This window comes from Ranitomeya variabilis, chromosome 2, assembly GCF_051348905.1.
Source record: "Ranitomeya variabilis isolate aRanVar5 chromosome 2, aRanVar5.hap1, whole genome shotgun sequence".
NCBI lineage: Eukaryota > Metazoa > Chordata > Amphibia > Anura > Dendrobatidae > Ranitomeya > Ranitomeya variabilis.
The window spans coordinates 772,907,757-773,051,935 of NC_135233.1; positions in this window are offsets into that span (position 1 = coordinate 772,907,757).

Genomic DNA, 144,179 nt, shown 5'->3' on the forward strand with positions numbered 1-144,179 from the left:
CAACGCAGAAGAATGAACCTCAGAGATGACTCTACTGGTCCAATCATCAGGAACAAACAGTCTACCAGGTGGGCAACGATCAGGTCTATCCGCCTGAAACTCCTGCAAGGCCCGCCGCAGGTCTGGAGAAACGGCAGACAATATCACTCCATCTTTAAGGATACCTGTGGGCTCAGAATTACCAGGGGAGTCAGGCTCAAAACTCCTAGAAAGGGCATCCGCCTTAACATTCTTAGAACCCGGTAGGTACGACACCACAAAATTAAACCGAGAGAAAAACAACGACCAGCGCGCCTGTCTAGGATTCAGGCGCCTGGCAGACTCAAGGTAAATTAAATTTTTGTGGTCAGTCAATACCACCACCTGATGTCTGGCCCCCTCAAGCCAGTGACGCCACTCCTCAAAAGCCCACTTCATGGCCAAAAGCTCCCGATTCCCAATATCATAATTCCGCTCGGCGGGCGAAAATTTACGGGAAAAAAAAGCACAAGGTCTCATCACGGAGCAGTCGGAACTTCTCTGCGACAACACCGCCCCAGCTCCGATTTCAGAAGCGTCGACCTCAACCTGAAAAGGAAGAGCAACATCAGGCTGACGCAACACTGGGGCGGAAGAAAAGCGGCGCTTGAGCTCCCGAAAGGCCTCCACAGCATCAGGGGACCAATCAGCAACATCAGCACCCTTCTTAGTCAAATCAGTCAATGGTTTTACAACATCAGAAAAACCAGCAATAAATCGACGATAAAAGTTAGCAAAGCCCAAAAATTTCTGAAGACTCTTAAGAGAAGAGGGTTGCGTCCAATCACCAATAGCCTGAACCTTGACAGGATCCATCTCGATGGAAGAGGGGGAAAAAATGTATCCCAAGAAAGAAATCTTTTGAACCCCAAAAACACACTTAGAACCCTTCACACACAAGGAATTAGACCGCAAAACCTGAAAAACCCTCCTGACCTGCTGGACATGAGAGTCCCAGTCATCCGAAAAAATCAGAATATCATCCAGATACACAATCATAAATTTATCCAAATAATCGCGGAAAATGTCATGCATAAAGGACTGGAAGACTGAAGGGGCATTTGAAAGACCAAAAGGCATCACCAAATACTCAAAATGGCCCTCGGGCGTATTAAATGCGGTTTTCCACTCATCCCCCTGCTTGATTCGCACCAAATTATACGCCCCACGGAGATCAATCTTAGAGAACCACTTGGCCCCCTTTATACGAGCAAACAAATCAGTAAGCAGTGGTAACGGATATTGATATTTAACCGTGATTTTATTCAAAAGTCGATAATCAATACACGGCCTCAAAGAGCCGTCTTTCTTAGACACAAAGAAAAAACCGGCTCCTAAGGGAGATGACGAAGGACGAATATGTCCCTTTTCCAAGGACTCCTTTATATATTCTCGCATAGCAGCGTGTTCAGGCACAGACAGATTAAATAAACGACCCTTAGGGTATTTACTACCCGGAATCAAGTCTATGGCACAATCGCACTCCCGGTGCGGAGGTTGTGAACCAACCTTGGGTTCTTCAAAAACGTCACGAAAGTCAGACAAGAATTCAGGAATCTCAGAGGGAATAGATGATGAAATGGAAACCAAAGGTACGTCCCCATGATTTCCTTTACATCCCCAGCTTAACACAGACATAGCTCTCCAGTCGAGGACTGGGTTATGAGATTGCAGCCATGGCAATCCCAGCACCAAAACATCATGTAGATTATACAGCACCAGAAAGCGAATAACCTCCTGGTGATCCAGATTAACACGCATAGTCACTTGTGTCCAGTATTGTGGTTTATTACTAGCCAATGGGGTGGAGTCAATCACTTTCAGAGGTATCGGAGCCTCCAGTGGCTCCAAATCATACCCACAGCGTTTGGCAAAGGACCAATCCATAAGACTCAAAGCAGCGCCAGAGTCGACATAGGCGTCCGCGGTAATAGATGACAAAGAACAAATCAGGGTCACAGATAGAATAAACTTAGACTGTAAAGTGCTAATTGAAACAGACTTGTCAGGCTTCTTAGTACGCTTAAAGCATGCTGATATAACATGAGTTGAATCACCACAATAGAAGCACAACCCATTTTTTCGTCTAAAATTCTGCCGCTCGCTTCTGGACAGAATTCTATCACATTGCATATTTTCTGGCATTTTCTCAGTAGACACCGCCAAATGGTGCACAGGTTTGCGCTCCCGCAGACGCCTATCGATGTGAATAGCCATCGTCATGGACTCATTCAGACTCGCAGGCACAGGGAACCCCACCATAACATCCTTAATGGCATCAGAGAGACCTTCTCTGAAAATCGCCGCCAGGGCGCACTCATTCCACTGAGTAAGCACAGACCATTTGCGGAATTTTTGGCAGTATATTTCAGCTTCATCTTGCCCCTGAGACAAGGACATCAAGGCCTTTTCCGCCTGAAGCTCTAAATGAGGTTCCTCATAAAGCAACCCCAAGGCCAGAAAAAACGCATCCACATTGAGCAACGCAGGATCCCCTGGTGCCAATACAAAAGCCCAGTCTTGAGGGTCGCCCCGGAGCAAGGAAATTACAATCCTGACCTGCTGTGCAGGGTCTCCGGCAGAGCGAGACTTCAGGGACAAAAACAATTTGCAATTATTTTTAAAATTTTGAAAGTGAGATCTATTCCCCGAGAAGAATTCAGGCAAAGGAATTCTAGGCTCAGACATAGGTGCATGAACAACAAAATCTTGCAAATTTTGTACCTTTGTGGCGAGATTATTCAAACCTGTAGCTACACTCTGAAGATCCATTAGAAACAGGTGAACACAGAGCCATTCAAGGATTAGAAGGAGAGAAAGAGAGGAAGGCTGCAGTATAGGCAGACTAGCAAGTGATTCAATTAAGAGCACACTCAGAACTAGAGGAAAAAAAAAAAAAAAATTGTAGCAGACTTCTTTTTTCTCTCCTTTCTCAGCCAGTAATTTAACCCTTTTTTGGGCCGGTCAAACTGTCATGTTTCTCAATGGCGAGAGAACATAGCCCAGCATATATGAGAACTAGCTCTTGGAAGATGGAAACTATACTGACCATGAACTAAACCTGCCGCACAACTAGAAGTGGCCGGGTAGCATGCCTACGTTTTTTAACCCTGGATGCCCAGCGCCAGCCGGAGAACTACCTAATCCTAGCAGAGGAAAAGACAGTCCTGGCTCACCTCTAGAGAAATTTTCCCAAAAGGCAGACAGAGGCCCCCACATATATTGGCGGTGATTTTAGATGAAATGACAAACGTAGTATGAAAATAGGTTTAGCAAAATCGAGGTCCGCTTTCTAGATAGCAGGAAGACAGAAAGGACACTTTCATGGTCAGCAGAAAACCCTATCAAAACACCATCCAGAAATTCCTTTAAGACTCTAGCATTAACTCATAACACCAGAGTGGCAATTTCCGATCACAAGAGCTTTCCAGACACAGTAACGAAACAGCAGCTGTGAACAGGAACAAAATGCAAAAACACACAAGGACAAAAGTCCAACTTAGCTGGGAGTTGTCTAGTAGCAGGAACAAGCACAGAAGGCTTCTGATTACATTGTTGACCGGCAAGAAACTGACAGAGGAGCAAGGTTATATAGCGACTCCCACATCCTGATAGGAGCAGGTGAACAGAGGGGATGATGCACACAAGTTCAATTCCACAAGTGGCCACAGGGGGAGCCCAGAATCCAATTTCACAACAGCAATGGGATACTATGGTTCCCAGGGTCTGAATGAGAGGAAACTCTCCTTCAGGCCCTGGGATCCATATTTAAGTGTAAAATAAAGAATTAAAATAAAAAATATTGATATACCCACCCTCTGACGAGCCCTGGTACTAACCGGCATCTTCCGTTCCTAAAAATGGTGCTTGAAAGACCTTTCGAATGCTTCACGGCTTGTGATTGGTCGCGGCGGCCCACGTGACCGCTGAGCGACCAATCACAAGCCGGTGACGTAATTCTCAGGTCCTGTTCTGGTTCTCAGGTACATGAGAATTACATCAAGAATATTGATATACTCACCTCTCCGACGCAGCCTGGACATCGCCGCTGGTAATCGGCATCTTCCGTTCCTAAAAATGGCGCTTGAAAGACCTTTCGAATGCTTCACGGCTTGTGATTGGTCGCGGCAGCCCACGTGACCGCTGAGCGACCAATCACAAGCCGGTGACGTAATTCTCAGGTCCTGTTCTGGTTCTCAGGTACATGAGAATTACGTCAAAAATATTGATATACTCACCTCTCCGACGCAGCCTGGACATCCCCGCTGGTAACCGGCATCTTCCATTCCTAAAAATGGCGCTTGAAAGACCTTTCGAATGCTTCACGGCTTGTGATTGGTCACGGCGGCCCACGTGACCGCTGAGCGACCAATCACAAGCCGGTGACGTAATTCTCAGGTCCTGTTCTGGTTCTCAGGTACATGAGAATTACGTCACGGCTTGTGATTGGTCGCTGAGCGGTCACGTGGGCCGCCGCGACCAATCACAAAGCCGTGACGTCATCGGAAGGTCCTTCACGTGTTCATTCTTAAGAAGGAAGGCTGCCGGAAAGAAGCATACCTAATAGGAATATACTCACCCTCGGCTTCTTTCCGGCAGCCTTCCTTCTTAAGAATGAACACGTGAAGGACCTTCCCATGACGTCACGGCTTTGTGATTGGTCGCGGCGGCCCACGTGACCGCTCAGTGACCAATCACAAGCCATGACATAATTCTCATGTACCTGAGAACCAGAACAGGACCTGAGAATTACGTCACCGGCTTGTGATTGGTCGCTCAGCGGTCACGTGGGCCGCCGCGACCAATCACAAGCCGTGAAGCATTCGAAAGGTCTTTCAAGCGCCATTTTTAGGAACGGAAGATGCCGGTTACCAGCGGCGATGTCCAGGCTGCGTCGGAGAGGTGAGTATATCAATATTTTTTATTTTAATTCTTTATTTTACACTTAAATGTGGATTCTGATACCGATTTCCGATATCGCAAACATATCGGAACTCGGTATCGGAATCCCGATACCAGATTCAGAAGATCGCCGACCTCATGGCCGACCCCACACAGGGGTCGGGTCGGGTTTCTTGAAACCCGACTTTGCCAAAAGTCGGCGACTTCTGAAAATGGTCGACCCGTTTCGCTCAACCCTAGTTCTGGAATCAGGTCGATATCTGTAAAGAATTAATATATATTTACACGTCTAAATACTTAAAAGATATTCAGGGCGATATCTGTAAAGAATTAATATAAAGAATTAATATATATTTAAACATCTAAATACTTAAAAGATATTCAGGACAACATCTGTAAAGAATTAATATATATTTACACGTCTAAATACTTAAAAGATATATATATATACACACAGACACACAATGCACCTATGATGTCGTGCGATAAATCCCACACAGCAGCATCAGCTTCATTAGTGTTACTATACTCAGCTCCTGGTGTATCACACTCCAGAGTAGGCATGCTGAAGGCGTTTAAAAAATCATCGGGGATGGTCCGCATAAGTTCATCTTAAACAAGTAAGAATAAAACAATATAAAAATAATATACAAAACAGCCCTTACTTAGAATGGTGCACTAGCTGCTGCATTTAATAATAATAATAATAATAATTTTATTTATATAGCGCCAACATATTCCGCAGCGCTTTACAACTTATAGAGGGGACTTATACAGACAACAGACATTACAGCATAACAGAAATCACAGTTCAAAACAGATACCAGGAGGAATGAGGGCCCTGCTGCTCGCAAGCTTACAATCTATGAGGAAAAGGGGAGACACAAGAGGTGGATGGTAACAATTGCTTTAGTTATTTGGACCAGCCATAGTGTAAGGCTCGGGTGTTCATGTAAAGCTGCATGAACCAGTTAACTGCCTAAGTATGTAACAGTACAGACACAGAGGCTATTAACTGCATAAAGTGTATGAGAACATGATGGAGGAACGTGATTATGTTGTTGTTTTTTATTAATAGGCCACACAGGGATAATTAGGTTAATGCGTTGAGGCGGTAGGCCAATCTGAACAAATGAGTTTTTAGTGCACGCTTAAAACTGTGGGGATTGGGGATTAATTGTATTAACCTAGGTAGTGCATTCCAAAGAATCGGCGCCGCACGTGTAAAGTCTTGGAGACGGGAGTGGGAGGTTCTGATTATTGAGGATGCTAACCTGAGGTCATTAGCAGAGCGGAGGGCACGGGTAGGTTGGTAGACTGAGACCAGAGAGGAGATGTAGGGTGGTGCTGAGCCATGGAGTGCTTTGTGGATGAGGGTAGTAGTTTTGTACTGGATTCTGGATTGGATGGGTAGCCAGTGTAATGACTGGCACAAGGTAGAGGCATCGGTGTAACGGTTGGCGAGGAATATGATCCTGGCAGCAGCATTCAGGGCAGATTGGAGCGGGGAGAGTCTGGTAAAAGGTAGGCCAATTAGTAGAGAGTTACAATAGTCCAGACGAGAATGAATAAGTGAGACAGTAAGAGTTTTTGCAGAGTCGAAAGTAAGAAAAGGGCGAATTCTGGAAATGTTTTTGAGATGCAGATAAGAAGAGCGAGCCAGTGATCGGATGTGGGGGGTGAATGAAAGCTCGGAATCAAGGATGACTCCAAGGCAGCGGGCATGTTGCTTTGGAGTAATGGTGGAACCGCACACAGAGATGGCAATGTCGGGCAAAGGTAGGTTTGTAGAGGGAGAGAACACGAGGAGTTCAGTTTTTGACAGGTTCAGTTTCAGATAGAGGGAGGACATGATGTTAGAGACAGCGGTAAGACAATCACTGGTGTTTTCTAAAAAGGTCGGCGTGATAACAGGAGAAGAGGTATATAATTGGGTGTCGTCAGCATAGAGATGGTACTGGAAACCAAATCTACTGATTGTTTGTCCAATAGGGGCAGTATACAAAGAGAAGAGGAGGGGGCCTAGGACTGATCCTTGAGGAACCCCAACAGTAAGGGGAAGGTGAGAGGAGGAGGAACCAGCAAAACAAACAGTGAAGGATCGGCCAGAGAGATAGGAGGAGAACCAAGAGAGAACGGTGTCCTTGAGGCCGATGGAGCGGAGCATAGTGAGGAGGAGCTGATGATCCACAGTGTCGAATGCATTTATATAAAGCTTGAAACATACCTAATAGCGAATCCTCAACTAGGTCGGAAAAAGCCAAAACATTTTGGGATTCCATCTAAAATAAATTATCTGTGTAAATTTTTGTGCTATCTATATTAATTTTACAACACAAATATGGTTTATACAGTAAAACTGTATTTGCGAGTGCGGCATAAATATGTTTATACTAACCAAAACATAGGTAATAAGTAAGCGGTGAATACACTAGATAGGCTGTATTAACAGCTATTAACTACTGTATTACACAAATTATGTCATAATAAATATACGGTTAAATTATTAAAACATATAATGCCGCTAACCGCCAATATAATACTAACTTATTAAAACAAATAACAACTTTAATTATGGTTTTAGCTATACATAGTTAAGCATTTGTGAATAATAAGGCAAAATAGAATAATGCTGAGCTCTGTAGATACTTACATTTAGAATAACACGTCTGTTAGTCTTGTCTGGCTTCTGGTGGATGCCTGATGTACTGCAGTGGAAGAGACAGCTGTATGCCTGATGTACTGCAGTGGTAGTGACAGCTGTATTTATCCTGACTGGCAGAAAACAAGCCTTCTGTTAACACCCAGAAACACTCCCAGTTATGCCCCAGCCACATGCCTTCTGTTAACACCCAGAATACACCCATACAGACAATTACAGTGTGTATTAACTCACGCATGTTATTGCCGGATTAAAACCTGAAATTTTATACAATTGAATTTCTGTAAGAAGCAGTCGGATGTTGTTCATCGAGACACAATCATTTTATTCAATCATGGCTTCTAATTCCTATGAAATATATTATCTAGGACTGGAATATTTGGAATAAATATAGCATTTAATATGAAATTTTATACAATTGAAGAGACAAGCGGCTGTTGATTATCGAGACACAATCATTTTATTCAATCATGGCGTCTAACTCGTATCATCAAATATTAGAAAAACAATATTTTACAGCTAAGGAGCCCGGATCATTCTGGGGAATTGACAAATTATTTAGAGCGACGAGAGACCGCGGAATAAAGAAATCTGACATGGCTGAGTGGTTGAATAACCAAGTTGCATACACGCTACACCGGCCTGTTAGAAAACGTTTTTTGACAAATAAAATTTACGTCTCGCACATTGATACGCAGTGGCAAGCGGATCTCGTAAGTTTAAATGACTATTCAAGGGAAAATGATAATGTCAAATACATCCTGACGGTGATTGATACTCTATCGAGATATGCGTGGTGCGTGGCCTTATCAAACAAGACCGGAGCTAGTGTGGCCAGATCATTCGAATTAATGTTTCAAAATGATAATCGCATACCGAAGAAATTGCAGACGGATCGCGGCAAAGAATTTATAAATTCGTCACTCAAGCAGCTACAGTGGGGCAAAAAAGTATTTAGTCAGTCAGCAATAGTGCAAGTTCCACCACTTAAAAAGATGAGAGGCGTCTGTAATTTACATCATAGGTAGACCTCAACTATGGGAGACAAACTGAGAAAAAAATCCAGAAAATCACATTGTCTGTTTTTTTAACATTTTATTTGCATATTATGGTGGAAAATAAGTATTTGGTCAGAAACAAACAATCAAGATTTCTGGCTCTCACAGACCTGTAACTTCTTCTTTAAGAGTCTCCTCTTTCCTCCACTCATTACCTGTAGTAATGACACCTGTTTAAACTTGTTTTCAGTATAAAAAGACACCTGTGCACACCCTCAAACAGTCTGACTCCAAACTCCACTATGGTGAAGACCAAAGAGCTGTCAAAGGACACCAGAAACAAAATTGTAGCCCTGCACCAGACTGGGAAGACTGAATCAGCAATAGCCAACCAGCTTGGAGTGAAGAAATCAACAGTGGGAGCAATAATTACAAAATGGAAGACATTCAAGACCACTGATAATCTCCCTCGATCTGGGGCTCCACGCAAAATCCCACCCCGTGGGGTGAGAATGATCACAAGAACGGTGAGCAAAAATCCCAGAACCACGCGGGGGGACCTAGTGAATGAACTGCAGAGAGCTGGGACCAATGTAACAAGGCCTACCATAAGTAACACACTACGCCACCATGGACTCAGATCCTGCAGTGCCAGACGTGTCCCACTGCTTAAGCCAGTACATGTCCGGGCCCATCTGAAGTTTGCTAGAGAGCATTTGGATGATCCAGAGGAGTTTTGGGAGAATGTCCTATGGTCTGATGAAACCAAACTGGAACTGTTTGGTAGAAACACAACTTGTCGTGTTTGGAGGAAAAAGAATACTGAGTTGCATCCATCAAACACCATACCTACTGTAAAGCATGGTGGTGGAAACATCATGCTTTGGGGCTGTTTCTCTGCAAAGGGGCCAGGATGACTGATCCGGGTACATGAAAGAATGAATGGGGCCATGTATCGTGAGATTTTGAGTGCAAACCTCCTTCCATCAGCAAGGGCACTGAAGATGAAACGTGGCTGGGTCTTTCAACATGACAATGATCCAAAGCACACCGCCAGGGCAACGAAGGAGTGGCTTCGTAAGAAGCATTTCAAGGTCCTGGAGTGGCCTAGCCAGTCTCCAGATCTCAACCCTATAGAAAACCTTTGGAGGGAGTTGAAAGTCCGTGTTGCCAAGCGAAAAGCCAAAATCATCACTGCTCTAGAGGAGATCTGCATGGAGGAATGGGCCAACATACCAACAACAGTGTGTGGCAACCTTGTGAAGACTTACAGAAAACGTTTGACCTCTGTCATTGCCAACAAAGGATATATTACAAAGTATTGAGATGAAATTTTGTTTCTGACCAAATACTTATTTTCCACCATAATATGCAAATAAAATGTTAAAAAAACAGACAATGTGATTTTCTGGATTTTTTTTTCTCAGTTTGTCTCCCATAGTTGAGGTCTATCTATGATGTAAATTACAGACGCCTCTCATCTTTGTAAGTGGTAGAACTTGCACTATTGCTGACTGACTAAATACTTTTTTGCCCCACTGTATGTAATATGCATAATATTCACCACTTTTTTACCAACAATGTCGTAAAAGCAGCTATCGTAGAGCGCTTTAATCGCACATTAAAAACTCGTATGTGGTGCTATCTCACGAAGCATAATACCTTTAGGTATATTGATATTTTACCGGATTTGGTGCATAGCTACAATCATACTTATCATTCTACTACTAATAAACCGATTAAACGTCTTTAAATGTTGGCGATCATGTCAGAATATCGCGCTATAAGGGAACATTCTGTAAGGGGTATGAAAAATCGTACAGCGAAGAGATTTTTTTAGTTACAGGCGTATCCAATAAATTTCATAAACCTCTTTATAAAATTAGTGATTTAGCCGGCGAGGCTGTAGAGGGGTCATTTTATAAGGAAGAGCTGCAAAAAAATACCTATGGATGAGAATCGCATCTACAGAGTAGAAAAGATTTTGAGAAAAAAACGTGTCAGGGGTGTGAGTCACTGTTTCGTCAAATGGCTGGGGTACCCCGAAAAATTCAATAGTTGGATCCCGGCTTCGGAGTTGACAGATATATAGCCATGGAAGCGGGGTCGTTTTTCGTGACACTGCTCAGCAATTCCTCAATTAAAATCTACCCCGACAACACCATATCGAATTACAATACCAAGTTAGCGAGGGCCATTCATCTTTCAGATGCTTATGAAGTGGCGTTAACGGAAATACAGTACCCCCATACGTGGAACACGTTTGAGGCTTTTGAAGGAAACTTCTATGCTGCAAAACACGGCGAACCGTCAGAACATTATCACATAAAATCAGGATTTTACTCGAACATTCATAAGCTGGTTTGCGCGGTCAATGCCCGAATAGAGGCGCTGAATTTATCCACGCCTGCCTACAGAATACGGTATGATGAGCTACGCCGAGAGGTGATCCTGCCCGACCCAGCCCCTATACAGTTTGCTCTGGGTACTAAGCTGAAATTTATTTTCGGCCTACAGACCATCGATGACTGCTCCGTTGCTTTAATGCCGTGGAATCGCCGCTTTTACCCCGATTCAAAGGCTGGTTTTTATTCGCTTTTTGTATACACTGATATAATTCAACATCAGCTTGTAGGCGACAGTTACGTTCAACTGTTACGAACCGTAGAAGTTAGCGGCGATGATAATAATATTGTCACGGTGCGCTACACGCGTCCCGATTACATACAACTGTACAAACAACACATTGACTCCATAAACTTTACAGTCATGTCGGACCAGGGTACACCGGTTAAATTCAGATACGGAAAGTGTATAGTGCGATTACATTTCAGACCGTGACAGTATTGACACGATAAAATGGTGTATCAAAGGGTGTATGGAGATCCCGCTGTTTATGCCTGCTACTATACTGCCCAGTCGGGGCACGGGCAAGAGGGATTCCGCGGGAGCGAGTACATGTATGGCTCCGGCCTGGCCGGGATATTTAAAGGCTTATTTCGCCATGCTGTGCCGCTTTTCAGAAAAGGCCTAGAATTAGTAAAACTGCACATAAAGGCGGCGGTCGGGAACATCGCGACGGACGCCGTCACGACCACCTCAACGGCCCTTATGAAACGGATAAATACACAACCACAGCAAGACGGATCTGGGATAATTTATGTCGCTAAAAAAGCACAAAAAAGAAAGAGGCGCGCTTGCCCGCCTTTACCGCCGATGCTCATGAATAAAACTACCACCAAGAGATGCCACCGTCAGAAATGAGTAAGACGCTCTGCGGACGACATCTTCTAATCAGTTATCATGGCTTTCCTGCGTGACGCTTCTGTAGAGTGCGCAAAATCTGAACTGGATATTTTTGACGTACCCCCGACACAAACAAGTATAGAGAAATCTCTATTTGCAGAAGTACAACCGGTTGCGGCTCTGTCAGACAATGGCCCGTTGGAATTTTTCATATCTGGGAGCGGCGATTATTATTATGATCTAAACAACACGCTGTTGTACATAAGCTGTCGCATCGTGAAGCAAGATAATACGGCTATCGCCGATGGCTCCCGGGTGGCTCTCATAAACTATCCTCTAGCCACCCTTTTTAACCAGGTCGATATTACTCTGGGAGATTGGCTTATCTTACAATCGGACAATCTCTACAGCTATAGAGCGTACATAGAGACCCTTTTAAATTACAGCTCGCAGACGCTGGCATCACAATTTACAGCCGGCTTGTTCTATAAAGACACTGCGGGCCATCATAATGACCGGAGCTTGGATGGCGCAAATGCGGGGTTTATCAAAAGAGCCAATGTAGCTTCTCGCTCAAAGCCCATCGACCTCTTGGGGTCCATTTTTGGGGATATATTTAATCAACCAAAGTTAATATTGAATGGCCTTGACCTTAAGGTTAAGTTAACAAGAAATAAGGATGCTTTCTGCCTCATGTCCGCAGAAGCCGAGCCGCTGAAGGTGCAAATCTCGCAAGCGGCTCTCTATGTGAAAAGAGTGCAGGTGTCTCCGGCTGTCCAAATCGGTCACAGCCAGGCCCTCCTATCCACAACCGCCAAGTATGCTATTGACCGAACATGTCTGAAAGTGTACAGCATCGCCACGGGGACGCGGATCACGAACCATGAGAACCTTTTCCTAGGCCAGATACCAAAAACTGTTATATTGGGGTTTGTAGATAATGAGGCCTTCAGCGGGTCTTACGCGAAAAACTCGTTGCACTTCCACCACTATCATGTCAACCACGCCGCATTATATCTGGACGGCCAGCAGATACCCGTGAGACCTTATAATCCTAATTTTAATGATGATTTAGCCATCAGAGAGTATATGGCGCTTGCCCATATATCTGACAAGCAAAAGGCTGATTGTGCCATGGTGATAGATCGTGAAGAATTTATGGCTGGATTCACTCTATTTGCTTTTTTATTTATCGCCTGATCAAGAGCCTGGAGGACATTTCTCGCTCATTAAAACAGGTAACCTACGTGCTGAAGTCCGCTTTGCGCTAGCGACACCCCACCCGATAAATATGATTGTTTTTGCAGCCAACCACACCATTCTGGAAATTAATAATAGGAGAGAGATCTTGTACGATTTTAATTAAGTAACGATGGACAGCCTGCAGCTTACAGCGATAATGAAAGCCGATAATTATACAAACCGCATATTCGCCGGTGTGTTTCCGTGTGATTTGCTTCCGGAAGAAAGAGTGACTCAGAGACCAGCGGCATATATCATGAATACAGACCCGGCGAATCAAGCTGGACGCCACTGGGTATTAATCGTACTCTGCGATGATAAGACGGGCATATTTTTTGATAGTTATGACTTTAAGAATTTTTTTGCTTTTTTCATTTCTGTTCTATTATATATTGTTTTCCCACCTTTGTTAATAGGGTGAGAAAGGGCAGTGAGGGATAGTCCACGGTGAGTGGGGGTGCCAAAAAAAGCGTATCTAGGGTGCCAACCTCCACAGCAAGGCAGGTAACAGTTAGGTTATTGTAGGGTATTTGCTAGGTGGTCACCTTGGCTAATTTTTAGCATTATTTTCTGCTGGGAGAAACACTGGGGTGGTGTTATTTATAATAATATTTAATAAAAGTTGTTTTTAAGGGGATATATGTTCACCCACGTAGTATATTGCACAGTCACATAGTATATTGCACAGCCACGTAGTATATAACACAGAGCATGTAGTATATTGCACAGCCCACATAGTATATTGCACAGCCAAGTAGTATATTGCACAGCCACATAGTATATAACACAGAGCACGTAGTATATTGCACAGCCCACTTAGTATATTGCACAGACACATAGTATATTGCACAGACCCGTAGTATATTGCACAGCCACGTAGTATATTGCACAGCCACGTAGTATATAACACAGAGACGTAGTATATAACACTGCACATGGAGTATATAACACAGGTTATGTAGTATAAAGCACAGCAATTTAGTATATTGCCCAGCTACATAGTGTATAGCACAAAGATGTAGTATATAACAGAGCCCATGCAGTATGTAACACAGCAAACGTAGTATATAGCAATGTGGGCACTATATGCGTGGTAAAAAAAGACTTAAAATAAAAAATAAACATATACTCACCTTCCGATGGCCCCTTGAAGTCCTGGCGCCTGTGTGGGGTGCACGCGGCAGCTTCCAGTCCCAGGATTGGTATGAGCGCAGGACCTGTGATGATGTTGCGGTCACATGACCGTGACGTCATGGCAGGTCCTTCTCGCATATCATCCTTGGCACCGGAACCTGCCGCTTGCACTGCCGAGGACAGCGGGCGACATTGGAGGGTGAAAATAACCTTTTTTTTATTATTATTATTTTTAACATTAGAGCATAGGCAGCATCAATAGTAAAAAGTTGTTCACACAGGGTTAATAGCAGCGTTAGCGGAGTGCATTACACCGCGGCATAATGCGGTCCGTTAACGCTGCCATTAACCCTGTGTGAGCGCTGACTGGAGGGGAGTAGGGACGGGACACTGAGTGCAGGGCAGTAAGCAGCAGCCATTTCGCTGCTGGACTGTGCCCGTCGCTGATTGGTCGTGGGCGTTTTGCCACGACCAATCAGCGACTTGGATTTCCATGACAGACAGAGGCCACCCACGACCAATGAATATCCGTGACAGACAGAAAGAAAGAAAGACAGAGGGACAGACAGAAAGACGGAAGTGACCCTTAGACAATTATAAAGTAGATATATATCTATATATATATATATATATACCTATACTATGTGTACACATTTATTCTATCTATTCTATTCTAACCTGTCAGTGTGATTTTACAGTAAACCGTGCTGAATTGCCAGCTTTTCTATAGAACACCGCTGCGTATTTCTCGCAAGTCACACTGGTGGTCCGTGTGTAATCCGCATTTTTCTCACCCCCATAGACTTTCATTGGTGGATTTCTTGCGCAATACGCTGACAAATAGGGTTGAGCGACTTTTACTTTCTTAAGATTGAGTCGGGTTTCGCGAAACCCGACTTACTCAAAAGTCGAGTCGAGTGAAATCGGCCGATTATCGCGCAAAGTCGGGGATCGACCGAAACACGAAACCCAATGCAAGTCAATGGGGAAGCATAGTCGGCAGTGAGTGGAGGCCAGGAAAACACCTACAGTGCCCATTTTAATGGCAAAAACATCCATTCTTGTTACTGAAGCTTGTCAATCTTAATTTACTTTATAATAATAGTTAGGCATTGGAAATTGGGTGTCATTTGGCTAAAGTTGTGGGGGGTAGGGCTGGTTCAAATTTTTAGTGGGCCCAGGAAACTTTGACTATGTCACGGCGGTGGAGCAGGGAGAGGTAAGTATTTCAACTTTGCCAGTGCTGTGATCCTGAGCAAGCAGGGGGGCCCACTCGTTCGCATTGGCACTGGCACAGGGCCCCTCAAAGTACAGCGGTGAGTTTGCACGACGGGGGCGCCTCCCACCGGCAGCGACACTTTTGCGTACTATGAGGGGCCCTGTGCCAGTGACGTCGCCAATGAGTATGCCCCCCCATCTGATGAAGGAACCTGCACTTTCATCTGCACCTTCCTCTTTGCCCCCGTGTAAGGTGGTATAGTATGTGGGAAGGGGAACCTTACTTTCAGCAGGGTCAGATTCTGGCTGTGTAGCGTGCAAGGGGAATGCAGTGGTCTGGGTCAATGTACCAGCAGACTTATCTAGCACTGGCTGGGCAATGGGCAGGATGAGGAGGAAACACAGATATAGGCCCAAATAATAAAGTGGGCTAAATGCTGTTCAAAATTGGTAACAGGACTAACCAGGCAGCATTGCTTTGTTCAGTGGAGGACAACTGTAATGAGAGGTTGACACAGTGAGTAGGCCCAAATAAGTAAGTAGGCTAAATGCAGTTCAAAATTGGTAACAGTAGTAAACAGGCGGCACTGCTTTGTTCAGTGGAGGAGAACAGCAAGGAGCAGCAGACACCGTTAGTAGGCCCACCCAAACTAGTAGCCCAAATGCAGTTTCAAATTCTAAATACAGGCCAAAAGCCTGAAGATTGAAGCTCAGGAGAAAAGCACAGGAGAACACCAAAGCGAGGCAGACACCTTTAGTAGGCCCCAACCAAACTAGTAGGCCAAATGCAGTTTAATATCTGATATAGGCCAAAAGCCTGAAGATTGAAGCTCAGCTTTGTTCAGTGGAGGACAACACCAAGGAGCGGCAGACACCGTTAGTAGGCCTCAACCAAACTAGTAGGCCAACTGCAGTGTTACATTAACAACTACTTAATGAGAGCCTGAAGATTGAAGCTCAGGAAATTAAACCTGGAGAACACCTTGGAGCGGCAGACACCATTAGTAGGCCCCAACCAAACTAGTAGGCCTAATGCAGTGTTATATTAACAACTAATTAATGAGAGCCTGAAGATTGAAGCTCAGGAAAGTAAACCTGGAGAACACCTTGGAGCGGCAGACACCATTAGTAGGCCCCAACCAAACGAGTAGGCCAACTGCAGTGTTACATTAGCAACTATTTAATGAGAGCCTGAAGATTGAAGCTCAGGAAAGTAAACCTGGAGAACACCTTGGAGCGGCGGACACCGTTAGTAGGCCCCAACCAAACTAGTAGGCCTAATGCAGTTTAATATCTGATGTAGGCCGAAAGCCTGAAGATTGAAGCTCAGCTTTATTCAGTGGAGGAGACAAGCAAGGGGAAGCAGGCACCGTTACTAGGGCCCAACCAAACGAGTAGGCCAAATGCAGTTTAATATTTAAAATGTAGGCCGAAAGCCTGAAGATTGAAGCTCAGCTTTATTCAGTGGAAGAGACATGCAAGGAGCGGCAAACACCGTTAGTAGGCCCAACCAAACAAGTAGGCCAAATGCAGTTTAATAGCTGATCTAGGCCGAAAGCCTGAAGATTGAAGCTCATCTTTATTCAGTGGAGGAGACAAGCAAAGGGCAGCAGACATCGTTACTAGAGCCCAAATAAACGAGTAGGCCAAATGCAGTTTACTATCTGATCTAGGCCGAAAGCCTGAAGATTGAAGCTCAGCTTTATTCAGTGGAGGAGACAAGCAAGGGGCAGCAGACACCGTTACTAGGGCCCAACCAAACGAGTAGGCCAAATGCAGTTTAATATTTAAAATGTAGGCCGAAAGCCTGAAGATTGAAGCTCAGGAAAACCAACACAGGACAACACCAAGGTGCGGCAGACACTGTTACTAGGCCCAACCAAAGTAGTAGGCCAAATGCAGTTTAATATTTAAATTGTAGGCCGAAAGCCTGAAGATTGAAGTTCAAGAAAACCAAACAAGAGAAAACCCAGAAGCGGCAGACTCCGTTACTAGGCCCACCCAAACTAGTAGCCCAAATGCAGTTTAAAATTCTAAATACAGGCCGAAAGCCTGAAGATTGAAGCTCAATAAAACTAAACAGGAGAAAACCCAGGAGCGGCAGACACCGTTACTAGGCCCACCCAAACTAGTAGCCCAAATGCAGTTTAACATTCTAAATACAGGCCGAAAGCCTGAAGATTGAAGCTCAGCTTTTTTCCGTGGAGGACAACACCAAGGTGCGGCAGACACCGTTACTAGGCCCACCCAAACTAGTAGCCCAAATGCCATTTAAAATTCACAATACAGGCCGAAAGCCTGAAGATTGAAGCTCAGCTTTTTCAGTGGAGGACAGCGGTATTGAGTGGCGCAGACAGACAAAAGTAGTATGTGTTAAATAAAAAAGTTGGCTCTATGCAGTTTTAAATTGGTTACAGGGGTACACAGGCAGCATTGGTGTGGTCAGCGGAGGACGATTGCAAGGAGGGACCGCAGACAGACTTCCTAGGCCTAAAATAAAAAAGCAGGCTCTATGCAGTTTTAAATAGGCTACAGGGGTACACAGGCAGCATTGGTGTGGTCAGCGGAGGACAATTGCAAGGAGGGACCGCAGACAGACTTCCTAGGCCTAAAATAAAAAAGCAGGCTCTATGCAGTTTTAAATAGGCTACAGGGGTACACAGGCAGCATTGGTGTGGTCAGCAGAGGATGATTGCAAGGAGGGACCACAAACAGACTTCCTAGGCCTAAAATAAAAAAGCAGGCTCTATGCAGTTTTAAATAGGCTACAGGGGTACACACGCAGCATTGGTATGGTCAGCGGAGGACGATTGCAAGGAGGGACTGCAGACAGACTTCCTAGGCCTAAAATAAAAAAGCAGGCTCTATGCAGTTTTAAATAGGCTACAGGAGTACACAGGCAGCATTGGTGTGGTCAGCGGAGGACGATTGCAAGGAGGGACCGCAGACAGACTTCCTTGGCCTAAAATAAAAAAGCAGGTTCTATGCAGTTTTAAATAGGCTACAGGGGTACACAGGCAGCATTGGTGTGGTCAGCGGAGGCCGATTGCACCGAGGGGCAGACACAGTTAGTAGGGCCAAAAAAGTAATAGGCAAAATGCAGTTAAAAATTGGTTACAGGATTACGCAGGGGGCCTAGCTTTGTTCAGTGGAGGACAACTGTAAGGAGTGTCTGACACAGTTAGTAGGCCAAAATTATAAAGTGAGGTTAATGTGTTGCCACAAAAAAATTTCACAAATAAACAGGTGGCATACCTAGGTACAGAGGTGGGCTTCTCTGCTGACTTGCAGACAGTGGTAGTTGGCGCAAAGTATTAACTGGTGTAAATGTAGGACAGGGCCCCTGAATATTTTTAATAGCATCAATCATGTCAAGAAATTGTTATTGGCAGTGCTATTGAAGGATTTAAAAGCACAGACTAAACAGTGATGGAGCAGTGAGAGGTAATTTTGCAAGTGGTAGAGCACTGTTTGAGCTGGGGGGAACACTCTCTCGTGGGCGGTGGTACTGGCCCAGGGCCCCTCATGTTACGATGGCGTGTCTGACGTTGGGTGTGCACCACCACCGCCAGAGACACTTCATTGTACTATGAGGGACCCTGTGCTAGTGCCGTTGCCCAAAAGTGGGCACACCCACCTGTTCAGCCAAACGGCACTCGCACGGGTGCTTGAGCCAAGTGGTGACCACGGCCCTGTGAGGGGAGTCATCCCATTTAGGGAGGTGTAAAAAAGGCCTATGGTGGACATACAGCAGATGCAAATGGAGAAATTGGAGTAGTCAGTAAGAAAAATTCAAAAGCAAGACCTTTTTACAGGAAAGCTAGGTGTCAGCAGGGAAAGGTGGGGCAAAATAATTTGAAATCCATGATTGGTTTATTTTAATGAAGGTTAGATCATCAACATTTTGGGTGGCCAGACGAGTCCTTTTTTCGGTCAGTATTGAACCAGCAGCACTGAATACTCTTTGTGATAGCACACTAGCAGCTGGGCAAGCAAGCTCCTGTAAAGCATATTCTGCCAATTCAGGCCAGGTGTCTATTTTGGATGCCCAGTATTCAAATGGAAATGACATGTGAGGGAGAACATCGATAAGGGAGGAAAAATAGTTGATAACCATACTAGACAAATATTGTCTCCTGTCACTTTGAATTGATGCTGCAGTACCTGTCGTTTCTGCGGTCATTGCAAAATCACTCCACAACCTGGTCATAAAACCCCTCTGTCCAACGCCACTTCTGATTTGTGCACCTCTAACACCTCTGCCATGTTGCCCCCTGTAGCTCGTGTGAGAACCATCACCGCCGCTGTGTGCTGGGAATGCCTGAACCAAGCGGTCTACAAGAGTTGCTTGTATGGTAGCCAATATTTGCTCAAGGTTCTCATGTGACATGATATTTTGCAATTTCCCTTTATAGCGTGGATCCAGGAGGCAGGACAACCAGTAATCGTTATCGGTCATCATTTTGATAATGCGGGGGTCCCTTTTTAGGATACGCAAGGCATAATCCGCCATGTGGGCCAATGTTCCAGGTAACAAGTCACTGCTTGTGCTGGGTTGAGGAGCACTTTCTGGCAAATAAACATCACTTGTCTCCCTCAAAAACCCTGTACCTGACCTTGCAATGCCACCAGTTTCTATTGCCCCCTGAGAAGCTTCCTCCTCCCATAAATATTCATCCCCATCATCCTCCTCGTCCTCCTCCTCTTCGTCCATCACCTCGTCCAGGAGACTTCCCTGAGCAGACAATGGCTGAATGTCATCAAGGCTTCCCTCGTCCTCGGCTGCAGATGCCTGCTCCTTTATGTGCGTCAAACTTTGCATCAGCAGACACATTAGGGGGATGCTCATGATTATGACGGCGTTGTCTGCACTAACCAGGCGTGTGCATTCCTCAAAACACTGAAGGACTTGACACAGGTCTTGTAGCTTCGACCACTGCACACCTGACAACTCCATGTCTGCCATCCAACTGCCTGCCTGTGTATGTGTATCCTCCCACAAATACATAACAGCACGCCTCTGTTCGCACAGCCTCTGAAGCATGTGCAGTGTGGAGTTCCACCTTGTTGCAACGTCGATTTATTAGTGAGGCCTGGGACGCACGCGGTGGGCTCTGTATGCGGCTCACGCATGTGTCATTTTCATTTTCACTTAGTCACATGATCGGATGTGACCACTACTTATATGGGACTGAGATCTTAATTAAGCCATGCCCCCTGAGGAAGCGGTAACGTTCAAATGCGAAACGCGCGTTGGGGTACGTGACTGGGATCCGGACGGGACCTTTATCTCACTCCACATGGGTAATTAATTACTTTATTTTGTACTGTGTGCACTTTGGCCCTTGGCTACCATTGTAGCATTTATGTATGTGCTTGTATTACTTAGCCAGGCTGCAAGACTGTGGTAGATAGCTTTAAATGCACTTTTTGACAGCATATTCATTGCATGTTTATGAGTCATGGATTTAGTGTTACTGTCCCGTACTGTTGCTCTCAGTTCACTATTGTAACCACGGATTTAGTCACTTTTACTTTTCTGTAATTGGTAATATTTTACTTATGGCATTGATGTGCCTTCAATACATTTTGTACTTTTTGTTAAAACTGTTTTTGGCAATTTTTTGACTCATGGTTCTCCGATTTGTGCAATATTCTTGGTTGAGTCGCCAATTTTTCTTTATATAATATACGGCTGATGTTCTTTCATGTGCATGTTTATTTCTGTATATTTTACAGCATCCAAAATCAGCTCCAATATGGACTATAAAGCCCGTGAACAGACGTGGCTGGTACAGCTCAATGATGTATTCTGTGACGATCCTGGTGCATCTCTGATTGGTAATGGTGGTGATAAACAGGAAATTTTCAGACAATTGAAAGACCATTTAAATAAGCGCCTACGAATTTGCTGGAATCGGGCATTTTTGAATAAGTATTTAGAGAAGCAACTCATACCATGGGGACTTAGGGTGCAGGTATTCCCTTCGTTTGAAGTAGAGGATGTCAATTTTTGACAAAAATGGGAGGAACTAGCCACAACGTGCTCCAGAGGCTTTATGGAGCTTCTTGCTCAGAATAATCAGACCAATCTGGAGACATTAGATAAAAAAATCGAGGAGCTTCAGAGTAAGCTCAAACAAGACTTACCCAGTGATACTCTAGCCCAATTTAATACCGAATTGGATAGTGAATTCAGCAAGTGGGAGAAGGGCATATGTGAAAACAAATCACGAAATTCCAACGAGATCTGAGTGATCAACAATCCAATATGATCTATAGATGGAATAAAAGGGGAAATCGGTCAAGGGGATCCTCCCATGCCAGATCTGCCTCCACGGTATCTATTGCCTCAAGTGAAGAGTCAAATAAAAATCAACCAAGATTTTACGATTTACCCAACTCTGGTCTCAACTGTGAGAGAGGTGTGGCGAAGCGTAAAAATACCCAAGCTACTCAACAAAACAAAAAAGGCAATAAGGGCCTTGAGGTAATTAACCTTTCCCATCATGTGCTTTCTAATGACCAATTGGATGTTTTACAAAGGGGCTTGACTTTTTTCCCCACTAATAAATGTAATCTTTTTACAGCTACCAAGGACTTATACCTGTTCTCAAGGAAACTGATCCTTAAGAAATTATTTGAGAAGGATAGCCACTTGTTGACAAGTGATGATGTGGAAAGGGAGGCACTTATGGCACTGGAGGATCTCCTGGATGAACAAACATCAGGAGTGGTAGGTACTTTCCCACGTGACTGTCGGCCGAAGTCCACCAGGTTTCCCCCCTTGTCTGCTTGTCCAGCAGTGTAGATTTTCACTAAGATGGTCCTGCAGGATTTTCAAAAAATTTCAACAAGGCGAAGATATGACAATTTAACATCTAAACAAAGGTTGGCCTTGGAACAATTAAAAAAGTATGAGGACATAGTTATTAAACCGGCAGACAAGGGGGGGAATGTGGTGCTTTGGCCCAGTGTTCTCTATGAGAGAGGCATTCAAACACCTCAGGGATAAAGAGACATACAAAAAACTTGATCATAATCCCACTGATGCTTTCTCCTGTGAGTTGGAGGGAATCTTGATTGATGCTCATGATAGGGGCATCATTCCCAAACAAGTGTTGGATGGCCTACTTACAAAGTTTCCTAGGGTCCCAACACTTTACTTCATCCCCAAGATCCACAAAAATCCCACTGACCCACCAGGTCGTCCGATAGTCTCTGGTATGGGAGGGTTGAGCGACTCTATATGTAAATTTGTGGATTACTATTTAAAACCGTTGGTTGATTCGCTCCCCTCTTATGCCAGGGACAAGTCGGACGTCCTCCGTCGGATCAATGGGATACAATTGGAGGATGATATGTGCCTTGTTACCGCAGATATACAATCCTTATATACCTGTATTGGTCATAGGGATGGATTGGAGGTGGTCCGCTTCTTCCTGGATGCTAGCAACTGGGATGGAGCTATTTGTGAATTGATCATGGAACTCTTGACATTTATTTTGACTAAAAACTTTTTTGTTTTTAAGGATGTTTTTTACTTGCAGCAGCGCGGCACTGCCAAGGGCGCGGCCTGTGTGCCCTCTTTCGCCAATCTCTTCCTGGGTTATTGGGTGAGGGAGATTTTTGGTGGGGGAGGGCCGCGGGCCACCGACCATGTGCAGTGCTGGCTGCGCTATATTGATGATTTATTCATTATATGGCAAGGACCTGATGAGGCTTTGCATGAATTCATGCATCAACTTAATGAGAATACGTATAATATTAAACTGACGTATCAAATGAGTAATGCCGAGGTGGATTTCCTGGACATTAAGATCGAGGTCGATGGTGACCGTTTTTTGCAGACTGATGTCTTCAGGAAGTCCACGTCGGTCAACTCACTTTTGCATGCTGAATCAGGTCATCCTTATAGCACGATCAAAGCCATCCCAGTTGGTCAGCATCTCCGGATGAAGCGGATCTGCTCCTCCACCACTAAATTTGAGGCCCAGGCAGCTGATTTGAAAGTCAGATTTCAAACTAGAGGGTACAGCAATAGAAGTATCAACAAGGGGTACTTAAGAGCAAAATATGTACCGCGTGATGAATTGCTGTGCTCTGGTAAAAAGAGCTTGAAAGCCATTGAACAGCAAAATGTGGTGAGATTTATCTCCACTTACAATGGTGAATGGTCCACTATGAGAGATTGTCTCGAAAAACATTGGAGCATTCTCCATAGTGATCCATTGCTCTCTAAATGTCTGACCAAATGTCCCTCAATAGAGAGTACGGAAGGCTAGCACTCGACAAACGTGGAAGTGAAGGTGCAAGTGAACGGAACCGATGCTCCTCTCAGTCACAGACTATATAATCACTGCACTCATACGATGGAAATACTTGATTCATGTGAATAATTTTATTGAGAAAAATGTTCGGGTGGAGCGATAAGTACAAAACGTTTCGGCCAACCCGTGGCCTTGATCACTTAATCGCTGAAACAAATAAAATAAAACATAGCAAATAACTATATACACAGTGTAGACAAAGATAATCATACATATATACATATATACAAATCAGAAAACATGTCAGAACCGTATGCTGTGAAGAAAAATCTAGAGGCCATGTGGTGTCATACCATCAGAACAGGGTACAAATGGCGGAAAAGGAGAGGGTCACAAAGAAGCACAATGTATAGATGTTACTAAAGAGACGGTAAAGATTACAGCATACCCTTGGGTAGAAATTCTTTTCTCTAGAGTGTAACTGGTGCTGCTAGGGTATCAGCCAAAAAACAAGGGTAGACAAACCTGTCAGGGTAAGAGGACATAAATGAGTCGTACAGCTGTGTTACTGGTATATTTATTACATCAGGTAAGAGCAAGAGTAAGCCCTGGACACGGCTGGCGTATATGTGTGTAAGGAGTATTTATCACCTTAATCTTATTAGTGCAGCGGCCGCTGTGGAGAGAAGTCTGTTGCTATATCCACCAAAAGCTGTAGGGGTAAATGTAGATACACTAAATAGTGTTGTCTTAATGGCAACCTCTAAAGGTACCTTCACACAAAACGACTTTACAACGAGAACGACAACGATCCGTGACGTTGCAGCGTCCTGGATAGCGATATCGTTGTGTTTGACACGCAGCAGCGATCTGGATCCTGCTGTGATATCACTGGTCGTTGATTAAAGTTCAGAACTTTCTTTGGTCGTCAAGTCGGCGTGTATCGTCGTGTTTGACAGCAAAAGCAACGATGCCAGCAATGTTAAACATGGAGCTAACGACCTGTGAGAACGATAAGTGCGTCACCGCTACGTCACAGGATCGCTCCTGCGTCGTTCTGGAGCTGCTGTGTTTGACATCTCAACAGCGATGTAAACAGCGACGCTGCAGCAATCGGATCGTTGTCGTTCTCGTTGTGAAGTCGTTTCGTGTGAAGGTACCTTAAGTAGTAAGTCCAAGATAGCAGTAACTACCTGTTAGATTGAGAAGCCTGTCAAGGCAAGTGCCTGGTGCTTTTAAAGGGGTGGACCAGTCCTCCGGGAGAGTCTGCCCGGCTACGGGGGGGATAGATAATACGAGAATACATGAGAATATCAAAATCACAATACCCCTTTTATGTTATAGTATATTGGCAAAGTACATGTAGAAAAGAATCATTACCTTCTTGTTTAAGGGGGCAGCCCGAGCTACTAAGCGTTAATTTTGGCAAAATAAACCCGCAGTGTGAGGGAATCACATCCCACTTATCAACCAACGTGGATTCCAGCCACTTAGTGTACGGAACCCTGAGGACGGATGTGAGCTACCACCACCAGATAAGTTACTAGTTCATGACAGCTCAAATTGTGCTCCATCTTTATGCCATCTGTCTCTCTTTATAGCTACACTGATTCCCTCACACTGCGGGTTTATTTTGCCAAAATTAATGCTTAGTAGCTCGGGCTGCCCCCTTAAACAAGAAGGTAATGATTCTTTTCTACATGTACTTTGCCAATATACTATAACATAAAAGGGGTATTGTGATTTTGATATTCTCATGTATTCTCGTATTATCTATCCCCCCGTAGCCGGGCAGACTCTCCCGGAGGACTGGTCCACCCCTTTAAAAGCACCAGGCACTTGCCTTGACAGGCTTCTCAATCTAACAGGTAGTTACTGCTATCTTAGACGTACTACTTAGAGGTTGCCATTAAGACAACACTATTTAGTGTATCTACATTTACCCCTACAGCTTTTGGTGGATATAGCAACCGACTTCTCTCCACAGCGGCCCCTGCACTAATAAGATTAAGGTGATAAATACTCCTTACACACATATACGCCAGCCGTGTCCAGGGCTTACTCTTGCTCTAACCTGATGTAATACATATACCAGTAACACAGCTGTACGACTCATTTATGTCCTCTTACCCTGACAGGTTTGTCTACCCTTATTTTTTGGCTGATACCCTAGCACCAGTTACACTCTAGAGAAAAGAATCTCTACCCAAGGGTATGCTGTAATCTTTACCGTCTCTTTAGTAACAGCTATACATTGTGCTTCTTTGTGACCTTCTCCTTTTCCGCCATTTGTGCTCCTTACCTTGTTCTGATGGTATGACACCACGTGGCCTCTAGATTTTTCTTCACAGCACACGGTTCTGACATGTTTTCTGATTTGTATATATGTATATATGTGTTATGATCCCAATGGCAGAGGGTCTCAGAAATATTTACTAAGTCTGCAAACAAAAAAACCAGCTCATAGGGCAGTGGTAACTGGGCTGACCATATATCTAATCCTAGCACCACAAATAACAGCAGCCAGGGAACGTGCCTACGTTGATTCTAGACGTCTCGCGCCAGCCGGAGAACTAACTAACCCTAGAAGGGAAAAGAAAGACCTTTCTTGCCTCCAGAGAAAAGACCCCAAAAGTTGGATATAAGCCCCCAACAAATAATAACGGTGAGGTAAGAGGAAAAGACAAACGTAAGAATGAGCTAGGTATTTAGCAAAGAGAGGCCCACTAGCTAATAGCAGAATATAGTAAGATAACTTATATGGTCAGCAAAAACCCTATCAAAAATATCCACGCTGGAAATTCAAGAACCCCCGAACCGTCTAACGGCCCGGGGGGAGAACACCAGCCCCCTAGAGCTTCCAGCAAGGTCAGGAATCACATTTAGTACAAGCTGGACAAAAATGAGAGCAAGCAAATAACCCAAAAAACAAAGAAGCAGGACTTAGCTTAATTTAGCACGAACCGGGACCAGCAGATAGGAGCAAACAGAAAGGATCTGATTACAACGATGCCAGGCACTGGACTAAGGATCCAGGAAGTTTATATAGCAACACCCCTGGACTAACGGCCCAGGTGGGTGCAAACTGAGGGAAGAAACTCCCAGAGTAATATCACTAGTAACCACAAGAGGGAGCCAAAAAGTCTAATTCACAACAGTACCCCCCCCTTAAGGAGGGGTCACCGAACCCTCACCAAGACCACCAGGGCGATCAGGATGAGCAGCGTGAAAGGCACGAACTAAATCGGCCGCATGCACGTCAGAGGCAACCACCCAGGAATTATCCTCCTGACCATAGCCCTTCCACTTGACCAGATACTGAAGTCTCCATCTGGAGAGAAGAGAATCCAAGATCTTCTCCACCACGTACTCCAACTCGCCCTCAACCAACACCGGAGCAGGAGGCTCAGCAGAAGGAACCACAGGCACAACGTAGCGTCGCAACAAGGACCTATGGAACACGTTGTGAATGGCAAACGACACCAGAAGATCCAAGCGAAAGGACACTGGATTAAGGATTTCCAATATCTTGTAAGGACCGATGAAGCGAGGCTTAAATTTAGGAGAGGAGACCTTCATAGGAACATATCGAGAAGACAGCCACATCAAATCCCCAACACGAAGTCGGGGACCCACACCGCGGCGGCGGTTGGCAAAATGCTGAGCCTTCTCCTGTGACAATTTTAAGTTGTCTACCACATGATTCCAGATCTGCTGCAACCTATCCACCACAGAATCTACCCCAGGACAGTCAGAAGGCTCCACATGTCCCGAGGAAAAACGAGGATGGAAACCAGAGTTGCAGAAAAATGGCGAAACCAAAGTAGCGGAACTAGCCCGATTATTAAGGGCAAACTCAGCCAACGGCAAGAAGGTCACCCAATCATCCTGATCTGCCGAAACAAAACACCTCAAATAAGCCTCCAGAGTCTGATTAGTTCGCTCCGTTTGTCCATTAGTCTGAGGATGAAAGGCAGACGAGAACGACAAATCAATGCCCATCCTAGCACAAAAGGATCGCCAGAACCTGGAAACAAACTGGGATCCTCTGTCAGACACAATATTCTCAGGAATGCCATGTAAGCGAACCACATTCTGAAAGAACACAGGAACCAGATCGGAAGAGGAAGGCAGCTTAGGCAAAGGCACCAAATGGACCATTTTCGAAAAGCGATCACATACCACCCAGATGACAGACATACCCTGAGACACCGGGAGATCAGAAATGAAATCCATGGAAATGTGTGTCCAAGGCCTCTTCGGGACAGGCAAGGGCAAGAGCAACCCGCTGGCACGAGAACAGCAAGGCTTAGCTCGAGCACAAGTCCCACAGGACTGCACAAATGACCGCACATCCCGTGACAAGGAAGGCCACCAAAAGGACCTAGCCACCAGATCTCTGGTGCCAAAAATTCCCGGATGCCCTGACAACACCGAGGAATGAACCTCAGAAATGACTCTGCTGGTCCATTTATCAGGAACAAACAGTCTGTCAGGTGGACAAGAGTCAGGTCTACCAGCCTGAAATCTCTGCAACACGCGTCGCAAATCAGGAGAAATGGCTGACAAAATAACTCCCTCTTTAAGAATACCAACTGGTTCTGCGACTCCAGGAGAGTCAGGCACAAAGCTCCTTGAAAGAGCATCAGCCTTCACATTCTTTGAACCTGGTAAATACGAGACCACAAAGTCAAAACGGGAGAAAAACAATGACCAGCGGGCCTGTCTAGGATTCAGGCGTTTAGCAGACTCGAGATACATCAAATTTTTGTGATCAGTCAAGGCCACCACACGATGCTTAGCACCCTCGAGCCAATGACGCCACTCCTCAAATGCCCACTTCATGGCCAGCAACTCCCGATTGCCAACATCATAATTCCGCTCAGCAGGCGAAAACTTCCTAGAGAAGAAAGCACATGGTCTCATTACCGAGCAACCAGGGCCTCTCTGCGACAAAACGGCCCCTGCCCCAATCTCAGAAGCATCCACTTCGACCTGAAAGGGAAGTGAGACATCAGGCTGGCACAAAACAGGCGCCGAAGTAAACCGGCGTTTCAACTCCTGGAACGCCTCCACGGCTGCAGGAGCCCAGTTAGCAACATCAGAACCTTTCTTGGTCATATCCGTCAAAGGTTTAACAACGCTAGAAAAATTAGCGATAAAACGACGGTAGAAGTTAGCAAAACCCAAGAACTTCTGAAGACTCTTAACTGACGTGGGTTGAGTCCACTCATGAATAGCTCGGACTTTGACTGGGTCCATCTCCACAGCAGAAGGGGAAAAAATAAACCCCAAAAAGGGAACCTTCTGTACTCCAAAGAGACACTTTGAGCCCTTAACAAACAAAGCATTCTCACGCAAAACCTGAAACACCATCCTGACCTGCTCCACATGTGAGTCCCAATCTTCAGAGAAAACCAGAATATCATCCAGATAAACAATCATAAATTTATCCAGATACTTCCGGAAAATATCATGCATAAAGGACTGAAACACTGAGGGAGCATTAGAGAGCCCAAAAGGCATCACCAAGTACTCAAAATGACCTTCGGGCGTATTAAATGCAGTCTTCCATTCATCTCCTTGCTTAATGCGCACAAGGTTGTACGCACCACGAAGATCTATCTTGGTGAACCACTTGGCACCTTTAATCCGGGCAAACAAGTCCGACAACAGAGGCAAACGATACTGAAATTTAACAGTGATTTTATTCAGAAGCCGATAGTCAATACAAGGTCTCAAAGATCCGTCCTTCTTGGCCACAAAAAAGAATCCCGCACCAAGAGGGGAAGAGGATGGACGGATATGCCCCTTCTCCAGAGACTCCTTGATATACGAACGCATTGCGGCATGCTCAGGTACAGACAGATTAAATAATCTTCCCTTAGGAAATTTACTACCTGGAATCAAATCTATGGCGCAGTCACAGTCCCTATGAGGAGGCAGAGCACCGGATCTGGACTCGCTGAACACATCCTGATAATCAGACAAATACTCAGGAACTTCCGAAGGAGTAGAGGAAGCAATAGACACCGGCGGGGAATCAGCATGAATTCCCTGACAGCCCCAACTTGACACAGACATTGCCTTCCAATCCAAGACTGGATTGTGGGTCTGTAACCTTGGCAGCCCCAAAACGACCAAATCATGCATTTTATGCAGAACAAGAAAACGAATCACCTCCCGATGTTCAGGAGTCATGCACATGGTTACCTGCGTCCAAAACTGCGGTTTATTTTCCGCCAATGGCGTAGCATCAATACCTCTAAGAGGAATAGGATTTACCAACGGTTCAAGAACAAAACCACAGCGCTTGGCAAATGACAGATCCATAAGACTCAGGGCAGCACCTGAATCCACAAACGCCATAACAGGGTAAGAAGACAATGAGCAAATTAAAGTCACAGACAAAATAAATTTAGGTTGCAAATTACCAATGGCGACAGGACTAACAACCCTTGTTAGGCGTTTAGAGCATGCTGATATAACATGTGTAGAATCACCACAATAAAAACACAACCCATTCTGACGTCTATGATTTTTCCGCTCATTTCTAGTCTGAATTCTATCACATTGCATTAAATCAGGTGTTTGTTCAGACAACACCACCAGAGGATTAGCGGTTTTGCGCTCCCGCAAACGCCGGTCAATTTGAATAGCCAGCGCCATGGAATCATTCAGACTTGTAGGAATGGGGAAACCCACCATCACATTCTTAATGGCTTCAGAAAGCCATTTCTGAAATTTGCGGCCAGAGCACACTCATTCCACTGAGTAAGCACGGACCATTTCCGAAATTTTTGGCAATACACTTCAGCTTCATCCTGGCCCTGAGAAATAGCCAGCAAGGCTTTTTCTGCCTGAACTTCAAGATTGGGTTCCTCGTAAAGCAATCCGAGCGCCAGAAAAAATGCATCAATATTTGCCAATGCCGGATCTCCTGTCGCCAGCGAGAAAGCCCAATCCTGAGGGTCGCCCCGTAAAAAATAAATAACAATTTTAACTTGCTGAGCTGAATCTCCAGATGAACGGGGTCTCAGAGAAAGAAACAATTTACAATTATTCTTGAAATTCCTAAACCTAAATCGGTCTCCAGAAAACAGTTCAGGAATAGGTATTTTAGGTTCAGACATAGGACTACTGGTAACAAAATCTTGTATGCCCTGCACACGAGCAGCAAGCTGGTCTACACTTGTAATCAAGGTCTGGACATTCATGTCTGCAGCAAGCACAAGCCACTCAAAGGTAAAGGGGAGAAAAAGAGGAAAAAAAAAACAAAAAAACTCAGAATTTCCTTTCTTATTATCCCACTTCTGCAATGCATAAACATTCAATGTTGGCCTTGCATACTGTTATGACCCCAATGGCAGAGGGTCTCAGAAATATTTACTAAGTCTGCAAACACAAAAACCAGCTCATAGGGCAGTGGTAACTGGGCTGACCATATATCTCTGACCATATATCTAATCCTAGCACCACAAATAACAGCAGCCAGGGAACGTGCCTACGTTGATTCTAGACGTCTCGCGCCAGCCGGAGAACTAACTAGCCCTAGAAGGGAAAAGAAAGACCTTTCTTGCCTCCAGAGAAAAGACCCCAAAAGTTGGATACAAGCCCCCAACAAATAATAACGGTGAGGTAAGAGGAAAAGACAAACGTAAGAATGAGCTAGGTATTTAGCAAAGAGAGGCCCACTAGCTAATAGCAGAATATAGTAAGATAACTTATATGGTCAGCAAAAACCCTATCAAAAATATCCACGCTGGAAATTCAAGAACCCCCGAACCGTCTAACGGCCCGGGGGGAGAACACCAGCCCCCTAGAGCTTCCAGCAAGGTCAGGAATCACATTTAGTACAAGCTGGACAAAAATGAGAGCAAGCAAATAACCCAAAAAACAAAGAAGCAGGACTTAGCTTAATTTAGCACGAACCGGGACCAGCAGATAGGAGCAAACAGAAAGGATCTGATTACAACGATGCCAGGCACTGGACTAAGGATCCAGGAAGTTTATATAGCAACACCCCTGGACTAACGGCCCAGGTGGGTGCAAACTGAGGGAAGAAACTCCCAGAGTAATATCACTAGTAACCACAAGAGGGAGCCAAAAAGTCTAATTCACAACATATATGTATGATTATCTTTGTCTACACTGTGTATATAGTTATTTACTATGTTTTATTTTATTTGTTTCAGCGATTAAGTGATCATGGCCACGGGTTGGCCGAAACGTTTTGTCCTTATCGCTCCACCCGAACATTTTTCTCAATAAAATTATTCACATGAATCAAGTATTTCCATCGTGTGAGTGCAGTGATTATATAGTCTGCAAATGTCCCTCAATGACCGCAAGACGTAGTAAAAATCATAAGGATCTGCTGGTATCAAGTCACTATATCCCCAAGCTAAATACATATAATTTTGGATCTGGTGGGCCACCCCATGGCTGCTTTCCATGTGGCGATTGTGTCTCTTGTCAAAATGTCTGTCGCATTGCTACTTTTGAGTCAGCAAATGGTGAAAAAAGTTTCTCTATTAATTACCATATAACCTGTAATACTACTCAGGTTGTATATTACGCTGTATGCAGCTGCCCCAAGATCTATATCGGTCTAAGGTCTCGCCATTTGGGCACCCGCACTCGGGAACATGTGCGTGATATAATGGCTGCTGTAAATGAGACAGACGTGACACAATTGAAAACAATACCACATCACTTCCGACAGTTCCATGGGTGCAATCCAAAATCCTTCATGGTACGTGGAATTGATCTCGTCCAGTGTGGTGTTAGAGGTGGAAATATCAAGTGCATTCTGGCCCAAAGAGAATGTTGCTGGATCACCACACTGGGCACAATGACGCCCATTGGTCTTAATGAAACGCATGGATTTTCCTCTTATCTTTGATAGAGATACACATGCTTATTTCGTCTTCCTGTGGTCCCCACCATGCCCTATCAGTTTTTTAATTTTGTGTCTTTGTCTCATATTTTTAGTGTGTACATTATCCTGACTGTGTCCATGTTACGTCTGTCTTTGTGGACACCAATATGAAGATGAAGTGGGACTGAAAATTCATAAATTTACCCTTGAATTAAGGACTATAAAGGTCTGAAAGCGGATAATACAACTGCAGCGAATCTTGAAGGCATAAAGTTATCAACAACATTTACTGTAACAATAACTAATATAAGTCTTGTTATATATTGCTTCATGTTCTTATTGTCCTAAATCTGCATGTTGGATATTTTGTCACCAAGTGCGTCCTCAATTCCGGGCTTTCTTATGTACATCGTTGGGATATTTTATCATTGTGCTTGTTATTATTACCATTTACGGTTGTTTTTTTCACTAATTCGCAACAAGCACACTTCTTTTCCCTGTCCGGCTCTCCTCTGGTCTGCAGATCTCGGTCATAGGGTGGGGTTTATGGCCCGGATCTATTGTGGGATCATGGGGGTAGGACATAGGGGTTGTAGTCACAAATATTATCCTTTGCGCATGCGCATTATTCGGCGTTATATAAAGGATAATAAGATTGTTTATTAGTTATTCTAACTCACTATTGCACTTTCCAGCACTGTCACTTTACCTTTATATGCTGGCATGCGGTGCTTACTGCGTTCTCGGTCTTCCCTCTGACGGCGGTCCCGTGTCATGTGTTGTGGGCGTGGTGCCTGCCCGCTCACATGACCGGTGTCGGCGTAATGGGAGTGAGGCCTGGGACGCACGCAGTGGGCTCTGTATGCGGCTCACGCATGCGTCATTTTCATTTTCACTTAGTCACATGACTGGATGTGACCACTACTTATATGGGACTGAGATCTTAATTAAGCCACGCCCCCTGAGGAAGCGGTAACATTCAAACGCGAAACGCGCATTGGGGTACGTGACTGGGATCCAGACGGGACCTTTATCTCACTCCACATGGGTAATTAATTACTTTATTTTGTACTGTGTGCACTTTGGCCCTTGGCTACCATTGTAGCATTTATGTATGTGCTTGTATTACTTAGCCAGGCTGCAAGACTGTGGTATATAGCTTTAAATGCACTTGTTGACAGCATATTCATTGCATGTTTATGAGTCATGGATTTAGTGTTACTGTCCCGTATCCTCCCACAAATACATAACAGCACGCCTCTGTTCGCACAGCCTCTGAAGCATGTGCAGTGTGGAGTTCCACCTTGTTGCAACGTCGATTATTAGGCGGTGCTGGGGAAGCTTCAAAGATCACTGATTGTTCTGCATACGGCTGGAGTGTACAGGCGAACGGCGGATGTGCGAGCAAAGTCTTCGCACCTTCAGGAGCAAGGCGGGTAACCCCGGATAACTTTTCAGGAAGCACTGCACCACCAGGTTCCAGGTGTGAGCCAGGCAAGGAATGTGTTTCAGTTGCGAAAGGGCTATAGCAGGCATAAAATTCCTTCCGTTATCACTGACTACCTTGCCTGCCTCAAGATGTACAGTGCCCAGCCATGACTGAGTTTCTTGCTGCAAGAACTCAGCTAGAACTTCCGCAGAGTGTCTGTTGTTGGCCAAACACTTCATTTCCAACACAGCCTGCTGACGCTTACCACAAGCTGTTCCATAATGGGACACCTCATGTGCAACACTGTCAGCTGTGGATGGAGTGGTCGTGCGACTGTGGTCTGTGGACAAGCTCTCGCTTCTGCTGGAGGACGAGGAGGAGGAGGAGGGGTGGCGAACGCCTACAGCCAACTGTTTCCTAGACCATGGGCTAGGCAGAACTGTCCCACTGGGGCTGTCCCCTGTGGACCCTGCATCCACCACATTAACCCAGTGTGCCATGAAGGACACGTAACGTCCCTGGCCATGCCTACTGGTCCATGCATCTGTTGTGAGGTGCACCTTTCTACTGACAGATTGCCTGAGTGCATGGACAATGCGGTCTTTCACATGCTGGTGGAGGCCTGGGATGGCTTTCCTCGCAAAGATGTGTCGACTGGGTAGGTCATAGGGTGGTACTGCGTAGGCCATCAGGGCTTTGAAAGCTTTACTTTCAACCAACCGGTAGGGCATCATCTCTAACGAGATTAGTCTAGCAATGTGGGCTTTCAAACCCTGTGTACGCGGATGAGAGGCTGAGTACTTCCTTTTCCTAATGAGAGTCTCTTGTAGCATGAGCTGGACTGGAGAGCTGCATATGGTGGAACTAGCGGGGGTAGTGGTGGACATGGCAGACTGAGAGAGGGTTGGTGATGGTATTCTTGCTGTTGGCCTACGTACAGTGTTTCCTACCAAGAACCTGGTGATTCCCTGACTGCTTTGGCCTTGCGATGATACCTCCACATTTGCTGCAGGTGGTGTCATAAATGGTGGGCTTACAGTGAGGGAAGGAATGTTGCGTTGCTGACTAGTTTCATTGTGAGCGGGTGCAACAACGTTACGGGACGTTTGGTAGTTAGTCCAGGCTTGCAAGTGCATGGCGGTTAAATGTCTACGCATGCAAGTTGTATTTAAATTTTTTACATTCTGACCTCTGCTAAAGGTCCTTGAGCATTTCTTACAGATCACTTTGCACTGATCATTCGGATCTTGGTTAAAAAAGTGCCAGACTGCACTCTTCCTACTATCGAATACCTTTTCAGGCATTGCACACTGTGCTACTTTAACCGGATGACCACGCTGTCCTACAACTGTTTTTGGTTTTGACACACGTTTTTGGCCAGATACGGGCCTGCCAGATGAAAGCTGTTGCGATGTTGATGCCTGCTGCGGCTCCTCCTCCTCCGCTTCAGAGCTACTGCCAGCGGCACCTTGTTCCCCTAATGGCTGCCAATCGGGGTCAACAACTGAGTCATCTATCACCTCCTCTTCTATGTCCTGTGCACCTTCCTCTGTGTCACCATGTAAGCCGGTGCTATAGCGTTTGGGACAGGGCACCATAGTCTCATCAGGGTCAGATTCTGGCTCAGTACACTGCGAGGGCAATGTTGTGATCTGAGTCAATGGAACAGCATAATAATCTAGCTGTGGCTGTGCATCTGTGCACTCCATGTCCGATTCATCTTGTAATGGGCATGGCCTGTTAACAATTTCCCTTTCTAGCGGTATGTGTAAAGAGCTCCATGGAGTAACCTGTTGTGTTGCCTGACGCATCCTTCACTGTTGTTTTGGGGGAAGGACACAAGGAATTAACTTGTTCCTGACCGGGAGCATCCACCGACGACTGGCTACTTTTCAATTTTGAACTATCCGAAGAGGAGGCGAAAGAGCTAGAGGCAGAGTCAGCAAGGAAAGCCAAAACTTTTTCCTTCTGCTCCGGCTTTAACATCGGTTTTCCTACTCCCAGAAAAGGTAGCGTTCGAGGCCTTGTGTAGCCGGACGATGACGCTGGCTCAACAACTCGAGACTTAGATGCTATTTTGATTTTCCCTCTCCCAACCGATGCTCCACCAGCACCACCACCATCAGCATTACCAGATGGCAATGACCGCCCACGGCCAAGACCTCTTCCACCAGCCTTCCTCATTCTTGGGAAAATGTAACCAAACTAACAACCGTTATATGGTACTGAAAAACAAGGTAGAAGGTGTATGTTAACTTGTTGTGAATATAAATCTCCCTTTTTATGTGTGCGTGAGTGCTGAATAAATCAGGCCCACTCTTTGACAGTATAGTTTCTGTGGCAGAAAATGACTGACAGATACCACAGACAGGACTGGCGCAGATGCACAGATTTGCCAATATTAATCCCCCTTTTTTTTATATGGGAGACTAGTGAAAAAATCAGGCCCACTGTATTACAGTATAGTTTCTGTGGCAGAAAATGACTGACAGATACCACAGACAGGACTGGCGCAGATGCACAGGTTTGTCAATATTAATCTCCCTTTTTTATATGGGAGACTAGTGAATAAATCAGGCCCACTGTATTACAGTATAGTTTCTGTGGCAGAAAATGACTGACAGATACCACAGACAGGACTGGTGCAGATGCACAGGTTTGTCAATATTAATCTCCCTTTTTTATATGGGAGACTAGTGAATAAATCAGGCCCACTGTATTACAGTATAGTTTCTGTGGCAGAAAATGACTGACAGATACCACAGACAGGACTGGCGCAGATGCACAGGTTTGCCAATATTAATCTCCCTTTTTTATATGGGAGATTAGTCAATAAATCAGGCCCACTGTATTACAGAATAGTTTCTGTGGCAGAAAATGACTGACAGATACCACAGACAGGACTGGCGCAGATGCCCAGATTTGCAAATATTAATCTCCCTTTTTTTTTTTTTTATATGGGAGACTAGTCAATAAATCAGGCCCACTGTATTACAGTATAGTTTCTGTGGCAGAAAATGACTGACAGATACTACAGACAGGACTGGGGAAGATGCACAGATTTGGCAATATTAATCTCTCTTTTTAGGTGTGGGACAGTGCAGAAAAATACAGGCCCACTGTTTTACACTACACAGTTTCAGGGGCAGAAAGTGGCTTGAAGATATATATGAAAAAAAAAAAAGGGACTGTACTACAATTACTATCTCCCTACAGTAATCTCAGAAAAGTATGGCAGGCAGCAATAAAAAGGACTGCTGCACACAAAAGTGTGGACAAACAAACAAGATAGCTGTGCAGAAAGGAAGGAGCAACAGGATTTGTGCTTTTAAAAAAGCAGTTGGTTTGCACAGCATCATACAAACAGCAATGCAGCTATCAGGGAGCCTTCTAGGGCAGCCCAATAAGCTACAGAGCTGATGAAGAAAAATCTAGCCTCCACTGTCCCTGCAAAGAAAAGGTGGTGTTGGACAGTGGAAATCGCTACAGCACAAGCGGTGTGGGGGTTAATGTACCCTGCCTAACGCTATCCCTGCTTCTGACGAGGCAGCAGCAACCTGTCCCTATGTTCAGCTCGGCAGCAGTAAGATGGCGGTCGGCGTGCACGCCCCTTTATAGCCCCTGTGACGCCGCAGAAAGCAAGCCAATCACTGCCATGCCCTTCTCTAAGATGGTGGGGACCAGCACCTATGTCATCACGCTGCCCACACTCTGCGTCCTCCTTCATTGGCTGAGAAATGGTGCTGAACGCGTCATATGAAACGCGACTTTGGCGCGAAGATCGCCGACTGCATGGCCGATCCCACACTGGGATCGGGTCGGGTTTCATGAAACCCGACTTTGCCGAAAGTCGGCGATTTATGAAAATGACCGATCCGTTTCGCTCAACCCTACTGACAAATGCAGCATGCTGCAATTTTCTCAGCCCATGAAATACAGCTGCAAAATATATGGCAGATAGGAGCTGCCTCGTAGAGAATCATTGGTCCATGTGCAATGCATTGTTTTTGCGCCTCTAATACATCCGTAAAACTCTCTAGTGTGACCCCGACCTCACAGTGAACCCCTTAATGAATTAAGCGCATCAAACACAAGCTGCCATTTCATTAAGACTGTCGGCTCTTGCTGCATATGACACCATATTTGCCACAAAAAGTAAGTATTGCTGGGATAGGTTGCTCTTCCGTAAAAAACTCAACTAGTGCTGAGGGTATTTTTCTGGATATTTTGCTGCCCTAGGGGTAAAGTTTAGACTGGTTTGTACTTTTGAGCGATTTCATTGCCCTTTTCCATTGTTGTGTTTCTTCAACCTACCAAACTCTTAAATATATATTTGCAAAGTTGTTTTATTCTTATTTCTTTCAGAGCATGTACTAAACTTGGGCAGTTTAATTTTTTAGAAGAATATTTTTTTCATGCTTCTCTAGAAAACCCCTAGGAAGGTTCTGCCTGTGGCACCGTACAATAGGGATGTGAACACTACAAGATACCCTGCTTCTGAGACTAGATCAGAGAGGTGTTACACTAATATTGAGGACTTTATGGTTATAGATTGCACAGAAGACAGATGTGTAGTCTGATTCTGAAATCATGGATTACTTTTCTCCCACTGAATTAGCAGATAACACAGAGTTGTTTCTAACTGGAAACAATGGGGAAATATTGGTAAACTGAAAACACAAAATGGTGTTTCATTAGGACTATTTGCAAATTGTCTTCTTTTTTTTAAATAAGATGCATTCTATCACAGACACAAAATATTTAAAAAATAACCTTTTTTTCCTTTGACTAGGAAATTTATATTGTTTATAATGTCATGCTACCTTAAACATTGCACAGTATACTGTATATTTTTTCATTGTAGGCAAGTGGTTTATTACCATAAAACATTCAAATGGAATACCGTAATTTATTTTTAACATTGTTTTCAGTAAAATAGTACATTGCTGCTTTGTTCCCATATGAATACTGTAGATTTTATTGATTTAAGCTTCATCCTCTTTAGTGCCAGTAACAGCATTACTCTCCTTTCAGAAGCGCATAAAACAGTGTGTACACCAGAAACTAGTCAACACTGTTTTACCAATTGTAGCCAGTTTGGGCATAAGAAAAAAAATCAGTATAGAAATTTCAAGAAGAAAATAAATATATGTTTGCCCTAATGGATTCTGATTTTGAGAAATTGTTTGCTTTTTCCTATTGAAACTCAGGCATGCATAACTTTTTATTTGCACTGTAAGCAGACATGTGTACTATCAAATTAGAACCATAAGTTCACATTGGGTGTTTTTGTGGCATTTTTTAATGCTTTTCTATGCTAATTTTCAGCTGTGTTTTACAGTACCAGTTAGGTCTATAAGATTTCTGAAATCTCATGCACACAGCTTGATTTTTTTATCATCAGTATTTTGTGCTTTGCATGCATTTTTTTGCAAAAAATGCAGCAAAACTTGCATTTTTGCCACAGCTTCTTTTCTGCTAAGAACTCAGGTTTTGCTATAGAAAAAAATGCAACGAAAACACCCAGTGTCAACTCAGCCTTATTGTAAATATTATTTTACCTTATTGTAAAAGTTGTTTTGAGGATATCAAATATATCTACTGTATATTATTTGGTGTCCTACACTAAATTACTTACAGACAGCCAAACATTACAAAATGTCTGGACAGGTCCGCATATAACGCTGCAAAGATGTTTTAGAACATCCTCAGAGTCAGAAACTTCATGGAGATTATGTAGCTGTAGCGGTAAGAAGACAACTATCTGACATATCAGGACAACCCATAAAGAAGGTGGGGAATAGACACTGCTCAAAAAAATAAAGGGAACACTTAAACAACAGAATATAACTCCAAGTAAATCAAACTTCTGTGAAATCAAACTGTCCACTTAGAAAGCAACACTGTTTGACAATCAATTTCACGTGCTGTTGTGCAAATGGAATAGACAACAGATGGAAATTATTGGCAATTATCAAGACACACTCAAAAAAGAAGTAGTTCTGCAGGTGGGGACCACAGACCATATCTCAGTACCAATGCTTTCTGGCTGATGTTTTGGTCACTTTTGAAAGTTGGTTGTGCTTTCACACTCCAGTACATCAGGAAATGTGAAGGGGGATGTAGGAGGGCAACAACCCAGCAGCAGGATGGCTACCTCAGCCTTTGTGCAAGGAGTAACAGGAGGAGCACTGCCAGAGCCCTGCAAAATGACCTCCAGCAGGCCACAAATGTGCATGTGTCTGCACAAACAGTTAAAAACTGACTCCATGAGGATGATCTGAGTGCCCAATGTCCACAGATGGGGGTTGTGCTCACAGCCCAATACCGTGCAGGATGCTTGGCATTTGCCACAGAACACCAGGATTGGGAAATTCGCCACTGGTGCCCTGCGCTCTTCACAGATGAAAGCAGGTTCACACTGAGCACATGTGACAGACTTGACAGAGTCTTGATAAAGGTCTGTTGACCAAAATGTCGCTACAGGAGGCAGAATAAATGTAAGCTCTTATTTTTTTCACCATCCATTGTCGCGCTGTCTTTTCGTTCTTTATAGACTTGACAGAGTCTGGAGATGCCACAAAGAGCAATCTGCTGCCTGCAACATCCTTCAGCATGACCAGTTTGGCAGTGGGTCAGTAATGGTGTGGGGTGGCATTTATTTGGAGGGCCGAAAAGCCCTCCATGTGCTCACCAGAGGTAGCCTGACTGCCATTAGGAACCAAGATGAGATCCTTAGACTCCTTGTGACACAATATGCTTGTGCAGTTGGCCCTGGGTTTCCTCCTAATGCAGGACAATGCCAGACCTCATGTGGCTGGAGTGTGTCAGCAGTTCCTGCAAGATGAAGGCATTGAAGCTATGGACTGGCTCGCCCATTTCCCAGACCTAAAACAGATTAAACACATCTGGGACATCATGTCTTGCACCATCCACCAACGTCACGTTGCACCACAGACTGTCTGCCTCATCAGGAGCATGCCCAGGCATTGTAGGGAGGTCATACAGGCACATGGAGGCAACACACACACAACTGAACATCATTTCCTTGTCTTGAGGCATTTCCACTGAAGTTGGATCAGCCTGTAACTTCATTTTCCACTTTGAATTTGAGCATCATGCCAACTCCAGACCTCCGTGGGATATTAGTTGTGATTTACGTTGAATATTTTTAGGTTTTATTGTTCTCAACACCTTCCACTATGTATTGAATAAAGATTTACAACTGGAATATTTCATTCAGTAATATCTAGGATGTGGGATTTTAGTGTTCCCTTTATTTTTTTGACCAGTGTATAATGCTGCATCTGCTGAAAAAAAGAGAATGGACAGCACCTCCAAAAATGCTGCATCTGCCTTATTGATCAATATACGCACAGTTCATGAAGCAAAGATGACTTCGATGACTTTTCCCTTCCCAGCTATCACAAGACAACTAGGTGACTGGATCATGTGGAAACTAGACAATTTATACAGTGCACTCAAGAATCTGAATTTAAACTATCTCTGACGCATTATTATTCCTATTTCAATTAAAAAGGAAAATCAACAGTTGAAAAATTATTGTAATATTGATATGACCCCCAAAAGGTCTTTTGTGACCTTACCGAGGACAAAAAATAAATTAAAATAAAGATAACTCAAAAACAAAACAGAATAAAAGGCCAATGTTAGTCCAAATCACAGTTTCTAGTTCTATACAATAGAAAAAGTCACAAACTTTATATAACATATATATACAGTGGGTATGGAAAGTATTTAGACCCCTTTACATTTTCACTCTTTGTTTCATTGCAGCCATTTGCTAAATTCAAAAAATTATTATTTTTTCTCATTAATGTACACTCTGTACCCCATCTTAACTGAAAAAACAGAAATGTAGTAATTTTTGCAGTGAGCCCTGGCTGCGCAGTACGGAGGTGTGATACTCTCTCTGTACTATTGGAACCCGTGTTTCTTTACGGAGAGGTTGAGGGTTCAGGCACGCCTGCCGGTCCGGGAGCCCTACTGCTATATGCAACACACATGAACAAGACCCAATTTGGAGTACAAACATTTTCCAAAATTATTGCCAAACACCACTAAATTATTGCCACACACCACAATTTTCCCAGAGTAGAAAAAGTATACTAGCACAATTTTTTGAAAACTGTAGAGTCTACTCGACTCCCTTTTTTGGCAGCCGCACAGTGGTATTTTTATTATTATCTATTGTTATAGTGCCATTTATTCCATGGTGTTTTACATTTGAAAAGTGATATACATATTAAAAACAAGGACAATAATCTTAAGCAATACAAGTGACCGACTGGTACTGGAGGAGAGAGGACCCTGTCCATGAGAGTTCACAGTCTGCAAGGGATGGGTGAGAATACAGTAGGTGAGGGTATGGTGGAGCGATGGCTAGTGTAGGTTGTTGGTTTGTAAGAAGAGGTGGTTCTTCAGGTTCCTTTTTAAGGTTCCCATGGTAGGCAAGACTATGGTATGTTGGGGTACAGAGTTCCACAGTAGCGGGGATCTATGGGAAAAATCTAGTATGCGATTATGGGAAGGGGAGGAGATAAAAGGGGGGTAGAGAAGGAGATCTTTCGAGGATCGGAGGTTGCATGCAGGTAAGTACCGGAAGAATGGGTCACACATGTATGGAGGAGACAGGTTTTGGATCGCTTTGTATGCCAAAGTTAGGGTTTTGAACAGGAGTCTCTAGGCATTGGGGAGCTAGTGTAGGAAATGACAGATGGGAGAAGTCGGGGAATAGCGAGGTGACAGATGGATTAGTCAGGCAGTAGAGTTTAGGATAGATTAGATGGGTGTGAGAATGTTACAAGGGAGGCCACAGAGCAGGAGGTTGCAGTAGGCGAGGCGGGAGATGATGAGGGCATGTCCTAGTTTTTCTGTAGATTCATGGTTGAGGAATGAGAGGATCCGGGAGATATTTTTAAGTTTGAGTCGGAAGGAAGTGCAAAGGGCTTGGATCTCAGATTTGACATTGTAGGACATTTGACATTGCAGGACTGGGGACAGTGGGCAACCATTGACTTTGTTGAATAGGTCAGTTGGGGAGGTTGAATGAGATGGTGGAAAGATGATGAATTCGGTTTTATCCATGTAAAGTTTTAGAAATCTAGAAGAGAAAAAAGATGAAATAGCGGACAGACATTGTGGGATTTTTGGTTAGTAAGGAGGTGATATCGGGTCCAGAGAGGTAGATCTGTGTGTCTACAGCATTGAGGTAATACTGAAAGTCATGAGACTCTATGAGCTGACCCAGGCCGAAGGTGTAGATGGAGTAGGGCAATGGTCCTATCTGTCATGGGGGGACACTGACAGATAGGAGGCAAAATTAGGAGGTGGTGTGAGTGGTAGACATTGAATGTCCTGTCTATTAGGTATGAGGAAATCCAAGATAGGGCCAAGTTTCTGATGCCAAGAGATGAGAGAGTCTAGTATGAAGGAATGGTCCACTGTGTCAAAGGCAGTAGACAGGTCCAGGAGGAGGAGGATAAAGTAGTGTCGCTTGGATTTGGCAATTAGTAATGTGATGCAGTTACCCCTGTTACAGGTAGGGGGCACTGCATGTTCTCCCCAGAATATGCATTGAGGCATATTGTGGCTATAGGAATGCATGGCAATCGCAGGCATAATGGTGGTAATGAGTTAAAATCTGGCAGTATTGTGAATGGCCGGTATGTGTGTCACAGAGGAAGATACTCTGCGCTGTCAGCTTAAAGCAATGTTGTTGTTCTGGGACCTGTAGTCCGACAAGTATAGTTGTTGGTATAATTATAAAGGGAGGCTGGCAGGGCAGTGGTTATGAGAGATGGGTGGGTCGAACTAGCCACACACACTCCCATCTGGGGGAGTGGTTACAACCATATAATGTGACTGAGGTCTGGTCATATGATCTCTGAGTGTGGATCTGAATGGTCTGTGCTGAAGGTCCAGAAAGAGCCTATGTGTTGGGAGTGCTATCTCTTTGGACCTAGTGGCCTGGGGTGTTGGATGAATGTCCTGAATAGCACCTTGACAGGCCACACACCTGCATGTTGGACAATCCCAGGTGGGGACGGATGTCCTGAATAGCGCACTGTGGAAAGCTTCTGTGTTGGGAGGTCCTGGGAGCAGGACTGAGGTGTACCTGCCAGGCAAGTTGGTGAACCCCATAAGGCAGCTTTCCCAGGAGAGAGGACTGGCAAGGAGTCAGCAGGTGGAGCAGGAGCTCCTGTAAGGTACCTCAATAGACTGTTGGTGCTTATTATGTACTATGAACAGTGTGGTAACCCACGACAACTGGTCAAAAGAGGACAAGTTTTATGTAAAGACTGTTTGTCTTTGGTTCATGTTTCTATGGTTTATGATACCTGAATAAACCAAATAGACTGTTTTGTGTTAAAAACCGTGCCCGTAAGCCTGAATATCACGGTCAAGTGAGTGTCCCCCAACACATACGGTGAGCGCAATCTCACAGTAGATAGTTGTTGACTTTAATCAGGGAAGATTCAGTGGAATTGTGTGGTCAGAAGCCAGATTGTAAATTGTCAAACAGGGAGCAGGAGAACAGGAGGGAGGACAGTTCAAAGTGGACATGCTGTTCCAGTAGTTTTTAGGCATATTGGACAAGTGATATGTTGTGATAGCTAGACACAGAGGATGCATCAAGGGAGGGCTTTTTGAGGAAGGGTTTGATCGAGGTATGTTCAAAGCATTATGGGTAGACAACAATTGTTAGTGACAGGTTGAAGAGGTAGGTTAGAGTTGGAATAAAGACTGTGGTAAGGTTTGGAATAAGGAGGGATAAGATTGGGTCAAGTTCACAGGTGGTGAGATGCGATTTGGAGAGTAAAGAGGAAAGTTGATATTACGTGATGGTGGAGAAGTTGGTATTGGTGGAGGATAGTTAAGTATTTATGAGGAGGGGCTGTGGGGACTTTAGGCAAAAGCTTTGCTTTATGTTCTCAATCTTCTGTTTGAAGAAAGAAGCAAACTCTTCAGCTGAGATGAGTAAACAGGGAAGGGCATCTGGAGAATGGAGGAGGGAATTTAAAGTACTGAATAGCTCTTTAGGGTTGTGAGACAGGGATGATATGAGAGATGAGAAGTTGGCTTGCTTTGCTGCAGTGAATAACTGCACAGCATTTTGATAACTTTTGTTACTGGATGGGCTACTGGACTCCCTTGACTTGCAAGCCACACAATGGTACACCTTTTAGTTTAGGGACAGAAAACAGCATGTGCTCCAGTGCATGGCAAGCTCTGCATCAAGTGGCCTCTCCTACTCTTCCACCACCTTAACATCACACACAGTACAGTCCTCAGAAGTGGCACTAAAATTACCCTTGTTTCCCCCCATGTCACAACTCTCCAAACGCCCAACTGACTCTGGGGAGCTACAAATGGGCAAGACTACAGAGCTGTATACACAGTCTACACAGACTCAAGAGGAGGAAAGCATCTTCACCAATGGTCAAATTATTTTATCAGTTGGATCTGGGGCTGGACAAAGTAGGCTCCGAGCATAATCCACACCTTCGTCACCAGACCTTAACACCCAGGGATGGAGGTGATACTGATGAGACTCAGATATCTAAGCCACACTTGGATTGTATGGTGCTGTCAGGGCAGGAAGAGGAGGAGAGTCATTCTCAGAGTGAGGGGTGGGAGCATAGAGAGGATGACAATAAGGTTGTAGAATCCACTTGGTGTGAACCCAGAGGCATGCAGCTGGTTGGCTCATCAGAGAAGGTGGAGGAGGAGGAAGATTAGTAGATTATGTTGCGGCTTCCCACACAGACACTGAGTGATGCAACCATGACAAGCACTGCATCCTCAGCCACAACTTTGGCTGTGGCAAGCAGCGGTCAAGAGTCTGCAGTTCGCAAGGGCGGCAAGGGTTGCCTAGGCCCTTTTTTGAGACTGGAAAGGATGACCCATCTCACCTTATCTGCCAACTTTGTAAAAAACTCAGATTACCTTTGTTTGCTCAGTTGTGGTCACATAAAAGATTGTTCCCTCCTACACATGACATAGCTAAGAGCTTGAACTTCACCATCTCCAATCAGTTTGCTACGTAAATGGTGCTTTTCCGCTTGGTGCATACAGATGTTTTCTGAAAGCTGATGGCCATCACAGTCCCCCAGTACCAGTTATCTAGTCACCATTACATCTTTAAGAAAGATGTGTCGGCACTACATCAGAATGTCGCATAAAACATCACCTGCTCCTTGAAAAAATGTATGCCTAATGTTGTATTTCAACACGGACACCTGTATGAGTAAGCATGGCCAAGGGCATTGAATCTCACTGACTGGGCACAGGGTGGCTCTGGTGCGTGTAAGGGCAGGCAAGGAAGGAGCTGCTCCACAAGTCATTGAATCCCCAAGGCTTGAAGGGTTCAAGGGGATGGAGAACTAAATCATTACAACCCATATGATGGAAAACTAAACTACTAGACAACAGGGGTTGGAGAACTAAACTACTAAACACCTAGGATTGGATAAGTAAACCACTACACACCAGAATATGGAGAACTAAACTACTAGACAACAAGGTTTGGAGAACTAAGCTACTAAACACCTAGGGTTGGATAAATAAACCACTACACACCAGAAGATGGAGAACTAAACTGCTAGACAACAGGGGTTGGAGAACTAAAATAAGAAATATCTATGGTTGGATAACTAAACCACAACAAACGATAAGATGGAGTACTAAACTACTAGGCAACAGTGGTTGGAGTACTAAACCACTACGCACCAGACGATGGAGAAATAAACCACTACACATTAGGGAATGGGAACTAAACCACCACACACCAAGGGATAGTGAACTAAAACACTGGACAGCAAATCTTGGAATCCCCAAGGATTGGGAGACAAACTTTGTATATAACACTTCCTCCACTGCTCCTGCCTCCTCCACCTCTTGTAAGGACTCCACCTACGTTCTCAACCTCTCCCTTAATGAGACACTTTCTAACAGTGCAGAGAGAATGCCCCCCCATCTCTGTACTGCACAGCCAGGGAAAACTACAATGAGACAGTGTTTAACTTAATTGCCTTGGAGATTGCAGTTACACAGCTCAAGCATTGTGGACAGCTATCCAGGCTGAGTTTGAGCAATATATAAAAAATGAAGAAAAGAACCGAGAACAAGAGAACAAGAGTCCAAATATTATAGTGAATAATAACTTTATTATATTACAGCTCTGGCAAAAAATTAAGAGACCACTGCAAAATTTTCAGTTTGATTTTTCTCATTATAAGTATATTTTTGAGTAAAATGAAAATTGTTCGTTTATTCTATAAACTACTGACAAAATGTCTCCGAAGTTCCAAGCAATACATTTTGTATATTATTTTCTGAAAATGAGAAATGGTCAAAATAACAAAAAAAAGCATTGCTTGCTGACCTCAAATGATGCAAAAAAAAAGTAAGTAAACAAGTTCATAATCATTTAGAAACAACAATACTAATGTTTTAACTCAGAAAGAGTTCAGAAATCAATATTTTGTGGAATAACCATGATTTTTAATCAAAACTTTCATGCATCTTGCCATGCTTTCCACCAGTCTTTCACACTGATTTTAGGTGACCTTATGTCACTCCTTGTACAAAAATTTAAGCAATTCTTCTTTGTTTGATGGCTTGTGACTATCCATCTTCCTCTTGATTACATTCCAGAAGTTTTCAATGGGGTTTAGGTCTGGAGATTGGGCTGCCCATGAAAGAGTTTTGATGTCATGGTCCTTCAACCACACCTTGATTGATCTAGATGTGTGGCACGGTGCATTGTCCTGCTGGAAAAACCAGTCCTCAGAGTTGTGGAACATTGCCTGAGCAGAAGGAATCAACTATTTTTCCAGGATAACTTTGTATGCGGTTTGATTCATATGTCCTTCGCAAAAAACAACCTGCCGAATTCCAGCCTTGCAGAAGCAACCCCAGATCAACACCTGGTCATCTAATGGTTCGGTTCTCTGTACTCCCAAATGGTCTGCCATTTATTGTTTAGGATGTGTATGCTACATTAGATATTCAGATATGGATTTTTCATCTATTTAAGCTATTATGTTTGTTTCTTCTGTTTGTGCTATCTGAAAATCCAGTAGCAGCAAGAGCTGCCTCTCTGCGCTGTTACACTGACAAAATGGCACCAAAACAACATGTCCACTCTTTATATGGAGAGGGACATGTGACTTTAGCATATAATGACACAATCCCCTGCGTCTAGACATTGTGATTGGTTTCTGCACACTGATTGGCTGCCGGAATCTCCGCGCATAAAGTAAAGAAAAAAAACAAAACAGACCTCACGCTCTTCTAACCTCTCCCTGCCCCCTCCCCTCATCAAACACGTCCCCCCGCTCATGATACAGCACCACTATCCTAGCCAATGTCCTAACAAAAGCATTAGTGTAAAATCGATCATGAAGATGAATTCAAACGTTCGTGTCGAATTTGAGATTGGCGAACCTTTTCTGAACAAGTTGTCTCTAGTGTTGAGCGATACCGTCCGATACTTGAAAGTATCGGTATCGGAAAGTATCGGCCGATACCGGCAAAGTATCAGATCTAATCCGATACCGATACCCGATACCAATACAAGTCAATGGGACTCAAGTATCGGAAGGTATCCCTGATGGTTCCCAGGGTGTGAAGGAGAGGAAACTCTCCTTCAGGCCCTGGGAACCATATTAATGTGTAAAATAAAGAATTAAAATAAAAAATATTGATATACTCACCTCTCCGACGCAGCCTGGACATCACCGCTGGTAACCGGCAGCCTGCTTTGTTTAAAATGAGCGCGTTCAGTACCTTCCATAACATCACGGCTTCTGATTGGTCGCGTGCCGCTCATGTGACCGCCACGCGACCAATCAGAAGCCGTGACGTCATCCCTCAGGTCCTAGATTCCTAATTCTAGGAATTTAGGACCTGAGGGATGACGTCAAGGCTTGTGATTGGTCGCGTGGCGGTCACATGGGCGGCCGCGACCAATCACAAGCCGTGACGTAATTCTCAGGTCCTGAACGCGCTCATTCTTAAGAAGGAAGGCTGCCGGAAAGAAGCAGGGCACGTCCAAGGGTGAGTATATACCTAATAGGAATATACTCACCCTCGGCTTCTTTCCGGCAGCCTTCCTTCCTAAGAATGAGCACGTTCAGGACCTGAGAATTACGTCACAGCTTGTGATTGGTCGCATAGCGGTCACGCGACCGCTACGTGACCAATCAGAAGCTGCGGACGTCTTCTAAGGTATTTCAAGCGCTTGAAAGACCTTAGGTGACGTCACTGCTTTGTGATTGGTCGCGTAGCGGTCACGCGACCGCTACGGACCAATCAGAGCACCATGACGTCATCTAAGGCCCTTCAAGCGCGCATTGTTAGGTACAACGGCTCCCGGTTACGGCGGTAAAGTCCAGGCTGCGTCGGAGAGGTGAGTATATCCCTATTTTTTATTTTAATTCTTTCTTTTACACATTGATATTAATCCCGATACCGAATTCCGATTCAGAATTCCGATACCCGCAAGTATCGGCCGATACCCGATACTTGTGGTATCGGAATGCTCAACACTAGGGTTGAGCGAAACGGGTCGTTCATTTTCATAAGTCGCCGACTTTTGGTAAAGTCGGCGTCTCATGAAACCCGACCCGATCCCTGTGTGGGGTCGGCCATGCGGTACGCGATCTTGGCGCCAAAGTCGCGTTTCGTATGACGTGTTTAGCGCCATTTTTTCGGCCAATGAAGGAGCGTGAGCACAGTGATGACATAGGGGTTAGGGCGTGTACGCCCATCATCATTTTATCGCTTGTGCGCAGTAGCGATTTGGAATGTGTAAAACGAAATTTTCAGTGCTGGGACGGAGGAGAGAGAGAGAGAGAGAGAGAGAGACATAAAAAAAAATATCCCCACTAAAGTGCATAGGGTTTCGTGTTCTGGCCAATCCTCGACTTTGCGCAGTAATCGGCCAATTTCGCCCGACTCGACTTTTCCAACAGTCGGGTTTCGCAAAACATGACTCGACCCTAAAAGAGTCAAGGTCGCTCAACCCTACTCAACACTAGTTGTCTCATCTTTAGTAATGACCTCAAATATTGTTACTTCTTATGTAAATACAGGGAAGATTATTTTGAAAACGTATTTAAAAGTACTGTTGCTCTGAAGCAAGAGGCTTCACAGTATACTGGGCATTCTTACTTCTAAAGGCCAGTGCTGGGAATTTGCCTATTATTCTATGCACGAGCATTACAAATGCTCTCAACTGTCTAAATACAGCTGCCTGCTCCATTTACTTTCTTCTTTTCCACCAATGTTATTTAAGAAATGTTACTATAGATGTTTATTAGGCTGCAAACAAGGGAAACGTCTCCTATGTACATGTTGAAATGAAGGTTAATCATGCCATTAATCCACAGTCTCTTCCCACGACAGTGCTATTTATTAGTTTGTCTGCAAGGTGAAATGGAAGTATTTTTGAGTTGATGCACAGTGCTATTGACTGCACGCTATCTTCATTCTCATTACAGACAAAAAAGGATGTTCACTAAAGAACGCTTATTTTCCATCAGTGCATAATGTTCCCTGCTGCTCAGCTGAGACTGTGAGGAGTGGAGCCTAATGAACCAAGGTGAGGAGGTGAACCTGGCTAATGAGGGATAGCCTCTGTATCGAGAGATTACTTAGAAATTGCAGAAAATATTGTATGAGCACATTGTTTCCGAAGGTCAAATGCTCCACTCTAGATATCATTGTCAAAGTTTTCTTTATGCTCTTCTAACAATTACAGTGTTTTTTATCTGCTATTTACCTGTGATAAAACAACAACTATACATTAAAATATATGTAGCATTATGAACAAGGTGCATGGCAGGTACAGTTTCTACAGATACCAATGTTTACAGTCAGAAAAAATATCAAGGCCATTCCTTCCTGAAATACAGTGGGGCAAAAAAGTATTTAGTCATTCAGCAATAGTGCAAGTTCCACCACTTAAAAAGATGAGAGGCGTATGTAATTTACATCATAGGTAGACCTCAACTATGGGAGACAAACTGTGAAATAAAAATCCAGAAAATCACATTGTCTGTTTTTTTATCATTTTATTTGCATATTATGGTGGAAAATAAGTATTTGGTCAGAAACAAAATTTCATCTCAATACTTTGTAATATATCCTTTGTTGGCAATGACAGAGGTCAAACGTTTTCTGTAAGTCTTCACAAGGTTGCCACACACTGTTGTTGGTATGTTGGCCCATTCCTCCATGCAGACCTCCTCTAGAGCAGTGATGTTTTTGGCTTTTCGCTTGGCAACATGGACTTTCAACTCCCTCCAAAGGTTTTCTATAGGGTTGAGATCTGGAGACTGGCTAGGCCACTCCAGGACCTTGAAATGCTTCTTACAAAGCCACTCCTTCGTTGCCCTGGCGGTGTGCTTTGGATCATTGTCATGTTGAAAGACCCAGCCACGTTTCATCTTCAATGCCCTTGCTGATGGAAGGAGGTTTGCACTCAAAATCTCACGATACATGGCCCCATTCATTCTTTCATGTACCCGGATCAGTCGTCCTGGCCCCTTTGCAGAGAAACAGCCCCAAAGCATGATGTTTCCACCACCATGCTTTACAGTAGGTATGGTGTTTGATGGATGCAACTCAGTATTCTTTTTCCTCCAAACACGACAAGTTGTGTTTCTACCAAACAGTTCCAGTTTGGTTTCATCAGACCATAGGACATTCTCCCAAAACTCCTCTGGATCATCCAAATGCTCTCTAGCAAACTTCAGACGGGCCCGGACATGTACTGGCTTAAGCAGTGGGACACGTCTGGCACTGCAAGATCTGAGTCCATGGTGGCGTAGTGTGTTACTTATGGTAGGCCTTGTTACATTGGTCCCAGCTCTCTGCAGTTCATTCACTAGGTCCCCCCGCGTGGTTCTGGGATTTTTGCTCACCGTTCTTGTGATCATTCTGACCCCACGGGGTGGGATTTTGCGTGGAGCCCCAGATCGAGGGAGATTATCAGTGGTCTTGAATGTCTTCCATTTTCTAATTATTGCTCCCACTGTTGATTTCTTCACTCCAAGCTGGTTGGCTATTGCAGATTCAGTCTTCCCAGCCTGGTGCAGGGCTACAATTTTGTTTCTGGTGTCCTTTGACAGCTCTTTGGTCTTCACCATAGTGGAGTTTGGAGTCAGACTGTTTGAGGGTGTGCACAGGTGTCTTTTTATACTGATAACAAGTTTAAACAGGTGCCATTACTACAGGTAATGAGTGGAGGAAAGAGGAGACTCTTAAAGAAGAAGTTACAGGTCTGTGAGAGCCAGAAATCTTGATTGTTTGTTTCTGACCAAATACTTATTTTCCACCATAATATGCAAATAAAATGATAAAAAAACAGACAATGTGATTTTCTGGATTTTTTTTTCTCAGTTTGTCTCCCATAGTTGAGGTCTAACTATGATGTAAATTACAGACGCCTCTCATCTTTTTAAGTGGTGGAACTTGCACTATTGCTGACTGACAAAATACTTTTTTGCCCCACTGTATGTGTTCTCAGGTTGAGCATTTATTAAATAACTTAGGAAAAATGTAGTTCTTATTTGACTATTATATGAAATTCTTCACAATAATTAATTGCAAGCATTATTTAATTGCAGCATCTAGAGTACTTTTACTTCTTTTTCTGCTTAAATTTAGCAAAAGTTATACAGAATGGCAATGACAAGTAATGGCAATTAATGCAGCAACTTCTTAATTCAGTAAAAAAGAATGTAATGTAATGTGGTCATTAATGGTTATACCCTAAAAGTAAAATTTCATTTTAACCTCTTTATATTTTATCATTATCATGATTTGTACTGTTTTTATCAGCTTTTTTTTTTTGCCCTGTATGTAATATAAAAAATATATGGGTTTCTGAAAGCCATTCATGAGCTATTTTGAATTTAATTTATTATAAATTTTCATTTATTCTTGGTAGAGCTTGTGTGCCAGGGTATATATTCAGTACCACTAAGGCATCCTATGCAAATTAGGTTGCAGCTGCCTGGATAAATGCAGACATGCTCAAACCTGTAAAATCATTCTACAGCTTAAACAGAAACCTGACCTGATGCAATTTTTGCTAAGTGTTTCAATATATTGGATGAAATCTATAGCGTTTTCCTTATGGAAATGAATATTTTTCTATGTATGTAATATTTATCAAATCACTTGAAAAACACTAGCTCAATATATAACTTTCAATTGTACTTTTACCCAACAAAGCAATAAAAAGTAAGGATATACCAATGTGACGGTTATAAAGAATACATTAACTATTGAAACCTAGTGGCAGGAATTATTTCAGTAACACAAAATGCTAGCTATCTGTTGAAGTTTAGGACATTTTGTAACAGTTATACCATCTTATAAACTTGACCCAACATATATGTTGAGGACAACAATGCAATCATGTGCATGCAAATACCAAACCAATCGCTTATACCACAAAACCACGTTATTGCAGTTTGCAGTGAAAATCCTTTAAATGGTTAGACTTCAACTGCCAGAGCTTGGCTCTACTCTCCCTGACAGAAGTTATGTTGCTTATCCATGTTATGTAAATAAAAGCTTACAACCTGATGTTAAATTCATCCATTGGTCGTATAAATTATTCTTTTGAAAGCTGAAACCCTCCAAAACATGGTTTAGGTTAAGAAAATAAATTGGCATCAATGCAGAAATATTGATCAGTTAATGGACACAGAATGGTCAGATTTTGGCAAGACAAAAGTTTTGTCGTCTGGTTATATAATGCACCAAATCCTAGTTTACATCCTCACCTGTGCTCAGAATGATCGGTTAATTAGTGTGTGTATAAAAAGAAACCCAGCACCCCAGACCTTCACTTGAACTGCAACTTGAGCTCTAACAACATGCCAAAAATCCACCCTGCAACAAAAGCCTGGATTATCAAGAGGCTGAAGACCAGATCCACTGCAAAGGTGGCTGGCACCTTTAATGTGCCTCAGCGTTAAGTACAAAGAATTAAAAAAAAGATTTGAAGAGACTGGAGATGTGTTTGACAAGCCCAGGTCTGGCAGACCCCGCAAGACAACTGCTTAGGAGGAACATTTGTTGGTTAGAAAATCCAAAGCAAGCCCCTCTTCCACTGCAGCAGAGCTCCAACAGGCCTGGTCACCTCAAGTCCCTGTGTCAACTAGAACAGTTTGTAGGAGTCTGTCTCGAAATGGCCTCCATGCTCGAATCAGTGCCCAAAAGCCAGCACTAAGCAAAAGGCAAATAAAAAACCGTGTGGCATTTGCAAAGTCCCAGAGCCTGCTAAACAGATAGATGATGGAAAAGTGGCAGAAGGTGGATTTCTCTGATGAAAATTCAGTAGAATTACACCACAGCCACCGCAAGTACTGCTGGAGACCTACTGGAGCCTGTATGGGTCAAAATACACCCAGAAAACAGTTACATTTGGTGGTGGAAAGATCATGGTCTGGGGTTACATTCAGTATTGGTGTGTGCGAAACATTTGCATAACACAGGCATTCAACACCTTTCCTGACTCCAGACCAGAAAGGGGAGCTCTAAACCCGGTTTCAGACTAGCTGCTCTATAAGTTCAGGTCGGGAGGTGGAGTTAGAGAGAGTTGAGTAAGAGACAGTGAATGAAGAGGAGGCAAGTGAGCAGCACCTGGAGGATTGGAGCTGCGGCTGAGCTCACCCCAGGACCAGGCACTGGAGTCCATCGTTGTGTAAGGCCAAATAATTAACCCCAGACCAAAAATTTCCTCCCCCACTTTGGCTTAATTCAGATGCAGCAATTTTTAATTGTTTTTGAACTTTAACATTGCTTTCAACCACTACAAATGCATTCACTGGGAAATGTCATTGTAACATTTAACAACCCTAGCAGGCCATGTTGTGTGTGACACATAAGCAGACTCAACTTCTTTCATTTATGAAGGAGGTACTCTTAAAGTCATAGAGCCTATTTTTACTGGTGCATCAGGCGGCATTAATCTTCTTAAAGGGCCATTATTAACCCCTTCACCCCCGGAGCTTTTTCCGTTTTTCCGTTTTCGTTTTTCGCTCCCCTCCTTCCCAGAGCCATAACTTTTTTATTTTTCTGTCAATTTGGCCATGTGAGGGCTTATTTTTTGCGGGACGAGTTGTACTTTTGAACGACATCATTGGTTTTACCATATCATGTACTAGAAAACGGGAAAAAAATTCCAAGTGCAGTGAAATTGCAAAAAAAGTGCAATCCCACACTTGTTTTTTGCTTGCCTATTTTGCTAGGTTCACTAAATGCTAAAACTGACCTGCCATTATGATTCTCCAGGTCAGTACGAGTTCATAGACACCTAACATGACTAGGTTCTTTTTTACCTAAGTGGTGAAAAAAAATTCCAAACTTTGCAAAAAAATAAATAAATAAAATTGCGCCATTTTCCAATACCCGTAGCGTCTCCATTTTTCATGATCTGGGGTCGGGTGAGGGCTTATTTTTTGCGTGCCGAGCTGGCATTTTTAATGATAGCATTTTGGTGCAGATACGTTCTTTTGATCGCCCGTTATTGCATTTTAATGCAATGTCGTGGCGACCAAAAAAACGTAAATCTGGCGTTTCGATTTTTTTTTTCATTACGCCGTTTAGCGATCAGGTTAATGCTTTTTTTTTATTGATATATCGGGCGATTCTGAACGCGGCGATACCAAATATGTGTAGGTTGGGTTTTTTTTTTATTGATTTATTTTGATTGGGGCGAAAGGGGGGTGATTTAAACTTTTATATATTTTTTTTTTTTTTCACATTTTTTTTAACTTTTTTTTTTAACTTTTACCATGCTTCTATAGCCTCCATGGGAGGCTAGAAGCAGGCACAGCCCGATCGGCTCTGCTACATAACAGCGATCATCAGATCGCTGTTATGTAGCTAAAATGCAGGTGTGCTGTGAGCGCCGACCACAGGGGGGCGCTCACAGCCACCGGCGATCAGTAACCATAGAGGTCTCCAGGACCTCTATGGTTACAATGTACAAGCATCGCCGACCTCCGATCATGTGACGGGGGTCGGCGATGCGCTCATATCCGGCCGCACGGCCGGATGCGGTAGTTAAATGCCGCTGTCTGAGTTTGACAGCGGCATTTAACTAGTTAATAGCGGCGGGTGATCGCGATTTCACCCGCCGCTATTGCGCGCACATGTCAGCTGTAAAAAACAGCTGACATGTCGCGACTTTGATGTGCGCTCACCGCCGGAGCGCACATCAAAGCGGGGGTCCCGACATGTGACGTACTATTCCGTCACATGTCAGGAAGGGGTTAAACAGTGCGTCTCCTAAACTGTTGTAGCCTACGCTGTGAGAGGATGGGCTGCCAAGAATTACAACGCACAACGATAACCTTTTCATAAGATGTCCAGGAGGGCCTCCTGAAAAAATGTTGCATTGAATGCAAGGCCTGCCCTGCTACCAATTCATATGCACCCCAATAAGCCTTTGAATCCACATACTGGATGGGCCAATGCAAATCCACTTCACAATATGCATTTTGCACTCCCGTACTCCTTTGTTTTACACATTGGCAGCAAGGCCAGCCCTGCTGCATAATCACTCATATGCACCCCATTACTCCTTGGAACCCACATACTGGATGGGCCCATTAAAATCCACTTCACAATATGGATTTTGTATGCCCATACTCCTTTGTTTTACACATTGGCAGGAAGGCCAGCCCTGCTGCATAGTAATATGCACCCCATTATGCCTTGGAACCCGTATCCTGGATGGGCCCATAAAATCCACTTCACAATATTCATTTTGTACTCCCGTACTCTTTTGTTTTACACATTGGCAGCAAGGCCAGCCCTGCTGCATAGTGATATGCACCCCATCACGCCTTCGAAACCACATACTGGATCGGCCCATAAAAATCCACTTGTATTTTTTAATGGTATGATGGTTCCCTCTTTGCAGAATGATTTACAGGAAAATTTGGCTATTTTATTTGACATGTTTTTAACACTAAGGTTCAGATATGGCTTTAAAGAAGGCTAATACTTGCAATACAACGCAATTTTATTTCAAAGTACAAAATTCAAGGAACAGTATGATTGAATAGTATGAGTGCATAAACCTTTGTATATGTACTTAACATACAAAGGTTAATAAGAACATATAAGGATTACATACATATAATGATTACGTATACATAAAGATTAACTATATACAGTATGCTTACATAATCAACAAGAGGCTTTTAAACATCATCCATCTGGAATATCAGAGAGGCAACACCAAGACAGAGAACCCCTAGAATATAAAAGCCACAAGGATTTAGATCAAACCACCAAAGGCAGAGTTTCAGTAAACCTTAATGTTTTACAACAACAAACAGCAAACATATAGAGGCTTAGAGCTGTTTGTGAAGTGAATAATGTTTTACAAGAAATGCAGCTATGTAATTGTCTGAATGCATTCGGTATACAGTATTTTAATCTGGATTCCAAATCGCCATTTGTATATTCACCATTTGTACATTTGATACAGCCAAAGTTATGGCTCTGAAGGAGAGAAACTAATATAGTGGACAAAGAAATATTTGTAATAAACTACTGAGCCAAACTAACAGCATTGCTTTATGAGATTTATGTGAAGTGTATTGTGTCCAGTGTGAGCAACCAGGCAACACAAAAAATAGCTTTTCAAGTGAGCTCTTTAAGGTACACAAATGTTATGAAGTATTTGCCAACAAGGATCTGGTTTCACCAATGGGGGAAAATATACTATTGCCATCACAGCACCGTTTGCTCTAGATTCTGTTGCCTATAACAGTACAGAACATGTTCACCCAGGTCATGTAGTCAGAGATATGTAAGAGACATTGCAGGAAACTGAGTTAAGAAGTAGGCCCAATGTAGGGGTGTGAGTCTCCTAGACTTGTAATGGAGGGCATGAGCTGACAAACAATTCCCCAATGGGGGTCCTTTTTTAAATAAGTAAAATAGTGCCATCACAGCCCCCTTGCCCAAAATTCAGTGGCTCATAACAGTACAGAGCACGTTCACCCTGGTCATCTAGTGGCAGACATTGCAGGAGACAAAGTTAAGAAGTAGGCACAATGTAGGGGTGTGGGTCTCTGAGACTTGTAACAGAGTGCATGACCTGACAAGCATTTGCGCATGGGTTTTTTTTTTTTTTTATATTTCATGGGCATCATAGACACCCTTGCCAAAAAATTGACTGTCTGTAGCAGCACGGAACACATGAACCTTGGTGATCTAATGGTGGAGAATGATGAGAGGTGGAGGAAAGCCTCATTAAAACCTATTTCCATGTTAAAGGAGCGAGTCTTCCACAATTGTAATGCCCATACACTAAGTGCATGGGCTGTCAAACATTTCCCCATGGTGGGGGGTTAATTTTTTTTTAAAAATTGTTAACGGGCATTATAAACACCTTGCAAAACTGTAAAGTGGTTTCCTATACAGTTGCTGCTGGGAAGTTGCAGGTTTTTACTAAAAGTATGGCGGATGAATAGTTGGATGAAGTGATCAGGAAAAGGGGAATGGTGATGACTAGGGTTGAGCGAAACAGATCGGCCAATTTCAAAAGTCGCCGACTTTTGGGAAAGTCGGGTTTCGTGAAACCCGACCCGATCTCACTGTGGGATCGGGTCGGCCGTCGGCGATCTTCGCTCCAAAGTCGGGTTTCTTTATATATATATATATATATATATATATACTAGACTGTGGCCCGATTCTAATGCATCGGGTATTCTAGAATATGCATGTCCCCGTAGTATGTGATTCGCGGCAGACTGTGCCCGTCGCTGATTGGTCGAGGCAACCTTTATGACATCATCGTCGCCATGGCAACCATTATGACATCATCGTCGCCATGCTGTGCCCATCTCTGATTGGTCGAGGCCGCCCGACAAACCGTCGACCACTCCATATAAGGTATGGTCTACAAACCGCCAACCACTCCATATAAGGTATGGTCTACAAACCGCCGACCACTCCATATAAGGTATGGTCTACAAACCGCTGACCACTCCATATAAGGTATGGTCTACAAACCGCCGACCACTCCATATAAGGTATCCTGTTTGTAGACCATACCTTATATGGAGTGATTTCCAGGACAGACAGACAGACAGACAGACAGACAGACAGACAGACAGACAGACGGAAAAACCCTTAGACAATTATATATATATATATATATATATATATATATATATATATATATATATATGTCATTGAGACACATATATAAATATATATATTTATATTTATATTTACTTCAGCGCGATATATGTGAAAAGCCGGTAATTCAATTGCCGGATTTTCATTTCTCCTGCCTAAACCCGACATGATATGAGACATGGTTTACATACAGTAAACCATGTCATATCCCCCTTTTTTTGGCATATTCCACACTATTAATGTACTAGTGTGTATGTGCAAAATTTTGGCGCTGTAGCTATTAAATTTAAGGGTTAAATCGCGGAAAAAATTGGCCTGGGCTCCAACGCAATTTTCTCCGCCAGAGTGGTAAAGCCAGTGACTGAGGGCAGATATTAATAGCCTAGAGAGGGTTCATGGTTATTGGCCCCCCCTGGCTACAAACATCTGCCCCCAGCCACCCCAGAAAAGGCACATCTGGAAGATGCGCCTATTCTGGCACTTGGCCTCTCTCTTCCCACTCCCGTGTAGCGGTGGGATATGGGGTAATGAAGGGTTAATGCCACCTTGCTATTGTAAGGTGACATTAAGCCAGATTAATAATGGAGAGGCGTCAATTATGACACCTATCCATTATTAATCCAATTGTATGAAAGGGTTAAAAAAAACCCACACACATTATTAAAAAGTATTTTAATGAAATAAACACACCGGTTGTTTTAATATTTTATTGCTCTCTCAATCCACCTGAAGACCCTCGCTTTGCAAAATAATAAACCAACAATATACATACCCTCCGATGATCTGTAACGTCCCACGAGGTAAATCCATCTGAAGGGGTTAAAATATTTTACAGGCAGGAGCTCTGCTATAATGCAGCTGTGCTCGTGCCTGTAAACCCCGGGGAATGAAGGAAATGTAGGTCAATGACCTATACTTACCTCCTTCAGTCGCGGTGATGCGCCCTCTGCTGGATGTATTCATGAACTGCAGCCTGGGAACTTTTTCCCAAGCTCGACGTCATATGAGGACATCCAGCAGAGGGCGCATCACCGCGACTGAAGGTAAGTATAGGTCATTGACCTACATTTCCTTCATTCCCCGGGGTTTACAGGCACGAGCACAGCTGCATTATAGCAGAGCTCCTGCCTGTAAAATATTTTAACCCCTTCAGATGGATTTACTTCGTGGAACGTGACAGTTCATCAGAAGATATGTATATTGTTGGTTTATTATTTTGCAAAGCGAGGGTCTTCAGGTGGATTGAGAGAACAATAAAATATTAAAACAACCGGTGTGTTTATTTCATTAAAATACTTTTTAATAATGTGTGTGTTTTTTTTAACCCTTTCATACAATTGGATTAATAATGGATAGGTGTCATAATTGGCGCCTCTCCATTATTAATATGGCTTAATGTCACCTTACAATAGCAAGGTGGCATTAACCCTTCATTACCCCATATCCCACCGCTACACGGGAGTGGGAAGAGAGTGGCCAAGTGCCAGAATTGGCGCATCTTCCAGATGTGCCTTTTCTGGGGTGGCTGGGGGCAGATGTTTTTAGCCAGGGGGGCCAATAACCATGGACCCTCTCTAGGCTATTAATATCTGCCCTCAGTCACTGGCTTTACCACTCTGGCGGAGAAAATTGCGCGGGAGCCCACGCCAATTTTTTCCGCGATTTAACCCTTAAATTTAATAGCTACAGTGCCGAAATTTTGCACATACACACTACTAACATTAGTAGTGTGGAATATGCAAAAAAAAGGGGGATATGACATGGTTTACTGTATGTAAACCATGTCTCATATCATGTCGGGTTTAGGCAGGAGAAATGAAAAGCCGGCAATTGAATTACCGGCTTTTCACATATATCGCGCTGAAGTAAATATAAAAATATATAGATTTTCCATTACCTTGCATTGGGTTTCGTTTTTCGGCCGATCCCTGACCCCGACTTTTCAAGAAGATCGTCCGATTTCACTCGACTCGACTTTTGAGAAAGTCGGGTTTCATGAAACCCGACTCGACCTCAAAAAAGGAAAAGTCGCTCAACCCTAGTGATGACAGGAATGGGAATGTACATGATTAATAACAGCGGTGGCTGTGGGAGGTATGAGATCCAGGATACAGCCTTCCACCACCTAGCCACCACCAATTACCATAATGTGTTTCATGCCCGTCAAAAGAGCTGTGTAACAGATGTGCGTGTTAGACTCGGCCTAAAAAATGCCTGTCAAAAATATGTTGCCAAAGACGCACGTGTCTGTGTAAAGGGCAAAATGCAACATGTTCGAGAGATGTTGAATTAGAGAAAGCAGATCAGTGTTGTAGGAAAGCCAAATAAAATGATGGATGCTTGTGAAAAATCAAGTTTAAAGAGCAGTGCACCATTCGTAACTGTAAGCACACCCATGGCACAAGCTTCTTCATCTTCACCCATACATATTACCAATAATATGCAAATGTCACAGTCAACAATTATTTCTTCTAGTGTAACAAACACTGTTAAAGGAATGCCACTAAATGTAGATAACCACAACCCTAGGAAACACCAGATTTCCTCTTTATGGACGATGATGGTATTGATGACCACTTTGAAATTTACCACATCCACACCAAGAAGATGAAGATCACAGCTGCAAAAAATGTGCAAAAAAGGCCGTGAATGTCTGGAAAATAATTTTCTCTTGGGCAAACTTTCCCTCTTACTAAAGTGGTACCGAATGATGCATACACAGCTCTCATGTCTATTTAGCCTGAGTTTGTTGAAAGATGATGTATTCTGTTTTGTCCATGACCACTTTTTGAAAGCGAGCCGAAAAGAAGGATGAATTAGCGGTAAGACGTGTGACTTTGGTCAGTAAGGTGATACCAGGTACAGATAGGTAGATCTGCGTGTCATCGTCATACTGATGATATTGCTAACCATGCCATTACATCAGCTGTCCCAGGCCGAAGGTATAGATGGAGAAGAGTAAGGGTCCTAGAACTGAGCCTTGGGGAACACCTAAAGACCAGGTTGAGGTGAGTGAGGAGGTGGTATGGGAGAGGGAGACACTGAGTGTCCCCGTAACAGCCTGGTTGTTTTTAAAGACTATGCCAATAACCCCAAAAAGGCCATTTGAACCACCGGCCATGCCCGCATCAGCAGGGGTAGCAAAACTCCCATCCTAACCACCACAAGCATGATCAGGCACATGGCAGCAAAGCACCCGACTTTGTTGGTTGAACATAATGCTCCATGAACAATGTCTGCTGGTGATACCACTGCTTCTTCTGATGTTGTGCGTGCAAACCTATCCCGTCCATGATGCATGCAAAGATGCCTCATGCCTTGCATCTGCAGTTGCACACACTCAACTAGCACCATCAACAAGCACGTCCATGTCCTTGTCCCAGCGCATCGTTCAGTTGTCCATATCCCAGTTCTTGGAATGCAAGCGGAAATACGTAACCAACGCCACAGTACTAAACTCACACATTTCTCATCTGCTTGCACTCGAAATGTTGCATTTTAGGCCCGTGTGAGACCTAATCTTTCAGCAACCTGATGGCGGTGACCATCACAAGGTAATCGTTACCCAGCCGCCACAATTTTGCCCAGTCTGCCGTCACAACATTTTTCAAGCAAGGACATGTCCCACAACATTACCCGCGCCCTAAACAATGCTGTTACAGGAAAAGGGCACCTAACCACGGACACGTGGACAAGTGCTTGTTGGCAGAGACGGTAAGTCTCTCTGATGGCACACTGGGTTACCTTAGAGGAAGCCATGACCCAGTCGGACATTGGGAGACCATGTTACAGATGTATGGAGATAGGTTGTGGAAGGCTTTGCATTTCATACTTAGGGTTTTGAACTGTAGCTTCTGGGCAATTGGAAGGCAGTGAAGGGCCTAGCAGAGAGGAGAGGCCGGGGAATAACAGATGGACAGTTGGATTACTCGGGTATCAGACTTTAGGATAGATTGGAGTGGTGCAAGAGTGTTAGAGGGGAGGCCAGACAGTAGAAGGTTGCAATAGTGGAGGCGGGAGATCATGAGGGCGTGCACAAACATTTTTGCAGTTTCTTGGAATGTACGGATCCTAGAACTGTTTTTGAGTTGTAATGGGCAGGAGGAGGCAAGGGCTTGGATAGGTATATTGAAAGAGAGGGCAGAGTCGAGGATCACCTCGAGGCCCCGAACATTTAGGACTTTTTGTACCGGAGTGGCGTCTCGGCATTACACAGTCAAGTGTCCCAAAACATTACTCATGCCCTCCAATGTGCTGTTGCTTGTGGACAAGGATGGTACATCACACTAACAGCACACTGGGTTAACATAGTGGAAGGCGGGACCCAGTCTGACCTTGGGATGGTGCACGTCCGACCAACCCCGAGTATTGCGGGCCCTACGTCAATCTGGGTTGCCCCAACAGTCTTCAGCTCCTGCACATCCTCCTCTTCTGCCTCCATCTCTGCAAGTAGCACATCAGTCACAAGCTGGAAGCACAGCAGCACTGCCTCAGCCAAGCGGCAACAGGCTGCGCTGAAGCTAATATGCTTAGGTGACAAGCCGCACCTAGGCTAGAACCAGGTGGCTGCTCTGTGTCAAGGCGAGCTCACACACATGCCATGTCTGGCCCATGTGCTTAATCTCATTGTTCAACATTTTCTGAAAAGCGACACGGAGGTGCCAGATCTGCTAGGAAAATTAGGAGGCTCTGAGTACCCATTTTAGAAAGTCAGCTAGAGCTTCATCCTCCCTTAATTTGCTTCTGCAGCACTCGCAGCTTCTGTCTCACCGACTGGTGTGTGATGTCCTCCCCATGCATTGGAACTCTACACTGCATATTTTGGAAAGGATTTGTGAGCAGAAGAGAGCAGTTGTTGACTATCAGCATCAACAAGGCCGTCGGTATTCAGTTCTAACTTCACATGTAAGATCTCAGGAGTGGACATGGATGTCAGACATATGTACCATCCTCCAGAACTTTGAGGAATTCACCAAGATGGTGAGCGGCAATGACACCATAATTAACATCTCCATCCTGCTTCTCTGTGTTCTAATATTAATATTTATAGTTATTTATATAGCGTCAACATATTTACAGTTTCAGACACACCAGTCCTAAGTAGTGTTGAGCGATACCTTCCGATATCGGAAAGTATCGGTATCGGAAAGTATCGGCCGATACCGTCAAAGTATCGGATCTAATCCGATACCGATACCCGATCCCAATGCAAGTCAATGGGACGAAAATATCGGAATTAAAATAAACCCTTTCTTTCCTTGTAGGTTAATACTACATGAAGGAAAACAACTAAGAATAATGTAGGATGTATTGGGGGAGGTGGCGGAGACATTAAAGGCACAGAGGTTTAGCCCAATCAAATAGAATAGCAGGATTTTTATTTTTTTTTATGACGTTCGGCGTTAGAAAGATTTTGACTATGTTAATTTTTTATTTATTTTGTCAGATATTGATGTTTCACTACTTCCTCGCCCTTCACCTTCTTTTTTACTTCTCCCACACTTTCTTCTTCATTATCCTCATCATCAGCTTCTTTGACATCAACTTCTTCACCTTATTCATCTTCTTCTTCATCTTCTACCTATTATTTTTTTTCTTACATTGTTCATATTCTTTTTATTTAACTATTATGTTCTTCATATTCAACTTCTTCATCATATTCTTATTTGTGACAGGCATTCCCGTAGTTGTTATCTATAAAAGTTTGAAGATTACACCTTCCGTTCTGCCTGTCACAAAAAAGTTACATTTGTCCGCGTTCAGTTTGGCCTGCAGCATCAGGCTTTATCCAGGGGCACCACGAGGAGGAACGGACTCACCCCCATACACTGCTTAGTCTTCTTCTGCTTATAATTTAGATAATATCTTTTGCTCTGAAATTTAGTCTTATGCTTAATGTTCTTCTGCTCTTTGTTCTGCAGCCTCTTGTTCTTCTGCTTCTCGGTCTTTCAGGTCGTCGTCGTCTCCAGGGTCGTCGTCTCCGGGGTCGTCGTCTCCGGGGTCGTCGTCATCGGGGTGGTCTTCAGGGTCATCGTCTCCAGGGTCGTCGTCATCTCAGTGGGTGTCGTCTCTGGTGTTGTCGTCATCTTAGGGGTGGACTTCCGGGTCGTCGTCTTTAGGATCTTGAACTTGGAAATGTAGCAGAAGGTACAAGAAGGCTGAGAAAATGCCGAGAAACAGCTGATGGAACTGGAACTCGGATGGCTACCCGAAGGTCCAAGAGCCAATGGAACTACCGAGGACCAGCTGACGTTACTGGAACCCGGTTACTAAGCAGGAGGTACCCGTGCCTGAAAGCACTACCAAGGACCACCTGACGTTGGTGGAACTCGGATACCCAGAGGGAGGCACCTAAGCCAAAGGCTCTGCCCGGAACCAGCTGACGGTACTGGAACCAGGATGGGGAGCAGAAGGTACAAGAGCAAAAGACACTGCCGAGAGCCAGCTGACGGTGCTGGAACCCGGATGGGTAGCTGAAGGTCCAAGAGCCAATGGAACTACCGAGGACCAGCTGACGTTACTGGAACCTGGTTACTAAGCAGGAGGTACCCGTGCCTGAAAGCACTACCAAGGACCACCTGACGTTGGTGGAACTCGGATACCCAGAGGGAGGCACCTAAGCCAAAGGCTCTGCCCAGAACCAGCTGACGGTACTGGAACCAGGATGGGGAGCAGAAGGTACAAGAGCAAAAGACACTGCCGAGAACCAGCTGACGGTGCTGGAACCCGGATGGGTAGCCGAAGGTCCAAGAGCCAATGGAACTACCGAGGACCAGCTGACGTTACTGGAACCCGGTTACTAAGCAGGAGGTACCCGTGCCTGAAAGCACTACCAAGGACCACCTGACATTGGTGGAACTCGGATACCCAGAAGGAGGCACCTAAGCCAAAGGCTCTGCCCGGAACCAGCTGACGGTGCTGGAACCAGGATGGGGACCTATTCAAGCTTGTCTTCCTAGAGCCCCAACTAGCAGTGTTGGAGCAAAGGGTCAGCAGGAGGAGGAGAGGGAGCAGAGTGTAGGCCGAAGCCTGCACTGGTGGCAGCTTTGTGTCTGCGTGGCTGTTGCAGGACACGATGCCGGCTACACAGCAGGGGAACAGCTGGCGGTGCTGAACCCCACTGACTCATTGGCTGGTGTTTTTCTCTGTGCAGCTAGCAGTACCGGGCCCCAACTGGCGGTGTTAGAGCCCAGGCTCTGCAGGGGGAGCAGAGTGTAGGCCGAAGCCTAATTGAACCAATTTCAAAGGTAACCTTAAACCCCCCCTCAGGGGTTACAAACTAGAAGAGCCACAGCTTATGCAGCAGTAGTGCTGCACAAGTCAAAGGTTGCTCTTTTAATTTTTCTACTTGCACACGCTGAATGAAACACGTATAACATTTAGCCCTTTATACAGTCAAACTGTGTTGGAGGCTCGAGTTCCCTTCGTAATGAGACGCAGCACAGATGTCAAGAATCCCACCTTGGTGCTGGGTGCAGCCTCCTGAGCGTTGTTATTTGCTGTACAGGAGTCTGTGCTGTCGTGTTATCCCTTGGCCTAGCGCTGTTAGCGCTACCCATCTTCTGACATCATTTAATGTCGGCCGGTGCGGTTCGCGATGACCATGAATCCCAGCCCCGCAGTGTCTTAACATTGTTAAAACACTGCGGGGCTGGGATTCATGGCCTGGAGCAGTACATATGTTCGCCTCTCACACTCGGGTCCTTACACCCGCTTCAGACTGTGCGGCGTCAGCTGATCCCTTATCGCATGCCACGGCCATGAAGCCGCACAGTCTGAAGAAGGCGGAAGGAGATGAGTGACAACAGGCGAAGATATGCACTGCTCATGCCCGTCAATCACACCCTCGCAGTCCAAATAAATAAGACACCGAGGGGCGTTGTGTGGGTCAGGGCGGCCGCAGAGGCGCAGGCAGCCAAACAATGATGCCAGAAGACGGGCAGCGCTACCAAGGGGGTTGCAGCGTGTCATTACAAAGGAAAGTCACACCTCCGGGACGGTTAAATGGTCACACAGAGGACACATTTTAGACGTGTTTTCAGTTCCACATGTGCGAGGAGAATACGTTTATGAGCCACCTTGCACACATGCAGCATTACTGCTGTACAAGGTGGCTGGAAAACATACAAACGCCTGGGGGAGGGGGGACAGGTTTCCTTCAATTTCAGTTCTTGTGTCTGCGTGGCAGTTGCAGGACACGATGCCGGCTACACAGCAGGGAAACAGCTGGCGGTGCTGAACCCCACTGACACATTGGCTGGTGTTTTTCTCTGTGCAGCTAGCAGTACCGGGCCCCAACTGGCGGTGTTAGAGCCCAGGGTCAGCAGGAGGAGGAGAGGGAGCAGAGTGTAGGCCGAAGCCTGCACTGGCGGCAGCTTTGGGTCTGTTGTGTCTGCGTGGCAGTTGCAGGACACGTTGCCGGCTACACAGCAGGGGAACAGCTGGCGGTGCTGAACCCCACTGACACATTGGCGAGGTGTTTGGCTCTGTGAAGCCAGCACATCTGGGCCCCAACTGGCGGTGTTAGAGCCCAGGGTCAGCAGGAGGAGAGGGAGCAGAGTGTAGGCCGAAGCCTAATTGAACCAATTTCAAAGGTAACCTTAAACCCCCCCTCAGGGGTTACAAACTAGAAGAGCCACAGCTTATGCAGCAGTAGTGCTGCACAAGTCAAAGGTTGCTCTTTTAATTTTTCTCCTTGCACACGCTGAATGAAACACGTATAACATTTAGCCCTTTATACAGTCAAACTGTGTTGGAGGCGCGAGTTCCCTTCGTAATGAGACGCAGCACAGATGTCAAGAATCCCACCTTGGTGCTGGCTGCAGCCTCCTGAGCGTTGTTATTTGCTGTACAGGAGTCTGCGCTGTCGTGTTATCCTTTGGCCTAGCGCTGTTAGCGCTACCCATCTTCTGACATCATTTAATGTCGGCCGGTGCGGTTCGCGATGACCATGAATCCCAGCCCCGCAGTGTCTTAACATTGTTAAAACACTGCGGGGCTGGGATTCATGGCCTGGCACAGTACATATGTTCACCTCTCACACTCGGGTCCTTACACCCGCTTCAGACTGTGCGGCGTCAGCTGATCCCTTATCGCATGCCACGGCCATGAAGCCGCACAGTCTGAAGAAGGCGGAAGGAGATTAGTGACAACAGGCGAAGATATGCACTGCTCATGCCCGTCAATCACACCCTCGCAGTCCAAATAAATAAGACACCGAGGGGCGTTGTGTGGGTCAGGGCGGCCGCAGAGGCGCAGGCAGCCAAACAATGATGCCAGAAGACGGGCAGCGCTACCAAGTGGGTTGCAGCGTGTCATTACAAAGGAAAGTCACACCTCCGGGACGATTAAATGGTCACACAGAGGACAAATTTTAGACGTGTTTTCAGTTCCACATGTGCGAGGAGAATACGTTTATGAGCCACCTTGCACACATGCAGCATTACTGCTGTACAAGGTGGCTGGAAAACATACAAGCGCCTGGGGGAGGGGGGACAGGTTCCCTTCAATTTCAGTTCTTGTGTCTGCGTGGCTGTTGCAGGACACATTGCCGGCTGCACAGCAGGGGAACAGCTGGCGGTGCTGAACCCCACTGACACATTGGCTGGTGTTTTTCTCTGTGCAGCTAGCAGTATCGGGCCCCAACTGGTGGTGTTAGAGCCCAGGGTCAGCAGGAGGAGGAGAGGGAGCAGAGTGTAGGCCGAAGCCTGCACTGGCGGCAGCTTTGGGTCTGTTGTGTCTGCGTGGCAGTTGCAGGACACGTTGCCGGCTACACAACAGGGGAACAGCTGGTGGTGCTGAACCCCACTGACACATTGGCGAGGTGTTTGGCTCTGTGCAGCCAGCACATCTGGGCCCCAACTGGTGGTGTTAGAGCCCAGGGTCAGCAGGAGGAGAGGGAGCAGAGTGTAGGCCGAAGCCTAATTGAACCAATTTTAAAGGTAACCTTTAATTCCTCCTCAGGTGTTACAAAGTAGAAGAGCCACGCCTTATGCAGCAGTAGTGCTGCACAAGTCAAAGGTTGCTCTTTTAATTTTGTTCCTTGCACAAGCTGAATGAAACACGTACAACATTTTGGCCCTTATACAGTCAATCTGTCTTGGAGGCGGGAGTTCTCTTCGTAATGAGACACAGCACAGCTGGCAAAAATACCACCTTGGTGCTTGGCGCGGCCTCCTGAGCATCGCATTTTGATGTACAGGAGTCTGCGTTGTTGCGTTATCCCTTGGCCATGCGCTGCCCATCTTCTGACATCATTTCATGTCGGCTAGTGCGGTTAGCGATGCCCATGAATCCCAGCCCCGCAGTGTCTTTACAGTGTTTCACACTGCGGGGCTGGGATTCATGGCCTGGCGCAGTACATAGGTTCGCCTCTCGCTCATGTCCTTACACCTGCTACAGACTGTGCGGCATCAGCTGATCCCTTATCGCATGCCACGGCCATGAAGCCGCACAGTCTGAAGAAGGCGGAAGGAGATGAGTGACAGCCTGGCGAAGATATGCACTGCTCATGCCCGTCAATCACACCCTCGCAGTAAAAATAAATTAGACACCGAGGGGCGTTGTGTCGGGCAGGGCTGCCGCAGAGGCGCAGCCAGCCAAACAATGATGTGAGAAGACGGGCAGCGCTACCAAGGGGGTTGCAGCGTGTCATTACAAAGGAAAGTCACACCTCCGGGACGGTTAAATGGTCACAGAGGACACATTTTTGACGTGTTCAGTACCACATGTGCAAGGAGAATAAGTTTATGAGCCACCTTGCACACATGCAGCATTACCGCTGTACAAGGTGGCTGTAAAACATACAAACACCTGGGGGTGGGGCGACAGGATCCCTTCAATTTCAGTTCTTGTGTCTGCGTGGCTTTTGCAGGACACGATGCCGGCTACACAGCAGGGGAACAGCTGGCGGTGCTGAACCCCACTGACACATTGGCTGGTGTTTTTCTCTGTGCAGCTAGCAGTACCGGGCCCCAACTGGCGGTGTTAGAGCCCAGGGTCAGCAGGAGGAGGAGAGGGAGCAGAGTGTAGGCCGAAGCCTGCACTGGCGGCAGCTTTGGGTCTGTTGTGTCTGCGTGGCAGTTGCAGGACACGTTGCCGGCTACACAGCAGGGGAACAGCTGGCGGTGCTGAACCCCACTGACACATTGGCTGGTGTTTGGCTCTGTGCAGCCAGCACATCTGGGCCCCAACTGGCGGTGTTAGAGCCCAGGGTCAGCAGGAGGAGGAGAGGGAGCAGAGTGTAGGCCGAAGCCTGCACTGGAGCAAGTTGAAAGGGAACCTTTAACCCCCCCCCCCCAGGCGTTTGTAGCTGAAAGAGCCATCGTGTACAGCACTAATGCTGGAAAAGGTAAACTTAGCTCTTTTAATTATGGTCTTTGCACATGCTGAACCTAACACTTATGAAAAGTGTCCCCTCCTACCGTGATACCGTCCGGTTGGTGGAACTTTCCTTTGTGATGTGACGCAGCACAGCCGTCATTCTTACCCCCTTGGCGCCGTGCGCCGCCTCCTCAGCGTTGTTTGAATCAGTCCAGGAGCCTGCGCTGTTAGGTTAGCCCTTGGCCATGCACACATTTTGCGCTGCCCGTCTTCTGACATCATTTGGTGTCAGACTGGCTGCGCCTGTGCGGCTGCGCTGGCCGAGATCCCGCCTCGTAGGGTCGTCTAATGTAATCCCACTGCGGGCCTGGGATCCGTGGCCATGCGCAGTGCATATCCTCACCTCTCACTCCCCTCCCTACGGCTTCTTCAGACTGTGCGGTGTCACGGCCGTGGCATGCTATTAGGGATCAGCTGACACCGCACAGTCTGAAGAAGCCGTAGGGAGATGAGTGAGAGGTGGAGGTTTAGATATGCACTGCGCATGTCCATGGATCTCAGGCCCCCAGTGGGATTAAATCAGAAGACACTACGAGGCGGGATCTCGTCCAGCGCAGCCGCACAGGCTCAGCCAGTCTGACACCAAATGATGTCAGAAGACGGGCTGCGCAAAATGTGTGCATGGCCAAGGGCTAACCTAACAGCGCAGGCTCCGGGACTGATTCAAACAACGCTGAGGGGGCGGCGCACAGCGCCAAGTGGGTAAGAATGATGGCTGTGCTGCGTCACATCACAAAGGAAAGTTCCACCAACCGGACGGTATCACGGTAGGAGGGGACACTTTTCATAAGTGTTAGGTTCAGCATGTGCAAGGAGCACAATGAAAAGAGGCACTTTTTCCCTTTGCATCATTACTGCTGCACAAGGTGGCTCCTTCAGTAACAAATGCCTGGGGGGGGGGGGGACAGGCTCCCTTAAATTCAACTTGTTGTGCCTGCATGGCGGTCGCAGTACACGTTGCCGTATACACAGCAGGGGAACAGCTGGCGCTGCTGAACCCCACTAACACATTGGCGAGGTGTTTGGCTCTGTGCGGACAGCACTTCTGGACGGCAACTAGCGGTGTTGGAGCCCAGGGACAGGAGGAGGAGGAGGAGGTGGAGGAGATAGGAGGGATTGCCACACACACAGCTGGGGAACAGCTGACGTTACTGAACCCCAATAACAGAGGAGGGACTGTTGGGACTGTGCGGACAGCACTTCTGGACGGCAACTAGCGGTGTTGGAGCCCAGGGACAGGAGGAGGAGGAGGAGGTGGAGGAGATAGGGGGGATTGCCACACACACAGCTGGGGAACAGCTGACGTTACTGAACCCCAATAACAGAGGAGGGACTGTTGGGACTGTGCGGACAGCACTTCTGGACGGCAACTAGCGGTGTTGGAGCCCAGGGACAGGAGGAGGAGGAGGAGGTGGAGGAGATAGGAGGGATTGCCACACACACAGCAGGGGAACAGCTGACGTTACTGAACCCCAATAACAGAGGAGCGACTGTTGACTGTGCGTACAGCACTACCAGGCAACAACTAGCGGTGTTGGAGCCCAGGGACAGGAGGAGGAGGAGAGGAACACAGTGTAGGCCGAAGCCTGATTGGAGAAAGTCTAAAGGGAACCTTTAACCCCCCCCCAAGGCGTTTGTAGCTGAAAGAGCCAGCTTGTGCAGCACAAAAGATGCAAAAGGAAAAGGTGGCTCTTTTCATTATGCTCCTTGCAAACACAGAACTAAACACTTATAAAATGTGTCCCCTGAAACCGTGAGACCGTCCCGGAGGTGGGACTTTCCTTCGTAATATGACGCAGCACAGCCGTCATTCTTACCCCCCCGGCGCTGTGCCACGGCTCCTCAGCGCTGTTTGATTCCGTCCCGGAGCCTGCGCTGTTATGTTATCCCTTATGTCCATGGATCTCAGGCCCCCAGTGGGATTAAATCAGAAGACACTGCGAGGCTGGCTCTCGGCCAGCGCGGCCGCACAGGCGCATCCATCCTGACACCAAATGATGTCAGAAGACGGGCAGCGCTAAGTGTGCCTGGCCAAGGGATAACGCTGAGGAGCCGGGGCACGGCGCCAAGGGGGTAGGAATGACGGCTGTGCTGCGTCATATTACGAAGGAAAGCCCCACCTCCGGGACGGTTTTACGGTATCAGTGGACACATTTTATAAGTGTTAAGTTCTGCGTGTGCAAGGAGCTAAACAAAAATAGCTACCTTTTCCTTGTGCAGCATTACTGCTGCACAAGGTGGCTCTTTCAGTAACAAACGCCTTGGGGGGGGGGGACAGGTTCCCTTACATTTCAGTTGTTGTGTCAGCGTGGCGGTCGCAGGACACATTGCCGGCTACACAGCTGGGGATCAGCTGACGTTACTGAAACCCAATAACACTGGGTCGTATGTTTTGACTGTGCAGACGGCACTTCTGAGCCTCAACTGGCGGTGTTGGAGCCCAGGAATTTAAGTTCAGGTGGTAGAAAGATGAACACAACAGGAGACCTGGATAACGTAGACAGTGACCTAATTATTTAATCAGGAAGAGGAGTGGCAAATTCCTGCGAGATCCAGGCCTTGTTCATTTTCAGGAAAGTAAGCCGGTCAACGTTATCAGAGGATAGTCGCATGCGACGGTCAGTTAGTACACCACCTGCAGCACTAAAGACACGTTCCGATAATACACTAGCCACAGGGCAAGCCAGCACCTCCAATGCATACTGGCTTAGCTCTGGCCATGTATCCAGCTTTGAGACCCAAAACTTGAAAGGGGAAGAGCCGTCTGGGAGTACAGCAAGAGGGCAAGACATGTAGTCTGTCACCATCTGACGGAACCGTTGCCTCCTGCTGACTGGAGCCGTCTGTGATGGTGTAGACTTTTGTGGTGGGCACAGAAAACTGTGCCACAGTTCGGCCATACTGGTCTTGCCTTGGGCAGAGGCACTGCTTCTGCTCCCTCTTTGTGCAGAGCCTCCACCACTGCCTGGACGCACTGAGCTGCTTTGTAATGCACTAGCAGCACTTCTCTCAGTTGGAATGGAGAAGATGATGGAATTCACCAGTGTGTCTTGGTACTCCCGCATTTTCCGCTCCCGGTTCAACGGTGTGATGAGGCTTTCTATGTTGTCCCGGTAGCGAGGATCGAGGAGGGTGAACACCCAATATTCAGACATGTTGAGAATGTGGGCGATGCGGCGGTCATTTCTCAGGCACTGCAGCATGTAATCCACCATGTGCTGCAGACTGCCAACTGCCCAAAAAACGCTGTCCCCTGCTGGAGGCGTGATCTCTGCCCGCTCGTCATCACCCCACCCTCGCTGTACACACTGAGTACTGGACAATTGTGTAACTCCCTCCTCTGGACGGATGTCTTCCTCCTCCATTGACTCCTCCTCATCCTCCTCACAAACTGTCCCCTGCCTACGCTTTGTGAGGAACCACGTGGCGCTGACTGTCCAGAAGATGATGGAAATGGTGAATCCTCATCCTCCACCTCTTCCACAACATCATCCCTTAGCGCTTGCAGTGATTTTTCAAGCAGGCAGATAAGGGGGACAGTCATGCTGACTAGTGCATCATCTGCACTCGCCATCCGCATGGAATAATCGAAGGGACGCAAAACCTGGCAGACGTCCTTCATAGTGGCCCACTCTGTGGTTGTGAAGTCTGAACGGCGCGGAGTGTGACTCCTTTGCGCCTGATGCAGCTGGTACTCCATTACAGCTTGCTGCTGCTCACACAACCGCTCCAACATATGTAACGTGGAATTCCACCTGGTAGGTAGGTCACATATGATGCGATGTTCCGGCAGGCGGTGTCGGCGCTGCAGAGCCGCAATGCGCGCTTTTGCCGTGCTGGAACGCCGCAAGTGAGCACACTCTAGGCGGACCTTGTGCAGCAGTGCATCAAGATCCGGATAGTCCCTCAAAAAACTCTGCACGACCAAATTGAGCACATGTGCCAGACATGGGATGTGAGTGAGGTTGCCGAGGCCCAGAGCTGCCACCAGATTTCAGCCATTATCACACACTACCATGCCTGGCTGGAGATTCGCTGGCACAAACCACACATCGCTCTCCTGCTTGATGGCATTCCAGAGCTCCTGTGCTGTGTGGCTTCGATTCCCCAAAGAAATTAATTTCAAGACGGCCTGTTGACGTTTGGCCACGGCTGTGCTCATGTCGGTCGTAACAGGTAAACGTTCACGGGTCCATGTGGAGGTGGACTGTGATGGCTCCTGCAGCGATGATTCTGAGGAACTGGTGTAAGAGGAGGAGTCAATGCGTACAGAATGGATTCCTGCAATCCTTGGAGTGGGCAGGACACGTCCTGCGCCACTCTCACGGTCTGTACCCGGCTCAACGACATTAACCCAATGGGCAGTGAGGGAAAGGTATCGCCCCTGTCCATGTTGACTGGTCCACGCATCGGTGGTGAGGTGGACCTTGCTACTGACGGCATTCAGTAGCGCGTGTTTTATGTGTCCCTCCACATGCTTGTGCAGGGCAGGGACGGCTTGCCTGCTGAAGTAAAAGCGGCTGGGCACATTGTACTGTGGGACTGCCAATGACATCAAGTCACGGAAGCTGTCAGTCTCCACCAGCCTGAATGACAGCAGTTCCAGTGACAGAAGTTTGGCAATGCCTGCAGTCAGAGCCTGTGCTTGTGGGTGGTTTGACGAGAAAGGCCGCCTTTTCTCCCATGCCTGTACTACCGATGGCTGTACACTGGGCTGGGAGTGTGTGGATGACTGGGAACGTGGTGCTGCGGGTGGAATTACAGCGGGTCTCTGGACAACAGGGCCAGAGGTTCTTCCACGGCGATCCTGGGAGGAAGCCGAACCAGCTGCGTGTGAGCTGGAGGAAGAGGCAACACGAGCTGAAGAGGTGGTAGCTGCCACTGTTGTTTGGCCTAGCTCTTCAGTGTGTTTTTGTAACTCCGCCGAGTGCCTGTTGCGCACATGTTTCCACATGTTGGAGGTATTGAGGTTGCTGACATTTCGACCTCTTTTTACTTTGTGATAACACACCTTGCATTTGACATAGCAAATGTCATCTGCAACTGTGTCAAAAAAGGACCAGGCACTGCAAGTCTTGGGAGCGCCCTTTTTGGCTTTTGGAAGAGACATGCTCCTAACGGGTGCCAAAGCGGAGGCTGCAGGATCCGCAGTCTTCCCCCTCCCTCTCCCTCTTTGGGCCGTACGGGGAATCTCTTCATCAGAGCTGCTCCCACCACCTTCCTGTCCCTCACGCCAAGATGGGTCAAGGACCTCATCATCTACACTACCCTCTGCCCCCAACTGCTCCTCCTGGGTAGTCTCAGCAGCAGAGCACGCACCAGTAAGTGGCACCTGAGTGTCATCATCAGCTGATGCGGCCTGCGATGTGGTGACCGGAGCCACTGTCCCACCCGCCTCTTCAGAGGAAGAGAGAAAAAGCTGTTGGGCATCACTGCACCCTGCCTCTTCTTCCATTTCTCCAATGCTGCTTTGCTGGCCCCCTGTTTCCAAGCCAAGAGATTCAGAGAACAGAAGTAGAGACGGCTCCTGTCCTGGGCTCTCTGTCTGCCTGGGCAATTTGGCAGGTGGTGAAGAGACAGATGGCTGCTCTCCAGTGCTCTGTGTCTGAGAGGATGTGGCACTAATTGAAGTTGATGCATTAGCTGCCATCCATCCGACAACGGCTTCAATTTGTTCTTCACGCAGCAGCGGTGTACGGCGCTCTGCGACAAAGCTGCGCATGAATGACTGTTCCCTGGTGAAAGTGGGTGCTGATGAGTCACCGGTGCCCGCAGCAGGCACAGAATCCCCACGTCCCCTCCCTGCTCCGCGCCCACGCCCACGTGCCTTACTCACTGCCTTCTTCATCTTGGTTGACTGATAAAGATAAGCAGAAAAGTACTAACGGCTTTGTGTGCTTATTCCTGAACAACTAACAGGTATAAGAAACACTAATTTTCTAAAGTGTGGACTAGACTTTAATATGAGCTAATGTGGCCTACACAAATGTAAAGTGGTGTCACTGGTGTGTTTGGTGAACTTTATTATTTATTTATTTTTTGGGGGCTGAACTGACAACAGAGAGAGCTGCAGTCACACGGAGACCGTGCAGACAGCCGTAAACGGCGCTGCAAGGCCCAAAAACCCTCCTCTACGTTATCCTATGTAGTGTTTTTCCACAAGTTAGCTGGAGACGGGTGGAAAGACACTAATAGGATTTTTTAGAAAAAATGTGCAGCAGCCTGCACTACTTAAAAGAAAAGGAAAATTGATTTTGCGGTATGACGCAGTGAAGAACCCTGAGCTGGAGACAACCAGGCTATGGCTGCTCACAGACTACAGGGCGAGCTGCAGTCACACGGAGACCGTGCAGACAGCCGTAAACGGCGCTGCAAGGCCCAAAAACCCTCCTCTACGTTATCCTATGTAGTGTTTTTCCACAAATTAGCTGGAGACGGGTGAAAAGACACTAATAGGATTTTTTTGAAAAAATTAGCAGCAGACTACACTACTTAAAAGAAAAGGAAAATTGATTTTACGGTATGACGCAGTGAAGAACCCTGAGCTGGAGACAACCAGGCTATGGCTGCTCACAGACTACAGGGCGAGCTGCAGTCACACGGAGACCGTGCAGACAGCCGTAAACGGCGATGCAAGGCCCAAAAACCCTCCTCTACGTTATCCTATGTAGTGTTTTTCCACAAATTAGCTGGAGACGGGTGGAAAGACACTAATAGGATTTTTTTGAAAAAATTAGCAGCAGACTACACTACTTGGAAAAAAAAAAAAAAAAAGAACAGTATGAGGCAATGAACCACCCTCCCTGAACTGAATACAACCAGCTATGGATGGCCTATGTGGCTGCACTCAGACTAGAGAGTGGGCTGCACTCACACACACACACACACAGACCTTGCAGATCGCTGTGAAAACAGCGCTACAAGGCAAAAGCAAGGTTATTATAATAAATAATTTATATATAAATTAGCCTTTGAAAAGCACAAAGAAGCAAATCGCTATCTCTAAACTGGCCCTCAGTCAGCAAACAGCGTCCTGACACTAACTGAATTCACAGCAGAGTGATCGCAAAATGGCGCCAGCGACTTTTAAACTGCATCATGACATCATTTCAGCAGCCAATCGCAGCCTTGCCAGTAGTTTCATGCCCTGCATGCTGAACAGGATGTGCCCACACTTGGAATCAGTCTCATTGGCTGATTTCGTGCAGTTTGAATCTGGGAACTTCCAATTCCGGTATCCGATACGCGGCAAGTATCGGAATCCCGGTATCGGAATTCCGATACCGCAAGTATCGGCCGATACCCGATACTTGCGGTATCGGAATGCTCAACACTAGTCCTAAGTAACAACGATAAAATAATACAATAATTAAACAGAAATAAAACTACCCTGCATGACAGCTTACAATCTACACAAGTAATGACGATAACAATAATTATACCGAAAAACCCCATCCTGCTCGTGACAACTTACAATCTACAATGAGATGGGCAAGATAAAAGCTACAGGGGAATGTATTTACAATGATGTATTTACAATGATGTTACTGAGGTTTGTCAAAAGTCGTGGAGGCCTGAGGACATGGAAGAGGGGGAGACCATGGTCAGTTGTCCTCTTGGTGAGGAAACGGAAGTATCGACTGTTTGCAGTCTTGCACGCATGGCTGAATTTATGTTATGCTGCCTTTCCCGTCACCCTCGCGTTCTCAAAATTTTGGGTGACAGGCAATACTGATTGTTGTTGACACTTCTAGACCCACGCTACAAGGAGAATTTTATATCTCTTATTCCAGAGGCAGACAGGTGTGCTACAATGTTGGAGGACCATAGGGCCCTTCTTGCTGAATTATTAAAAAAATTCCCATCTGATAACACTGGCAGAAGAGGTCACAGTTCATTGGCCAAGTAAGGAGTACAGGAGAGAGAGACACAACTCCAATCCAGCAGAGGCAGTGGAGCACTGGTAAAGTTCAGGGAGAGTTTTCACAGACCCTCCGATTGCACTGGCCCTGAGGCATGGCGGATTCTCACAAGGAGTGCAAAGTTTGGGAAAATGCAGAGGGAGTACCTTGCTAACTCTATCAACATCCTCTGTGCCCTTTAATTATTGTTTAGCAAAGCTGAACATGGAGCATGAACTGTCTCTCTCTACTGCGCACATGCGCTGTACTCACGTTCATGGAGCTCACGATGCCTCGCTCTCTGGCGGTCATTGGGCACATGGCTCTCCGCTCTATGGCAGTACCGCTTTTATTGGTGGGAGAAAACACCTTCATAATACAGAGACAGAGTACAACACTGCCCAAGTGATTATACTCTGCTCCTCAGAATTTCTATGTGCGCAGTGATTGCCTCTTGGCAGTAGATGATGATGGTGGTAGTAGTAGTTGGAGCATTTAAGACAGTCATGAAGCAGCCATAACAACTTGAAAGATAAGTATTTTTCCCAAAGTACCACACTGTTCCATATGTGGCTTGTATTTTTGATTTTTTTATGCAAAATAGGGCTGTATATAAGTAGAGTAACTGTTAGGGGTCGAGTTCCCACCTCTGCGCAGGGGGAATCTCGGGCCATCTCTGCGGTCTCCCATTCTTCTCCTGCCACAGTGGAGCCCAGCGTCTTGCTCAGTCTGACTCTGTACAAAGGATTACTGCTGCTTTTCCAGCTTCTGCCATTGAAGCCAGTGCTGGGCAGCGGCGAGCAGACGCTTCTGGGACTAAGTCCTGCTTTTCTCGTTCTGAGCATACCTTTCCTGAGCTATATCATCTCTGCCCAGGGATTGGCTATGGATCCTGCCAAACTACAGGCTGTGATGGACTGGCAAGAACCCCATTCTCTTAAAGCGGTGCAGCGCTTTATGGGGTTCATTAATTACTATCGCCAGTTCATTCCCCACTTCTCCACTTTGGTAGCTCCCTTGGTAGCCCTCACCAAGAAGGGAGCAAATCCCAAATTGTGGTCTGAAGAGGTCTCCAAGGCCTTCTCTTCTACTAAGTCACATTTTGCTAGCGCTCCCATCCTACATCACCCCGATGTAGATAAGCCATTTATCATGGAGGTGGATGCCTCATCCGTTGGTGCTGAAGCAGTCCTTTTCCAAAAGGATGCTCAAGGTCGGAAGCATCCTTGCTTCTTTTTCTCCAAGACCATCACACCAGCAGAGAGGAATTATTCCATCGGGGACAGGGAGTTGCTAGCCATGAAGTTGGCTTTCTCTGAGTGGAGACATCTCTTGGAGGGGGCTCGCTTTCCCTTTCAAGTATTCACAGACCACAAGAATTTGGTTTATTTACAGACTGCCCAGCGGCTAAATTCTCGCCAGGCCAGATGGTCCTTGATCTTCTCTCAGTTTCATTTCACCCTCCATTTTCTTTCCGGGGAGAAGAACATTCGTGCCGACGCTCTCTCTCGCTCCGTGGTATCATCTGAGGAGGAGGAAGAGGAGCCTCGGCTTATTGTCCCTTCCGAGAGCCTGAGAACTGTGGCCCCGGTTTCACTAGAGTCTGTGCCTCCAGGCAAGACTTTTGTACCATCCAGTTTGCATCCGGAGGTTCTCTCTTGGGCTCACTCGTCTAGGGTGGGTGGACATTTCAGGACCAAAAGGACATCTGAGTTACTGGCGAGGACATATTGGTGGCCTCATATGGTCCGTGACGTCGCAGACTATGTTCAGGCATGTGTCTCCTGCACCAAGAACAAGTCTCCTCGTCAACGGCCAGCTGGGTTGCTTCACCCTCTGCCAATGGCAGATAGGCCCTGGGAGATGATTGGGATGGATTTTGTGGTGGGCTTACCCAAGTCTCCTAGCTGCACCATTATTTGGGTGATCACCGACCATTTTTCCAAAATGGTGCACTTGGTGCCTCTTCCACGGCTACCTTCTGCACGGGCTCTGGCAGCGTTGTTTATCAAACACATATTTCACCTACACGGTATGCCGGACAAAATTGTCAGTGACCGGGGTCCCCAGTTTGCGTCTCGATTCTGGAGAGAGCTTTGTCATCTACTCAGCATTGAGTTGAATCTCTCCTCAGCATATCATCCCGAGACGAATGGGTTGGTAGAGAGGGCCAACCAGACCCTGTTCACATATCTGTGACATTTTGTCTCTGCCAGGCAGGATGACCGGGCATCCTTGCTACCATGGGTGGAGTTTGCGCTTAACAACACTGTAGCCGACTCCACCGGTCAAACTCCTTTCCTCCTTAATTACGGCCAGCATCCGCGGGTTCCTGTGCCTATGCCCATGTCTTCTGCTGACTTCAGGGTGGCAGGCTGGGCAGTGGAGGCACAGGACATTTGGGACCGCACTCAGGATGCCATCCGGGCCTCCAAGGAGAGAATGAGGTCCTCCGCCGATGCACATCTTAGTGTGGCTCTCCGCCCATAACATCAGACTGCGTGTTGAGTCCACTAAGTTTGCACCTTGCTACTTGGGTTCCTTCAAGGTCCTCGAACAGGTTAACCCTGTGGTCTACCGTCTGGCCCTTCCTCCACGCCTAGGTATCACCGACACCTTTCATGTGTCCCTCCTTAAGCCCGTATACATGTCCCGGTTTTCTGAGTCATCTGCCAGGACATCGGGTTTGTCTACAGATGATTACGAGGTGAATGCTATTTTGGGGTGCAAGGTGGTACGTGGCAAAAAATTTTATTTTGTGGACTGGAAGGGTTATGGTCCTGGGAGCCTGCTGAACACATTCAGGCTCCGCAGCTCATTGCTGCCTTCGAGTGTAGCGAGGCCCAAGGAGGGGGGGTAATGTTAGGGGTCAAGTTCCCGCCTCTGCACAGGGGGAATCTCGGGCCATCTCCGCTGCTGTCTCCCATTCTTCTCCTGCCACAGTGGAGCCTGCTCAGCGGAGACGTCAGTCCCTGTGTCTCGCTCAGTCTGACTCTGTACAAAGGGTTACTGCTGCTTTTCCAGCTTCTGCCATTGAAGCCAGTGCTGGGCAGTGGCGAGCAGACGCTTCTGGGACTAAGTCCGGCTTTTCTCGTTCTGAGCATGCTCAGAGTAAGATCTCTCAGTGGAGATCGAGGGTCACATGTTCAGATACTGCAGCTAAATCCATTGGTCCTCCAGGAAGGTCCTGAAGGTGCTCAGGCTCTGTAGCAGCCTCTCATTGGTCCTTCTAGGAAGGTCCTGTACTTGCTGCAGCTATTTAAGGCTCTCATGACTGCACGGCCATGCGCTAGTATTGAATCAGTTATGAGCATGCGCCAATGTGGTCACATTTATGTGTGTTCAGGGACTCAGCTGACATAAGCCCCTAGAATACCGGCTCCTCCGGTGAGGAGATTGTATGTTTGTGTTGCCACACACTGCCATCAGCTCGGCAGTTGCTGGATACTCCTATGAAGTCAACAGGGTTCCGTGTTTCTTAGTTGCCAAGATCTCAGCTGCTGACTCGGGGCATCCTCAGGGGCGGGCTCAAAAGCCACTGAGGGTCAGAGTGAGATCTGGCACAGCGTCTCTGTGAAGTAACAGAGTTCGCTTCTACCGCCATAAAGGGCCGCCATTTGCCAGCAGCAGGTCCTCTCCTGCACGGTGGACCCCGGGCTGCAAACGCACCAAATAAAATCTCTCAATTAACTCGGTGTCGGTGCGTTTCGCCAGCCCTAACAGTAACAGAAAGCAAAAATAGTGGAAAACCAGTCTAAAGTGCCCAAACTTGGAGCACCCTATATGAGGCCTGTCACGGAAATACCACACTGCCAAATATGTGGCCTGTATTTTTTAAATGCAAAATAGTGCTGTACATAAGTAGAGTGACAGACAGGAAAAAACTGGACTAATGGCCTAAAATGCCCAAACTTGGAGCACGCAGATATATGAGGCCTGTCATGGAAATACAACACTGCCAAATATGTGGCCTGTATTTTATTAATACAAAATAGTGCTGTGTATAAGTAGAGTAATAGACACCAAAACAGTGGAAAACCGGCCTAAAATGCCCAAACTTGGAGCACACAGAAACATGAAGCCTTTTTTGTTTTATGTTGAATTTAAAACAAACAAAAAAAAGTGGCACAAGGCTACCACACAGAACTATGCTACTGCGGAAATTTAGATTTTTCAAAAACAGATACACCAGGAGTCAGTCTGACTTAAAAGACTGTATTAATGTGCTTTTTGCTTTTTGGTGAATGTAAACAAAAAAAATTTGACCAAGGCTAGCACACAGAACTATGCTATGCATGCCTGCGGAAATACGTTTTTTCAAAAACAGATACACTAGGACTCAGCCTGACATAACAGACTGTATTAATTTTTTGGGCCTTTTTGGTGAATTTAAAACCCCCCAAAAAGAGTGGCACAAGGCTAGCACACAGAACTAGGCTACGTATGCCTGCTGAAATATGCTTTTTCTAAACCAGATACAACAGAACTCAGCCTGACATAACAGACTGTATTAATTTTTTGGGCCTTTTTGGTGAATTTAAAACCCCCCAAAAAGAGTGGCACAAGGCTAGCACACAGAACTAGGCTACGTATGCCTGCTGAAATATGCTTTTTCTAGACCAGATACAACAGAACTCAGCCTGACATAACAGACTGTATTAACTTTTTTTAGGGTTTTGTATAATTAAAAAAAAAAAACAAGGCTACCAGACAGAACTATGAAATTTATGCCTGTCAGCTACGATTTTTCCACCACAGATACAACAGGCCTCTGTCTGACATAACAGACTGTCTTAATTTTTTTGGGGGGGTTGTAGAATTTTTTTAAATGCAAAATACTGCTGTATATAAGTAGAGTAACAGACAGGAAAAAACTTGACTAATGGCCTAAAATGCCCAAACTTGGAGCACGTAGATTTATGAGGCCTGTCATGGAAATACCACATTGCCAAATATGTGGCCTGTATTTTTGAGATGCAAAATAGTGCTGTATTAAGTAGAGTGACAGACAGGAAAAAACTGGACTAATGGCCTAAAATGCCCAAACTTGGAGCACGCAGATATATGAGGCCTGTCACGGAAATACCACACTGCCAAATAGGTGGCCTGTATTTTTTTATGCAAAATAGTACTGTATATAAGTAAAGTAAGGCTACTTTCACACATCAGGTTTTTGCCATCATGTGTGGCACCGGCGTCGTGCCGCAGCATCAGATCTGGCGTAAAATGTGAAACACTGATGGAACGGATCCGGTTTTCTGTGTATTTGTATGTGTTGTATGTTGTGTGATGTCTGTAATGATCAGTTTGTATGTGTTGTGTACAGTATTATTTCTGTAATGAACTTTGGTTTTTATGTGTTGGGTGTAGTGTGAGGTTGTGATTCTGCGATGCATGCAAGAAACTTACCAATTGCGATCCAACTCTAGGTCTCGCTCCACCCCTTCGGTCTTCTTCTGGAAGCACCTCTTCTGCTGCAGCTTTCTGTTATACAAAAATGATAGATTGATAAATACACTAATTAATAAAATATATATATATATATATATATATATAGATAGATATGGGATAGATAGATAGATAGATAGACAGGGCAAAAAAAAAATTCACTAAAAACAAAACATTCATTTACCTCAATGCGCTGCCGACGCGGGGGAGGGCTCCCAGAAGAAGACGTGGCTAATAGGCTCTGTGGATTGCTGTCTGGCAGAGTCTGTGGCTTGCTGGCAGAGTTTGTGGCTGGCTGGCGGACTGGCTGGCAGAGTCTGTGCCTTGCTGGCAGAGTCTGTGACTGGCAGGCTCTCTTGCTGGCAGGCAGGCTCTCTTGCTGGCAGGAAGGCTCTCTTGATGGCTGGTAATGAGTGAGAGCCTCAGTGGGATTGTTTATTTATGTGTCCTGTGGGCTGGGCAATTGTTTCTGAGCATGCTCAGATTAAAAAAATGGATCAGGTCACCGGATCCATCTTTTTCCGGATCCCGTACATTCCGGCGCCCATAGACTTGCATTGTAGCAAATCCTGCCCTTCCGGCTTTTTCGCCGCAGACAAAATTTTTTACTGTATACGTTTTTTCCAGATGCCGGAATGGAAATGTTCGCCGGATCCAGAAAAAAATGGAAAGAACGGTGGGCCATGTGGCACAATCCAGCGCTAATACAAGTCAATGGGAAAAAAACTGATCCTTTTTTTTTTGGAAGGAAGGAAAAAATCTGATGTGTGGAAGTAGCCTAACAGACACCAAAACAGTGGAAAACCGGCCTAATATCCCCAAACTAGGAGCACGCAGATATGAGGCCTGTCACGGAAATACCACACTGCCAAATATGTGGCCTGTTTTTTTTAAATGCAAAATAGTGCTGTATATAAGTAAAGTAACAGACAGCAAATACAGTTGAAAACTGGCCTAAAATGCCCAAACTTTAAGCACGCAGATATATGAGGCCTTTCACGGAAATACTACACTGCCAAATATGTGGCCTGTATTTTTTTAAATGCAAAATAGTGCTGTATATAAGTAGAGTAACAGACAGGAAAAAACTGGACTAATGGCCTAAAATGCCCAAACTTGGAGCACGAAGATATATGAGGCCTGTCACAGAAATACAACACTGCCAAATATGTGGCCTGTATTTTTTTTATGCTAAATAGTGCTGTATATACAGGGCCGTATTTGCCACTAGGCACTCTCGAGGGCACGTGCCTAGGGCGGCGACATTGCGGGGGGCGGCACCTGAGCAAGGTTTTTTTTTTTTTTTTAAGTCCCAGGTCACAAACGCGATCGACCGCCCCACCCCCCCGCCTCCCGCCCCCCGCCTCCGAGTCCCACCCTCCTTGAAGACGATACTCACCCTGCTCCAGCGATGCCTGTTCTCAGCGTCTGTAGCGCGTCCTGAGTGAGCGGTCACGTGGTACTGCTGATTAAGGTCATGAATATGTGCATATTCATGACCTTTAATTAGCTATACCACCTGACCGCTCACTCAGGAAGATGGCGCTGCGGCGGGACAGAGCCAGAGGGATGTCGGCGCGGCCGCGCGGTGTGTGGAACAGCTGACAGGTGAGTATGGGCCCCCCCTTCTAATACTCACCTCTCCTGGTTCCTGCAGCAGCTGCAGCGTCTTCACCGGAGCCGGAGAGACGCTGAGTGCACCGGACCTGCGCTGGGAACAGGAGAGGTGAGGATTTTACTTTTTTTTTTCTTTATGTCTGACAGACCCTGGGGCAATGTTGGACACTGGGGCAGATTGCTGGACACAGTGGGGGCAATGCTGCACACTGGGGCAGATTGCTGGACACACTGGGGGCAATGCTGGACACACTGGGGCAGATTGCTGGACACACTGGGGGCAATATGCTGGACACACTGGGGCAGAATGCTGGACACACTGGGGGCAATATGCTGGACACACTGGGGCAATATGCTGGACACACTGGGGCAGATTGCTGGACACACTGGGGCAGATTGCTGGACACACTGGGGCAATGCTGCACACTGGGGCACATTGCTGGACACACTGGGGGCAATGCTGCACACTGGGGCAGATTGCTGGACAGACTGGGGGCAATGCTGGACACACTGGGGCAGATTGCTGGACACACTGGGGGAATATGCTGGACACACTGGGGAAGAATGCTGGACACACTGGGGGCAATATGCTGGACACACTGGGGCAGAATGCTGGACACACTGGGGGCAATATGCTGGACACACTGGGGCAATATGCTGGACACACTGGGGCAGATTGCTGGACACACTGGGGCAGATTGCTGGACACACTGGGGCAATGCTGCACACTGGGGCACATTGCTGGACACACTGGGGGCAATGCTGCACACTGTGGCAGATTGCTGGACACACTGGGGGCAATGCTGGACACACTGGGGCAGATTGCTGGACACATTGGGGGAATATGCTGGACACACTGGGGAAGAATGCTGGACACACTGGGGGCAATATGCTGGACACACTGGGGCAGATTGCTGGACACACTGGGGCAGATTGCTGGACACACTGGGGCAGATTGCTGGACACACTGGGGTAGATTGCTGGACACACTGGGGCAATGCTGCACACTGGGGCACATTGCTGGACTGTTGTGAACTCCGTTTTCAGGCTCCCTCTTGTGGTCACAGATGGAATTGTGTGACTTTGGTTTTTGGGCTCCCCCTGGTGGTTTGGTTTATTATCCTGCGGGTCTGGCTGCATCAGCTGCCTCGTTATCCACCAGGGAGGCTCTTATTTAGCTCTGCTTCACTTCCACTTGTCGCCGGCTGTCAATGTATTCAGTGCTATTCTGATTGCTCTTGATCATCTCATTTTCTGCCTCTTCAGGATAAGCTAAGTTCTGTTTGAATATTTTTGCTCATCTGCCTGCAATATGTTTTCTGTGTATTATGAGTCTAGTCCAGCTTGCTAATATGTGATTTCTTTTTGCTGGTAAGCTCTGGGGTACGGAGTTGCTTCCCCCGCACCGTTAGTTGGTGCGGGGGCTCGAGCAATCTCTGCGTGGATATTTTGAATAGGGTTTTGTATTGACCGCACAGTCCCCTTCCTATTTTCTGCTATCTAGTATTAGCGGGCCTCGTTTGCTAAATCTAATTTCATCTCTGCGTTTGTGCTTTCCCCTAAACTAACCGTTAATATTTGTGGGGGCTATTCTATTTCTTTGGGGTCATTTCACTGAGGCAAGCGAGGACTTTCTTTCCCTCTAGGAATAGTCAGTTTCTCCGTCCGTGACGAGACGTCTAGGAATTTTTTAGGTAACGTTCCACGGCTACTTTTAGTTGGGTGTGGATAGGATCAGGTTGCGGTCAATCTAGCTACCACTTCCCCAGATCTAGTTGTCCGTTAGTACTTAGCTTATCAGACCTGCGATCCTTGCCACTGGGATCATAACAGTACAGCCGGCCAGTAAAGTGTTAATTGCATGGCAGAAGCAGGAGAAAAGAAGCCTGGAGAAATTTTTTTTTTTTTTTTTTTTGCTGCCGTGTGTCTAGCTGCTGTGTGTCTGGCTTCTATCCTCCTCTTAATCTTGGTGTGGCTCTGAGTTCAGCTGCTGATATGGATATCCAGAGTTTAGCCTCCAGTGTAGATCATCTTGCTGCAAGGGTACAAAGTATTCAGGATTTTGTTGTGCACAGTCCTATGTCAGAGCCTAGAATATCTATTCCGGAGTTGTTTTCTGGAGATAGATCTAGGTTCCTGAATTTTAAGAACAATTGCAAATTGTTTCTTTCTTTGAAACCTCGTTCCTCTGGGGATTCTGTTCAGCAAGTTAAGATTATTATTTCTTTCTTGCGTGGCGGTCCTCAAGATTGGGCTTTCGCATTGGCTCCAGGGGATCCTGCATTGCTCAGTGTGGATGCGTTTTTTCTGGCCCTTGGATTGCTCTATGAGGAACCTAATCTTGAGAACCAGGCTGAAAAAGCATTATTGGCCCTCTCTCAGGGGCAAGATGATGCAGAGGTGTACTGCCAGAAATTTTGTAAATGGTCGGTGCTTACTCAATGGAATGAGTGTGCCCTGGCTGCAAATTTCAGAAAAGGTCTTTCTGAAGCCATTAAGAATGTCATAGTGGGGTTCCCTACGCCTGCAGGTCTGAATGAGTCAATGACTCTGGCCATTCAGATTGATCGGCGTTTGCGGGAGCGTAAACCTGCGCACCATTTGGCAGTGTCTTCTGAACAGACACCTGAGTCTATGCAATGTGATAGAATTCTGACCAGAAGTGAATGGCAAAATTATAGACGGCAAAATGGGTTGTGCTTTTACTGTGGTGATTCAGCTCATGTTATCTCAGCATGCTCTAAGCGCACAAAAGGATTGATAAATCTGTCACCATCGGTACTTTACAGCCTAAGTTTATTTTGTCTGTTACCCTGATTTGTTCCCTGTCATCTTACCCGGTTATGGCTTTTGTGGATTCAGGTGCTGCCCTGAGTCTGATGGATTTGTCATTTGCCAGGCGCTGTGGTTTTGTTTTGGAGCCTTTAAAATTCCCTATCCCACTAAGGGGAATTGATGCTACACCATTGGCTACGAATAAACCTCAGTACTGGACACAAGTGACCATGTGCATGACTCCTGCTCCTCAGGAGGTGATTCGTTTTCTTGTATTGCATAATTTGCATGATGTTGTCGTGTTGGGCCTGCCATGGTTGCAGACTCATAATCCAGTCCTGGATTGGAAAGCAATGTCTGTGGCAAGTTGGGGTTGTCAGGGAATTCATGGCGACGCTCCTGTGGTGTCAATTGCTTCATCCACTCCTTCTGAGGTCCCTGCGTTTTTGTCAGATTACCAGGATGTATTTGATGAGCCCAATCTCAGTTCTCTACCTCCTCATAGGGATTGTGATTGTGCTATAAATTTGATTCCTGGTAGTCAATTTCCTAAGGGACGACTTTTCAATTTGTCAGTGCCGGAGCATGCTGCTATGCGGAGTTATATAAAGGAGTCTTTGGAGAAAGGACGTATTCGCCCCTCCTCGTCCCCTCTTGGTGCGGGGTTCTTTTTTGTGGCTAAGAAAGATGGTTCCCTGAGACCTTGTATTGATTATCGCCTTCTAAACAAAATCACGGTCAAATTTCAGTATCCTTTGCCATTGTTATCTGATCTGTTTGCTCGCATTAGGGGGGCTAGTTGGTTCACCAAGATAGATCTTCGAGGTGCGTATAACCTTGTGCGCATTAAGCAGGGTGATGAATGGAAAACTGCATTTAATACGCCCGAAGGCCATTTTGAGTACTTGGTGATGTCTTTTGGACTTTCTAACGCTCCTTCTGTCTTTCAGTCCTTTATGCACGACATCTTCCGGGAATATCTGGATAAATTTATGATTGTGTATCTGGATGATATTCTGGTTTTTTCGGATGATTGGGAGTCCCATGTTGAGCAGGTCAGGATGGTGTTTCGGGTCCTGCGTGCCAATGCGTTATTTGTGAAGGGCTCAAAATGTCTTTTTGGAGTCCAGAAGGTTTCTTTTTTGGGTTTCATTTTTTCTCCTTCTGCTATTGAGATGGACCCAGTCAAGGTTCAGGCTATTCATGACTGGACTCAGCCTACATCTGTTAAGAGTCTTCAGAAGTTCTTGGGTTTTGCTAACTTTTACCGTCGCTTCATCGCTAATTTTTCTGGTGTTGTTAAGCCATTGACGGATTTGACCAAGAAGGGCTCTGATGTTACTAATTGGTCTCCTGCGGCTGTGGAGGCCTTTCGGGAGCTGAAGCGCTGGTTTTCTTCAGCTCCGGTCTTATGTCAGCCAGACGTCTCCCTTCCCTTCCAGGTCGAGGTTGATGCTTCTGAGATTGGAGTGGGGGCTGTTTTGTCGCAGAGAAGCTCTGATGGCTCTGTGATGAAGCCATGTGCTTTCTTTTCAAGAAAGTTTTCGCCTGCCGAGCGGAATTATGATGTTGGTAATCGGGAGTTGTTGGCTATGAAGTGGGCATTTGAGGAGTGGCGACATTGGCTCGAGGGAGCTAAGCATCGTGTGGTGGTCTTGACTGATCACAAAAATCTGATTTATCTCGAGTTGGCCAAGCGCCTGAATCCTAGACAGGCTCGTTGGTCGTTGTTTTTTTTCTCCCGTTTCGATTTTGTGGTTTCGTACCTGCCTGGTTTGAAGAATGTGAAGGCTGATGCTGTTTCTAGGAGCTTCGTGCCTGACTCTCCGGGAGATTCAGAGCTGGCTGGTATTCTCAAAGAGGGAGTGATTTTGTCTGCCATTTCCCCAGATTTGCGACGTGTGCTGCAGAAATTTCAGGCGGATAGACCTGACCGTTGCCCACCAGAGAGACTGTTTGTCCCAGATAGATGGACCAGCAGAGTTATTTCCGAGGTCCATTCTTCGGTGTTGGCAGGCCTTCCTGGGATTTTTGGTACCAGAGATTTGGTGGCTAGGTCATTCTGGTGGCCTTCCTTGTCGCGGGATGTGCGTTCCTTTGTGCAGTCTTGTGGAATTTGTGCTCGGGCTAAGCCTTGCTGTTCTCGTGCCAGTGGCTTGTTGTTACCTTTGCCTGTCCCGAAGAGGCCTTGGACGCACATTTCCATGGATTTTATTTCAGATCTCCCTGTCTCTCAGAGAATGTCTGTCATTTGGGTGGTGTGTGATCATTTTTCTAAGATGGTCCATTTGGTGCCCTTGCCTAAGTTGCCTTCCTCCTCCGAGTTGGTTCCTCTGTTTTTTCAAAATGTGGTTCGTTTGCACGGGATCCCTGAAAATATTGTTTCCGACAGAGGATCCCAGTTTGTGTCTAGATTTTGGCGGACCTTTTGTGCTAAGATGGGCATTAATTTGTCTTTTTCGTCGGCCTTCCATCCTCAGACGAATGGCCAAACCGAGTGCACTAATCAGACTTTGGAAACCTATTTAAGATGTTTTGTTTCTGCTGATCAGGACGACTGGGTGACTTTTTTGCCATTGGCCGAGTTTGCCCTTAAAATTCGGGCTAGTTCTGCTACTTTGGTTTCGCCTTTTTTTTGTAATTCAGGGTTTCATCCTCGTTTTTCCTCGGGTCAGGTGGAGCCTTCTGACTGTCCTGGAGTGGATGTTGTGTTGGATAGGTTGAATCAGATTTGGAATCATGTGGTGGACAATTTGAAGCTGTCACAAGACAAGGCTCAGCGCTTTGCCAACCGCCGTCGCTGTGTGGGCCCCCGACTTTGTGTTGGGGACTTGGTGTGGTTGTCTTCTCGCTTTGTTCCTATGAAGGTCTCCTCTCCTAAGTTTAAGCCTCGGTTTATCGGTCCTTATAAGATTTTGGAAGTCCTTAACCCTGTGTCTTTTCGTTTGGACCTCCCGGCATCGTTTGCTATTCATAATGTGTTCCATCGGTCGTTGTTGCGGAGGTATGTGGTGCCTGTGGTTCCTTCGGTTGAGCCTCCTGCCCCTGTGCTGGTTGAGGGAGAATTGGAATACGTGGTGGAGAAGATCTTGGATTCTCGTATTTCTAGACGGAGGCTTCAGTATTTGGTTAAGTGGAAAGGCTATGGTCAGAAGGATAATTCCTGGGTTGTCGCCTCTGATGTTCATGCGGCCGATTTGGTTCGTGCCTTCCATGTGGCTCACCCTGATCGCCCTGGGGGTTTTGTTGTGGGTTCAGTGACCCCTCCTCAAGGGGGGGGTACTGTTGTGAACTCCGTTTTCAGGCTCCCTCTTGTGGTCACAGATGGTATTGTGTGACTTTGTTTTTTGGGCTCCCCCTGGTGGTTTGGTTTATTATCCTGTGGGTCTGGCTGGATCAGCTGCCTCGTTATCCACCAGGGAGGCTCTTATTTAGCTCTGCTTCACTTCCACTTGTTGCCGGCTGTCAATGTATTCAGTGCTATTCTGATTGCTCTTGATCATCTCGTTTTCTGCCTCTTCAGGATAAGCTAAGTTCTGTTTGAATATTTTTGCTCATCTGCCTGCAATATGTTTTCTGTGTATTATGAGTCTAGTCCAGCTTGCTAATATGTGATTTCTTTTTGCTGGTAAGCTCTGGGGTACGGAGTTGCTTCCCCCGCACCGTTAGTTGGTGCGGGGGCTCAAGCAATCTCTGCGTGGATATTTTGAATAGGGTTTTGTATTGACCGCACAGTCCCCTTCCTATTTTCTGCTATCTAGTATTAGCGGGCCTCGTTTGCTAAATCTAATTTCTTCTCTGCGTTTGTGCTTTCCCCTTAACTAACCGTTAATATTTGTGGGGGGTTATTCTATTTCTTTGGGGTCATTTCACTGTACTTAGCTTATCAGACCTGCGATCCTTGCCACTGGGATCATAACACTGGACACACTGGGGGAAATGCTGCACACTGGGGAAGATTGCTGGACACACTGGGGGCAATGCTGGACACACTGGGGCAGATTGCTGGACACACTGGGGGCAATATGCTGGACACACTGGGGCAGAATGCTGGACACACTGGGGGCAATATGCTGGACACACTGGGGCAATATGCTGGACACACTGGGGCAATATGCTGGACACACTGGGGCAGATTGCTGGACACACTGGGGCAGATTGCTGGACACACTGGGGCAGATTGCTGGACACACTGGGGCAATGCTGCACACTGGGGCAGATTGCTGGACACACTGGGGGCAATATGCTGGACACACTGGGGGCAATATGCTGGACACACTGGGGCAGAATGCTGGACACACTGGGGCAGATTGCTGGACACACTGGGGGCAATGCTGCACACTGGGGCAGATTGCTGGACATACTGGGGGCAATGCTGGACACTGGGGCAGATTGCTGGACACACTGGGGGCAATGCTGGACACTGGGGCAGATTGCTGTACAGACTGGGGGCAATATACTGGACACACTGGGGCAGATTGCTGGACACACTGGGGGCAATGCTGCACACTGGGGCAGATTGCTGGACATACTGGGGCAGATTGCTGGACACACTGGGGGCAATATGCTGGACACACTAAGGCAGATTGCCGGACACACTGGGGGTAATATGCTGGACACACTGGGGCAGATTGCTGGACACACTGGGGGCAGTGCTGGACACACTGGGGCAGATTGCTGGACACACTGGGGCAATATGCTTGACATACTGGGGCAGATTGCTGGACACACTGGGGCAATATGCTGGACATACTGGGGCAGATTGCTGGACACACTGGGGGTAATATGCTGGACACACTGGGGCAGATTGCCGGACACACTGGGGCAGATTGCTGGACACACTGTCCGGGGGCAGTACTGGACACACTGGGGCAGATTGCTGGACACACTGGGGCAGATTGCTGGACACACTGGGGGTATTATGCTTGACATACTGGGGCAGGTTTCTGGACACACTGGGGGCAGGACTGGAGGCATGGACAGAATGTAGATACGGGGCATGATTGGAGACACGGGGCAGAATGAAAGACATGGGGCAGGATGGATATGATAGAGACAGATGGGGCAGGATGGGGAGATCATATGGGGTAGAATGGATACTCATGAGGGCAGGATGCGAGAACATATGGCTGGAGCCAGGAATTAGATAAACGGGGCCAGGATGGGGAATATTATTACCATAGGGGCTAATTAAGGGATATTATTACTGCAGTGATGTATTTATTTTATTTTTTGAGTATACTGTTTTAAATGGGGGGGCGTCCTGTTACAGTGTAGAGTGACACTATGTCGCCTTTTTTTCTTCATGTGGTGTAATGTAGAAGTTGTGAAAAATTAAGTAATGTGTTCTGCAAGCAGAGCTTGAGATAACTGTGTTATTTCCTGCAGAAATGAGTCCTGGCTGGAAGAAATGATGGCGGTCTGTGCTGGATGAAAGATGAAGGACTTCACCTAGAGACGTCTCTGGTGAGTATGGAGTATCATGTGTGGCCAATGGCCATTATACAGTATTGAGCATCATGTGTGGCCCTTATACAGTATGGAGTATCATGTGTGGCCATTATACAGTATGGAGCATCATGTGTGGCCATTATACAGTATGGAGCACTGTGTGGCCATTATACAGTTTGGAACATCATGTAGGGCCATTATACAGTATGTGGAGCCCTGCGTAGCCATTATACAGTATGGAGCACTGCGTAGCCATATTTTTTTGGGGTTTTAATTATTGTATATGAAACAGTGTGATCAGAAGTGCTAAATGGCTGTGGTTGGGACTTGGATATGGGAGTGATTAGTTGTGAAATGGGCGTGGTCAGAGGCGTGGCCTAAAATTTGAGGCGGGGCACTACGTGCGCCGCAACCTTTAGACCTTTTTCCCTTCTTCAAACGTTGGGAGGTATGGTACCGCATTTCCCAGATCACAGCAAGTGCTGCAAATCCCATAGGGAATGAAAACAGTCTTGCCGTAAGTGATCCATTACAAAGCAGATGCAGAAAAACTGCCCGATCTGCTGCAAAAGGCGACTTTCACAACAGCGATTCTTGCCAAAAGTCTATGCAGATAGTGTCAAACTCACCAATGGGGGAGGCAGCACTAAAAGTGCCTAGGGCAGCAGAAACTCTAAATATGGCCCTGTGTATATATGTAGAGTAACAGACACCAAAACAGTGTAAAACCGGCCTAAAATGCAAAAACTTGAAGCACGCAGATATATGAGGCCTTTTTTGTTTTTTGGTGAATTTAAAACCAAAAAAAATAAAGAGTAGCACAAGGCTACCACACAGAACTATGCTACTGCGGAAATTTGATTTTTCAAAAACAGATACACAAGGACTAAGCCTGACTTAACAGACTGTATTAATGTGTTTTTTGGTTTTTGGTGAATGTAAACAAACAAAATTTGACCAAGGCTAGCACACAGAACTATGCTACGTATGCCTGCAGAATTACAATTTTTCCAAAAATGAAACGCCAGCCCTCAGCCTGACATAACAGATTGTATACATTTTTTGTTTTGGCTTTTGGGTGAATTTATAAAAAAAATATATATATATGTTAGGAATCGAGTTCCCACTGCTGCACAGGGGGAATCTCAAACCATGTCTGCTGCGGTCTCCCATTCTGCATCAGCTGCAGTGGAGCCTGCTCAGCGGAGACGTCGGTCCCAGCGTCTCACTGAATCTGATACTGTGCAAAGGGTTACTGCTGCCTCTCCAACCTCTGCTATTGTACCCTGCACTGGTCTGCAGTGAGCAGGCTTTTCTGGGACTAAGTCCTGCTTTGCACACACTGAGCATGCCCAGGGTAACATCTCTCAATGGAGATCAAGGGTCACATGCTCAGGTACTGCAGCAACTTCCATTAGTCCTCCAGGAAGGTCCTGTACCTGATCAAGTTCTGTGGCAGTCTTCCATTGGTCCTTCTGGGAAGGTCCTGAAGTTGCTGCAGCTATAAAAGGTTCTCATGATCGCACGGCCATGCGCTAGTATCAATTTATGTATGAGATCAGCGCCAGTGTGGTCGTGTTTGTATGCAGTCAGGGACCCGGCTGAAATAAGCCCCTAGAATGCTGGCACCTCAGGCGTGGAGTTTAGTGTGTGTGTATTCAGGACCCGGCTGAAATAAGCCCCTAGAATGCTGGCACCTCCGGCGAGGAGTTTAGTGTGTGTGTATTCAGGACCCGGCTGAAATAAGCCCCTAGAATGCAGGCACCTCCGGCGAGGAGTTTCATGTGAGTGGATTCAGGGCTGGCGTATAGCCATAGAATTCCGGCTCCACCGGAGAGGAGCTGCGTGTTTGCATTTGACTGCATGACCACTACCTGCTCTACTATGTAGCTGTGTTCCTCTGTGAGCTAAACAGGGCACAGCGTTCTCTTTGCTAACAGACTCTGTGAAGTAACAGAGTTTGCTTATACTACTATTTTGTACCGCCATATCTAAAAGCAGGTTCTTTCCTCCACGGTGGATCCCGGGTTGCGAACACCTACTATTTCTAATAAATATATATTTGGTGCGTTCCGCCAACCTTAACATATATATATATATATATATATATATATATATATAGTAGAACAAGGCTAGCATACATAACTATGCAACATATGACTGACAAACTATGATTTTTTAACAGATGCACTAGGCCTCTGTCTGACATAACAGACTGTATATTTTTTTTTGTGGGGGTGAATTTTTTGAAAAAAGGAAAAAACAAATGAAAACTGCAACTAGGTATATAGTAAATAAGCAGCAGCAGACAGTTATGGAGCTTTGGGAGGGATGCAGTGGGAGCTATGTACGCACATACAGTGCCTGCAGGCCTTGCACTGATGTGGATATGCCGTGCCCTGCCTACCTAGCGCTTTAATCTCAGGACCCACGAATTAGCCCTAAAAAGTATTGTTGGTTTCTCAGGAGTTGTAGATTTAAGAGTTGCAGACCTACACTAACTATGAAAACCATGATTCCGACCCTATCTCGGCAGCAGCTCTACTGCTCGACGTCTACATATGACGTCGAGCGTGGGAAAAAGTTCCCAGGCTGCAGTTCATGAGGACATCCAGCAGAGGGCGCATCACCGCGACTGAAGGTAACTATAGGTCATTGACCTACATTTCCTTCATTCCCCGGGGTTTACAGGCACGAGCACAGCTGCATTGTAGCAGAGCTCCTGCCTGTAAAATATTTTAACCCCTTCAGATGGATTTACCTCGTGGGACGTTACAGATCATTGGAGGGTATGTATATTGTTGGTTTATTATTTTGCAAAGCGAGGGTCTTCAGGTGGATTGAGAGAGCAATAAAATATTAAAACAACCGGTGTGTTTATTTCATTAAAATACTTTTTAATAATGTGTGTGTGTTTTTTTTAACCCTTTCATACAATTGGATTAATAATGGATAGGTGTCATAATTGACGCCTCTCCATTATTAATCTGGCTTAATGTCACCTTACAATAGCAAGGTGGCATTAACCCTTCATTACCCCATATCCCACCTCTACACGGGAGTGGGAAGAGAGAGGCCAAGTGCCAGAATAGACGCATCTTCCAGATGTGCCTTTTCTGGGGTGGCTGGGGGCAGATGTTTGTAGCCAGGGACCCTCTCTAGGCTATTAATATCTGCCCTCAGTCACTGGCTTTACCACTCTGGCTCCCACGCCAATTTTTTCCGCGATTTAACCCTTAAATTTAATAGGTACAGCGCCAAAATTTTGCACATACACACTACTAACATTAGTAGTGTGGAATATGCAAAAAAAAGGGGGATATGACATGGTTTACTGTATGTAAACCATGTCTCATATCATGTCGGGTTTAGGCAGGAAAAATGAAAAGCCGGCAATTGAATTACCGTCACATATATCGCGCTGAAGTAAATATAAATACAGTATATATATATTTATATATGTGTCTCAATGACATATATATATATATATATATATATATATATACTGTGTATATATATATATATATATATATATATAAAAAACGAAACCCGACTTTGGAGCGAAGATCGCCGACGGCCGACCCGATCCCACAGTGAGATCGGGTCGGGTTTCACAAAACCCGACTTTCCCAAAAGTCGGCAACTTTTGAAATTGGCCGATCTGTTTCACTCAACCCTAGTGGTGACGCTCTGTGAAGAGCTTTGTGGGTGAGAACAAGTTTGAATTGGATTTTATAATGAATGGGCAGCTAGTGTAACGACTGGTGAAGAGCGGACACGTCTAAATACCGATTATGGACAACCCTGGCTGCTGCATTAAGGATAGACTGCAGAGGGGAAAGTCGAGTGAGGGGGAGGCCAATTAATAGAGCGTTACAGTAGTCCAGGCGGGAGTGGATCAAGGTGACAGTTAGGGTTTTTGTTGTTTCCATGGTGAGAAAAGAGCAGATTCTAGAGATGTTCTTTTGGTGTAGGTGGCACAAGCGGGCAAGAGATTGTATATGGGATGTGAAGGAGAGATCGGAGTCAAATATAACACCCAGACAGCGTGCCTGCTGCCGGGGTATTATTATGGTGCCACCCACAGAGAGGGAAATGTCAGATTTAGCGAGGTTAGTAGATGGCGGGAGCAGAAGAAGTTCAGTTTTGAAGAGATTTAGTTTCAGATAGAGAGTGGACATGATGTTGGAGACTGCAGACAGACAGTCAGTGGCGTTCTGTAGTACAGCGGGGGTAAGGTCAAGGGATGATGTGTATAGTTGTGTGTCATTGGCATAAAGATGGTACTGCATGCCAAATCTGCTGATGGTCTATCCAATTGGGGCCGTGTAGAGGGAGAAGAGAAGGGGGCCAAGGACTGAGCCCTGAGGTACCCCAACAGTGAGAGGAAGAGGAGATGAAGTAGAGCCAGAGAACAGAACACTGAAGGAGCAGTCAGAAAGATAGGAGAACCAGGAGAGAACAGTGTCCTTAATGCCTAGTGACTGAAGACTAGAGAGTAGGAGAGGGTGATCAACAGTGTCAAAAGCTGCAGAGAGGTCAAGAAGAATGAGCAGAGAGTGGCCACTAAGGTTGAGCGACTTTTACTTTTTCAGGATCGAGTCGGGTTTCGCGAAACCCGACTTTGTCAAAAGTCGGGTCGGGTGAAATCGGCCGATTATTGCAAAAATTTGGGGATCCGATCGAAACACGAAACCCAATGCAAGTCAATGGAGAATCAAAGTCGGCAGTGAGTGGAGGACAGGAAAACACCAACAGAGCCCATTTTAATGCCAAAAACATCAATTCTTGTTACTTAAGCTTGTCAATCTTAATTTACCTTATAATAATAGTTAGCCATTGAAAATTTGGGGGTCATTTGGCAACAGTTGTGGGGGGAGTAGGGCTGGCTCAAGTTTTTCGTGGGCCCAGGAAACGCGGACTATGTCACGGCGGTGGAGCAGGGAGAGGTACGTATTTCAACTTTGCAAGTGCTGTGATCCTGAGCAAGCAGGGGGGGCACACTCATTCGCATTGCCACTGGCACAGGGCCCCTCAAAGTACGGCGTAGTGATTGACGGCAGGGTGCCTCCCACCAGCAGAGACACTTTTGCGTACTATGAGGGGCCCTGTGCCAGTGACGTCGCCCACGAGTATGCCCCCCCATCTTTTGAAGGAACCTGCACTTTCATCTGCACCTTCCTCTCTGTCCCCGTGTAAGGTGGTATAGTATGCGGGAAGGGGAACCAGACTTTCAGCAGGGTCAGATTCAGGCTGTGTAGAGTGCAAGGGGAATGTAGTGGTCTGTGTCAATGTACCAGCAGACTCATCTAGCAGTGGCTGGGCAATGGGCAGGAATGAGGAGAAAACACAGATATAGTCCCAAAATAAAAAAAACAGGCGGCATTGGTTTGTTCAGTGGAGGAGAACAACAATCAGCGGCAGACACCGTTAGTAGGCCCAACCAAACAAGTAGGCCAAATGCAGTTTCATATTCTAAATATAGGCCGAAAGCCTGAAGATTGAAGCTCAGCTAGAGGAAAACAAGAGGCAGCAGCAGACAACGTTACTAGGCCCAAACCAAGAACTAGGCCAAATGTAGTTTCATATTGTTGTTACAGGCCGAAAGCCTGAAGCTTCAAGCTCAGCTTTGTTTAGTAGAGGAAAACAAGAGGCGGCAGCAGACAATGTTACTAGGCCCAACCCAACAAGTAGGCCAAATGCAGTTTAATATAAAAAATATTTAAACGAAAGCCTGAAGATTGAAGCGCAAGAAAAATAAACCAGGAGAACACGAAGGAGCGGCAGACACCGTTAGTAGGCCCCAACCCAACAAGTAGGCCAAATGCAGTTTAATATTTGAAATGGGACAACAGTTGAAGTTCAGCTTTGTTCAGTGAAAGAAAAAAAAGAAGCAGCGGCAGACACCGTTATTACGCCCAAATAATAAAGACAGTGGTAGTAGGCGCAAAGTATTAAATGGAGGCCAGGGCCCCTGTATATTTTAACTATCAACTATCATTTCAAATAATTCGTATTGGCAGTGCCATTTAAGGTTTTAACCGCACAGACTACACAGTGGTGGAGCTGGGAGAGGTAGTATTGCAAGTGGTAGAGCACTGTTCAAGCTGGGGGGGGAACACTCTCTCGTGGGCGGCGGTACTGGCACAGGGCCCCTCATATTAAGACAGTGTAATATGAGTTGTGGTTAATTGTCTCCCCCCAAAAAATGAGGAAGTCTGGTGGAAGAGGCCGTGGGCGGGGGTTGCCAGCTGGTACTGATGGTGCTGGTGGTGCTGCATCTCGTGGTAGTGGCAAAAGCACAGTAGCACCTAAGGCTGGAGGTGTTCAGCCTGCATCATCGTCTGGCTACACAAGGCCTCGAAGGCTCCCTTACCTGGGAGTAGGAAAACAGCTTTTAAAGCCGGAGAAGCAGGAAAAAGTGTTGTCTTTCCTTGCTGACTCACCCTCTAGCTCTTTCGCCTCATCTTCCCAAAGTTCTAATTGTAAGAGCATCCAGTCGTCAGTGGATGCTCCCAGTCAGGAAAAAGACGTTTCCTTGTGTCCTTCTCCCAAACCAAAAGTGAAGGATGCATCAGGCGACACTACAGGTTACTCCATGGAGCTCTTTACACATACCGTGCCTGGGCTAGAAAGGGATATTGTACACTGCCAATTACAAGAAGAATCGGACATGGAGTGCACTGATGCACAGCCACAGCTAGATTGTGATGCTGTTCCATTGACTCTGATCACTACATTGCCCTCGCAGTTTACTGAGCCAGAATGTGACCCTTATGAGACTATGGTGCCCTGTCCCGAACGCTATAGCACCTTACACGGTGACACTGAGGAAGGTGCACATGACATTGAGGAGGAGGTGATAGATGACCCAGTTGTTGACCCAGATTGGCAGCCATTCGGGGAAGAGGGTGCCGCTGCCACTAGCTTAGAAGCGGAGGAGGATGATCCGCAGCAGCCATCTACATTGCAACAGCTGTCATCTGGCAGGCCCGTATCAGGCCAAAAATGTTTGCGAAAAACAAAATCAGTTTTAGGAGAGCGTGGCCATTCGGTGAAAGTAGCACAGTGCACAATGCCTGAAAAGGTTTTCGATAGTAGGAAGAGTGTAGTGTAGCAATTTTTTAACCAAGATCAGAATGATCAGTCAAAAGTTATCTGTAAGAAATGCTCAAAGACCTTTAGCAGAGAGAAGAATCATCAAAATTTTAATACAACGTGCATGCTTAGACATTTAACCAGCATGCACTTGCAAGCCTGGACTAACTACCAAACGTCCTGTACCGTTGGTGCACCTGCTCGGAATGAAGGTAGTCAGGAATGCTACATTGCTTCCCTCACTGTAAGCCCACCGGTTAGGACACCACCAGCAGCAAATGTGGAGGTATCGTCGTAAGGCCAAAGCAGTCAGGGAATCACAAGGTTATTGGTAGGAAAGACTGTATGTAGGCCAACAACAAGAATACCATAACAAACTCTCTCTCAATCCGCCATGTCCACCACCACCACCGCTAGTTCCACCATATGCAGGTCTCCAGTCCAGCTCACCCTACAAGAGACTCTCGTTAGGAAAAGAAAGTACTCATCCTCTCATCCGCGTACACAGGATTTCAACGCCCACATTGCTATACTAATCTCATTACAGATGATGCCCTACCATTTGTTTGAAAGCGAAGCTTTCAAAGACCTGATGGCCCACGCAGTACCATGCTATGACCTACCCAGTCGCCACTTCTTTGTGAGAAAAGCCATCCCAGCCCTCCACCAGCATGTCAAAGACCGCATTGTCCATGCCTTGAGGCAATCAGTCAGTGGAAAGGTGCACCTCACAACAGATGCATGGACCAGTAGGCATGGCCGGGGACGTTACGTGTCCATCACGGCGCACTGGGTTAATGTGTAGGATGCAGGGTTCACAGGGGGAAGCCATACTGGGACAGTTCAGCCTATCCCACAGTCTAAGGAAACAGTTGGCATAAGGCATTCGCCACTCCTCCTCCTCCTCCAGAAGCGAAAGCTCGTGCACAGAGCGCAGTCGCCCTACCACTCCATCCGCAGCTGCCAGTGTTGCACACGGGGTGTCCCATTATCGAACAGCTAGTGGTAAGCATCAGCAGGCTGTGTTTGAAATGAAGTGTTTGGGCGACAACAGACATACCGCGGAAGTACTGGTGGAGTACTTGCAGCAACAAACTCAGTCATGGCTGGGCAGTGTACATCTTGAGGCAGGCAAGGTATTCAGTGATAACGGATGGAATTTTATGGCTGCCATAGCCCTTTCAGAACTGAAACACATACCTTGCCTGGCTCACACTTTTAACCTGGTGGTGCAGGGCTTCCTCAAAAATTATCCAAAGTTACCAGCCCTGCTCCTGAAGGTGCGAAGACTTTGCTCGCACATCTGCCGGATGCCCATACACTCCAGCCGTATGCTAAACCATCAGCGATCGCTGAATCTTCCCCAGCACCCCCTAATAATCGATGTTGCAACAAGGTGGAACTCCACACTGCACATGATTCAGAGGCTGTGCGAAGAGAGGCGGTGGGAGGATACACGGGCAGGCACTTGGATGGCAGACATAGAGTTGTCTGGTGTGCAGTGGTCGACGCCATCATAAGCATTAACATCCCACTTATGCATCTGCTGATGCAAAGTTTGACGCACATTAAGGAGCAGGCATCTGCAGCCGAGGAGGAGGGAAGCCTTGATGACAGTCAGCCATTGTCTGCTCAGGGAACTGTCCAGGACGAATTGTCTGACGAAGAGGATGAGGAGGAGGATGATGGGGATGAATATGTATGGGAGGAGGATGATTCTCAGGTGGCAATAGTAACTGGTGGCATTGCAAGGTCTGGTACAGGTTTATTGCGGGACACTTGTGATGTTGATTTGCAAGAAAGTGGTCCTCAACCCAGCAGAAACAGTTAATTGACACCTGGAACATTGGCCCACATGGCTGAGTATGCCTTGTGTATCCTAAAAAGGGACCCCCACATTGTTAAAATGATGACCGATGACGACAACTGGTTGGCCTGCCTCATGGATACAAGATATAAAGGAAAACTGCAAAATATCATGCCACATGAGAACCTAGGTCAAATATTGTCTACTAAACAAGCAACTCTTGTAGACCGTTTGGTTCAGGCATTCCCAGCACACAGCGGCGGTGATGGTTCTCACACGAGCTGCAGGGGGCAACATGGCAGAGGTGGTAGAGGTGCAGAAAGTGGCGTTGGACAGAGGGGTTTTATGACAAGGTTGTGGAATGATTTCGCAATGACTGCTGACACGACAGGGACAGCTGCATCGATTCAAAGTGACAGGAGACAGCATTTGTCCAGTATGGTTACAAACTACTTTTCCGCCCCATATCGATGTTCTCCCTCACAGGTCATTCCCCTTTGATTACTGGGCATCTAAACTAGACACCTGGCCTGAATTGCCAGAATATGGATTACAGGACCTCGATTGCCCTGCTGTCAGTGTGCTTTCAGAAAGAGTGTTCAGTGCTGCTGGTTCAATACTGACCGAAAAAAGGACACGTCTGGCTACCAAAAATGTTGATTAGCTAACCTTCATTTAAATTAACCAATCATGGATTTCACATTCTTTTGCCCCACCTTCCCCTGCTGACACATAGCTTGCCTGAAAGATGACTTGCTTTTGGGGGGAGACACTGAACCCCAACTCTGGCCCTGTGGTATAACACAACACTATGAACGTGGCAGAAAGTGGCTGCCTGATATATGACACACTAGCACTGCTGCAGAATATAAACTGTGTGAGAAATACTATCTCACTTTTGGGGGGAGACACTGAACCACAGCTCTGGCCCAGTGGTATAACACAACACTATGAACGTGGCAGAAAGTGGCTGCCTGATATACGACACACTAGCAGTACAGCAGAATATAAACTGTGTGAGAATTACTATCTCACTTTTGGGGGGAGAAACTGAACCACAACTCTGGCACAGTGGTATAACACAACACTATGAACGTGGCAGAAAGTGGCTGTAATTATTATAAAAAAAAATTTTAAAAAAATACTGCTATAACATGCTCGCTAGTCCCTACAATGATCTCAGGACAAGTATGGCAGCAATAAAAAGGACTTCAGAACAAAAAAGTGTGGACAAATAAACAAGACAGGTAACTGTGCAGAAAGGAGCAACAGGATTTTTGCTTTGAAAAAAGCAGTTGGTTTGCACAGCACCGTGCACACAGCTATGCAGCTGCTGCACTAAAATACGACCTCCACTGTCCCTGCACAAAAAGGTGGTGTGGGACAGTGAAAATCGCTCCAGCACAAGCGGTTTGGGGGTTTATATTTCCTCCCTAACGCTGTCCCTGCTTCTGACTAACTGCAGCAAACTCTCCCTATGCTCAGATCGGCAGAAGTAAGATGGCGGTCGGCGTGCACGCCCCTTTATAGCCCCTGTGACGCCGCAGACAGCAAGCCAATCACTGCCATGCCATTGTCTAAGATGGTGGGGACAGAGACCTATGTCATCACGCTGCCCACACTCTGCGTCCTCCTTCATTGGATGAAAAACGGCGGTAACAGCGTCATACGAAACGCGACTTTGGCGCTCTGATTGTGTACCGCATGGCCGATCCCACAATAGGATCGGTTCGGGTTTCATGAAACCCGACTTTGCCTAAAAGTCAGCGATTTCTGAAAATGACCGATCCGTTTCGCTCAACCCTAGTGGCCACCATTACATTTTGCTGTCAGAAGGTCATTGGTCTCTTTGATGAGTGCAGTTTCTGTCGAATGTAGGGGCGGAAACCAGACTGTGAAGGGTCTAGGAGGGAATGAGTGGAGAGGTAACAGGTAAGGTGGGAGTAGATCAGGCGCTCCAAGAGTTTAGAGATAAGGGGAGATTGGAGACTGGTCTGTAGTTATTTGTGCAGGATGGGTTGATGGCGGGTTTCTTTAGTAATGGAGTAATGATAGAGTGTTTGAAGGAGGAGGGGAAAATGCCAGAGGAGAAGGAGAGATTAAAGATTGTAGTTAGGTGAGTTGTGAGTTGTGACGACTGCAGAGAGAGACTGGAGGAGATGTGAGGGAATGGAGTCGGTAGTGCATGTAGTCAGACAAGAAGAAGAGAGGAGCTTGGAGACTTCTTCAACTGTGATGGGATCGAATGTGCAGAGTGAGCCAGGGGAGATGCAGGGAGGGATGGGAGTAACTGCACTTGGTGTCTGGGAGCGGATTTCTTGACGGATATTATCTATTTTTTCTATTAAGTGGGAGGCCAGTTCATCAGCACAAATGTCTGTGATAGGGGCTTGTGCTTTTGGCCTGAGGAGGGAGTGAAAGGTGTCAAAACGTTTCTTGGGGTTGTTGGATAATGAGGAGATCAGAGTGGTGAAGTAGGTCTGTTTGGTGAGGTGAAGGGCAGAATTATAGGTTTTTAACATAAATTTGAAGTGTATGAAGTCTTCTGGTGTGTGAGTTTTCCTCCATAAGCATTCAGCACACCTAGAGCATGAGCCCCAAACAGCCTCCCCATGTACAGCATGAGCCCCACACAGCCTCTTCACCTCTTCATGTACAGCATGAGCCCCACACAGCCTCCCCATGTACAGCATGAGCCCCAGATAGCCTCCCCATGTACAGCATGAGCCCCACAAAGCCTCCCCATGTACAGCATGAGCCCCACACAGCCTCCCCGTGTACAGCATGAGCCCCACAAAGCATCTCCATGTACAGCATGAGCCCCACACAGCTTCTTCATGTACAACATGAGCCCCACACAGCCTCTCCATGTACAGCATGAGCCCCACACACCCACCCCATGTACTGCATGAGCCCCAGTTTCCTCATATACTGCACGAGGCCCCACAATACCTCCCCATGTACAACATGAGCCCCACACAGCCTCCCCATGTACAGCATGAGCCCCACACAGCCTCCCCATAAACTGCATGAGCCCCACACAGCATTCTTATATACAATATGAGCCCCACAGTCTCTCCACATACTGAATGAGGCCCCACACAGCCCCCATATACTGCATGAGGCTCCCACTGCCTCCCCATATATTGCATGACAGTATACAGCCTTCCCATAGCCTCACCATGTGCAGCATGTCACCCCAATAGCCTCCCCATGTGCAGCATGACACCCCCATAGCCTCCTCGTGTGCAGCATGACACCCCCATAGCCTTCCTGTGTGCAGCATGACACCCCCATAGCCTCCCCATGTGCAGCTTGACACCCCCATAGCCTCCACATGTGCAGCATGTCACCCCCATAGAATCCCCATGTTCACCCCATAGAATCCCCATGTTCTCCCCCATAGAATCCCCATATTCACCCTATAGAATCCCCATGGAATCCCCATGTTCACCCCATAGAATCCTCATGTTCATCCCCATAGAATCCCCATGTTTACCCCATAGAATCCCCATGTTAACCCCATAGAATTCCCATGTTCACCCCCATAGAATCCCCATGTTCACCTCATAGCATCCCCATGTTCACCACCCTGGAATCCCCATGTTCACCCCCATAGAATCCCCGTGTTCACGCCATAGAATCGCCATGTTCACCCCATAGAATCCCCATGTTCACCCCGTAGTATCCCTATGTTCACTACTATAGAATCCCCATGTTCACTACTATAGAATCCCCATGTTCACCCAATAGAATCCCTATGTTCATACACATGAGAAAAAAATTAAAAACACACCACATACTCACCTTGGTCCCATTCCCAGGCACCCTGCTTCTGCTGCTGTTGCTGTCTCTGATGCGCTGACTCTGTGACAGTACACATGGCATCATCGCGTCAGCTGTTTCACATGCTGATTGGTGGAGGAAGTGGCCAGAAGCCCCTCCTCCACCGATGCTGACTGCGGGAGACAGCGAGCAAGTGGGTCTCAGGTTTACAGCCCCACGGCTGTCTCGGTCCACAGGCTGAACTGAGACAGCCAGAGGGCTTGATGTTGCCCGTGGGCCACACTTTACCGAGTTCTGCTGTACACTGTGACAGCCCATCAGATTAGAGTTGAGCAAATTTATTTGGATTCGGTCACCGAATCTGAATTTGCCATATTCGTTGGTAACCTATTGGTGACAAATGTATGTTTGTTGATCGGTTCCGAATATATTCGGTAATTTCTACTCCCATTGATTCTAATGATGTTCGGCTGTGTTCAATGAATATTGCAAAAACAATATTCGCTGCTGATTGTATTCGGAACCAAATCCAAACAAATTTGCTCAACTCTACTTCAGATATCTGTAGACAGTTATAAAGTCTCCTCTTAGCCTTCTCTTCTTAGCCTTTATACATGGAACAACATATTCAAGTTTCATTCAACTGCCGGTATCCACTTCTTGATTCATGAGGCGATCTATTTTTCATTCTTTTTTAGTGTGTGTGTCCATTACACCATTCATATGTTATCCATTTTTTTTTGTATGCAAAAATCATAGCAGCAAGTCAGAAAAAAACAGAGTAACACAATGCTGTCCATGTGCTATTTTTCCACTGACCTATTCACTTGAATGGGAAAATTCTGTCTACAAAGTAAATCACATTAAAATAAACTTTTTTTTAACCTGTGGACCATTAATTAGTTATAAAAAAAATGATACTTGAATAGACCAATGGAATATAGAATAAAATATGTCAGTGTTACATCAGGAGGAAAAAATAGCAACATGCAGACAATAAACACCGATGTGTAATTTAGGCCTAAGACAGATAGGAAGATATATGTATCATCCATTGAACTAATGCATTTTTTTTACTCAGTTCAAATGTCCCCATGTGTATGAGAATATCCAGACAGTCTTTCATCATTGGTTACATTTATAAATCTTAGTGATTAAATCATACATTTAAGGCAAGCAGAAAGATAAAAGATATTTATTCAGCAGTGATAAAAAAAAAATATGATGACAGGATGAGCATTGCAAAAGAGATGTCAACTTAAAATTCAGGTAAAATGAAATTATTGTCTAAATATGTTAGCTTGGAACAAGACCAGCACTCAGCAGTGATGGATGAGACTCAAAAAGCATTTTATCCGGGGGAAAATGGTACACTAGAGATTTGTTCTCTACATTTGTACCGAAACCTTATAAATGTATTCTACTGTACGGATACCACGTACTTTCTCAGTAACATTATGTGCCAAAAAATGTATTGCTCTTGATTGTCAGAAATTTGTTTAAGGATCATGTCACTGAACATACAGTAGATACATACAAAAATTTTATGCGTACTTGGGGAATTTTATATCAGTGATTACAACTACATCTTTTGAATAAAATCTGCATTTTGCTCTATATTGATTAACTAGTCCCTTGGATAAAAAAAATGATTACAGCTATATATTTTTCAGCATAAAAGATGAGACTGCATATGTGCATTGGCTTCAATTAAGAAGAGCATTGTATAATATTTAGTGATGAGTGAACGTGCTTGGATAAGGTCTTAGGCCAGTCTCACACGTCCAGATGATTCCGGTACCGGAGAAATCGGTACCGGAGTTATCTGTGTCCGTGTGCTCACGTGGCACATCAGTGTGGCACACGTGCGGCAGCCGAGTGCCGCCCGTGTGCCGCTTGAGGACCACACGGACCGTGCAGGAGAGACAGCGCTGTCCCCTGCGTGTGATGCTGAAGCTGGCATTCATCCCTTCTGTCCTGCTCGGCTGAAAGCAGCGCTTGCAGGAGAGAAGGGATGAAAGATCAAGTTTTTTTTTGTTTAAAATAAAGTTTGGGGTAACCAAGCTGTATAAAAAGGGGGTGTGGACACTGTAATTCCAGTATTCTCAAGGCTCTTGATCACAACACTCTGAATGTGCTACCAAGACTCTGGATTTCATCTGAAGAGTCTGGATGTGAGCATAGAAGCTATGAAAATGTCTGTCTCTTTCACTGCAGTCTGTACGCTGTCTCTTTGTGTTTGTCATGTTATGCAGTGTGTACTCCGTCTCTCTTGCAGCCTTCTATTCCAACATGTCCTCGAGTGTAGACCTAAACACTGCCCAGAGTGGACAAGTCCCAGATTAAGTGAGTACATTTTCTATACTGATTGGTATGTATTGACTGTCAATATGACACATAAATCATATATCAAAATCATGTATTTTCTATACAGGAGACTCACGGTGCTGAACTGCCGGAGCAGTTGAGTAATGATTCTTCACAGGGTAGTCGGGCCCGAGTTCCTGAGGTGGAAAGATGGCGAGCAAGTAGTCTTGATTGTTTTTGGTTTAAGTGCTTCATCTTTAACCCCTTCACCCCGAAGCCTGTTTTCAACTTCCTGACCAGGCCATTTTTTTTCAATTCTGACCACTGTGATTTTATGAGGTCATAAATCTGAAGTGCTTCAACGGATCCCGGTGATTCTAAGAATGTTTTCTCGAGACATATTGTACTTTATGATAGTGGTAACATCTGTTCGATACGGCTTGCGATTATTTGTGGAAAAAATGGAAATTTGGTAAAAAATTTTTACATTTTGCAATTTTCAAAATTTTAGCTTTTATGCCCTTAAATTAGGGTCATATCACACAAAATAGTTAACAAATAACATTTCCCACATATCTGATTTACATCATCACAATTTTGGAAACAAAATTTTCAAAACCATTTTTTAGGGACCACCTCATACTTGAAGTGACTTTGAGGGGCCTATATGACAGAAAATGCCCGAAAGTGACACCATTCTAAAAACTGCACCCCTCAAGGTACTCAAAAGCACATTCAAGAAGTTTATTAACCCTTCAGGTGCTTCACAGGAATTTTTGGAATGTTTTTAAAAAAAAAATGAACATTTAACTTTTTTTCACAAAAAATTTATTTCAGATCCAATTTGTTTTATTTTACCAAGGGTAACAGGAGAAATTGGACCTCAAATGTTGTTGTAAAATTTGTCCTGAGTACATCGATACCCAATATGTGAGGGTAAACCACTGTTTGGGCACATGGCGGAGCTTGGAAGGGAAGGAGCGGTGTTTTACTTTTCAATTCAAAATTGGCTGGAATTGAGATTGGACACCATGTCGCGTTTGGAGAGCCTAAACAGTGGAAACATCCCACAAGTGACACGATTTTGGAAAGTAGACCCCCTAAGGAATTTATCTAGATGTGTGGTGAGCACTTTGAACCCCCAAGTGCTTCGCAGAAGCTTATAATGTAGAGCTGTAAAAATAAAAAATTATATTTTTCACGAAAATGGTATTTCACCCCAAATTTTTTATTTTCCCAAGGGTAACATGAGAAATTGGACCAAAAAAGATGTTGTGCAATGCGTCCTGAGTACAATTTGTTCTGAGTGCGCTGATACCCCATATGTGGGGGTAAACCACTGTTTGGGTGCATGGTAGAGCTCGGAAAGGAAGGAGCACCATTTTACTTTTTAAACGCAGAATTGGCTGGAATTGAGATCAGATGCCATGTTGTGTTTGGAGAGCCCCTGATGTGATTAAACAGTGGAAACCCCCACAAGTGACACCATTTTGGAAATAGACCATCTAAGGAACTTATCTAGATGTGTGGTGAACACTTTGAACCCCCAAGTGCTTCACAGAAGTTTATAATGTAGAGCTGTAAAAATAAAAAAATATATTTTTTTACGCAAAAATGATATTTCACCCCAAATTTTTTATTTTTCCAAGGGTAACATGAGAAATTGGACCAAAAAAGATGATGTGCAATGCGTCCTGAGTACAATTTGTTCTGAGTGCGCTGATACCCCATATGTGGGGGTAAACCACTGTTTGAGCGCATGGTAGAGCTCGGAAGGGAAGGAGCACCATTTTACTTTTTAAACGCAGAATTGGCTGGAATTGAGATCAGATGCCATGTCGTGTTTGGAGAGCCCCTGATGTGCCTAATCAGTGGAAACCCCCCACAAGTAACCCCATTTTGGAAACTAGACCATATAAGGAACTTATCTAGATGTGTGGTGAGCACTTTGAACCCCCAATTGTTTAACTAAAGTTGTTGTGCTATTTGTTCTGAGTACACTGATACCCCACATGTGGGGGGAACCACCGTTTGGGCGCATGGCAGAGCTCGGAAGGGAAGGAGCGCTGTTTTGGAATGCAGACTTTGACCCCATTTTGGAACCTATACCACCCAGGGAACTTATCTAGATGTGTGGTGAGCACTTTGAACCCCCAATTGTTTCACTAAAGTTTATAATATAGACCCATGAAAATTAAAAAAAATCCTTTTTTTTTTTCCACAAAAATGATGTTTTAGCCCGCAATTTTTTATTTTGCCAAGAGTATCCAGAGAAATTGGACCCCAAAAGTTGTTGTGCAATTTGTCCCGAGAACGCTGATACCCCATATGTGGGGGGAAACCATCGTTTGGGCGCATGGCAGAGCTCGGAAGGGAAGGAGCACTGTTTTGGAATGCAGACTTTGATGGAATGGTCTGCGAGCATCACGTTGCGTTTGCAAAGCTCCTGATGTACCTAAACAGTAGAAACCCCTCCACAATTGACCCATTATTGGAAACAAGATCCCCCAAGGAACTTATCTAGATGTGTTGGGAGAACTTTGAACCAGCAAGTGTTTCACTAAAATTTATAACGCAGAGCCGTGAAAACAAAAAATCTTTTCCACAAAAATTATTTTTAGCCCCCAAATTTTTATTTTCACAAGGGTAACAGGAGAAATTGGACTGCAAAAGTTGTTGTCCAATTAGTCCTGAGTATCCTGATACCCCATATGTGGGGGTAAACCACTGTGTGGGTGCACGGCAAAGCTCGGAAGAGAAGGAGCACCGTTTTACTTTTTCAACACAGAATTGGCTGGTATTGAGATCGGACGCCATGTTGCATTTGGAGAGCCCCTTATGTGCCTTAACAGTGGAACCTCCCAATTCAAAATAAAACCCTAACCCCCAACATACCCCTAACCCTAATCAAAACTCTAACCACACCCTAACATGAGCACACCCCTAACCCTAACCCCAACACACCCCTAACCCCAACACACCCCAACCCCAACACACCCCTAATCCCAACCCTAACCATAACACTAACCACACCCCTAACCCTGACACAACCCTAACCCTAATCCCAACTCTAACCCCAACCATAAACATAATCCAAACCCTAACCCCAGCTTTAGCCCCAACCCTAACCCTAACTTTAGCCCCAACCCTAACCCTAACTTTAGCCCTAACCCTAACCTCAGCCCCAACCCTAACCCTAATGAAAAAATGGAAATAAATACATTTTTTTAATTTTATTATTTTTCCCTAACTAAGGGGGTGATAAATGAGGGTTTGATTTACTATTTATAGCGGGTTTTTATAATTGGCTGCTGTTACACACTAAAAGACGCTTTCATTGCAAAAAATCTTTTTTGCATCACCACATTTTGAGATCTATAATTTATCCATATTTTGGCCCACAGAGTCATGTGAGATCTTGTTTTTCGCAGGACGAATTGATGTTTTTATTAGTACCATTTTCGGGCACATTACATTTTTGATCGCTTCGTATTCCGATTTTTGTGAGGCAGAATGAAAAAAAAACAGCAATTCCTGCATTTCTTTTTTTTTTTTGGGGGGGGGCGTTTATACCGTTCCGCGAGTGGTAAAATTGATAAGGCAGTTTTATTCCTCGGGTCAGTACAATCACAGTGATACCTCATTTATATCACTTTTTTATGTTTGCCGCTTTTACACAGTGAAAAATATTTTATATAAAAAATAATTGTTTTTGCATCACTTTATCCTGAGAGCTACAACTTTTTTATTTTTCTGCTGATGGAGCTGAATGGCAGCTTATTTTTGCAGGACAAGATGACATTTTCAGCCTTACCATTTTTATTTAAATCCGTCTTTTTGATCCTGTTTTATTGCACCTTTTTGTTTGTGTACTTTTATTTATTTTTTTTTATTTACATAAATGGGTTTATTGGAAAAATATATATTTTGTTAATTTATTTGGGGACTTTTTAAAAGTAATTTTATACATTCTAATTTTTTTTTTACTTTATAACATTGTCCCAGTTTGGGACATCACTATATAAAGTCAGATCGCTTATCTGACACTTTGCATAGCACTGTGTCAGATCAGCGGTATGACAGGCAGTGTAGGAGGCTTGCTGGCGCCTGCTCACAGTAGGCGCTCGCAAGCAACCTCACTGCAAGACCCAAAAGGAAGCTCCATGGCCATTTTGGATCCGGGGTCTCCATGGAGACCACAGGAACAACACGATCGCATCGCGTTGTTCTGGTGGGAGAGCGCAGGAAGCTTCCTCCCTGCGCAATTGTTCTCTATGCCGCTGTCACTACTGACAGAGGCATCAGAGGGTTTAAATGCCCACGATCGGCACTAGCACCCCACGATTGGCGCTAGCACCGATCGTCGGCATTGCTGCGGGGTGTCAGCTGTCACCCCTGCAGAATGCAGCATCCACCATGCTGCCGAGTTCCGCACCTCTGCAGCATGCAGCATCTGCCATGCTGCCCTGTCCAGCACCATGCCAGGATGCAGCATCCACCATGCTGCCCAGTCCAGCACCACGCCAGCACAGTGCTACAGAAGCCACCACTCCCATTCAGCCAAGCAAGAAATGCAGAGGTACCTACAAAAAACAGACTCCCACTAGTGACTCTGCTCAGGACAGGAAAATGAAGACCCAGAGAAAAAAATGTCAGCCAAAATTGGACCCACCACCTCCACCCTCATCTCCCAATGTGTCTCTGTTGTCAAATAAGTCACTACCTTCCCTTGCGTCTCTTCCTTCCAATTTGTCTATCCATACCCAAGCTACTACTCCTAGTGTGTCGTCTACTCCCAGTGTGTCCAGTCCCATCCATGAGCCAATCCTGCAATTTATTGCCCCTTCCCTGGTACCCCTTAATCATCGACTACCACCCAATCATCACAGCTCAACACCCCCAAGGTCCACAATATCTCACAGTCAGACAGACCCCGAACATAAACCCAATTGTTGGTTAATGGGAAATAAACAGTTGTTTGTGGTTGGTAAATAAAATGTTTATTTAATTTGCACAATCCCTGTGTTTTTTTTATCTCATTATGTGAAAACACACACATGTGTGTATTGTATTGTTGAGTGAAGTAGTAACGGGTGTTTCACTGGTGGTGTTTTATTAGTAGTAAAGTCAGCAAACATTACAGGTACATTTACTTACAAGTGTATTAAACCATATTGTCTTGCCATGCCACACGTTCAATATCTGAAAGTAAGCAGCAAACTTATCCCTCATCTGGGCAACTTCCACTGTAGTCCTCAGAGGGTGAACATGGTAATCCTGCAAAGTGCTAACAACAGTTTCATCAAATTGTAATTGTTGTCACTCTTTTGCCAGTATGTAATTGTGCATAACAACACACGCTTTGACCGCATCATTAATTTTCTCAGTTTTTAGATTGGTTGGTGCTCCCAAAATGCACCATTTAGATGCCAGCAAACCAAAGGCACATTCCACAGTTCTTCGTGTCCTTGTCAGTCGGTAGATTAAAATCATTTTGGTGTGATTCAAGTTCTGACTCGAGTACAGTTTTATGAGGTTGGCACACATTTGAAACGTCTCATCCCCAACTACAACAAACGGCATTGGTGGTCCTTCTGTGTTTGGAAGAGGTTGTGGTTATGGAAACTTGAAATTATTACCATACAAACATTGCCCCATGTCAGAGTTTTTGAAAGTCTGCGAGTCACTGTCTTGGCCAAATGAGCCAACGTCAAAGGCAACAAATCGACATTCAGCATCTGCAATCCCCATGAGAACAATCGAAAAGTATTTTTTGTAATTGAAATACTTGGATCCACTTCCAGCAGGTTTCATAATCTGAATGTGTTTGCCATCCACAGCCCCCAAACAGTTTAGAAAATTACAAATTTCCTTGAATTTTGCAGCATTTTCCAGTCACAGTTCAGTTGTGGGTTGGGGGAGGAATTCTGCATTCAGAATGTCACATAAAGCATGGCAGGTGTCTTCAATAATCCCAGAAAGGGTGGACACTCCAATCCGGAATTGAAAATGTAGAGATGATTAAGGTCTCTCTGGTAGCCAGGAATCTGCCAAACAGAAAATGGGGAAAAAAAAGTACATGGCTTTTCTAAAAATAATACTAACAACATGTGATTGTGTTTCAAAATGACTTACCTCAGGGTCACTAACAGATGTTCCTCAGCAAGAATTACTAGATGTAGTTGTGTCAGACACATTGCAGCAAGTCATCGAAAGCTCTGTTCTGACATCCTCGTGTAGTCAAAAAACTTCTCGGGGTTTTCATGCAGCTTGGTGTACAACGAGTGGTAGGCTGCACGGCTCTCTTGGACGTCAATGATGGGGTTTTGCCAGTACCAATGACGCTGTCTCCTCCATCTTTCTCTTCTTGTTTCTTCTTCACAAGCCACACCAAAGGCAAAAGCCAATTTCAATGCCAAATCCAGATTACGATAGAAGCTCTCGATGCCAAGATCCATCTTGCAGCTGGATAGAACACCAAAAGATGAGGATTTCACCTGTGTAGAGTCTATATACAGAATCCCCATGAGACACACCCATTGTATGTGGCTTTTGTTAAGGAAATTCTTCTCTAACAGCATTTGCCGCATACAAAAATTCATGGAAATTTCGAACGCATGGGCAGAAACAATGCAAATGCATGCAAAAATGCATACAAACGCATGCACACATTTTTTGGTGTCATGCTTAAGATGATGTGGATAAAAAACGCAGCGTAACCATGCATTTTGGCACATGTTTGCGCATGCAGATGACACGCTGCGCACAGATACGCTAATGTGTACTTAGCCTAAATGTGTAAGTAGGCTGCAGGAGTGTGCAAGAGTAGCAAATCTGCTATTGTAATGCATTGCTGTCAATAAAGAGAACATTTATCAGCATTGAAAGTAAAAGTGCTGTGCTGTAACAGGAGTAATACAAAGACTATGAAAAATTAATGAGGTGATGAGCCTGACAGCATTTTGTATAAAATGTCATTAGTGGAAGCCCACTGTTGGAATTACTGTTAATTATATACCTCTGTTTAGTTTGTAGAATCATGTGAGAACATGTGTAGCCATCAAACATGTTACCCTTTAATAGATTCTGTAACCATCCACCATGTTGCTTTTTTACGAGTAAAGTTATTTTGAATTGTCTCCTATCTACATTTGTATCCCTTCTTCCATCCTTGAGTGGGGACATCAGCCTCATTCTATCAACAAAACCGATTGCATCCTCTATATTTTTAAAAATAAGCACACAATTGTTAGGAATTGCGGACACTGCAAGTTCTAACCACAGCTGCACTTCAAATAAGGTACTGTAATTAGCAGTCACCTATTACTTAAATAAAACTTAAAATCTCAATAAATTCAAACTAATTTTCCCATATTTACTCATTACCAGGAGGGTCACATTCAATACCATCCTGTGATGTAATATACATCCACATTGGATATATGTATGTACATTGCATATATTTAAATTTCAAAATTATATGGAACAAAAGTTTAATTTTAATTACACATTTGCTTTTATTCTTTGAAATTGATCTAATTTACCGGTGGTGCACAACAATGTGTAAATGTCCAATGAGAATTGTTTAGCAATGATCAAATAGTGAAATATTCAGATTTGGGAAAATCGGCAAGAATAATTTCTAATATCTGCATATTCGTACAGAGTAACAAATCTAATGCAAGTCAATGGAAAAGGCAAATATTTTTCTGCTGCACCCAATAAACAGATCTGGGGGTATGAGAAAAAAAGCTGAAATGGATGGGAAAGAGCTAAAACTAAATGGAAGCAGCATGGAGAAGATGCCTGCATGCCTTTCTGAATCACATATGGTATCTGGGAATAATGGATTTTTAAAAAGACCTACCAAACCAATTTTTTTTTTTAAGGGAAAAATGCTAAGAAACATTTTTCCTTCATAATTACATGTATATAACACAAAATAAATATATATATCTTCCCTTTAGCATATGTTCAGTGTTTTAGCGTTGGTTTTTCCTTTAACATATGCGAGGGCTCTCACTCCTACATTTGTGAGGTTCCTCCCTTATGCCATATAGCAAGATAGTAGAATAGATATTCCCCATCCCTTGACAATGCCATTTCAAACATGCCCATTTGAATCTTGGCTACAGTTCAATTTTGCCATCGGATCCCAATGGAACAACTGTCATAGTGGGTGAATCCGCTGTAAGGTTAATATAATGCAGGATGTAAAGGCATGTTCACACTGGACATGGACACAAACAAAACCAAAGAAAAGACCATGTGTGCATATATCCAAATGAAAATAAATAAGTAAAAAAGCAAGTGCATTAAATAATTAACACAGAGTATTTAGTAAACACTGTTTTTGATCAAAAAAGCATAAAGCTGTCCCACCTTGTCAAGGTATACCCAATTGGGACAGTACCTACAATGTCCAATGTTAAAACCGATCTAGTGTGAACAGTGGCAGAGCGTTATCGGGTCCCAACCGGACAACCAGCTTTGAAGGGACTATATATAAACTATGTTTATTGTCTCTATTGCTTACAACTCGGTGCTGTATATGTGCTTGCATCATGCATGGCAATAGATTATTTAAATATGAACATAAGTAATGAATGGTCATGGAACCCTAGTACTCTTGACATATCTGATTTCCTGTACCTTGAACCATTGTCATTATTTTTTACCGCTATATTCCTCAGTGAACCTGTGCTTTATACCCCATTGGGCATTATTGCAAAATTACATCTTATGCTGCTAACGTTATTAATTTTGTACGCTGTATTATAATATATTATTATTTCTGTATATGTGCTTCTATGATGTTCTGCAGCAGGTCATTTTACTATGGATATAAAAAATGAAGGATCATAGAACCCCAGTAATTATGAAATATTATATTCCTTGTATCTTGAATTAATCTTAATTATTTATATTGATATATCCTCTAGGGAACCTAAGCTTTATACTGGAAAAACAATACCTTATGCTGCTACGTTATTGTTCTACCTTGAAATTATAATATATTATTATTTCCCTCCTCCCACATCATGTTCTGTTGAGGGATTTTAACTGTTATTGTCTTCATATATGCTATCATGCTAATTATTATTTAATTTTATTCTTAGTCATGTTTCTTAGTATTGGTTTCTAAGTCTTTAAGGATAACAGGACAATTGTTATTCATGTATATATGCTAAACTTTGATATTGATAACCTATTTTTAGGAAAAGCAATTAGTAGAAAATCCGTGAGGGTCTGACACCCAATGCTAACACCAATCAGCTGTTATTGGCTCCAATGGTGGCTAGATGTAAACAGTTTGTGGCGCAGAACTGCACAACTTCATACATTGTTTAGAGACCGCTGCCAAGAAAAGTAGCTCAGCTCCTGTGCAATTAAATATTCTTTGGATAGGTCATCAATATCAGATTGGCAGGGATCTGTCAACCCTTTTTGAACAGGTTATACTGTTGTGAGGGATGTGTGCCAGCTGGCAGTCTTTGAAACGTGAAATCGCAATACCCTTTATCATAGGAGAATTACAGAAGTGATGGTATTTTCTTGAAATATTTAAAATAAATATAAACATTAGTGATATCACATCAATTTAACCCCTTAGTGACAGAGCCAATTTGGTACTTAATGACCAGGCCAATTTTTACAATTCTGACCAGTGTCACTTTATGAGGTTATAACTCTGGAACGCTTCAACGGATCCTGCTGATTCTGAGATTGTTTTTTCGTGACATATTGTACTTCATGTTAGTGGTAACATTTCTTCGATATTACTTGCGATTGTTTATGAAAAAAATGGAAATATGGCAAAAAAAATTAAAATTTAGCAATTTTCAAACTTTGTATTTTTATGCCCTTAAATCAGAGAGATATGTCACAAAAAATAGTTAATAAATAACATTTCCCACATGTCTACTTTACATCAGCACAATTTTCAAAACAAAATTTTTTTTTGTTAGGGAGTTATAAGGGTTAAAAGTTGACCAGCAATTTCTCATTTTTACAACACCATTTTTTTTTAGGGACCACATCACATTTGAAGTCATTTTGAGGGGTCTATATGATAGAAAATAACCAAGTGTGACATCATTCTAAAATCTGCACGCCTCAAGGTGCTCAAAACCACATTCAAGAAGTTTATTAACCCTTTATGTGCTTCACAGGAACTGAAACAATGTGGAAGGCAAAAATGAACATTTAACTTTTTTTTGCAAACATTTTACTTCAGAACCATTTTTTTTTATTTTCACAAGTGTAAAAACAGAAATTTAACCATAAATGTTGTTGTGCAATTTCTCCTGAATACGCCGATATCCCATATGTGGGGGTAAACCACTGTTTGGGCACACCGCAGAGCTTGGAAGAGAAGGAGCGCCGTTTGACTTTTTCAATGCAGAATTGGCTGGAATTGAGATCGGATGCCTAAACAGTGGAAACCCCCCACAAGTGACACCATTTTGGAAACGAGACCCCTTAAGGAACTTATCTAGATGTGTGTTGAGCACTTTGAGCCCCCAAGTGCTTCACAGAAGTTTATAAAGTAGAGCCGTGAAAATAAAAAGTCACATTTTTTCTACAAAAATGATCTTTTTGCCCCCCAAATTTTTATTTTCACAAGGGTAACAGGAGAAATTAGACCACAAAAGTTGTTGTGCAATTTCTCCTGAGTACATCGATTCCCCATATGTGGGGGTAAACCACTCTTTTGGGCGCACTGCAGAGCTTGGAAGAGAAGGAGTGTCGTTTTACTTTTTCGATGTAGAATTGGCTGGAATTGAGATCGGACGCCTTGTCGCATTTGTAGAGCCCCTGATGTGCCTAAACAGTGGAATCCCCCCATAAGTGACACCATTTTGGAAACTAGACCCCTTAACCCTGCTGTTCTGTTCGCATTTGCTATACACTTGTACTGTTCCCGGGTCAATATGACCCGACCTATTAATTCTTTATTTTTAGCTACTCTAAGTGTTTTATTTGAATATTTTTTTCATTATTATACTGTATGTGAACATGCTCGATCATAAACAAATGAAAAATTTAAATTCAAACTTAATAATTTTTTTTTTTCATAAAAAGGTTACACAGGCTTTTTACAATTATCCTTGATTGTTGGCATTCTGCACACAAATAACAAAGAAGCTTTACATTACTATTACTAAAACATGAAATTTAACTTTTTGAAAACAATATTTATAAATCAACAAATGAAAAATCATAAAAACTTCAACCTTTTTAGAAAGAAAAAAGAAAAAACTGTACATGTTCATGCGTTTTTACAATTACATTTGTAAATTACAATTTTACATTTACCAATATAAGCATTTAGAGCTGTCACATCTAATTTTTTGCCATTTATCACCATAAACTACTTGTCCCTCAATGTTTGTCATTTGTATTATAATATTTAGGATAGTCATATTTGGGAACAATGCGAATGCTGATCCTATATCTTGATATTCTTGATGTAGCGTACCTTGTAGGACCAGGAGTAGCTTTTATGATATTTTCAGAGGACAATCTACCAGCCTGACTAGGCTGCAAGTTCCAAATTACACACTTGTTTTTAGAAAGGATTTCTTGAATCTGGCTAGTTGTCTGGGTATCATGTTCCTCTTCATACTCCACTTCAGAATCCGAATTTTCAACATTGCTTTCCATCTCTCTTATGTGGTCGTCCTCTTCGGACATTATTTCCTGTGGGACATCATCTTCTGAATCAGAGGCGTTGACAAGCTCTTCCAATTCAGCATCAGTCAATATACTTTTTCAAAACATTTTTATCTAAGTTTGGAAAAGAAAAGAATAGTTGTAAAGATATGTGTTCACAGCGTCAGTCAATAGACATTTTAGAAACATTTTTATCCAAGTTTTGAAAAAAAAAAAAGAATACCTGTAAAGATATGTATTCACAGCTCAGTGCTCTATCTCTCACAGATTCCAGTGTCTCTTTCACAGGACTTAGCTTCAGGGTGTAACTCAAATGACTGGTGTCCAATTTATAAGACAACAGTGTCTTCTCTCACAAACTGAAAATGCATTTGACTAAATAAATACTTGAATACTCATAAACCCCCAGCCTTTGAATGATAGACAACCAGTCTCCTCTCTCACAAACAGCAAATGGATAATACTAGATCATTACTTGCTTACTGATAAGAACAGTGAAACCACCACCATTTTGAGATGAAGTACACATAAAAAAACATAACTTTTGCAGTCAGAAATAATCAGAGACCTGTAGAACAGTATAAAATGCTATCGGGTCATATTGACCCGAACAGTACAAGTGTAACAATCAGTGTGTAGCAAAAAGTAAACAAAAAAACAAAACAAAAACAATATATAGAGCTCCACAAATGAGAAGAAGTCAAGATACCACTAGTTTCAAATCCTCATACAAAAAAATCTACAGGGTCTCAAAAATCATCATTTCGGGTCATATTGACCCGAACAGTACAGCAGGGTTAAGGAACTTATCTAGATGTGTGGTGAGCACTTTAAACCCCCAGGTGCTTCACGGAAGTTTATAGCGTAGAGCCGTGAAAATAAAAAGTTGCATTTTTTCTACAGTAATGATCTTTTTGCCCCTAAATTTTTATTTTCACAAAGGTAACAGGAGAAATTAGACCACAAAAGTTGTTGTGCAATTTCTCCTGAGTACGTTGATACCCCATATGTGGGATTAAACCACTGTTTGGGCGCACTGCAGAGCTTGGAAGAGAAGGAGTGCCGTTTTACTTTTTCAATGTAGAATTGGCTGGAATTGAGATCGGACACCATGTCACGTTTGGAGAGCCCCTGATGTGCCTAAACAGTAGAAACCCCCTACAAGTGACCCCATTTTGGAAACTAGACCACTTAAGGAACTTATCTAGATGTGTAGTGAACACTTTAAACCCCCAAGTGCTTCACAGAAATTTAGAAAGTAGAGCCGTTAAAAATAAAAAAATCTTTTTTTTTTCCTCAAAAATGATTTTTTAGCCTGCAATTTTTTATTTTCTCAAGGGTAACAGGAGAAATTGGACCCCAAAATTTATTGTGCATTTTATTCTGAGTAGGCTGATACCCCATATGTGGGGGTAAACCACTGTTTGGGCGCATGGCAGAGCTCGGAAGGGAAGGAGCGCCGTTTTGGAATGCAGACTTTGATAGAATGGTCTGCGGGCGTTATGTTGCGTTTGCAGAGCCCCTGATGTACCTAAACAGTAGAAACCCCCCACAAGTGACCCCATTTTGGAAACTAGACCCCCTAAGGAACTTATCTAGATGTGTGGTGAGAACTTTGAATGTCCAACTGCTTCACAGAAGTTTATAATGCAGAGTCGTGAAAATAAAAAATATTTTTTTTTCCACAAAAAAGATTATTTTGCCCCCAAATTTTTATTTTGACAATGGTAACAAGAGAAATTGGACCCCTAAAGTTGTTGTCCAATTTGTCCTGAGTACAATGATACCCCATGTGTGGGGGGGACCACTGTTTGAGCGCATGGCAGAGCTCGGAAGGGAAGGAACGCCATTTTGGAATGCAGACTTTCATAGAATGGTCTGCGGGCATTATGTTGCGTTTGCAGAGACCCTGACAGGGCCGGACTGGCCATAGGGCAGTTCTGGCAAATGCCAGAAGGGCCGATGGCAGTAGTGGGCCACTCGATTGTGCCGCTGTCGGCACACTCCCCACGCTGTCGCGGCACACTCCCGGCCCCGCATTCAACTATACCGGCGTCTATCGGTAACAGTTGAATGCAATGATGGAGGAGAGAGCGTCTGCTGACGCCCCCTCTCCCATCATTCCCCGCTCTGCCTGCCGCTGACACTGCGGGTGCGCGATGACGTCATATCATCGCGCACCTGCTGTGTGACCGGGCGGGCAGACTGCGACTGCTGAGACCAGAGCCAGAGCAGCACGGGGCAGGAGGAAAGGTGAGTAGTGTGTTTGTTTTTTTTATCAATGAGTGATGACTGGATTGTGGAGCTATGGGGGGGGGCTGCCTGCCTGCCTGCCTGCATTACATTCTATGGGGGGCTGCCTGCCTGCATTACTTTCTATGGGGGCTGCCTGCCTGCATTACTTTCTATGGGGGCTGCCTGCCTGCATTACATTCTATGGGGGCTGCCTGCCTGCATTACATTCTATGGGGGCTGCCTGCCTGCATTACATTCTATGGGGGCTGCCTGCCTGCATTACATTCTACGGGGGCTGCCTGCCTGCATTACATTCTATGGGGGGCTGCCTGCATGCATTACTTTCTATGGGGGCTGCCTGCCTGCATTACATTCTATGGGGGCTGCCTGCCTGCATTACATTCTATGGGGGCTGCCTGCCTGCATTACATTCTATGGGGGCTGCTTGCCTGCATTACTTTCTATGGGGGCTGCCTGCCTGCATTACATTCTATGGGGGCTGCCTGCCTGCATTACATTCTATGGGGGCTGCCTGCCTGCATTACATTCTATGGGGGCTGCCTGCCTGCATTACTTTCTATGGGGGCTGCCTGCCTGCATTACATTCTATGGGGGCTGCCTGCATTACATTCTATGGGGGCTGCCTGCCTGCATTACATTCTATGGGGGCGGCCTGCCTGCATTACATTCTATGGGGGGCTGCCTGCCTGCATTACATTCTATGGGGGCTGCCTGCCTGCATTACATTCTATGGGGGCTGCCTGCCTGCATTACATTCTATGGGGGCTGCCTGCCTGCATTACATTCTATGGGGGCTGCCTGCCTGCATTACATTCTATGGGGGCTTCCTGCCTGCATTATATTGTATGGTGTCTGCCTGCATTACATTCTATGGGGGCTGGCTGCATTCCATTCCATGGGCCTGTGCTGCATTATATTCTATGGGGCTGGCTGCATTCCATTACATGGGCCTGTGCTGCATTATATTCTATGGGGCTGGCTGCATTCCATTCCATGGGCCTGTGCTGCATTATATTCTATGGGGCTGGCTGCATTCCATTCTATGGGCCTGTGCTGCATTATATTCTATGGGGCTGTGCTGCATTATATTCTATGGGGCTGTGCTGCATTACATTCTATGGGGCTGTGCTGCATTACATTCTATGGGGGCTGCCTGCATTACATTCTATGGGGGCTGCCTGCATTACATTCTATGGGGCTGCCTGCATTACATTCTATGGGGGCTGTGCTGCATTATATTGTATGGTGGCTGCCTGCATTACATTCTATGGGGGCTGGCTGCATTCCATTCCATGGGCCTGTGCTGCATTATATTCTATGGGGCTGGCTGCATTCCATTCCATGGGCCTGTGCTGCATTATATTCTATGGGGCTGGCTGCATTCCATTCTATGGGCCTGTGCTGCATTATATTCTATGGGGCTGGCTGCATTACATTGTATGGTGGCTGTGCTGCATTATATTGTATGGGGCTGTGCTGTATTACATTCTATGGGGCTGTGCTGCATTTAATTCTATGGGGTCTGGCTGCATTACATTCTATGGGGACTGCTGCATTAAATTCTATGGGGCTGTTCTGTATTACATTCTATGGGGCTGGCTGCATTACATTCTATGGGGGCTGTGCTGTATTACATTCTATGGGGGCTGTGCTGTGTTACATTATATGGGGGCTGTGCTGTATTACATTCTATGGGGGCTGTGCTGTATTACAGTCTATGGGGGCTGTGCTGTATTATAGTCTATGGGGGCTGTGCTGTATTATAGTCTATGGGGGCTGTGCTGTATTATAGTCTATGGGGGCTGTGCTGTATTATAGTCTATGGGGGCTGTGCTGTATTATATTCTATGGGGGCTGTGCTGTATTACATTCTGTGGGGACTGAGCTGTAATGCTGGATACAGCTGTAATTATATGTTATATAGTCGTGTTACACTCCCCTCACTTCTTGTAGCCTACAAGTGTACAAAGATATTATACAGTCACCATTCGACAAGTGGGCCTGTGTGACTTCAAATGCCAGGGCTGAAGTTTTGTCCCAGTCCAGCCCTGGACCCTGATGTACCTAAACAGTAGAAACCCCCCACAAATGACCCCATTTTGGAAACTAGAGCCCCCAAGGAACTTATCTAGATGTGTGGTGAGAACTTTGAATGCCCAAGTGCTTCACAGACGTTTATAATGCAGAGTCGTGAAATTAAAAAAAAATTTTTTTCCACAAAAAAGATTTTTTAGCCCCCAAGTTTTTATTTTCACAAGGGTAACAGGAGAAATTGGACCCCAAAAGTTGTTGTACAATTTATCCTGAGTACGCTGATGCCCCATATGTGGGGGTAAACCACTGTTTGGGTGCACGGCAGCGCTCGGAAGGGAGGGAGCACCATTTGACTTTTTGAGTGCAAAATTGGCTGTGGCGTTTAGAGACCCCCTGATGTACCTAAACAGTGGAAACCCCCCAAATCTAACTTCAACCCTAACCCCAACACACCTATAAGGCTTCTTTCACACTTCAGCTGTTTGGCGTCAGTTACCTCCAACATAGTGACGGATCGACGGATCTGTCACAATTGTTGAGAAAACGGTTCTAACGGATCCGTTTTTTTGACAGATCCGTTACTTGGGAGTTGTCTGGGAAAAGTATCTACTTTTTGGAGCATGCGCAATTGAAAAAGTGGATTGGGGCGACGGATCCGCCGAAATGACGGTAACGACGGATCCATCGCACATAGGCAGCCATTCTATGGAATGACGAACGCGACGCATCTTTCGCGAACTGCAAATTTCGGCGCAGACAAAAAACTTTACAATGGCCGTCAATGTCCAGATGACGTCCGCCAAATCTCGACGGATCCATCACATGGCGGATGGAACGGACGACCATCCGCCGCAATCCGTCGCTAATGCATGTCTATGGGAAAATAGCGGATCCGCCCCCAAAAAATGGCGGATCTGCTATTTGATGAAAATGGCGGTTTCAGACTGACACCAAAAGACTGAAGTGTGAAAGAGGCCTAACCCTAATGCCAACCCGATCCATAATCCTAATCACAACCCTAAGGATAATCGCAACCCTAACCCCAAAACAACCATAACCCTAATCAGAACCCTAAATCCAACACACCCCTAATCCTAATCTCAACCCTAACCTCAAACCTAACCCTAATCCCAATACACTCCTATTCCCAACCCTAACCTTAACCCTAATCCCAAACCTAACCCTAATCCCAAACGTAACCCTAATACCAACCCTAATCCAAACCCTAATCCCAACTCTAACCCTAACTTTAGCCACAACCCTAGTCCTAACTTTAGCCCCAACCCTAACCCTAACTTTAGCCCCAACTCTAACTCTAGCCCTAACTTTAGCCCCAACCCTAACCCTAGCCCTAACCCTAAATTTAGCCCCAGCCCTAACCCTAAATTTAGCCCCAACCCTAACCCTAAATTTAGCCCCAACCCTAACCCTAAATTTAGCCCCAACCCTAACCCTAGCCCTAACCCTAGCCTTAGCCCTAACCCTAGCCCTAACCCTAGTCCTAGCCCTAACCCTAACCCTAACCCTAATTTTAGCCTCAACTCCTCTCTCCTGCCGGCCGGCAGATGGCAGCAGAGGGCGGGCGCACTGCGCATGAGCCTGCCATTTTCTTTCCATAGGAAGAAGCCAGCCAGCAGGAGAGGACGCAGGAGGACCCAGGGACACCGGTAAGTATGATAGGCTCCCCGAATCCCCCTATTTCTCTGTCCTTTGATTTGCGATCACATCAGACGACAGAGAATTACACATCGCTTTTTTTTTTTGCGGTCGCTGGTGAACAGTTCATTACCGGTGATCGCAAAACAGGGGTCGGCCTGCGGGCCAGCGGGCACACTGCGCATGCGCCCGCCATTTTTTTTGCCGGAAGAAGATGGCGGCTCCCATCGGGAGCCACGAGGAGCACCGGGGGAGGCAGGTGAGTATCGGGGGGCCATCGGGGGCGATCGGGGACCCCATTTCTCTGTCCTCTGATGTGCAATCACATCGGAGGACAGAGAAATTAAATGGGAAATCGGGTTGTTTTTTTTTGTGACCGCCGGTAAACGCTTAACTATCGGAGATCGCAACTCGGGGGTCGGTAAAAAAACCCTGAATCATGTTCTCTGGGGTCTCGGCTACCCCTGGTAACCGAGACCCCAGAGAAAATCCGACTCTGGGGGGCGCTATTCACTTTTTCCACAGTGCCGTTAATTAACGGCGCTGTGGTTTAAGTACCCTTAGCGGCCGCCGTTAAAAGGCGTATCGGTGGTCGTTAAGGGGTTAACACTCATTTACACACACACAAGCTGAAAGCTATTTCCATGACACAAACAAACAACTGATGTTATAGCACCTTACTTATCACAGAGTTTGGTTAAATTCTATTGCAATTTTATGATAACTTACCAGATTAGAATTTTTTTTTATTTAGCGCCAGGAAATTTCTAAGGCCATGATCACATGTTCAGTATTTGGTCAGTATTTTACCTCAGTATCTGTAAGACAAAACCAGGAGTGGAACAATCAGAGGAAAAGTATAATAGAAACACGTGACAACTTCTGCATTTTTCAACCATTCCTGGTTTTGGCTTACAAATACTGAGGTAAAATACTGACCAAATACTGAACGAGTGAACATGGCCTAAGTGTTGTACGAATATTGCCATTATTCACATTAGTCACTGCCCAGATTTGGACACAAGATTTAAATTCCAAATTAACTTATTATTTATTTTGGAGCATGCCTGAAAAATGGCAGTAGAAGAAGGAAACTCAAAAAAACAGAGAGACTATACAAACTACGTAAATTTTGCCCTGAGTTAGTGTTGAACTACGGTACCAATTACTGACAATCATGCTACCCATGCTCTCAAGTGTGATTTTACAGCAATTACCTGGCTTGTGGTGCCACAGATGCCTACCAGTCTGAAACACTCTACTCTACAAATGAGAAGATATATACAGTGGGGTAAATAAGTATTTGATACACTGATGATTTTGCAAGTTTTCCCACCTACAAATAATGGAGAGGTCTGTAATTTCCATCGTAGGTACTGTGGTGCAGTCAAGGGTGTAGTGCTGGATGGAAGATATATTTCTCCCAGCAAGATAAGATTTTGGCTGGATTTTCCCTAAGGTTGAGGACCTGCAGTGTTGTCACGATCAGGTGATCAGCCCATGTGATAGGTACCTTACCTGTGAGTGGGGTTATGGGCTATGGAGTTTCTTTTGTTTGGCACATGTTCTGTGTGCAAGGTGCGAGGAGCTAGGCTGGAGCTAGCCTGAATTTGTTTGGTCTGAGTACTCATACTGCAAAGGTTGACAACAAGACTAATAGCAACCCTGGGAATGGCACCTTGCGGACGCCGCTGACCAGGCAGCTGCTTAGTTAAGCCCGTCCCGTGCAAGGGTGAGTCTGAGATCAGTGGTTCTCCAAGCTGGAGTATGTTTGTGTTTTTTTTCTCTTACTTTCTGCCACTGACTGTTTAAAGTGCTAATAAATCACTGAAATTTGGACTGAAAGCCTGTGTGTTGCCTCATTACTGTAGTCCTGCCACTGCCTACCAGAGCAAATCCCTACAGTACACTTCAACTGTGAAAGTCAGAATCTTAAAAAAAAAATCCAGAAAATTATATTTTATGATTTTTACATAATTAATTTTCATTTTTTTTGCATGAAATAAGTATTCGATAGAGTAAAAAACAGAACTTAATATTTGGTACAGAAACCTTTGTTTGCAATTACAGAGGTCAGATGTTTCCTGTAGTTTTTGACCAAGTTTGCACAGACAGCAGCAGGGATTTTGGCCCAGTTCTCCATACAGATGTTCTGCAGATCTTTTAGTTTCAGGGCTGTCGATGGGCAACATTGAGTTTCAGCTCTGTCCAAAGATTTTCTATTGGATTCAGGTTTGGATACTGGCTAGATCACTCTAAGACCTTGAAATTCTTCTTACAGAGTCACTCCTTAGTTGCTCTGGCTGCGTGTTTCTGGTCATTGTCATGCTGGAAGACCAGATCTTGACCCATTTTCAATGCTCCTACTGAGGTAAAGAGGTTGTTGGACAAAATATCTCAATGCATGACCCCCTCCATCCACCCATCAATGCGGTGCGGTTCCCTTGCAGAAAACACCCCCCAGAAAGTATGATGTTTCCTCCACCACGGTTCATGGTTGGGATGGTGTTCTTGGGGTTGTACTCATCCTTCTTCCTCCAAACACATTTCAATCTCATTTGACTACATGACCTTCTCCCATGCCTCCTCTGGATCATCCAGATGATCACTGATGAACTTCAAACAGGGATGGACATGTGTTGGCGTGAGCAGGGGACCTTGCAGGATTTTAATCCATGAAGGCATAGTGTGCTACTAATCATAATATTTGAGAATGTGGTCCCAGTTCTTTTGAGGTCATTGACCATGTCCTCTTGTGTAGTTCTGGGCTCCAGACCGAGGAAGATTGACAGTCATTTTGTGTTTCTTCCACTTTCTAATAATCATACCAATAGTTTTTGCCTTCTCACCAAGCTGCTTTTCTATTGTCCTTAAGCCCATCCAGTTTTGTGCCTCCCTGGTGTCCTTAGACAGCTCTTTGGCCTTGACCATGGTGGAGAGTTTGGAGTGTGATTGATTGTGTGGACAAGTATGTTTTATATAGGTAATAAGTTCAAAAAGGTGCAATTAATACAGGTAATGAGTGCAGAGTAGGAGGGCTTCTTAAAGAAAAACTAACAGGTCTGTGAGAGTGTATCAAATACTTATTTTCCCCACTATATATCTAATATGTAAAGCTGAATGTGTGTGTGTGTATGTATGTGTGTATGTCCGGGATTGGCATCTGCACCGTCGCAGCTACAGCCACAAAATTTTGCACAGTCACACGTCTGGACCCCGAGAGCTTCATAGGCTATGTTGTGAGGCGAAATTTTAACCTCGCGCTTAACAATTTACCAAACAATTTTTCCCCTATCTACATAATGGGGAAAAAGTGAAAGGAAAAGTGTTGGAGGCAAATTGACAGCTGCCAGATGTGAACAAGGGGGACTTAAAGAATGAGAGCAATGGCACCAAAGAGTATATACCATATAGTTGCTAAGGTGGGGCCCCGACATGGGATACTCACCACACATGGGGATATGAACACACACACAAAATGCGCCACACACTACCACGTGCTTGAACACATATACCACCCTCAGCACACATTTCACCACACATACACCAACCTCACCACATAAAAGTCGAAACACAAAAGTCACCGCTCAAAACTTGCCAAGAGCAAAATTCGCCACATGCAAAACTAGCCACACGTGCAAAACTCACCTCATGGACAACTTGCACACGGAAAAATTGCCACATGCACAAAAGTTGCAACACATGCAAGAGTTGTCTCACACAAAACTTGCACATACTCAAAACGCACCACACATAAATCTCGCCATGCGCAAAACTCGCCATGCGCAAAACTTGCTTCACACAACTTGCTACACTAACCTGTCACATGCAACTCGACACACAAAAAGTTGCTACACGCATGTCGCCACACAAAACTCATCTTACAAAAGTCGCTACATGCATGTCGCCACAGGCAACTCAACACACACAACTTGACACATGAAACTCGCCCTAAAACATACACACAAGTCTGGTACTATCCTTCAAAAAAAAATAATCTGATTAATAAGCAGACAAACTACAAAAGCAACAAATGTACCATATAGGAAATACGGCAGCTGTCAGTCACATGACCTGTCTATTATGTGTATGTGTGAGCTAATATATACTGCCAGGGGGGAGGGCTTCCTGTTGGCTGGGGATTTATCAGGCTGCCAATATAGCTTACAAATATTGAGGTAAAAATACTGACCAAATAACGTGTGAATGAGGTCTAATACAGGAGGAGATGGCATACAGGTACAAACTATATACAGGGGAGATGACACACAGGTATATACTATATACAGGAGCAGATGACTTACAGGTATATACTGTATACAGGAGGAGATGAGATACAGGTATATACTATATATAGGAGGAGATGACATACAGGTATATACTATATACAGGAGGAGATGACACATAGGTATATACAATATACAGGAGGAGATGACATACAGCAGGTATATACTATTTACAGGGGAGATGACATACAGGTATATACTATATACAGGAGATGACAACAGGTGTATACTATATATAAGGGAGAATACAAACATGTATATACTGAGGGGAAAATGAGAGGTGTGAGGTGAAAATGAGAGATGTGAGGTGAAAATGAAAAGGTGTGAGTGCAAAATAAGAGGAGTGAGGGAAAATAGTGGAGTGATCGGAAAATGACAGATGTGAGGTCTAAATGACAAGTGTTAGGGGGAATGAGAGGAGTGAGGGGGGAATGAGAGGAGTGAGGGGGAGAATAAGAGGAGTGAGGAGGAAAATGAGAGGTGTGAGGGAGAAAATGAGAGATGTGAGGGGGAAAATGAAAGATGTGAGGGGGAAAATGAGAGGCGTGATGGGAAAATAAGAGAAGTGAGGTGCTATAACTAACCACAGATATTTACTATGCCCAGGCAACGCCGGGCTCTTCAGCTAGTGTATATATATATATATATATATATATATATATATATATATATATATATATTTGTATATTCACATATATCGTGGAAGGTCACTTATCTGCTCCCAAGGTACACACAGGAACGCGTTTGGTTTAAATCTTGGGGTGGTTCACTGCATCATAAACCAATAAGCCCAAACTTTTGCAGAAAACAGCCTTTCTGGCTCAAATGTCGCCTTCTGGGACAACACATATGGCAGCTCTCACAGGAGCTTCAGAATGTAGGCTTCCTTCCTCCACACAACATAGACAGACAAAAAAACTGGCTGGACATTTAACTCCCTCCAGCCACACCCTTAAAGTGGAGATATTGTGGGTAGGTGTCCCACCCATCTCTGACCTACCAACCATGAAAGTCAGACCCATATAGCAACTGGATTGCTCTCAGCACATATCATGCTGGAGCAAACACTTATGGCTTTCACATCATGCAGGAAAGCAACCTTTGTAACACATACCTCCCCTTATTTACAGCACCAATGACCCTGTCACAATAGATATATTTAATACAATGCCGATATATAAAATGTATTTATGCCCTATAACTGAGTATGCAATTGTCTACAGTTTGTTCAGCCTTTACATTCATCACATATATAGGGAGATTTCTCCATGTACACTTAATAAAAAGAGGAAATGAGATGAACAAATCAGGGCCATTAGGCAATGGAGGGTGGGTGCCTAGGGTGGCAAGTTGTGGAGGGCACCATCGTGAAGGATTTTTTTTAATTTAAACTTCTTTCCCCTTCTTCAGGCTAAGTAGCAAAACCAAAATTTTTTTAAGGGGGAGGTGGAATCCGATATGTGAGTGCACTACACGGGCAGAGAAGCGCTAATCAACTCACAAACCAAATGGAAGAAAATAGTTTTGCCTGCGGGAAGGATTAGTATGTTAAAGCAGAAGCTGGAGGAGATAGGGCACTTGTGAGATGCAATGAGGGAACAGATTTACATGGGGGAGTGCAAGGTGTATGTGATATAGAGGTGTAGGCTGTGACTGCAGACTTCTGAAGCCTAACAGCATGTGCACCGCACTCTGTCAGTAGTCTTCGATACCAGTGGTGAGAGCAGGCAGTCATGGAGAACAGTGAAGCTGCAGGGATGCCGGGTGTCGAACCCTCGCTGATCAGACTTTAATGAGCTATCCTCAGGATAGACCATCAATGCTAAAGTAGTGGACAACCTTGTTAAGCAAACTCATAGCTAATTTCACCCAATGGATGAACATTTTGCTTATGCATCTGGTGATTGACAGCCTGTTCTGTGTAAATGTGTTCAGTGGCTCTGTTGGGGCTTATGTCTGAACCCACAACAAAACAGCATTCAGTGATTTGTATATACTGATGGGGTGATGAACTATGATGATGCAGAAGGAGTCCCATGTGCTCTGTCTGACAGCATTTTCGGCCATATACGCCTATTTGAGGCTGGTGGCAGGACAATCAAGAAGGCATCTGACTGACTGCAAATTTATTTTGAAGAGGGGCAATGAACCTAAACATGCAATGTCATTAAAGGGGTTATCCAGACTTGGAACAAGAGTCTGCATTTACTGTATGTGACTGCCCAATCAAGACAGCTTGAGGAGCTCACGCTATTACGATTCACTGATGCAAGTTAGTGGTCACGTGACCTCATGCGCTTTCTATAGCTGCAATCACCTGTCGAGCAGGTGTGTTCAGCTTCTCTCAACAAAAGTGAATTGAGAGAAGCCAGCTTAATCTGCATGACAGCAAGCATGCAAATCACATACATGTGACCACCCAGTTGCACTGAGAAAACTGGGGAATTGTGATAGCTTGCACACCACATGATGTACAGTTCAGCAGTCTGCAGACACATAAAGCTTAAGTCTTGCTGCCTGCTTCCACAAAGATTGTACGGCCTAAAATAATGTTCAACAGAGTACACCGTGACTGGGCCCATCAGTACTAGAGATGAGCAAACGTGCTCGGAAAATGTTCACCAATCTCAAATTCGGTACGAATGTCGCACATTCAGATTTATGATCGCTTTCAAGAGCATTTTTACTCACAGTTGGCAAAAGTTGGTCACAATTCTTTAAATAATCGCGTTTCCACTAATACGTTTGCATTACTTTGGCTAGGATAGTGGCATTATATGACGAGTGGGGGGAATGTGTTTGGTGAGGGGAGGTCATGTGGAGAAGTTAAAGGAGTGTCTGGAGTGATAACAGAAGTGGCATACAATTTTTTTTTCACTTAACTTTATATGTGTTGCTTCTGGCAACCAATCAGGGTGCAGAAACCATCCACAACCTCATGACACAAGGTGTTCTGTGATTTGTTGCTGAAGTCACATGTCCCTGGCCATATAAAAAGCATACATCTGGTTTTGTTGGCGCCATTTTCTCAGTGTCACAGTGCAGAGAGGACGCTCCTATGCAAGTGCTGTTGCTGAAAGTGAATTTATTCTGTGTGCAATCAATTTTCCAGCATCAAAGTAGATTGTGCAAATACTGTGTGGCAGTCTCTGGAAGTCCCTTTTGCTAACACTGTTTTAGTGGCAAATTAGAAGGCTAGATTTCCACTTAAAAATCATTAGACTTAATATAGTGGTGCAGCCACTAGGCGCAATTAGCTACTCCAAATCCTTTGTGCTAAAACTGTGCTTCATTGGCAAATCAGAATTCCAGATTTCCATTTAAAAATTGTTAGGCCTAAAAAAGTGGTGCAGCCAAGAGGCCCAATTAGCTTCTCCAAATTGTTTATGCTAAAACTAGTGTTGAGCGATACCGTCCGATACTTGAAAGTATCGGTATCGGATAGTATCGGCCGATACCCGAAAAGTATCGGATATCACCGATACCGATACCCGATACCAATACAAGTCAATGGGACACCAAGTATCGGAAGGTATCCTGTATGGTTCCCAGGGTCTGAAGGAGAGGAAACTCTCCTTCAGGCCCTGGGATCCATATTAATGTGTAAAATAAAGAATAAAAAAAAAAAATATTGATATACTCACCTCTCCAACGCAGCCTAGACCTTACCGATGTAACCGGCAGCTTCCGTTCCTAAGAATGAGCGCTTGAAAGACCTTATATTTTTTATTTTTATTCTTTATTTTACACATAAATATCGATCCCGATACCGATTCCCAATATCACAAAAGTATCGGATCTCGGTATCGGAATTCCGATACAGCAAATATCGGCCGATACCCGATACTTGCGGTATCGGAATGCTCAACACTAGCTAAAACTGTGTTCCAATGGCAAATCAGAAGGCCAGATTTCCAAGTAAAAATCATTAGGTCTACTATAGTGGTGCATCCACGAAGCCCAATTGCCTACTCTTAATCGTTTGTGCTAAACCTGTGCTTCAGTGGCAACTCCGAAGGCCAGATTTCCACATAAAAATTGTTAGGCCTAATAGAGTTGCAGTCACGAGGCCAAATTAGCTACTCAAAGTCATTTGTGCCAAAACTGTGTTTCAGCGGCAAATCAGAAGGCATATCAACGTTGTTCAGGCACACTATCTAAGAAAATAAATAGTGATTGTTCATGTTGCGACAGTTGACTAACAGCTGTGGGTCTAAGGTTGTGAAACAGCAGAATACAAGAGGGGAAGACTACTTACAACATAAGTGGGAAAAAGAGAGGTTGTGGTAGAAGGGGGAATAGGCTTGGTGTTCAACATGTACGTGGGATAGGTGTTAATGTGAATGAAAGCTCAACCGTTAGGCCGGCATCGCACATGCGAGAAATACGGCCGAGTCTCGCATGTTAAAACCTCGCATTGCCGCCGTCACTCAGGAGCGGAGCATGCGGCCGCATAGCAATACATGCAGCAGCACGCTCCGCTTCTGAGTGATGGCAGCAATGCCGGGTATTAACATGCGAGACTCAGCCATATTTCTCGCATGTGTGATCCAGGCCTTAGGGTTGGCGGATTGCACTAAATAAATTTAATAGAGAAGTGCAATCGCAACCCGGGGTCCACCGTGCAGAGATGTGAAACTACAGCTAGTGTGAACAATGATGGGACACACAGGGAGCGATTGCATGCACACACTGAAATTAATGCCACTCAGTGAACAGAACATGAAGCTGTGTCACTCACACACAGCACTCACACACAGAAACGGAATAGATGCACTGCAATAGAGCTGTGTCCCTTGCACATAGTAATGGATTAGATGCTCTGCAATTGTCATGTCGGACGCTGTTCAGACCAGGTCGTTCGACAGACAGCGGTAATTCCGCTTTTGACCACTATTTGCTCATTGGTGTCGGCTAGGTTTTGTCCAGCTGTTCCAGGGTTAATTTACCTGATCCTCGGATTGGAAGCTGGGCCATGCCCATGGCCTTTAAATAGTTCTCCGGATCGTCGCCGATTATAGCTTCTGTCTTGCGTTGTTATCTCGGTCTGGAGTGGAGAGCTGGTTGTTGGAGAATCATTGCTAGTGGTGTATTTTCCTTTGTCTTATTTACTCCTTCCTATATTTGTGTTTATTTTGCCCTGCACATTTATAGTGTATTCCTGAGTGACTGCGGCGTGGTGTATATTTTCCTTTATCCTTGTCTGTGCTAACTGTGGGTATTGGTGTATTACATTCACTGGGTGGAGGGTGGAGGTTTTCAGCTTAGGGTTGTAACAGGAGGCAGGGTGAGGTTCGAGGCCTGGACATGCACACCATCAGTGTAAACTTCAGGTAGAGGGTCAGTCAGCATTTCCCTAGTCTGAGGGAAATTGCAGGGGCCCGGGTTATTAGCTCTCACCCACCTAGTCTCCCCGTGACAGCAATAGAGCTGTTACTCGCACACAGTAATGGAATAGATGCTCTCCTACAGAGCTGTGTCACTCGCACACAGCAACAGAATAGGAATGAGGCTAGATATGATCCCTGTTAATTTCACAGGGAAACAAAGCCCGCTCACTGGGTAAGAAGCAAACAGTGGTCACACAGTCAGCAAAAGCACTCTACCAACTCCTCTTTGGAGGTGTCGGAATTCTAATGGCTAGACACCAGCCCTGAATTCATTCAGACAATCTCCTCTCCGGGGAACGGGAATCCTAATGGCTTACCGCCGACCCTGAGCACATGCTGATAAAGACCACACTGTTTCAGTGTTCTATACACACACGTAAAGAGATTGATACTAGCGTGCCCATGTGCACCTCTGGGATCCTTTCATATGTTCAGCTCATATCCAGTCGGACAGGACCTTGCTCGTGGATCAATCCGGAGCTGCCACATCACCTGAGCAGCTGACGACCGACCAACAATGAGACGTCACCACATCATGAGCATACTCAGTAGGGTGATTTCTGGACTTAGTCTCCAGAGCGTTCGCTCGTTGCTGCCTACCGCTAGTTACCATAGACTTGGCTGAAGAGCCTGCAGTAACCAGACGAACAGCACGAGCCTGAGCAAAACGCTGAGACCGAGCACCCGCAGCAGTCAAAGCTGAATGGGAGACTGCTGATGCAGGCAAGGCTTGAGATCTACCCTGTGCAGCCGGAGAATCCCAGCGCATAACATCAACTGCACAAATGCCATCTCATCCTATCCAAAGACCACTTACAACATCTGTTACCGGCCGGCCTAATCGACTTCCTTTCTTTGGCAGATGCACAGTGTAAATGAGGCTCAGAAAGAGAATGTGCTTCAGTGGATGGCAAGCGCAGCATCAAGTGGCCTCTCCTTCTCTTCCTCCACCTTAGCATCACACAAAGTAAAATCCTCAGTGGTGGCACCTCAATCATCCTTGTTTCCCCCAAATTTCCAAACGCCCAACTGACTGTTCGGAACCTCTGATGGACCATTCTGAAGAGCTGTTCACACATTGTATTATATGGGCCTCAGCGATCTGCTCCAAAGAATCACAGAATCTAGAGAAGGAAAAGATCTGCAGCAATGCCCAATATTTTTTCATGTTAGATCTGGGGCGGACGAAAGTAGTGTCCAAGCAGAATCCAGACCCTCATCACCAGACATTGATGACAATTGGTTGAGTTGATCCTGATGTGACTCAGATACCAGAGGCACACTCGGACTGTACTTTGGCATTACTGCCGAAAGAGGAGGAGGAAGACTCTCAGGGTAAGAAGTGTGAGAACAGAGAGGATGATGATGAGCTTTTAGGTCCTACTTGGTGTGAACTAAGAGGTAAGCAGCTGAGTAGCACAGCAGAGGAAATGGAGGAGGACGAACATGAAGATATAGCGTTGTGGCTTCTTACACATACAGGAAGTGACTCAACCACGGCAAGCACTGCATCCTCAGCCCCACCTCTGGCTGTGGCCAGCAACGATCATGAGTGTGCAGTTGACAGGAATGGCAAGGGTTGCCTAGCCTGGATGTTTTTGAGCCTGCAAAGGATGACCCAACACTAGTGTTGAGCGATACCGTCCGATACTTGAAAGTATCTGTATCGGATAGTATCGGCCGATACCCGAAAAATATCGGATATCGCTGATACCGATACTCGATACCAATACAAGTCAATGGGACACCAAGTATCGGAAGGTATCCTGATGGTTCCCAGGGTCTGAAGGAGAGGAAACTCTCCTTCAGGCCCTGGGATCCATATTAATGTGTAAAATAAAGAATTAAAATAAAAAATATTGATATACTCACCTCTCCGGAGGCCCCTGGACATCCCCGCTGGTAACCGGCAGCCTTCTTTGCTTAAAATGAGCGCGTTTAGGGCCTTCCATGACGTCACGGCTTCTGATTGGTCGCGTGCCGCTCATGTGACCGCCACGCGACCAATCACAAGCCGCAACGTCATTCTCAGGTCCTAAATTCCTAGAATGAGGAGTTTAGGGCCTGAGAATGACGTCACAGCTTGTGATTGGTCGTGTGGCGGTCACATGAGCGGCACACGACCAATCAGAAGCCGTGACGTCATGGAAGGCCCTAAACGCGCTCATTTTAAGCAAAGAAGGCTGCCGGTTACCAGCGGTGATGTCCAGGGGCCTCCGGAGAGGTGAGTATATCAATATTTTTTATTTTAATTCTTTATTTTACACAGTAATATGGATCCGATACCAATTCCCGATACCACAAAAGTATCGGATCTCGGTATCGGAATTCCGATACCGCAAGTATCGGCCGATACTCGATACTTGCGGTATCGGAATGCTCAACACTACCCAACACCTGTTATCTGTCAAACTTGCAAAAAAACTCAGTGGAGGCAAACATTGCAATAATTTGACAACTACATGCATGGACCTGCACATGTGCAATCAACATGCCTTAGTGTGGGAATATCACTGAGCTAAAAGGCAGACCAGTGGGCCTCGCCAACCACCGGCCATCCCATCAACCCCATCTGCTGCTTCTTCCTACTCCCTCCCAATTCCCAGCATTCACACCCAGGTCTGTTATGACCCCAATGGCAGGGGGTCTCAGAGACAATAGCGAAGTCTGCAAACATAAAACCCAGCTCATAGGGCAGTGGTAACTGGGCTGACCATATACCTGAACCTAGCACACAAATAACAGCAGCCGGGGAACGTACCTACGTTGATTCTAGACGTCTCGCACCAGCCGGAGAACTAACTAACCCTAGCAGGGAAAAGAAAGACCTTTCTTGCCTCCAGAGGAAATACCCCAAAAAGTTGGATACAAGCCCCCAACAAATAATAAAGGTGAGGTAAGAAGAAAAGACAAACACAAGAAATGAACTAGGTTTTAGCAAAGAGAGGCCCGCTAACTAATAGCAGAATATAGGAAGATGACTTATATGGTCAGCAAAAACCCTCACAAAAACTCCACGCGGAATATTCAAGAACCCCCGAACCGTCTAACGGCACGGGGGGAGAACATCCGCCCCCTAGAGCTTCCAGCAATATAAGGAATCACATTTAGTACAAGCTGGACAAAAATAAGAGCACAGAAAATAACCAAAAACAAGAAAGCAGAACTTAGCATAATTTTGCAAAGAACCAGGACCAGCAGATAGGAGCAAACAGAAGGATCTGATTACAACGATGCCAGGCACCAGACTGAAAATCCAGGAAGTTCAAATAGCGACACCCCTGGACTAACGAGGCCAGGTGGATACCAAGCAAGGGAAGGAATATCAAAGTGTAATATCACTAGTGACCACAAGAGGGAGCCAAAAGGTCTAATTCACAACAGTACCCCCCCTTAAGGAGGGGTCACCGAACCCTCACCAAGACCACCAGGGCGATCAGGATGAGCAGCGTGAAAGGCACGAACCAAATCGGCTGCATGCACATCAGAGGCGACCACCCAGGAATTATCCTCCTGACCATAGCCCTTCCACTTGACCGAGTACTGAAGCCTCCGCCTGGAGAGACGAGAATCCAAGATCTTTTCCACCACGTACTCCAACTCGCCCTCAACCAACACCGGAGCAGGAGGCTCAACAGAAGGAACCACAGGCACAACGTACCGCCGCAACAAAGACCTATGGAACACGTTGTGAATGGCAAACGACACAGGAAGTTCCAAGCGAAAGGACACTGGATTAAGAATTTCCAAAATCTTATAAGGACCGATGAAGCGAGGCTTAAATTTAGGAGAGGAGACCTTCATAGGAACAAAGCGAGAAGACAGCCACACCAAATCCCCAACGCGAAGTCGGGGACCCACACCGCGGCGGCGGTTGGCAAAACACTGAGCCTTCTCCTGTGACAACTTCAAGTTGTCCACCACATGATCCCAAATCCGCTGCAAGCTATCCACCACAGAATCCACCCCAGGACAGTCAGACGGCTCCACATGTCCCGAGGAAAAACGAGGAAGGAAACCAGAGTTGCAGAAAAATGGCGAAACCAAGGTAGCGGAACTAGCCCGATTATTAAGGGCAAACTCAGCCAACGGCAAGAAGATCACCCAATCATCCTGATCTGCAGAAACAAAACATCTCAAATAAGCCTCTAGAGTCTGATTTGTTCGCTCAGTTTGGCCATTAGTCTGAGGATGAAAGGCAGATGAAAACGAAAAATCAATGCCCTTCTTAGCACAAAAGGATCGCCAGAACCTGGAAACAAACTGGGATCCTCTGTCAGACAAGATATTCTCAGGAATGCCGTGCAAACGAACCACATTCTGAAAGAATAACGGAACCAGATCAGAAGAGGAAGGCAGCTTAGGCAAGGGCACCAAATGGACCATCTTGGAAAAGCGATCACATACCACCCAGATGACAGACATGCCCCGAGACACTGGAAGATCCGAAATGAAATCCATGGAAATGTGTGTCCAAGGCCTCTTCGGGACAGGCAAGGGCAAAAGCAACCCGCTGGCACGAGAACAGCAAGGCTTAGCCCGAGCACAAGTCCCACAGGACTGCACAAATGACCGCACATCCCGTGACAAGGAAGGCCACCAAAAGGACCTAGCCACCAAATCTCTGGTGCCAAAAATACCCGGATGCCCTGACAACACCGAGGAGTGAACCTCGGAAATGACTCTACTGGTCCATTTATCAGGAACAAACAGTCTGTCAGGTGGACAAGAGTCAGGTCTATCAGCCTGAAATCTCTGCAACACACGTCGCAAATCCGGAGAAATGGCCGACAAGATTACACCCTCTTTAAGAATACCAACTGGCTCTGAGGCTCCAGGAGAGTCAGGCACAAAGCTCCTAGAAAGAGCATCAGCCTTAACATTCTTTGAACCAGGCAGGTACGAGACCACGAAGTCAAAACGGGAGAAAAATAATGACCAACGGGCCTGTCTAGGATTCAGGCGTTTAGCAGACTCGAGATACATCAGATTTTTGTGATCAGTCAAAACCACCACACGATGCTTAGCACCCTCGAGCCAATGACGCCACTCCTCAAATGCCCACTTCATGGCCAACAACTCCCGATTGCCAACATCATAATTCCGCTCAGCAGGCGAAAATTTCCTAGAAAAAAAGCACATGGTCTCATTACTGAGCAACCAGGGCTTCTCTGCGATAAAACGGCCCCTGCACCGATCTCAGAAGCATCCACTTCAACCTGAAAGGGAAGCGAGACATCAGGCTGACACAAAACAGGCGCCGAAGTAAACCGGCGCTTCAGCTCCTGAAAAGCCTCCACGGCTGCAGGAGCCCAGTTAGCAACATCAGAACCTTTCTTGGTCATATCCGTCAAAGGTTTAACAACGCTAGAAAAATTAGCGATAAAACGACGGTAGAAGTTAGCAAAACCCAAGAACTTCTGAAGACTCTTAACCGACGTGGGCTGAGTCCAATCATGAATAGCTCGGACCTTGACTGGGTCCATCTCCACAGTAGAATGGGAAAAAAAAAACCCAAAAAGGGAACCTTCTGCACACCAAAGAGACACTTTGAGCCCTTAATAAACAAAGCATTCTCACGCAAAACCTGAAACACCATCCTGACCTGCCTTACATGGGAGTCCCAATCATCAGAAAAAAACAGAATATCATCCAGATAAACAATCATAAATTTATCCAGATACTTCCGGAAGATGTCATGCATAAAGGACTGAAACACTGAAGGAGCATTAGAGAGCCCAAAAGGCATCACCAAGTACTCAAAATGACCTTCGGGCGTATTAAATGCAGTTTTCCATTCATCTCCCTGCTTAATGCGTACAAGGTTGTACGCACCACGAAGGTCTATCTTGGTGAACCACTTGGCACCCTTAATCCGGGCAAACAAGTCCGACAACAGAGGCAAAGGATACTGAAATTTAACAGTGATTTTATTCAGAAGTCGATAGTCTATACAAGGTCTCAAAGATCCGTCCTTCTTGGCCACAAAGAAAAATCCCGCACCAAGAGGGGAAGAGGATGGACGAATATGTCCCTTCTCCAGAGACTCCTTAATATACGAACGCATTGCGGTATGCTCAGGTACAGACAGATTAAATAATCTTCCCTTAGGAAACTTACTACCTGGAATCAAATCTATAGCGCAGTCACAGTCCCTATGAGGAGGAAGAGCACTGGACATGGACTCGCTGAATACATCCTGATAATCAGACAAATACTCAGGAACATCCGAAGGAGTAGAGGAAGCAATAGACACCGGCGGGGAATCGCAATGAATTCCCTGACAGCCCCAACTTGACACAGACATAGCCTTCCAATCCAAAACTGGATTGTGAGTTTGTAACCATGGCAGACCCAAAACGACCAAATCATGCATTTTATGCAAAACAAGAAATCGAATCACCTCTCGATGTTCAGGAGACATGCACATGGTCACCTGTGTCCAAAACTGCGGCTTATTTTCCGCCAATGGCATAGCATCAATACCTCTCAGAGGAATAGGATTAACCAAAGGCTCCAGAACAAAACCACAGCGCTTGGCAAACGACAGATCCATAAGACTCAGGGCAGCACCTGAATCCACAAACGCCATAACAGGATAGGAAGACAATGAGCAAATTAAAGTCACAGACAAAATAAATTTAGGTTGCAAATTACCAATGGCGACCGGACTAACCACCTTTGTTAAGCGTTTAGAGCATGCTGATATAACATGTGTAGAATCACCACAGTAGAAACACAACCCATTCTGACGTCTATGATTTTTCCGTTCAATTCTAGTCTGAACTCTATCACATTGCATTAACTCAGGTGTCTGTTCAGACAACACCACCAGAGGATTAGCGACTTTGCGCTCCCATAAACGCCGGTCAATATGAATAGCCAATGCCATGGAATCATTCAGACTTGTAGGAACGGAGAAACCTAAAATCACATTCTTAATGGCTTCAGAAAGGCCATTTCTGAAATTTGCGGCCAGAGCACACTCATTCCACTGAGTAAGCACGGACCATTTCCGAAATTTTTGGCAATAAACTTCAGCTTCATCCTGGCCCTGAGAGATAGCCAGCAAAGCTTTTTCTGCCTGAATTTCAAGATTGGGCTCCTCGTATAGCAACCCAAGCGCCAGAAAAAACGCATCAACATCTGCCAAAGCCGGATCGCCTGACGCTAACGAGAAGGCCCAATCCTGAGGGTCGCCCCGTAAGAAAGAAATAACAATTTTTACTTGCTGAGCTGAGTCTCCAGACGAACGAGGTCTCAGAGATAGAAACAATTTACAATTATTCCTGAAATTTCTAAATTTAAATCGGTCTCCAGAGAACAATTCCGGAATAGGTATTTTAGGTTCTGACATAGGACTGCTAGTAACAAAATCTTGAATACTCTGCACACGAGCAGCAAGCTGATCCACACTAGTAATCAAGGTCTGGACATTCATGTCTGCAGCAAGCTCAAGCCACTCTGAGGTAAAGGGGAGGAAGAAAGAAAAAAAAAAAAAAACCTCAGAATTTCCTTTCTTATAATCCCACTTCTGCAATGCATTAAATATTCACTTATGGCCTGGCATACTGTTATGACCCCAATGGCAGGGGGTCTCAGAGACAATAGCGAAGTCTGCAAACATAAAACCCAGCTCATAGGGCAGTGGTAACTGGGCTGACCATATACCTGAACCTAGCACACAAATAACAGCAGCCGGGGAACGTACCTACGTTGATTCTAGACGTCTCGCGCCAGCCGGAGAACTAACTAACCCTAGCCAGCCGGAGAACTAACTAACCATAGCAGGGAAAAGAAAGACCTTTCTTGCCTCCAGAGGAAATACCCCAAAAAGTTGGATACAAGCCCCCAACAAATAATAACGGTGAGGTAAGAAGAAAAGACAAACGCAAGAAATGAACTAGGTTTTAGCAAAGAGAGGCCCGCTAACTAATAGCAGAATATAGGAAGATGACTTATATGGTCAGCAAAAACCCTCACAAAAACTCCACGCGGAATATTCAAGAACCCCCGAACCGTCTAACGGCACGGGGGGAGAACATCCGCCCCCTAGAGCTTCCAGCAATATAAGGAATCACATTTAGTACAAGCTGGACA